Genomic DNA, 130,393 nt, shown 5'->3' on the forward strand with positions numbered 1-130,393 from the left:
CAACAATGTAGAAGCAAGCGATGAATTCATTTCAAGTTCTTCCTGAGAGTTAATAGATTCCGGTTGAAGATTGGCATACCATTCAAATGCATTTACTTCCAATGATCAGATAAATTTTTTAACCAATATGTCTCCACATGTGCCGGCATTATTGCAAGTTTCGACAAAGTGAGCCACATGTTGTTTGGGATTTTCTTTACCATCAAATTTGTTGAAAGTTGGAGGCTTGTATTTGACTGGGAATGGGAGACCATCAATTCTAGCGGTGTAAGGCTCTACGTAACCCATAATTTTCTTCAAGATGGTGGATTCCTGATTGATGAGTATTTTTTCTAACAACTTCAATAAGGCAGGGTTGCTCGCATCTAGCGTAACTTTTTGTCCGATCGTAGAGTTGGCGGCGGTCTCAATTTTCTCAAGGTCCACTTTTGGTTTGATGACGTTGTCTTCCAAGTCAATTGATCATTTAACGGTATTTTCGGAAGTTTCTTCGGGTGTTTTATGGGATAATCATGCGGCTTTCAACCTTTCTTCCAATGTCTTCAACATCGTTTCTTGCATATTTTTCGCGACTTCTTCAAGCATAACCTTCATGGCATTGAGTTGATCTTCAAAACTTTCAGTTTCGATGGCAAACACGCTAGCGGAGTCCCATGATGAAGACAAGTCGGACTGGTAGTCGTTTCTTGGAGAGTCGTTATCACTTTCTTCCATATTGTTGACTAGCAATGATGGATTTGTCCTTGCGCTAATTTGGGTGTCGGTTCAAATTGATCGAGATCCATTCTTTCGTCTAGAAGTAGGATTGATGAGTTCTAATTCCTTTTATTTTTGAGAGCGGGTCGCCTTTGCTTTGAAGTGAGTACGGCCAACTGGTCAAATGCCTTTGAGTTTTTAATCTCATCCTCATCCTTGTGATTTTTGTAAGTCTTCTTGGATTGGAGGCAAGTCCTCCATGGATAGTGCCAAAAGTTGGAGCAAAATCAGAACTTGAGGTGACGCCGAGACTTAGAGCTACGCCAAATGGTGGAGAGACGTCGAGACCTTGAGCTCCACCGGATGGCAGAGAGATGACAAGATTTCCTATTGCGTCGAGCAGCAAAGAGTTACCGAGACTTGCGGCTACATTGGGTGGTGGAGAGACGTCGAGACTTCCTATTGCGCCAAGCGGCGTAGAATTGCCGAGACTTGTGGCTACATTGGCTGGTGGAGAGACGCCGAGACTTCCTACTGCGCCAAGGGGCAGAGAGTTCTCGAGACTTGCGGCTACATTGGTGGCGGAGAGACGAAGCTAGTGCTTGGAACAGTGCCGAAGATCAAAGCAAAGTCGAAGATCGGAATATGACCGGAGCCTGAGACGGGGACAGTGCCGGAGCTAGGAGCAACGGTGGAAGTGGACTTGTTTTAGGTGGTCATCTTGTCGGATATCGAGTTTGCTAACGAAGGATGAAAGATAGTGTTCTCTCACTCTGGTCGTCAATCTGTAGACACGAATAAAAACACAAGTGGAATATTCGGGATACACGATAATTGAAATACAATTTTTATTAGCAAATCAATAATTAATTTAAGTTTACAAAGGATAGTGGAAAATTCACGACTATTTCCTCCATTGATCAACGTTAGCTAATTTTTTCTAACACCTTTTCGTAGACCTCAGTAATTTGTATCTTTGTGCTTTGAAACGAGATGATTGGGTTTATTTTCGAATTAAGATGTTGATGTGATTATTTCGACATCGTTTCTCCAAAATTCTTTTATATCAAGGAATGAGAGAGCCTTCTACTTATAGTAATGGAATGAGAGAGTCTCAATCAACCAATATTCTTCTATATTAATGAATGAGAGAGTCTTCTACTTATAGTAAGGGAATCACTTGGAGGACAAGAGTTAAAACTCTCTATCAACCAATAAAATTTAAGCTTTAATATGAATTAGATAATTATTCTATTATCCTTGTTATTTTTTTTTTGACGGATTATTATCCTTGTTATTTGAATACAAGTATATAACTACTCATATTAAACATTCTACAAGATAATAAGATGATATTTATCTTAATTAAATCACAAGTCAATTCTTCACGTCGAATGCTTCTCGCGACACGGCAAATTGAATTGATTTGGGCTTAAACCCTTTTTATTTGGTAATAATGGGCCAATAAACATTAAGATTAATTAAGATCACTTTAACAAAGCATATGGTGATCTTTTATCAACATGAAGTGTTCGGCTGGACATCACTTGGGCAATCATGGGCTTTTGAGCTCATTATCCACATGTAATTGCTGCGAGCTCAGTCGAGGTCCTTTCGAGTGTCGTCGGTCAATTTTATCACGATGATTTTATTATATTTATTAATAATAAATATAATATTGAATCATGACGTTTGATATTAACATTGTCAAAAAAAAAAAAAAAGTATCCTTGATTTTTGACTAGTCGCTTTCTTACGTGTCGCAATGTAATTGGCTGTTAAAATTTCGTTGTTTACACAATACTCTGGAATACTCTTACAAGAGAACCTGTCGAGTTGGCGATAGCGCCACAACTTTTTTCATATTTTTCATCCCAAGTGTTTGGTATTGGTTTCGATTATAAATCGGGAGCACACAAGCTTGTCCATGTTCCTTCTTCGCGTAAGGCCTACGTTCTTGCTTTATATGCCGGACCGGGATTCGTGGCGAGGAGTGAGATTAACTCATAACAATAATTATTTCAGGGACATTTCAGCCAAAAGCGTCGTAAGAACACGTGGTTTCGTGCATTGGCTGTGTCCAGCTACATCCAATACTTTGGAGTTGGATAGGATATGTTCTTTGGACCTGGACAAGGAAGAATTCATTACAACTTCTTGTCCTCCGAAGCCTGGACGCTTTCAAAATAATGGACACTACGTCTTAACTTGCTGGAAGAAAAAACCTTTGGCATTGGCCGATTATAATTCTTTGTATCCCAGGACGAACGTCATGCAAGTTCCGGTATTGAAATTATACAACTACAACAGCAAGTACAGCTGGAGGATCATTTCTTCTGATAGGATTCCTTTGAGGCTCCACCCTTATAAATCGCCGATGTACCGCGGGGTGATGCAATCTACTTATGGGCCTGAGCGTCTCCTTTGTGAGTGGGGCAATGCAGACTTGTTGTTTGAGGTATACTTTGTAGATGCATTCACACCAAACTTAGTTTCCTTAAGGGCATGTGTTGGAAAAAAATTCGTCAATCCCAGCACCCGATCCGGCCAATTCTTGAACAAAATTCTTTAAAATTGACAACCAAAGTTTAGCAATCTTCATGTGTAGAAGAATCCTTTTGTAGTGCAAATTTTGGAATTACAATTAGCATGTAGTGCTTTGTTTCATTGTTATGCTACTAGGTGTCGAATATTTAATTTAAGTTTGAAAAGTTGGCTTCTTACTTTTTACTTTTTTTTCGATAAAGGAGGATAGTAATATTATTAAACATTTTAGTGGCCGAGCTTGATTGTGTCAATTGACGATAACTCTCGAATGAAAATCGTAGTCCTCCAAACTAGATAAAAATCGTAAGTATTAATCCACAACCAAACTATCAGGACAAATTACAAAAATATATCCAAAGTAAAAAGCCGACCATGTTTGGATACATGTCATCCACCATTAGCGTAAAAATGTAAATATTACGAATAAAGCAATATAAAAAGAAGTTGGTCGAGCTAATGTCTCTAATGCTTGTTAATTTGGCAACAGCTTAATTCTACATGGAGATGCTATAAGTTAAGCGACTGAGTAATAAAAGAGTAGGTTCACAGCTTTGAACCAGCACACGTTAGGCAAAATCTTCTACATCGAGGGGAAGCCATCTTCCAAAATCACCATTTTTCGCTCTTTCCACAATGTCGATGATAATACAGCAAGCATGATTAAACATAAAATAACTCAGTGCTCCTCCCAATAATGATTTAATCCCACTAGATCATAAAATCCACAGAAGTTGTCGACGTACAAAAAAGTCCATGCCTCACCATCCTAATATGCATCATCACAAAGACCAAGGACGTCGCCGCAAGCATCATTACTAATTTAGCCTATATCGGCCTCAATCCAAATATGCAAGAATGTATTTTCCGACCCTCGCAGTTTTATTTTCCAGGAAATAATAATCAAATGGTACTTACTAATTAAAACCGATGATCTAATTTTTCTTCAAAGAGGAGCCAATACTCTTACCATTCCAAACAAGAGTGCTGATCATGGCCGAGCTAAACTCTCAAGAACGGTGGGCTAGCTCTTTCGGCAATGAATTTTTTATTGTTGTAGTAGCTTCATCAATCACAATCCCTCTGGCTAGTACCATTCCCAGTTGGAGACCAACAGATGCTAAATGTTCAGGAATAGGAGGCAATTTATTTTCTTTACAGCTTTCCACTGTCGGCCCGTTAAGATCACTTACCGGCTTAGACTTGTAAATGCTCTTTGTTGTCATGGATGACCGACGAAGGCCCTGAGTTGATTTAACAGGCAATTTTCGTAAGCTCTTTTTAGGAGCAAGAATAAAGTCTGAGTTGGTAAATGTTATTGGGACAGGGAATAAAGTCGGTTCATGATTTGAAATTTGAGGAGAATGATGGTTTTGGTCAGCTTCCGCTCCATGAATTATCTTTATCTGCCAAAAAGCATATCCTGATGATTTATTTGGATCAAAGGTAGCTCTAATTCTCCTTGATTTCCACTTCCTTGGACATCTTCATTAACAACCAAATTGGAGACAAGATCGGTAGCAAGAATATCCGATTATCTGGCTGGGATGGCTCGGAAAATTGAGTTTCCGGAACCACGGAATCTCTATCGACATCCTGAACCCGAGAAGCATTTGCACTTAACCCCATTCGTGAAACGACGGCAACAACCTTCCGAGAATGTGATTGTTCCCCAAGTGAAACTGGTTTGACGTATATAAGCTCTTCTTTGAACACGTTGAGTTTGTAAGTGATCGTATCAATAGCAACACCAACGAATCAAAAATTTCAATGTGCTTATTACTTTTTATTACAATACGTATATTTTGTATTTTTAGGTATATTTAAATACACATATATTAATGAGATATTGATTAAATATATATATATATATTTGGATGAATCTCAAAATGCAAAATATCAATACGGAGGGAGTATTATTTATCACCCACCAAATACAATAAAAGATTTAAAGTTGACGAGACGGATTAAATTGATCAATGCAGAATCTAGGGATCAAAATGTTAATATATAAACTAGGCAGAATTTCATCCGTGGCGTTTTAGAGTTTTTTAATATACTTGCGCATTGGATCGGTGGTTGTTTAGTGGTATGAGACCGAGTTATTGTTGTTAAGTCGATGTGATGGATTAAATTGAATGATTCAAGAATTTAGGGATCAAACAGTTGACATTTAAAGTAGAGCAGAATTTGAGCTCCGTTAAAAAAAAAGTTTAAAAAGAAAATTAGTGGTCCGTGGCCTCTCATCTTTAATACACTTGCTAGTACTAACACATCTGAGAATTTTTAATTGGCTAGTTGTAAATAGCCCCAGACGATGGAATAAAAGATTATCCCGAACTTACCTACACCGTAAAAAATATTTTTTGTATGATACTCTCTAGTCTCTACCATGAAATGGAACTTAAAAATACAACTTCTTCCGCCTCTCAATACATGTTAAATTATATTTCTCTTGCCATCTTATTTTTGTATACCAATACCGTAAAAAACATATATTGAGAGACGGAAGGATTACTTTTTAAAAACTCGGACCAGATCAAACTTTTTTTTTCTTTTTTTTTAGCTGAAACGTTTGAATGAGTTAAATCAAGGAGATTGATTTTAACAATAATCAGAATAAGCTATTTATCATATCATAATTCACTGAAAATATAAGTCACCTCTTGGAAAGAAAAACCAGCCAAGCCAGTCAGCCACAAATAAATACCAATCCAGATAGATCCACATCATCTCAACACCAAACTATCCTCTACACAAATACAAAAACTTTTTCCCATACCACCCCAACAACTAGATATTCCTACTTTGGGGGGTAACAAACTGATGATTACATGGCACTTCCAAGCTAGAAACCCAACAGAAACACTCAGAAGAAATGAAATGAACTTCACTCCTTCAATATGATTTTCCCCCCAATCAGTAATCATGGACGCTCCGGAATGATTTGTAAACATAAATGCAAATGCAAGCAATCCGTGGCACATGTCACAAGCAACACCATAAGTATATATCTGTATGTATGACTGTTTGATAGCTAACTAAGATAGTCATGATTAAGGATATCAGTGAAATACTCGTTCAAAAGCCATTGTTGAAGCTATTTGCTGCTCCCAGCCCATGAAGCAACCGATTCGCCAATTCTTGTTGTTGTTGGCTCATATATGCACCTTGTGGCATCATAGGCATGCCAATCCTTCCGGCCATTGAGTTGTTTCCCGAGGCAGCCCTTATTCCGATTCCGTGGCCCGAGACACCATTTCCACCACCCATGTTTCCAAAACTTCCAAACCCCCATATCACCAACTAGGCCATTGGCATTTGTCTGGTTAGGCCCATTGAAGTTTTTCACATTATTTCCAGCACCTGAATTGGCACTGCTGGCCATGTTATTAGCTACTCCGGCACCAAACTGTGACGAATTCATTATTTCTTGAAGAATTTTGTCAACAGAGCTCTGACATTCATTGGGATCAGCTTCGTTTGATGAGGATGGATGCTTTGACGGTATTTGAGCTGGGAAATTTGAAGAATTCATGTGGTTGGAGGTGTTTGGCAGTCCTACAACATTACTATTATGAGAATTCTGAGGAATGTTATTATTATTAGGTGACGATGGAGTTGGAGACGAGAAGGGTGACGAGGGATTGGCTTGAGCTGAGTCAGAGTACTCGAGGAGCCAGCAGATGGATCTGAGCTGGAGTGTATGGACTTCCGGGGTTGTTAATCTGGTTCTCGACACGGGAATTCATCGAGTCTTGTCGGAGAAACCCAGCAGCGGTGGTTGTGGAGGTGGTGGTGGACTTGCAATGAGAGTCATCGATATTGCTTGTTGAAGGTACCATAACACTTGCCTGAGCAGAGTGACGCTCATCATTCATGTTTTGTGCTGACGTTTGCTGTCGCTCATCAGGTTGTGGAGCAGAATTACTACGTGGCTCAGATGACGAGCTTGTCAATCGGGGAAACTTGGCCAGACTTTCTGAAAGAGAGAAACAGAAAGGAAATTGCATCATTTAATGCATGTGCTTTTAATTTATTCATGGTCAGCATCCATTAGCCAGTCACATATTGAATATCCCATTCAAAATTACCAGGCCTCTAGAGACATATTATGGAAACAGGTCCATAACAAAATCAATCAAGAGAATGACAGAATAGGATAAAATTCTATTTCTAACTAAATTAATAAACTGAAAGGGCTTCCCCTTCAATCCGTTTACTTGAACAGAAGTGTGGGTTATAAAGAAGAAAAGTCAGGTTATGTTGCTTACCAATCGGTCCAATCTCGTTTTTTCTGCCATAATCAATCAAATCTTTCATGCTATTCACTACCTCTGATATCTGCAAGTTATCAGGTAAACATTGGCAAGAATGAACATAACTAAAAAACTCATACAACTATTAAACATGGAAATGGAAGTGAAATCTAAATCATTGTACATGGAGACATCGGACATATCTTTTGGTGTACCCCAAATCGTTAACTAAAGGCACCTCCAAAGTTTTAGCTAGTTGACGGGCAGACTTGACAACTAAAGGATGCATATATTGATCAAGAATGGAAGTACAGCATATAGTAAGCATAAAATTGCACATATATATATTCGTTGTCAATCATGCAACTGAATCTACATTAAAGGTTTCATCAATTTTTTTTCAATATATGCTAGCATACATTCAGAGGGAAATAGAACTGAACTCTTGTTTTGAAGCTTATTCTATATGAAAGATTTTGATATTTACATAATCAGTAGTCTAGATTTTGAAAATGGAGCATGTTGACAATCAGACTAGGCAAACCTAAAATGAGGCATATATTGATCAAAAGGAGAAAGAGAATACTCCCTCCATCTCAAATACATGATGTTTTGATTAATGTGGCATGTCATAATTAAGTAGATATAATGATGATATTTTTGTCAAAGAAAATATTGTTTAGGTTATGCATGATGTTTTGCTCAATTTGGGAAAGTTTAAGCAATATTTGTTTTTGACAAAATAATCCTCATTACACTATATAAATTACATCATGCCGCATAAATCTAAACATCATGTATTTTGAGATGGAGGTAGTATGTAGGAAACTTAGAAGTTGCGCACGAATATATTAGCAGTCATCATCAAACATGCCATGCTCACAAAGAAATTAATTAATAGTAGAGCCACCATATGTAATGACATATATGCTACGTGAGTGTCATTAAGACTTGCACCACAAATAATACTCATAATTCAAATAAATAAATGAGAAAGAAGTTCATATAAACTGGACATTTGACAGTTCTGCTAATAGCACTGAGGTGCACGGAAATGCGTACACTACTATTGAAAAATCCACAAACAAGCTTCGTCACATATTCCCTATAACAACTTACATGTTGCAGTTGTTTAATAAGTCCGGTGAAGGTGAGGTGGATGATGAGCTCTGAGCAGAAGCTTGATATTGTTGTACAGCAGCACCGAGTTGACTCACCTGCAGTTGAATTGAACCACTAGTCTTTTAATATCCACAAGAGACTATAAATGACTCTTCAACATCCATTAACCAGCTAAGGTATCCATTTGGGGAATCTCAGAGAAAAAAATGAACAACTAAATGGCATCAGAATATGTACCTGTGGTACAATCAGCCTACGAGGAATAAGCTCCTCATGGCGGCGGGCACAAAATTCCCAAGAGCAAATCTAACAAAAATGAATGAGCCACACAGTAGAAAAAAAAGAATGCCAATCAGAAACATATGTAAGAAACAAAACCTCTCATGCATACTAAAAAAAGTTAAAAAAAACTCCCAACCTTCAGATCTGGTGAGAATACAACACGGAGTTTGTCCATCACGAGCTACCCTAAGATGCTCAAAAACGCTTTCTTGGGTCACTTTTGCATAATCCAAGACAATTTGACCAGAAGCGTTTTGATACTCCCGGGGCATATCAACATAGAGAAGCTCTTCCAAGGTTCCACTGTCATACTTAATTTTGAACAATCTTGGCAGAACGTCTGCAGTTGCTTCTGAAAAATAGAATGAAGACAGAATAATCAGAAAAACAACAGAGCAAAAGTGGCAAAGAGAAGATAAGCATAATCGTGAAACGTCATGATGAAAAAGTGACTCTGACAGTGTTACAACTGCATATCACATGCAAGTACATAAGGAAATTCATCTTGTTATATATTTTAGAAACAACATAATGGTGCCAGTACTGTTGCTTAATTGATCACCACAATTCATAGATGAATCGCATATCTGGTAACCTTGCTATTTGATTACCATTATATCCCTCAAAGGTCTCATTTATTGCATTTCCATTCAGTCCTAGGCTTTCTAACAATAACATAGACCGCAAAAATCGAAAGAGAAAAAACTGCCAAGAAAACATCATTTATCTCCCAAATAGAAGAAAATATCTTACCAAAACCACGACCAGGCTTGTGATTGCAAATCTGGCAGTACCACGAATCCTGCAAATGCTCTAATTAAATTTCTCATGCAAATAGAAAGTACCATTAAACAAGGAAATACACACAATCCAGCTGCTAGGTTCGAATTGCATCAACATGCCATGCACCGCATGGGTTAAAACAACATACCTGAGGAAAAACACCATTAGTTTTGGCGGCTATTTCCATATAATGACACGCACCACCTTTTTTTGGCATTGGGAGCAAAAAACTCTCCAACAAATTTTCGCCAGAAATCAATGTTGTTGTCCTGCTCAGAAAGAGATCAGTAATGTCAATGCACAAATTGACATAAACTAGAGTATATATTTGCAGAAAAACAAAAATCGTACTTCAGGCCTATGCTGCTGCTGATAGATATACTGATTCAAGCGTCGGGCACATGTCCCCGGCTCATACAATGGTCTCATAGCAGCTCTGGGAGGCATATTCTGCTCAGAGAATTGTTGTTGTGGTTGTTGGGGCCGCTGCTGAGGTACGGCTTTCAACATCTGTTGTTGCTGTTGTTGATGTTGATGATACTGTAAAAGGCGTTGTTGTTGCAAATAATTCATCTGTGCAATAGCAGCTTGAGGATTGTGCCTAGATAAGTGGAGCAACTGCTGCTGACGTTGTTGTTGCTGCTGCAAAAGCATTGCTTGATCAGAGTGTTGCGGCTCCAATTTGACGTGCCCTAGACCCTTCCGATCTGTTGTTGACGCTGTTGCTCCTGTTTCTCTGAGCCAACATTCTGGAAAGTCTGAAATTGTTGCTGGGAGGCGATTGGTTCATTGACTGTTTGCAGCTCTAACTTCACAGGACTCATAAATATTAGCCAACCCGCTGCCTTGGGTCGGTTGAATTTTGTGGCGGCTGGAACTGTTGCGGTTGACTCTGTGAAATGGAGAACTGTTGCATCAACCGCTGGTTGTTCTGGAGCTTTTGTAGCTGTAATTGCTGTAACTGGGCGTGTGCCTGCTGCTCTGACAACATTTGGCCCCCGGAAGCATTTGGAATTTGCTGGTTTGCATTAAAGCCGAGGAACTAGAATTTGCCATGTTTGCCGTTGGAAAAGATGATGGGTTGTAGAAGCCGGTATCATTTGAAATGTTGTGAGGATTCGAGTCAATTGGGTAATCAGAGTTACCTCTTTGGGTAACCGCCCATGCCTGAGAAGCTAGAATTTGAACCTCCATTCCATGCATGTTGGTAGAATAGGGAGGCAACGATGCTCCTTGAGATCCCATGCCGGAATGCATAATCGTAGATGACGATTGCTGGCCCCCAATAGGAGTTGGCGGTCCCGAATACACCATCTTGCCTGAAGAAAATCTTTACATATTAAGCAAAACGTCCTAGCATAAGGGAAAAATAAAAATCCCAAGACCTTGAATAACTCATCAAAATATCAACAAATCCCATAATCAATCAACACGAAATTCAATTTAGCCAGAAAAACAAATCACGCTTACAAAGATCAATACTAGATAATTAACCGGAATCCAACACCAGCAGAAACCTTACTTTGTAGTCAAGTGAAACCAAAACGCGGAAATACCTGATAAGAGCAAATATCAAGCCTGCATTAATCAAACTAGTAGGTAACTTTATACAACCCATCAAAAAACAAAGGAGAGTAGGAGATGATGAATAAAAAAACTATTAATTTTCTTCAAGTAGAGAATCTCAATAGAAATCGACTCTATTTGGTTACAGAGACCAACAGCTGTCAACAAAGCAACTAAGCAAAAATCTCAATCCCACCCATCTACCCAATAGTACCATAAACAATCAGATATAAGAAAATTCCCCCCTAGGTAAATGGAATCCATTTATTTGTATTACAGAATCCAAACAAAAAAGAATCTCAATTTCAACAAATTGGTATCTTAAAAAGTAGTGATGGAGAGTGGGAAAAGAATACTCCATCACCACCATATACACTTACCAAGCTCCAATCACAACATAGGAGAGAGAGACAAAGAGCTCGCTCAAACAGAATCTGCGATGATGAATAAAGAATTAACCCTTTAATTAATATATTAATGCATAGAAATCCAATACACAAAACAAAAAAATCCGAATTTTTGATTTAATAAAGTAAGAGAAAAATGCCTGTATGTATCCGTACAGATACTTTTGATTGAACCAATTTCTATATATTATATTGCATTTAGATATAAGTATCGATTTTAGAGAAGCTTGATTGGCTACTTACTTTCAGTCTTCGAACAGACCTTTCGTTTTCTTTTGGTCTTTGATTTTAGTCTCCGTGATTTCTTCTTCACTCTGTTCTTCTTTTCTCAAAAACTCTTTCTTTATAGAGAGAGAAAATCTGAGAATGTAGAGAGAGGTGTGTGGAGTCCTCTCTTCTGCTGTCCACAAGCCTCTTATTTCTAAAGTGACATGTTAAGATTATAACATCAACGTATCAAAATAAAATCCAAATTTTTATATTGAAAAATTTGATATTTTGAAACGAAAAAAATATTATTATTTTAACAAAATTAAATATAAAAATCAAATTTTTGTAACCTATAGTATAATTAAGAAAAATAAAAATCAATTTTTTGTGCAAAATATTGCGAGTGTGTGTAGATCTATTTCCCCTTTTTAACTTGGATAAGATTGTAGAATAAATTATGGTCTAAAACAAAATAATTAATATTCTAAAAAAAATTTGCCAACCAAAAAATATTCAATGAATTAAATCATTTCATTGAAGAGTGAATTTTTTATGAGTAGATGGTTTAAGACGAATTTTTGAAGAATAGATTTTTTGTGAATAAATTATGAAATTAGAGAATATAAAAAGATATTTTCAAAAAATTCATTAACTACCAAAATCATTTAATGGACTTTTTTTCTTAGAAAAAAATCAGACTGGATTTTGATTTTCATGGACTTGTTTTTTAAAAAGAATCGGATTGGATTTTCTTGTGATATATCATGTATGTATGGGACTTCTTGCGTTTAATTTCTTTTAATTCAAAGATTTCTTGACTTAAAAAAAAAAACTTGGATAAGACTGTAGAATCTGTACAGAATTTCTTATTGATTTGCTAAAATTTTATTGTATAATGTTTCAGATTTTATTATCATAAAAAAAAAAAAGTTTCAGATTTATTTAATTATTTTTGGATTTTCTAATGCACAACTAAAAAAATACTTATTAGTTAAGACTTTAAGAATCGGTTGGTTGACATAATTATTTTGATGTCAAATCAATAGAGTTACACTTACTTTTAATATACAATTTTTTTTTATTTGTAAATTTTTCGATATAAATTATATGTAAAAATTTATATCTATTTTAAGACGGAAATAGTATTATTACGTAGTAACACATAAAAATATATGGTTCTACATCACGCTTGACTGTATTTGTTTTTTTAAAATTAAAATATTTGATCTGAATATATATCTAAATATTAAAATACTGATGCTGAATTTGAATAATAATATATTAAGAGTGTTTGTTTTTCTAACATCTAAATCTATCTCAACAAATTTTTTTCCCAAAAAATATTAAAAAATTAATGATTGGTACAAATAGAAACTTATAATAAAAATTAAGATATTAACTTATTTTTTAAGTGAGAAAATAACATTATAAATAAATATTAGGGTAATAATTTCAGATTTGAATTTTTAAACGAGCTAAAGAAAAAAAATGAAAATACGAAAAAAAAAGAATATGTGAAAAGAAGTTGTATAATAATAATATTTTGTTAATTATCTTTTGAGATTTTAGGAGTACATGCTTATATATATAGTATATATATAATAGTGAAATAAAAATATAAGAAAAAAAAAAGTTAACTAGATGATAAATTTTATATCATAGGTTCTTAAAAGAAGTAAAATAAAATAAAAACGGGCAAGAAAAAAATAAAAAGTGCAACTGCAACATTCAGTAATCGATCATAGATTTTTTGGAATGCAAGGATGCGTAGAACACCATCACTCTATTTCTCCGTATTGTACCTTTAAATGAAATTCGGTGGAAATTTAATCACTTAATGACTCAGATGTATTAAGTTGAAAACAAACATTCTTTAATTTTTTAATATCTGAATCATTAAGATTAAAAAATATATTTAGATTTATTAAATCCAAACAAACATATCCTTAACGTCGGACCTATTAACGGTACATCAATGTCGCAAAATTAATGCTTACATTATGGAATCAGACATCCTCCATGGATTTGTCAACCCACCGGTAAGAGTCGAAATGGGGTATCGTGGTGACTTGGATGTACTATAAATTAGTTTAATTTATAGCATCAAAATGTTTGCAAAAATTTAAAAAATAAATTCTGGCATATCAAGTTTAAAACTTTGGAACGAAAATTGAAAAATATAACTTCAAAAAAGAAAAAAAAAAATTGAAAAATATGGTATATCAACAAAAAAAGTCGAGATTGATCTTAACTATCTAAGAATTAAAACAAATGAGAATTCAATCAGATACTCCCGTAGTAATCATGTTTCACTTTGATAGTAGAAAACTATATAAACCATTCATGTCGATGAGAAACTGATACTAATAAAAGCATTGATTGATGGAAAAGATAGGCTCACTGCTAAACACCATTCTAATTTATGATCTAATAATGGCCAGCTCAGCTGTTTACAAACAATTCTTACATGCTAGTAGTACATTATTCACTCTGAATCCCTAAAATCAACAATACCAAGTGAAAAGGAGGAGTTGTACTGATTTACCGGGCATTCAATAGCATGAGTTTCAGAGCCTCTAAGAAACGATCGGCGCCACCAAATTTGGAAGGCCTTGCTGAGATTAGGGCATTCTGTACCATTCTTGGAAAAGCACCTAAACCATTCCATGAATAAGACGTACTGTTTGCTTCAAAGGAAGAGTAAGGAGTGTTTGGCCGATAGCTTCCTCCAATGCCTTGATATTGAGTCCTTTCTTACATCTCTGAAGCCAAACCAAAGTCCGACAGCATTGGGCTGAACCACGATTCGAAAAGACGAGATCGTCCTTCTGATCTGCAGTGTAGTTTTCTGGTCCCCATAGCAATGAATAAAACTGCTGAAACCCTGCTAAGCTCGTATCTGACCATTGGAGATGCATTCTCACGCATTTCGAGAAGTTCTTTCTGGTCGGCCCACATAACCACGAATTCCTCGGCGATCTGCCAATCAAACAGTATTTCTAGCAACCAGTTGATGTTGTCGACCTGTTGCGAGATACGTTCGATTGGAGTCTTACTAATCTCCTTCTTTGTCGTTCTCGTTTCCTCTGATGCGGTATTCGAGGAATCGTTGAACAAGCTGCATAGCGCATTCAGACAGGAGCCACAAATACTATAGAGATCTTCCTTGGTAAGGTCGGGTTGGTCTTTTTCGTAAATGGAGCTTTTGCATAGGATACCTTTGAATAGCGACTTCAACTGATTTCTTGCACCAGTATCGACCACTGGAGGTTATAGACCACACGAGCTGTTTTGCGATATTTTCTTGGCGATCTATGGAATCGTGTGAGTTGGAGTCGGGCGAAAATGTCTCTAGTTGTTGCTTCATCAAACTTGAACCAGTAAAAAGACTCCTCAACTTTTCTTCTTCCTCTTCAGTCCATGGAACAGCCTCGATATATGTTAAACATGATAAAAACGCCTCTGGTAAACATGATACCAGCTGATACCTAGTGATAATTCCAAACCAGCTAGTCAGAACTCGACAAACATTTCAAGAGGGCAAACATGAAACCCAATGTTTAACAAATGCACAAACAACTAAGAAGTAAAGTTTCAGAATGCTGATTCGCTTGCACTTTTAGCCCCTCTTGTGCTATCATATGTTTAACATCTTGCTGCTAGAATCTCTTTCTAGAAGCAAAGCAGGAATAGTGAGACCGAAAGTATTCGACATTGCATAAATTCCCAGGTGCAGATACAATGAAATTAAATACAACTAATGGATCAACGTTATAGTATGAATTGTTTTACTTCTTCAACATGGGATCATTGCTGGCAAGCCGGGTATGGGCATGCAAGTCGTATTTGTAACTTGGAAAAACTGAAGCAGGGTAAGGTAAGCTAACTCTAATTGATCAATGAAACAAAACAACCATGAACAAAGCCAACTAAATCAATACAGATTACAGACTTTCTCATCATATTCTTAATTTATACCCAGGACAAGTAACATTCCAAGTCCTGGAGAAAGTGACAATGGACTTGGAGATACGGAGTAAGTGAACCTATCCACTATCCCCCATCCCTCTATATCAAAAAAGAGCACGATCTATGAGAAACTAAATGCAGCAATTAAGTCTAAGCATGTACCCATATTAGGAAAGCTGGCTTTCAGTTCCCATATGGACAACTAAGTCCATCATAAGCCGCCATGCAATTATATTTTCGGCCACGTTCTCATTTGTTTGAAAAAATTTACCAATTCCAAGCTTCTTCTAAATGCAGACAGCAAACTAAATATGGAACACTTGCCAAAAGACGCTCTAATCGAAGACACAATTTAAAATCGCTTCCATCACACACGAGCATACATAAACAGAGAATATTCGTAGCATACAGCAACCATAATACATGGAAACGAACATATATTGAAAACCAGCATACAAAAACGGAAACTAACCTCAAGATATCAATAGCTCTATAAACTCCAAACTTCATTCAACTTCTTAGTAATATCATCTTCAAACATCAGCTCAATGGTCTCTTTAAAGACATCCAAATTCTCAACTTCACCGACTTGTATTCTACATACATTGTTCACGCTATCACCATTGTTGTTCTGCCGATTGTTCTTTTGCTCCGCTATCAAAGACGAGAACAGTTCCGAACTCGCAGCCAAACATCCCCGAGTTCAATTCCAAAACCATGGATCCTCCATTTCTTCCTTTCACACTCATTCTTACATCAAATCCCATATCTGCACTAGAAGAAGCTAAAGAGCAGTCATTCGGAGGTGGTGCCCGACGAAAACTCTCCTGATCTCGAGCTTGGGTTTCGCTGATTCGACCAAATAGACGGCGGCAACGGGCTCTTCGATGGAACCGACGGTAGGAACAGAGTCGATCGGAGAGACCCGACCGGTGAGAGAATCCGACGCGGATCGATCCGGGAACGAACTTAGACCTCTGTGGCGAGTTGGGTACCGAGTTTGAGCTGAGCTTGGAGACAGCTGGATTGTCGAGCTTAGTGAGTTGATGATGATGACGATTAGGACGGGTTTTCATCAGTTTGGGGTTTTCGGGGCTCATCGGAGGCGCAGTAAATGAGCAACACCAGGATCCACGGCGTAAGTGTGGAGCTCGGCGGTGAGTTGGGTTGGGTCGGGAGGGATCGCCCATCGTCATAATTGTGACGGCGGCGACGCGGTGGTCGATGGGTAGTATCAGCAGCTGAGAGAGAGAGCTGAGTCCAAGTAAAGTAGTGAGCTTTATGATTAGAGAGAAGGACAAGAAAGCATCCATTGTTTTTACAAAATGTGTTATACAATGTTGTTTATAGTAATAATTGTAAAATGAAAAGATATTTGATTGTAAAATAAAGAATCTTATTTAGATTTTGATTATGGGTTACTTCCGAGTAATTTTTCTACTTTCCCTCTCGGGAATCGCATTGTGAATTTGTGATTCTGTTATTCGGTTTTTTTTCTTTTATGTTTAATTGTGAAGATATTGACAACGCGAGTTCGATAATCATCCAAAATCGGACTATTTACGCTTTTATGATTTTGAGTCAAATTGTTTATCCTTTTTTTACCAAATAAATTTGATGTGTTCGATTTTGGGTGAATTCAGAAATCGTCCCTCATTTTTTTTGCGATTGCGAGCTCAATTAACTGTCCAAACTCACTTGTACTCATTTGAGCATGATGATATCAGATAATATCTACAATTTTCTTTTATATAAAAAACTAACAATTTTATCGAAAAATTATCTAAAAATTACATAATACAACTCCATTGTTTTAATTAATAAAAATTATTCCTCCCAAAAAAAAATATATATCCGAACTCGAAAGATATGAAGTTGGACAAATGAAAAGATATAAATAGCAAGTATATGACAACTTATCCAATAATCATATTTTCAACCATATCTGGAGTTACATTAAATTTTTCGCCTTATTACATGAACAAAATCTCTTAACAGGCCTTATTGACATCACCAAGATCTTACTAGGCTGTAAATTATTAAATCGAGTCATTCATTAATAAAAGTTGTGAATTTGTTTCTAGCATGACAATAATTTCTGAGTTGATAATTTCAAGTACGATAATATATAATTGGTGGAATCGGCAGAGTGCAAAGTGGATTGAGCTGGATGGAGTATTTATTAAGAATGGGCTGAATGAATCTATCCGGACTCGTTGGTGACGAAAAGTATATATACTGTATGCATGTAGTTGGCAATTGTAGGAGATTCCTTCACTTCACTTGTAGACAACAGAAAATGACACTTAACAGAAAACTACACGTGAGTTTTATATATGGAATGTACAGCCGGCCTAGACCCGGTTTAGTTTAGACTTGAAATATAAATTTAGGAATTTTTATTTTTTGAAAGTTGCCTAATCAATTGTTTTGATTTCCTTTATTAGGGCAACTTTGGTCTTGATGATTCTTCATCAAAGTATGTGATGTCAATCGTCCTCTTTTCCTCTCCCTGCCCAAAGGGAAAGCTGAAACATATTTTGTTTGAACAATAATTCGAGATCAAAACGCTTCACTTCTCATTGATTTTCAAACGCTCTAAAACAAAATCAAAGTATCAACAACGCCAAAATAATTTACGCCCCAATTCGATCTTCAAGTTCTTGTTAAAATAAAACGAATTTGTAGATCGGATTGGAGAGAAATTTTTGGTGAGAAGTTTTTTTGGTGTGATTAATTTGTTTGAGTGTTTGAGATGATAGAGAATCGTTTTGTTTATATAGTGGAGTAGTGGAAAACCTAATATCTAAATAAAGCACTTAATTATTCAGAAGTCTAACATCTGTACTAACCTAATCCACAAAAGGGCGTGTTAATAACTTGATTCACAAGTCAAAATGTACTAACCTAATTCACAAAAGGGTGTGTTAATAACTTTATTCACAAGTCAAAATGTACCAACCAAATTCACAAAGGGCGTGTATATGTTGTCATACATGCATATAGTTGCCTTTTTTGAGAGTGATTCCTATTAACTCATTAATTAAATTCTATCAGATTCCTTAAGAAAAAAAAAATTAAATTCAATCCATTTTTATACCACCTTCATTTCAAAATATTTGATGTTTTGAATTTTAATGACATGTATAATTAATTAGATAGATCAAAAAAAAAAATTTAAAATAAGGGCTCAAACTTTTCCAAATTGAGCAAAACAATGCATAGCTAAAGAAATGTTTTATTTCAAAAAAATGCCATTATTATATCTATTAATTACATATGTCACTAAGACCCAAAACATCAACTATTTTGAAATTTAGTGAATACTCTTCAGTTTAATAAATATAGCCACATTTTTTTAATAGAGGATATTGAATGGAATTTTATGATTTCCCTCTAGTGAGGTTGAGAGCATTAGGCAAAATGTTTGCGACGAACTGGTTATTCGTGCAGCATCGACTTCAGGCAAGAAAAAAATATTTAGAGTGATAAATACAATGTAGGTAATTGTATCGGCATGATTGTTGATGATTGCTTATGTAGACTGAGAATGTAGTTTAATTTAAAAGATTGTAAATCCAGACGACGATTCAGGACGCTAATCGGCTAATGTGTCATTGTCTGAATTACTACAACGACACTTTCAATTTAGAAACAAAACACTCAAAAAATTTCTAAAAAAAAAGCAATAATTCAAAGACCCCTAATAAAAATGATACTTATTTATTACTTGAACAATAATCCCATTCGAACCCAACATACCGGAATTTTTTTCCCGATGGCTAACAACGGTTTGAATTTATGAACATCACTCAGGGCTAATCGCCATCGGCCCCTTAAATCTCTACCATGCCATCTTCACCTCGTCTTTACATCTTCCGTCGATTTGTTTAATGCGTTCCAGAATCAGATTTTACTTGAAATTGGACTAGATGTGAATCCTGGTCACGACGACAAGCGGATGCCATTGTTCGGCTGCTTTCTGGCGGGGCTTTCTTAAAGTCCCTCATCTGATGGTTTCCAAATCTGGATATTCCTTATAAGGGCGAGCTTTCTTCGTTCCTAAATGATGTCAGAGAGAGACGAAATCAGACATCTTATTTGATATCAGAAAACATGTCTATTTTCGATGTGTGTATGTTCGTACAGGACTGTCATATATGCATTGTTCGAAAATATTGTGACATTTGAGTACCACATTGGATGATTATCAAACCTGGTCCATAAATCTCAAAGAGTTGTATATGTCTGAATGTACTAACCAAATTCACGAAAGGGTTGTATAAAGTTGCCCTTCTTGAGACTGATTCCTATTAGCTCATTAATTAAATTCTATCAACTTTCATAATCTCCATATTTTTTTAGTTTACAATAAAAAATATACATTTGATAAAATTATGCTAGATGAGAGTATTAGATGTAGCGTAATTAATTTTTCAATCATAAAATTAGTATCGAAGTTTATTGACTCCAAGTAAATTGTTTTGATCTCTAAATCCTTAATTACGAAATTAGGAATTTTAATTCTAATCAATCAAGTCAATGAGTGGACCGAAAGTCCATACCTATAAAATTGTATAAATAATTATTTTATAAAAAAAAAATTAAGTGTATGTGAAACAATCGGAAGCGGAAAACAAGTAGAAGTTGGGTCCTACCTAATTATGGAAAAAAAATTATAAGTAGTCAATAAATAAATAATTGTTTCGTAAAGGATCACTAGTGAATAGGTGGCTTAGTGGTGGTTAGGGGGAAGTTTTCTATCATGTATCTTTTTTGTTTAATGCTTGGTTTTGGGTTCAACTCCTCTTGACAGCAATATATTATATATCACATATAATTTTTTATGTACTTTTAAAGGAGTTTATTCATATTAATTTTAATAACTAAAAATAATACATAATTTATTAATATGCATAATTATATTATTAGAATATTTTTTTTGAAGTAATCATACATAAACAATCTTAAAGGAAATAATTATATGTAATATGTTTAATAGTACTACTAAAAAATATTCCCTCCGTCTTTCAATACATGATTTTTTAAGTTGTTGGCACAAAAAATGAGGTGGAAGAGAAATTTTAATATATTAAATTATACATAAAATTCATCTATTTTAAAACGAAATAAAAAGTCTAAAAAACATATATTACGAGACAGAGGAGTAGAATTTTTTAGATCAAATTTATTTTGATATTAAAAAATTTCACGATACTACATAAATTTAAAATATAAATAATAAATATTTTAATATTTAAAATATATAATTTTTATTTAAATTGCTTAATTATAAATTATAAAACACGTACTTCTAAGTAAATAACATTAATAAATTTACTCTAAAATATTTGTTTCAATATTTATATTAATAACATGCTTTTATCCGGTCCCTCCCGCATAGCAATTCAGGATCCGTCTCCGGAAACAATGAAATATTGTACCAAAAGAAAAAAAAATCATTATTAATAGCACTTAACTAGTACTACAAGGCTCGTTCCAGTTCCAGTTTCCGTCAGCCGAATGCCTCTATGGAGAATATTTGTGTGCTTCGCTTTGTAGGTGATTGGTTTTACGTAGAAGCTAATAGGATTGTCAAGAATGGCCTAACTTTTTGATAGAAATACTATAATGGTAGAGGATATAAAAAGCATAAAATGGAAATGTCAGGGTCACGCTTGGAGAGGATATAGCTGTAGGGGTTAAAATGGTGTGTGTGGAAAGCATAAATAATACTCATTCCGTATATAAATAGATGGGTGTTTTCTTTTTGTCTTTTAAACATTGACATTTTGAAAATATCAATATATTGTTCTATATATTTTTACCCTTCCACTAACTTTACATCATATATAATTAATAATTTAATTAAAAAAATTTATTATAATTATAAAATAAAGATAATTTTTATATTGAAATAAATGATATTTATATGTGTAAAAAATTTAAATGCGTAAACTATTCAATAATACGCATTTCCTATTCTAGTTCGATTCAACCAATCGAACCGGCCTGGAGAAAAGAAATTAGCAGTTTCGGCCCAAAGTAAAACATTGGCTTTTGGGCGTTTGAGCAGTCATCACATACCAACCAACCATGGCCGAAACGGGAAGGCAAAGGAAGGAGTTTTATCCATTCAAGCTTTGACGATCATGGTGGAAGCTGCATTGCTCCTGTTTCATCACTTCCCCTCGTCTCCCCTACTCGCTTCTAACCATTATTTGCCTTTTTCAAATTCAACAACAACTTCATACTTGACCAAGTTTAAATCATCTACCAGTCTAACTCTCTTTCGAAGACCTTTTCTTACTACTACTAGTAGGGCGCTGCCTCCAACAAAGCAAAATCCCGAACAAAATGAAGAAGAAGAAGAAGAAGGACGTACAGAAGATGTTCGAGGAAATTCCTCAATCATAGTGTCTTCATGCTTGGTGGGGCTTCTCACTGGAATTGGCGTCGTACTCTTTAACAATTCCGTGCATGAAATTCGTGATTTCTTCTGGGATGGGATCCCTTATCGTGGAGCCTCCTGGTTGAGAGAAGAACCCATTGAAGCTATCTGGGCTAGAGTCATTCTAGTCCCTACTTTTGGAGGTCTCATTGTTGGCCTCTTGAATTTCCTTCGTGAAGAAGACGTTGAATTCCCTATTCCTAATCCCTTACAACAACAGGTAAAGGCTGTATTACGGCCTTTCTTAAAGGCAGTAGCTGCTTGTGTGACTCTAGGAACCGGAAACTCATTGGGGCCGGAAGGTCCAAGTGTTGAGATCGGTGCTTCCATTGGGAAAGGCATTTCTGCTTTGTTTGATAATAATACTTCTAACAGAAAGATCTCCCTTTTAGCCTCTGGCTCTGCCGCTGGAATCTCCTCAGGTTGGTTTTCTCCATCAACTTCCTATCTTACTGTATATTGCCTCCGTTGGTATATTTGACGATTTCATACATATCCCTCAGTTTTTGATGTGCAGGTTTCAATGCCGCTGTTGCCGGTTGCTTTTTTGCTGTTGAATCTGTCTTATGGCCTTCACCAGCAAATAATGAAGATTCTTCCGTTTCACTAACGAATACCACCTCTATGGTTATACTTAGCGCGGTAATTGCTTCAGTGATTTCCCAAGTTGGCCTTGGTTCCGAGCCAGCTTTTAAGGTTCCTGAATATGATTTCCGCTCACCTGGTGGTAAGCAATGCTTTCTTCTTCTTCTGTGTTAAATCATTTTAATTAATTTTGCTATGATAATCAAGTTTTTCTGAGGAAAGGTAGAGCTTTTACTCTAGTTTATCATAATTCATTGCAGAACTCCCACTGTATATGTTGCTGGGTATTATATGTGGTATGGTTTCATTGACTTTATCGAAATGCACAACATATATGTTGGAAACTTTTGACATTCTTCGAAAGACAGTCCGTCTACCCCAGGCCGTGTTCCCTGCTCTGGGAGGATTAGCTACTGGGATTATAGCTTTATCCTATCCTGAAATCCTTTACTGGGGATTTCAGAATGTGGACATTTTGTTGGAATCTCGGCCATTTGTGAAAGGGCTATCGGCTGATCTATTGCTTCAGCTGGTGGCAGTGAAGATAGCTGCTACCTCACTGTGCCGTGCTTCTGGGTTGGTAGGAGGCTACTATGCCCCATCTCTCTTTATCGGTGCAGCCACAGGAATGGCATATGGGAAATTTATCAGTATTGCAGTTACCCAAGCTAGCCCGACTTTTCATCTCTCTATCTTGGAAGTGGCTTCACCACAAGCATATGGCCTGGTACTGTTCTGACATTATTATTAAAGCACAATTTATTGTTCTTCCCAAAAAAGATAAATTTACTAGTTTATACTGGTTATTCTAGGTGAATTCTATTTTTCATTGTGATAGAACTAGAGACTGAAGCCCTTTGCAGTTCACCATTCTGCTGATTTGTTTATGGGTTAAAAAAAAAAAACCCAGAAGTTTAGCCAACCGTAAGGTCTTATTTTGAAAATTAATCAAACCGCTCAATTTTAGTTGTCGGTTGCAGCTTGTTCCCTTCGTTAGTTCAGAATAAATTGAGATCTCTTGAAATTTAATTTAGATTAAGCTCCTTCCCACAGATATTCAAGCTGAGGTTAATTTTGTTGGCACAATTTAACTAAAAAATCATGCAAGGGCAAGCGTTTGGCTAAGCTAGACCTCAGATGATTATTAATATTTTACCCTGTTTTTTCCTAATAGCAAGTACAATTTGACAATTCTCTGCATTGTAGGTTGGGATGGCTGCTACACTTGCAGGCGTATGTCAAGTGCCTCTTACTGCAGTTTTGCTGCTTTTTGAACTCACCCAGGACTACCGCATTGTTTTACCTTTACTGGGTGCTGTAGGCTTCTCTTCATGGATTACATCTGGGCAGACTAGGAGAAGAAATGACCGAGGCCCTCGAGAACTTCAAGTACAGAAAGCTCAAAGAACTAGACCTGAACCCAATGAGCAATTTTCTAGTTCAGAGAGGGAAATTTTTGAAAATGACCTTTGTGAACTTGAAAGTTCACTCTGCGTTGATGATTCTAACATCACGAATTCTGAATACAAGAAGAAAATTCTTGTTTCCGAGGCCATGAGAATAAGATTTGTGTCTGTCAATATGGACACTGCATTAACAGAGGCTATAAATTCTATGCTCACAGAAAAGCAATCTTGCGCTATAGTTGTTGATAAGGACGATATCTTTGTCGGTTTCTTGACACTCCAAGACATTCAACAGTTCAGCAACGATGCTAAAGAAAGAAGTATTCGATCAAAGGTTGTCTCCTTTATTTTTTTTCCCTAGTTTTTTACTACTTTATAATTTATTCTAGTTCTGAAATTCTCAAGCATGCCTTTTCTTGTTACAGGACCATTTAGTATCTGTAATGTGTTTACAAGATTGTGGCAAGTGTCAAGTTCAATGGGTTGCAACACCTGGATTGGATCTTCTTTCTGCAGAAATTATGATGAACAGGCTTAAAGCAAATCAAGTTCCAGTAGTTTTGGAGCATGATAATAAAAGGCACAGAGGGCACCCAATTGGCATTTTGGACAGGGAATGTATCAGTTTAACTAGCAGGTACAAACCGCACCTCTTTTAATATTTGCAAAAAGTTGGTCAAATGAAATCGGGATAATGTACGGATCTGTTATCTTTTTATTTGTAATACAAATTCATTTATTTTATCTTGTTTCATTCATATATGTCCCTCTGTTATAGACACCCTGTATATCTCTGTATATTATGTATAGGGGTCCATATAAATGTGCAAAGAATGAATGAAAAAAAAGGGACGGATAGTTCATGAAGCTAAAATGGAGGAGGCAATGTGTACATTTTCACCATAAAATTATCGACTAGTTCGTCATCCATTCTTCCTCACACTGTACTTTCATTTTTTTTAAGAGTTACCAGGATAAACTTAGTCCTAGGTAGAAGCATTGGCAAAATATCTCTTAGTATATGATGGGAAGAGTAGACAATGGTAGATAGTAAGAAGTTTAATGTTTGTTCTGTCCATATGCAGCGCATTTGCAACCAGAGAATCCCTGAACCAAAATCATTTATGAGGAGGACAATAGTTTGCAGTCTCATGACATGCCAAGGAGAACTCTAGGGGTGAAGAAAAGGTCCCTGGATGATGTTGTCAAAGGTACTTATTCAGCCAGCAATGGTGTAATTCTGCATGTGTTGTTTAGTGCTGAGAAAAACAAACAAATGAAAAATTGTTCCACAATCTGCAGAAAAGATACAACTCGAGTGGTGACGAATCCATCGAGGAGAGTACAGCAATAATTAATGTAAATATTATTTGTATGAATTAATTTGTACATGTAGGTCTTTGTCCTGGAGATGAATCACTACAATGTCACTTCCATTTTAGAAACAAAACGCTCAAAGGTCGATTTAAACAAAAAGTGCTATATTTAGTTAAGATTAGCTTCTCGACACGAGAAACAATGTGTTTGCTTGCCATATGTGATTCTCTGGAGGGAATGTAAATGTATGTGTGAAAGAATCAGCTCGAGACTTGAATCGTCACAGGTCTCGGACAACTTTTTGCACCACGTAGTTGCCAAAAGGATCTTTCATCATTTTTCTACGTATGCGTATTTCGTCTTTCAGATCTTATTGCTAAATGATGCAGACTGATAAGCTCTGAATCTTTTCATTGTCTTCCTTGACCAACATCAAGATAAAACTCGATTTCATCCCTCGAAAGCTAGTGATCAGATCGATTTCATATCTGTATCGTCCATTACTTGTAAGACATAACATTAATATCATGTCGATTATTCAACATAATTTTTAGTCTTGTGCCTTAATTATTTTCGATTTTATTACATAATGATTTTATTAAAATAATTTTATTAAAACTAAGGGAGGTAAGAACAAAAAGAAGGCTGGTGGTCCAATTGCTCCAGGTTCTTCTCGAAAGTCCAGTGAAAAGATTTTTAAAGATCTAGTTCCTACAAGGCAGCGAAATGAAGATGGCAATGGGTTACGACCGAAAATCTTTCTCAAGGTCATTGAGAAAGGATGAAGGTTGCTACGTGGAATGTAAGGGGACTTGATGAGTTCTCGAAACAATCAGAGTGCAAGCATCTGATTGTTTCTCAAAATATTAAAGCTTGTGGTATACTGGAAACAAGAATTCAAGAACAGAATGTGGATCAAGTATGGCGTGGTTTACATTTAAATGGTTGGCAGGTTGTTCATAATACGGTTGTGGCTAGGTTGGGTAGGGTATGGCTTGTGTTTGATGATAGTGTGGATGTACAAGTGGTAGATATTCAACCACAGTGGATTCATGCTAGAATCAAGTTTAAAGATCATGAGTTTATGTGGACTATTGTGTACGCTCATAATGAGATGGAGGATCGTAGGTCTCTTTGGGAGTTTATTGCTCGTGAGGGGGCTGCTATTTCTATTCCCTGGTTTGTACAAGGGGATTTTAATGTTGTATTGAAGGAAGAGGAGAAAAAGGGTGGACATGGTCTTGATTATATGGCTGCATTGGAGTTTGAAGATGCTTTGATTTCTGCTAATTTGTTGGAGATGAGATTTCAAGACCCGTTGTTCACATGGAACAATAGGCAAGAAGAGGGTGATCGTATATATTGCAAGTTGGACAGAGTTTTGTTAAACCAGGCTTGTTCAGAGAGGTATACATGAGGTTTTTATGAAGTATAAAATGAGGGGATTTCGAATCATTTGCCTTTGGTGGTCTCATTGAACAGTTTTAGGCATCATAAACCTAAGACTTTCCGATTCTACAATATGTGGATGCTCCACTCTAATTTTGGTGACTTATTGACTGAGGCCTGGAATATTCCGGTGTCTGGAAATCCCATCCACTATTTATGGGAGAAGTTGAAGCGAGTGAAGCAAAAATTGAAGGTTTTGAACAAGAATGAATTTTCAGATATATCTAAGAGAGTGGCCACGGTTCGAACTTTGTTAAGTGAGGTTCAAGTGAAGCTAATGGAAGATCCTACAAATGGGGTTTTACAAGACAAGGAAAAGGCTGTTAATTTTTATCTTCAAGATCTTCTTGCGAGGGAGTGTGAATTTTACAAGAAGAAATCTCAAGTGCTTTGATTGAATGAGGGTGACTCAAATACTATGTTTTTCTATAGTTCGGTGAAAAAGAGACAGACAAAGAATGCTATTACTAGACTTGTGGATAATAATGGGGTTGTTTTAACTGATCATGAGACGATTGGGAGAGCTATGGTGGCATTCTACACAGCTTTATTGGGTACTCGGATGGAGGATAGAACACCTATTGTAATGGATATTGTTCATACTAGTAATTTGATTTCTGCAGAGGATGGGGAGGATCTTTGTAGAGAGATGGTCGATGAGGAGATTTAGAATGCGTTGAATGATATTGGTAGCGATAAAGCTCCTGGTATAGACGACTTTAACAGTGGGTTTTTCAAGCAAAATTAGAGTATTGTAGGCAATGATGTTAGAAGGGTTGTTCATCATTTTTTCCTTACTAACAGAATAGCAAAGCAATTTAGCTCGACAGCATTGCCCATTATTCCAAAGAAGGATAATCATGTCGGGTTAACAGATTACCGATCGATCGCTTGTTGCTCGGTCATTTACAAAATCATTACGAAGATTCTCACTGAGAGATTGGGAAGGATGTTGGGGAAAATTATATGTCCCTTGCAATCTGTCTTTGTGAAAGGGTGTAATATTTTTGATAATATTTTCGTGGTGCATGAATTGGTGAGGGGCTAGCACAAGGAGGGAGAGGAATTGTTGTGTGCTTGTAAGATTGACATAAAAAAGATTTATGATTCAGTTGCATGAGAGTTTTTAAAGGATATGATGAAGGGTCTTGGTTTTTCAAGTAAGTTTATTCAGTGGACTATGTCTTATGTCAGTACTTCTTCTTACTCTTTGATGATAAATGGCAGCCTTGAGGGATATTTTCAAGGAAAGAAATGCTTACGCCAATGTGATTCTCTCTCACCATTGTTGTTCGTCATTGTGATAGAGTACTTCTCTCGAAGCTTAGCTAATCCTCCGACAGCGTTCAAGTTTCACAAAGGGTGTGAGGATCTTTGTCTCACGCATTTATGCTTCGTCGACGACCTGTTCCTCTTTTGTGGGGGTGACATAGATTCAGTTCTTCGGCTAAATGGTCGTTTAAACCATTTCCATGCTGTTTCGGACTTGCAAGTGAATAATACTAAGAGTGATATTTTTCTTAGTAATGGCCCAAGTGATAGACGAGAAGAGCTTATTCGGGCTAGCAGTTTTAGTGAAGGTGAGTTGCCAGTTCGTTATTTGGGAGTCTCACTGATCCCAGAGAGATTAAAGAAAGAGCATTGTGGGGAGCTTGTTGATAAACTTACAGCTCGGATATCATTATGGGCGGTAAAATATTTATCTTATGCTAGCATGTTGTTGTTAATAAAGGTTGTTTTGAGAAGTTTACATGTTTTTTGGTGTTCGGTATTTTTATTACCCAAATCTATTATTAAAGTGATTGATTCGAAATGTTGTGGCTATTTGTGGTCTGAAGGTGATAAGAAGGGTATCGTTGCAATAAACTGTAAAGAAGTGTGCTTACTAAAGAGGGAAGGTGGACTAGGAATAACTGAGATTGAAAAATGGAATCAGACTGCTATGGGCAAACAAATTTGGAAGATCTTGACGGAGAAGGAAACTTTGTGGGCTGTTTGGGTTAATCACACCAAGCTGAAACGATTGAATTACTGGGGTGTGAGGAGGCCACCAGATTGCAATTCTGCCTGGAGTGCTTTATTGAAGCTCAGGAGTACTTTCAAAAGATTTTATAGTTATAAATTAGGTAGAGAAAAGAGTTTTAGCTTCTGGTATGATCCCTGGTTCCAAGGGAGAGCATTGAGAGATTTATTTTCCTCTATTTTGTGTATAGATGCAGATGTGAAAAATATGGCTCGTGTTAGGGACGTGTGGAGAGGAAATTCCTGATAGCTACCTGATCTAATTATTGATGTAGTTGCAACAGCTTGGGAGGAAGTGCGTGGGATTTGTGGAGACACTCTTCAACCTGATTGCATTTAGTGGATAGCAGATTCTTCTGATAAGTACATTGTTGCTTCAGGTTATCAGGCAATTAGAAATAAGAAGATTTTTGTTCCTTAGTTTAAATTGGTGTGTGGAAGTGGTAATATTCTGAAACATAGCTTTATCATGTGGTTAGCTGTACGTAATAGACTGGCTGTTCGGGATAGGCTAGTTAAATGGGGAATTGTGGCTCTGGTATATGTCCTTTGTGCAACACATGTAATGAAACTGTTGATCACTTGTTTTTTGATTGTGTGGTTTCGAAAGGAGTATGGCAAGATATCATGCCTAGATGCCGAATTTTCAGATTGCCAGGAAGATGGCATAGGGAGGTGGCCTGGTTTGCGAAGAGACAGCGGGGAAGACAATATTGGCTAAGATGAGACGTTGGGCTTTATTGACTTGCGTGTATGAGGAATAATGTTGTTTTTTGAGCAGAAACTATAAAACACACAGACTGATACAAAATATTAAAAGTGTCATGTATTTTTGCTTGGCATATGGGACAAGGAATACTTGTGAAGAAATATTAGCAAGTTGGGAATGATGTAAAAGGCAGCTTGTTGCCGTGCTTTAAGTTTTAGATTGTATATATATATTTTTTTTTTATTTCTCAATACAACGGAAATTTGAAAAAAAAAAAAACGACCAGAAATATTTAAGAATAAATATGTAAGTTTATAGTATAAAAATTATTAATTATACTAAATAAAATTTAAGTTTATGTAGAATATTGGACTAAAAGAGAGAAAAAAATTAAGATATACTTCTATATAAACTTTAAATAGAAATATACTACAAATTATCAAAAATAAATAAATTTAGGAATATATAACAAGCTCTTTATAATTATTTTGAGTTTAAATATAAATATTACTCCTATAATATTATTAGAATCTTACTTCGTATTATATATTTTATTGATAAATAATATACATCAAAATTTAATTCGATAATGAAAGCTACAAAATAAAATAATTGTTTTTATTGTTTTTATTATCTAAAGGACAACTGAAAACTAGTTATGTGCTTCATAGTCATGGAGACTGAGACAGACCGAAGCCAAGCTTTCATATTAATGCCGGTTCATTTTAAGTTTGACTAAAGTCAATCCAACCCGAGTCGATTCCGGTTTATCAAGGTTTATTTTGTCATACATGATAAATGAACCCAAACCCATCGATCTATGTGGTCTCTTCAAAAGCCCCCATAAAATCTCTGCGAACCTCTTTTTGAGCTATCAAAAAACAAAATGCAGACCTCACCTCAAAATCTCAAAGCCAGATAAACTAGTACTACTAGAAGACTGGTTGTGGACTTGTGGTGGTCAGTGGCGTAGTTAGCGTAAAAATTCAGGATATTCAATATAATTAATCGTAAATTGAAGGTGTTTATTTACGTTAAATAATAAGTATTTATATGACTTTTATTAAAATATGAGGACTATTTTATAAAAAAAAATTAAAGTTGATTTGAACACCCTCAACTACTAGTGGCTCCGCCCCTGGTGGTGGTTATAAGCTATATTATTATCTCACTCATGTTTTCTAGCTCAAGAAAAAGGAACTTTGCATTTATCTAATTAAGCTTTGAAAAATGAATTCAAGCATTGGGTTTATTCAACCAAAACCCCCAATTAACCCGCTATTGTCATCGTCGTCATCGTCTTATCAAACACCTTTCGTGCAATTATTTCGAACGACTACTGTTTTATCTTATAGAAATAATTTAGCTCGTTCTATTAAGCGTAAGACAGTTACGGTAAGCGCTTTCAAAGTTTCTGTTTCAAATTCGAGTTTGAGTTCCAACTCTTATGACCCGTCTACCAGCTTGGATAAGCCGTCTACTAGCTTAGATAAGCCGTCCAGCAACTCGAAGGAAGACCCTGAGTCAACTCAGCTATTCGAGGTACTGAATTTTGCATTGTTCACATACTATAATTATAGGTTTGGTGAATCATTTGTTTTCATTTAACTATTGATCATAGGAAGAAGGTTGTTGAATATAGTTTAGGCTTCAATATTTGGGATGCATTTTTCTATTTTCTTGGAACAAACTGGATTTCGGATTAAAATTGTAGTTGTCGCTCAGTCATTATATGCAGTTTTTCTGTTTCAGAATGACCGAGAGTTTTAAACTATTCTTTTCCATCATTTTAGAAATTGAAAAATGCTGAGAGAGAACGGATAAATAATCTAGAAGAACTCGATAGAAAGGCGAATGTGCAGTTAGAGAGGCAGCTGGTGATGGCTTCAGATTGGAGCAGAGCATTGTTGTCAATGCGTGGAAAGCTAAAAGGAACCGAGTGGGATCCAGAGAACTCTCACAGGATTAGCTTCAGCGATTTCATGACGCTACTTAATTGCGATAATGTTCAACATATGGAGTACTCCAACTATGGCCAGACCATATCAGGTTAAGTAGTGGTTGCCGGTTCTTTAATAAAGCTTCTTTCAAATGTTCGTACTAAATTGTTATGTTGTAAATGATGCAATCATGCAATGCTTTTCTGTTAGAATTCCCTCTTAGCCTCTTGCCAAACTTTACTTTTAGCATTAGTGTCAGTAATGATAGCTTTTGTTTCCTGTGAATTGTATCACGCTCCATTTTAAAATCGATAAAGACAGGAATATTGCGTTGAAAGTTAATTGTATGTTTTTGCAGTGATTTTGCCATACTACAAAGATGAAAAGATCAGGGATGGGGAAGGAGGTTCAAAGAAGGATATTATTTTCCGGCGCCATGTGGTTGATCGCATGCCGATTGATTGTTGGAATGAGGTTTGGAAAAAGTTGCATCACCAAATAATAAATGTCGATGTTATAAATGTGGACACAGTACCTGCTGAAGTCTATTCTACTGTTGCAACAGCAGTCATATGGTCAATGAGGCTAGCTCTGTCTATTGGGTTATATTTCCGGATTGATAATATGATGAGACCAATTTATGCAAAGTTGATACCTACTGATTTGGGAAAGCCCACTGAAAAAAGCAGGCAGCCAATCAAGCGCCGTGCACTTGGCTCTCTTGGCAAGAGTCGGTTAGTGATCTGTCTTTTATAGATTTGCTTATATGTTTTATGATGGTCTGATGTTCATGTTCTCTGTAAATTTGTTCTTCAGTTCATGTGATATATATCGCATTGTGTGGGAACCAAAAATAGTTAGCTGAACCAACATGGACTAATCACGGCCAATTTCTCAAGGATTTTATTATTTTTCTGCACCTAGAAATATGACCAATGTATTCTTGGAAAGCTCTATGTCATCTTCTGTCATAATTTTTGTTTGAGTGGATCATAGAAGTTTCGAAATTATTATATTGTGAGCGTAGTCGCCATAGTTAATTTTCACTGTTAATTTACTGGGATCCTTTCTATTGTCTGTTTAAACAGGGCGAAATTTATATCAGCAGAAGAAAAGACTGGTGTTACCTTTGATGACTTTGCTGGCCAGGAGTATATAAAGAGGGAACTTCAAGAGATTGTACGAATTTTAAAGAATGATGAAGAGTTCCAAAACAAGGGGATCTATTGCCCAAAAGGTGTTCTTCTCCATGGGCCTCCTGGAACTGGGAAAACACTGTTGGCTAAAGCTATTGCTGGTGAAGCTGGCTTACCTTTCTTTGCCGCCAATGGCACTGATTTTGTCGAGGTAAGACTGAGTTTTCAAACGAAGTGGTAAATTTGTTTGAAACAACGGGAATTGCAGAGAGATTGTGTACTGGGTTTGTTGTGGCCCTAGCTCAGTATAAGCCATCTTTTTTTCCATTAACGAATTGTAAATGGATAAACTGAATAGATAACTTATTCAGTATGGATTTTTATGTTTTTCATTTTGCATGTCAATTCAAGCGGACAGTTTAATGTTAGGGCATACTCTGCTTTGCTTATGTCGTGATTGCACCAGTATCTTTAGATATTGGTTTGTCATTTCACCCGCGTTAGCTGCTAATAAATTTTTAATTTTGGTTAATCAAAGTGCTGGAAAGTTGTTAGAAACCTAATTTACATTTTACTGTAGATGTTTGTAGGCGTGGCAGCATCCCGTGTCAAAGACCTCTTTGCTAGTGCTAGATCATTTTCACCTTCCATCATTTTCATTGATGAAATCGATGCCATTGGTAGTAAGCGTGGTGGGCCTGATATTGGTGGGGTAAGTATATTTTTCTTCTTATATTGTGATATAGCTGATAAATGATCACATACCAGAAAGGCAGAAACATGTGAGTTTTGCCCATGAATTATTTTTATGTAGTGGTGATGAATATTATTTCGGTGTAGGGTGGAGCAGAAAGGGAACAAGGCCTGCTTCAGATTCTGACTGAGATGGATGGATTCAAAGTTTCTACAGCGCAGGTATGCTTTGTGCCTTTGACTTGTTAGATATTGTTTGATATAGCTGCTAAATTTGAGTTTTTCAGGTGTTGATTATTGGTGCAACAAATAGACTGGACATTCTTGATCCTGCTCTCTTGAGAAAGGGTCGTTTTGATAAAATTATTAGAGTTGGGTTGCCATCTAAGGATGGAAGATTGGCTATCTTGAAGGTATTTTCTGAACATTCAACTTTGTCAGCATTGCTTGCAGTCCTCTTCAAACTTCAGTGTTCGATTAATTAGTGTAATTAAGAATGTTCTACGTGATAGGTACATGCAAGAAACAAATTCTTCCGTTCAGAAGCGGAAAAAGATCTTCTACTGCAAGAAATCGCTGAGCACACCGAAGATTTTACAGGGGCAGAGCTCCAAAATATATTGTATGTTGTACGATCCTACTTTTAACTTTCCTTCAACTATCGTGGTAGAGTCTGATATTTTGTATTTGAATAACAGGAATGAAGCAGGAATTTTGACTGCTAGGAAGGATCAAGACTACATTGGAAGAGAAGAGCTTCTAGAGGCACTGAAGAGGGTTTGTGCTACTTTTTATCCCTGCTTTCAATGATTGGTTAAAATTCATGTTTGTCATGTTACCTTACTACATTATATTGTGTTCTTTCTCTCTTTCATATTTAGTTTTACAATGATTTTGCAGCAAAAAGGCACATTTGAAACAGGCCAAGAAGATAGTACTGAAGTGCCAGAGGAGTTAAAATTGAGATTGGCTTACCGAGAAGCTGCTGTTGCAGTACTTGCATGTTACTTTCCAGATCCATATCGCCCTTTTGTGGAGGTAGGCTGAAACATTATTGAATTATTTCATATCATTTCATTTGGTATTGCAAGTCTCTTCCTTAATCTACACCTGCTAATAAGATTATTTTGTGCATTTTCTCCAGACAGATATAAATTCCATACGTAGCCAGCCAAATATGCGCTATGTTGAAACTTCAGGCAGGGTGTTTGCAAAGAAAGAGGATTATGTAAATTCTATAGTGCGAGCATGTGCTCGTAAGTTTCTAAATTATTCATTCTTTTCCTACCATCATATTTGATTGACTGCATAAAATGCATTTGTTGCTTGATAAAATTGGAGATTTTAGTGGCATAGTTTATAGGAAGGATTTTTTTTTTTTTTTTTAATCTCCATCTTACTATGGTTGTTTTTTTTGTAGCTAGAGTAATCGAGGAGGAGATGTTTGGAGCTAACAACTTGTGTTGGATCTCTGCAAAGGCTACATTGGAAGCTTCCAGGCTTGCCGAGTTCTTGATTTTGCAGACTGGAATGACGGCATTTGGGAAATCGTTCTACCGGAATCATAATGATCTTGTGCCTAATGTATGTTTTGCTTTGTTAACTGTTGTCTACATATATTCATCCAAGTTTCCAATTCTTTTTGTTATTTAATTAGTTGTTTACTTTCTGTATATTTTGATTGCATTAGTAACTTTGGAGAGCGTATACAGCTTGCAGCCAAACTTGAAGCTCTTCGAGATGAGTACTTGCGTTTCGCAGTGGAAGAATGTTTATCTGTATTGAGAGAATATTATTCAGCCGTTGAGACAATCACAGGTAGCATTGATTTATGTGTTGAGCTACTCTAGGTTAAAAGTAAAGGTGCAAATGCTCAACCAAATAGATAATTTAAGGCCCCCTTTATGAAACTAACTTTGCGATATCAGGACAAGATGTATTTTGTACTAATAAATAGCTGCATCCATTTGTGATGTGTAGATATCCTACTTGAGAAGGGAGAGATTAAAGCAGAGGAAATATGGGACACATACAATAGGGCTCCTAGAATACCTCAGGTAATTCTCAACTTGGGGAACTGACGATTTCTCCATTGTCATGTTCACTTGATAACTATTTCGCCATGACATAATGTTTGTTATCTATGAATGAATTGAGGCTTACTTAGTTCATTCTTTGGTTTTCTGATGCTCATATTACTTTTATCTGATTCTGACTGTTACATACTCATGTTGTATTTTGCAGCCTCCTGTATATCCAGTAGATGAGCATGGAGCTCTAATATATGCCGGAAGATGGGGTATTCACGGGATTTCACTTCCTGGGAGGGTCACATTTGCACCTGGGAATGTTGGGTTTGCAACTTTTGGTGCTCCACGCCCAATGGAGGTAAATAATAGAAATAACAGAAAGATTTGCATGCCCCATATTATATAAATAAAATATGATTGAATTAGCGCTGATGTTTTTTGGTTGGCTAATTTTATCTTTCAGACCCAAGTGATTAGCGATGAAACCTGGAAGCTAATTGATGGTATATGGGACAAAAATGTGGAGGAAATAAGAGCCGAGCCAGCAAAGGAAATTGAAGAAGAGAAGGAGAAACCACAACTATTGCTAGCCAGCCATTTCCTCTGAACAAACTTGTTGATTCAATTCTCCCAGTTTAGCAAACATCCTTTGAATACGAGAATCGTTTAGGATGAAGTCTCTTGCCGTAAATACAAGTGGTAGGGATCCCCTGAAGAGCTGGAATATCTAGATTGAGAGTTCTGTTAGACTTCAGTGTTGTGTGCGTGTACCTTAGAAGAGAAGTATGAGCCCTCTCTCAGTGGCCGAGCTACATGTAAAATAAGTGGTCACTTGACCCCTAAAGTTTTGGAATATACATATACTACTCCCTCTATTCGTTTATTGATATAAACCCTTTTTCTTCCATCTCTCAAAATATGCAACTTTAGCTTAGTTACCGGTCTGGTTCCAAAAACATTAAATTTTGCTAAATCTTCAGTTATGGGGCTAATCAAATCAATCCTTCGTTTCAGAGTATTTTTAACTTTTAATGATGGGATAATTATGATTTTGGTCCCATTGTTTTGTCAAAAATCTGTTATTCGTCCTAAAGTTATTTCATAACTGTAATTCGTCCCATTGTTTTGCAAAATAGTGGGAATTCGTCCTAAATTATAAAGAAAGTCCCTATATTATTTGAATTGTGCAGTTTTCATCCTTTTTCCATTCTTTAGTTCAGATTTTAGCATTTCACTACATGGGCAAAACTTACATACGGTTACTAAGTGTTAAACATACGATGTTGTTTTAATTTTGTTTGCCTTCTATATCTCATCTCTTGACTCTCTGTTAAATCTTCTTCCGTGAACTTTTCGAAATCTCTCTCGATCAAACCGCTCAACTCCATCCCTTTGCCCCTATTACCAAAAGGCAAAATAAGATTATCAAAAGATCGAAAGAAGTTTCAACCAACCAGACACGCCTCACCGAAGGAGAGGAGGAGTGGAAGAACCGAAGAAGAGAGAGATATGATTGAGGTTTGGGGAAGGAAGTGGACCCACTTATTTTTTTAACACTTTTATTTTTGTTCAGCTAGGCTAAAATATGATCTATGAAGTAACAAAAAGGATTAAAGGTAGAGAATTGAAATAATATGAGAACTAATTTTATCGTCGAGGACGAATTTCAGTTTTTTAGTAAAACAATTGGACTAATTTCAGTGATGAAATAACTTTGGGACGAATTTCTGGTTTTGGACAAAACATTGGGACCAAAAACATAATTATCCCTTTAACAATTCTAAAATTTCAGGATGTTTTTTTACGAATCAATCTAGTAGCGTTAAGCGTATGTCTTCATCTACTGGCTTAGTCCACTGGACATAAGTTTCCTTATTTACCCCTAAGCGGTTCCCGCCATATCGAAACAAACTCCCGCCAAAATGCCAAACAAAACATTACTCACGCAGTCACGCTTATAATCTTCTGTTTTGGGCGCTCTCGAACGACATCGAGAAGAAGATAATGAAAGGAGGAACTGTTCAGATCAATTGGCACGACACGAAGCCAGTCCTAACCCTAGATTTTCACCCAATCTCCGGCCTCCTCGCTACTGCCGGCGCCGATTACGATATTAAGGTACGTTGATTGATTAATGTTACTGTGTTTATTCATTCGCTTTATATGATATGATTCAACTTGTACGTCATAAATATTAATTTGGATTTGTCTAAATGTAGATTTGGTTGATAAATCCAACCGAAGAGCAGAAGAAAGCTCCGACTGCTTCTTATCAAAGTAGTCTCGCTTATCATGGTTCTGCTGTAAATGCTATTCGTTTTTCGCCTTCGGGTAATAATCTAATCGACCTATATTCTGAAAAATATATTGGTGACCATCACTAGCTTTGTCTCTACATTTGTTATTCTTCTTCATGACATAAGTAATTTGGCTCATTATGTTGTGCAGGAGAACAACTTGCCTCTGGTGCTGATGGTATGATTTTAGTCTGCACATGCTGCTTTCTTGCCATTATATGTGTGAACCATAATTTTATTTGCAGGATTATGTCAAGTGATGAATCTGTTTTTAATTGTTTGTAACAACTCCAGGAGGCGAGCTGATTCTGTGGAAGTTACATGTTACTGATAATGGTCAATCATGGAAAGTTCACAAGTCATTATCGTAAGATCATTTCTCATCAGTTTGTTGTTATACTTCATTAGATTTGTGCATTGTCAGCACATTTTTTGGCTGGGTTCTTCAAGTTGCCTCTACTTCCATTCATTAGGTCAATGCCAAACTTAGTTCACCAGTTTGCAATTACCAATTGTATAATTATACATGCCTATTAGTTTATGAAATTGACGCATTTGATAGATCTAAGTTGATACAAATGAAAGTTTATAATAAGGTTTGTCAGAACGAGAGATCCTTTACAACTCTCTTTGCATGGAATTTCACCTCTATAGACATTTGTTCTCGTGAATGTATGTATGTGTCGTCTTGATTCAAAGTTTGAACCGAACATTCTATCATGCCCTAACTCATTTCTGTTTTCATTTTGGGTAGATTTCACCGCAAAGATGTAATGGACCTTGAGTGGTCAACTGATGGCGCATTTCTCGTCTCTGGATCAGTTGATAATTCATGCATCGTTTGGGACATTAACAAAGGTAGGACATTCTAAAAGATAGATTTAGCGCTTATGACTTTTGAGTTGGTGCTTTTTCTTACGTTAATTTCTTACTCTTGTTGTCTGTACCTTTTAGGTTCTGTACATCAGATCTTAGATAGTCACTTCCATTACGTTCAAGGTGTAGCTTGGGATCCATTGGGAAAGTATATTGCTTCCCTCAGTGCAGATAGAACCTGCCGAATTTATGTTAATAAGCCACAATCAAAATCAAAAGGGGTGGAGAAGATGAACTATGTTTGTCAGCACGTTATTTCTAAGACCGAACAGCCAACAGCAGACAATTCTAAGGTGGGCATAATTATTTATCACTTTTGTTTATACCACTTTTCTTAGTCAGGTCCAATGCACCAACTCTTTGTATATATTTGCAGTCTGTTAAAAGTTATCTTTTTCATGACGAGACACTGCCATCTTTCTTCCGTCGATTAGCCTGGTCACCTGATGGATCATTTTTACTAGCGCCTGCTGGTATGGTCTCATCTCTATGTTAAGAAATTATAGAGTATGATTTAGAATTTACTCTTTGTATAGAGTATCATAAACTGATGCTCACTCATGCTTGGTCTACTGGCTATTTATATTTTCAAAAAATCTTTGATTTCTGCCTCAAAGTATATAATCTTGTCTACCAACCAGAGTAGCATCTTCTGCTATATAACTATCTTAAAGTATCATTCAAAAAAAAGAAAAGAAAAAAGAAGAAAGAAGCTATATTCAGTAAATTCTCATCCAAGGAAGGTTCTTCAGTGTCTTCAGTTTTCCTCATTGTAACAGTTATGTTTTCTTCTTTTAATGCCTCTGCTGATGGTGCTATGTTCCTGCTGCAGGTTGTTACAAGGTTCCGTCTGCCTCTGAGGCAATAAATACTTCATACGTGATTTCCAGAAAGGACCTTTCTAGGCAAGATTCTTATGAATAATCTTAGTGGGTATTCATTGATCTAGTTAAGAATAATCTCTTGATACTTTCCTTTGTGGTCAAACTTTTGTGCTTACGTACGTTTGTTTGGCTCTTTCTTGTTTTTGGATACACTCATTTCCTTTTTCTTTTTTTTAACTTTCTTAAATCATCTGCAGGCCTGCTTTACAGCTCCCCGGTGCAAGCAAACCTGTTGTGGCAGTTCGTTTCTGCCCGGTGGCTTTTAACCTTCGAGGGCAAACTCAGGCACGTTTATGTTAGTTGAAATTTTTCAAATGCACATGGTCAGTAATGTTCAAATGTCTTAATCGTACGATGTGTTGTGTCTTGTGCAGGACGGTTCTTTAAATTACCCCATCGCCTCATTTTCGCAGTTGCCACTTTGAATTCTTTGTATATTTACGATACTGAGAGTACTCCTCCCATAGCAATCTTGGCTGGTCTCCACTATGCAGCTATTACAGACATTTCATGGTAAATCAATGTTAAAATTACAAGAATCAAGCTACAGTTCCACTACTTGTTTCAAATTTAGCTTTAACCTATTGTTGATTCTGGGATCTCATGTTGCTAGTTTTATTTGTCCTTCAAGGTCGTTTGATGCCCATTATTTGGCGTTATCTTCTCGTGATGGTTACTGTACTTTATTGGAATTCGAGAAAGATGAACTGGGAATGCCAATCTGTGTATCAGGTATTCTTTCTTTCCTCACATTGCTTTTGCATGTCTACTCATTTACTTATCCTCTCATTGGTTCCTTAATTTAATTATTCTGAATCTTTTCACAGCAGAGAAAAAATTGATGAGTGACAAGAGCAAGAGCACTGTTTCTCAGATCTCAGAGGACATGGTGATTGAAACAACTACGCAGGATAATCCTCCTGAAGACAAAAGGCAAACAGCAGTTTCTGGAAAAGGTGACGAGAAAAAGAACCCAATTCAAATTCCCGATGCTGATGTGGTTAAAACTACAACAAATCATTCACCTGATGAAGCAGATCGCCAAAAAACAGAAAGTGAAGGGAAACCATCGCCAAGCACGACTACCCCTGTCACAAATAAGCAAACCAAAAGGCGGATTACACCGATGGCTATTGACTGATGATACATGGAATGTACCTCTGTACATATGACATTAACGTATTAACCTCTTTCACATTATCAGGTTAATTCAATTTATTTTTGGCGAGGGGTTTTGTAAACAGGTTCCTTGTTTGACAAGAAATTTAGTATGTGGTAGGAATCTGGAAACATAGCAATGCGTTGCATTAGGTGTTTTTCAGTATGCAGTATAGTATCACATACTGTGTATTACATTCCTATTTCCACATCTTATTTTTCTGTGTAATGAAGGATGTGTTTAATAGTTGCTACAGATAGGTTGGTATGACTAGTACAAGTGTCGGGTAATTAGGGACGGAGGTAGTATTAGTCTGTCTGGAATTGATTTGGATTGAGATGATATTGAAATGGCAGGTTTAGGAACAACCAGTTTAGTGTAAACTCTTTGAGTTAGACCTCAATCTTGTTGTGTAGTGGAGGAAGAAATATAAATTACAAACTACAATGTAAAAATGAACTAGCTATCAATTGAAATTAGGGTTAGCCAGAATTCATGAAGCACAACGCTTTTTGGAAGCATAATTAATTACAATCAATAATTACAGTTACAGATCACTGAAGAACATGTATGTATGTATGTATGTATGTATGTATGTATGTATATATTTATTTTCTGGCTGTACAGACCATTAACTTGGACTAAGTTTTACAGTATTTGTATTTTTGAAAATCATCAAATTTGAACCTCAGACATTAATTTGGTTGAACATGTTGCTTTGAAGTAGATGCCGTAATCTCTCTGCCTTGATTCTGATTCTCATCGGAGAAAGTAACGCGTGAACCAGACTTGATGACGTCTTGTTCCTTTTTGCTGACGACTTGATCATAATGAAGGTCCTCCCATGGTTATCACTTCCATTTCCTCACCATGTGGACCTGTTGTGATTTCTTCCTTCACTTTCCTATGGTCTTCAAAGTTGACAATTTCGGATTTTTCAGCAGTTTTCCTCTTTTTCTTGATGAAGCAGAACATTGCAGCTGCCAGGAATGCAAGGAAAAACACACCACCAAGCGACACAAAAACAACTACTATCACTGTTTGGTGATGATGGTGGTGGCCCGGAGGTGGTGGCGGAACCCAATGAGGTGGCGGCGGAGGAGGTATATGGTGAGGTGGCAGTGGAGGAGAGATATGGTGGGGTGGTGGTGGTGGAACCACATGAGGAGGTGGAGAAACATGGTGAGGTGGTAGAGTGGGAGCTAGTCCCTGTTCTGGTGGCGTCTCCGGGAAATGAGGTGGCGTAAAGGGTTCCTGTGGTGGAGCCACGGCGGGTGGTGGTGGTTGAGGATAATATGGGAAGAAATGGTTTATGTTTCTCATACCTGCTGCTGATAACAACAAAATTAAGGACTCGTTTGGAATGATAGAAATTGGAAGACTGATGATGCTGGTGAATAATAATGGTGGATGGAAATACCTATTTGTAGTGCTGATAGAATTCTGAATTTGAATTCATGTTAATTGTTTGTATGCTTCTAAGGTTTAAGTTACTTGACTCTCATGCTAAGATTGTCAAGAATTTCCTTTTGCTTGCATTGAAAGAAAAAACTCTTCAATTTTATAATGTACAAAGAAGGAATTGAAATACATAGATTGCACTTTCAGTATCAACACCAAAACTTCATTGCTCAATGTAAATCACAATTTGTTTTTGACACATATATGGGAGACCAAAATTGCAGGCCTCCATAAACCACAAGAATGAAAAAAAAAAAAAAAAAAGTTTAGTTCCTGTAAAAATACTGTTTAATCCGTGTAACTCTACGTTTTTTTTTTTTTCTTTCTCTACAAGGCTGGCTGCTGTCTTTAAAAATTGCAGAAGAGGGTTACAGCTTTTCACATCAAAAGGGAAAACTAAAAATCGAGAAAGGAAATCAAACTTGTGCTACGCGGTCTCAACTTCCAAATCCTTAGGAAGTGAATGTTGATGATTTCTGAGAAAGTATGAGAGCAAAATTTCATTCCATATATCAGGTACACCAGGAAGACACCAGTGGCTACAATCAGACACAGATAGGTTGTCACTCCAGCGGCCTACGTGTCCATCGTTCCGGAAAGCTGACATGGAAGTGATATCCAGGACGGTTACTGGAACCGTCATGTTATTTACTACCTCCCATATGATGTCTGTAAATACGCTTTTACCTCTGCCTCTAGCATCTGGCATCGGGAACTGGCTCACATTGCAATATCTATGCCTCTGATCACTGTATTGAAATAAAATAACTGTTGTAATGGATTGAAAACAGAAAAGTGGAATCCAAAAAAAGAAAAGAAAAGGGAGTACCTCCAATGAGAAGGCTCAAATGAACGAAAGAAGACTTGTGTTCGATTTCTGTCAATTGTTTGCTCAACCCATGAAGCCCATGTATCTAGTGCTATTCTGAAGGCAGATGGGATAGTCATTCCAAGCTTTAGCGAATTTTCAACCTGGAAATAACATCCCCTGTCCATGACAAAAATTCAATAACCCCAATATATACATGTAGTAAAAGAAAAATATAAATAAGTTACTAATAAAAGTAGAACTTGAGATTTCAGGTGTGTAGATTTTTGCTGAATTTTTCCAAGTTAGTTTTTGTATTAGAATGAAATGATAAGAACTGATTCGTGCAAATAGTAATGAATAAATTAAACAGAAAACTTTACAAAACAGCATTCTGGGAAACTTACGTTTCGAAAAGCTTTCCTGGAACCCACCACTGTCCTGTGTTGAATATGAGAACATCAGACTGAGCCCACTTGCTGCTGATGTCATCCAATTTGTCCAAAATAAGTGTTGATCTGACCCTTCTAGGTGCATGTCTTGGCATCCATCCATATTGTACCAAAAACACTGAACGAAAGAACTCGACTGTAAAATTAAAGGAATTAAACCGAACACCTAAGAATCTAATTCGTTTCGTAATCTTGTTCCCATGGATTTCATAAACACTCTTCTTGTCCTCTACACCAGTCATTAGCATACATATTAATGACTCCCATTGCGTTCTACTCATGGAATCGCCAACAAAGACAATCCTCTTATTTCGTAGCTCTTCCAATATGTTGTCCACATCAAATCTTGAGATTTCGCATTTTGAAGGTTTCCATCTCCATTTAAGATAATCTTGATCAGTTCTTCCATTTCCCAGGCAATTAAATCCTTGTTCTGCAAAAGGGCATTCAGAAGCATTGTACAACGGATATCGATCATCTATAACCCAACTTCCATCGAAAATATCACAAGTCTCTATTTTCTGGTTTATCTTGGAAATGTCAAACCTGAGAAATGCTTGGCTCAGACTTGGAAGCACATACACATAACCACCGGCAATGGCTACACAGAAAGTAATCAAAGTCCCTATTATGATAAGACAACGAAACCAGTGAGAAATCCCACTTGACCGAACAAGTCTAGGGCTTGCAAAGCTTAACGACTTCGGAGTCAGACCTTCAATATTTATTGTCAAGGCCCTCCGATTAAATGATGACGTCCGACTAACAGTCTTCATCATTTCAAGAACCCATACCAGAAAGATTCGAAAAACCCCATTTCCATATTAATCAAAACTGTAATATCAAGATCCTCAACATTTTTAACACACACAGAAGCAAATGCCCAGAACCATTGTACAATCAAATCCAATTCCAGCAGTAAATCAAGCTCCAAGGAATACTACCAGAGCTCCAATGCATTAAACAAACGTGATGCTTTCACTAGCTTCCAGAACAGGGAAATAAAATATGAACAAAAATGCTATATTGAATCCTGCGAACTTAAAAAGCTCCAAGTTTTTTCCACAAAACCAAAACTTGATCACAACCCAATAAAGAAAAGAGTGATGAGTCAAAAGGGTATGTTTCGAATCTAAGAAAACCCAAATGCAGTAACTGATAGATTACAATCAGAACACCCACCAGATGAAAGAATATCTCAAAGACAATGAGAAGATACAAGTAGCTCAGAATTAAACGAATTTACCATTGATGGGATTGAGAATTTTGCAGAGAGATTTATAAGATGAGATTGCTGCAAATCAAAAGCTCGCCGTAGATGAAAGGTCGCTTAGGAGAGAAAGGGAATGGAGGTGGTAGAGAGAGAGAAAATAAAATAATAATAATAATATGAACAAACCTGGACAGTGAGATGTCGTCTTAATACTTAGATTTGATTCAATTAACTCATATTCATACCAGTGGGAGGAGCTATTTTTGTAATTTTGGGCAAAATTCCTATTTTTGTACAATGTTGAGTTGACCAAAGAATTTATTTTGTCTGTAATAATTTTTTCATTTCATTTAGTTATTACTTTACGCTGAGAATGCGAATGTCTGTCTTTAACTGGTAGTAGTAAGTTAGAAATTATTAAGTCTAATCTTCTTAATTTTATTACTAGTATTGTACTTTTATAAAACGCCAAAAACATGGATCTTTGAAAAGACAATCTTTGTTAGCCAATAATTCGATCTCTATGTATTTTGTAAATTACTTTTGTGATATGTGAGAAAATTGCCTTGATTTGGAATGAAATATTAGTTTAATTAAAAAAAGAAATTGTCTGCCAAACATAAATAAAAGGCAAACGATTGTCTGCCTAACAACAAAATAGAAGTCTATGCGAGAAGAAGAATACTAAGAGAAATTTATAACTAGCTAGATATATTATTGCAATTATAAAGACTCATGTCACTAGGGAGAGCTTCTGGAAACTTAGATGCCTTATGGGATGTTTCACCAAATGTCAAAAGCAATCTACGACAGACACATTCACGTCGAACATTCAGCTCATCACAGAAAGCATCATCCGACATTTCCTCACATAAGACATCAAATCCACCGGACGTATCATTACATGACCAGCTCACATCACCAGACTCGACCTTGTTGATCAGCGAGAGAAATACTTTTCTTCTCTCGTCAACAGAAGAAAGCACTCCCATCAACCTAACATATACATCAAAATGTGGCCTCAACCCTGACTCGATCATCTTGTTAAAATATGCCGCTCCGTCATCAATCCTACTCTCCTTAAAGCAGCATACCATTAACATGGTATAAGTAGTCTCATCCGGTTCGACTCCGGATTTCCCTTGCATCTCTCGAAAAAGAGCCTCAGCTTCGGTCAACATATTATTTTTGCACAACTTTACAATCAAATTTCTGTATGAGTGAGTATCAGGTGTAATACAGTAATCGCCCATGTCTCTAAAAACTTGCAGAGCATCCATATATTTTTTTCACGACAATAGAAATAAATTATCCGGTTAAAACTTCCTAGATTTACATTTTTCTCGCGCTTCATCTTTTCAAACAACTCCACAGCCTCTTTGAATTGGTCATAATGACTTAAACCTACAAGAACCGAATTATACGCAATAGCACTCTTTGGAATTGGATTAATATAGCACGGCCATTTACCTATGTTGTAGTACGGGATCGACGCCCCATTCTCAGCTGCAATCAATTCGTCACAGACCTTAATCGCTCCATCTAGAAATCGATTATTTACAGCATAACCCTTCATCAAGTGCCTATGAGCAATCGGGTCCTGTCGTAAACCCTGGGAGTCCATCACCTCTTTTAACTCCACGGCCTTGTCAAGCTTCCCGATTTCCACCAATTCTTTAACTAACCTCCTGTAACTAAGGAAAGTTTGCTTTTCCAGAAAAAAACGTTCTTTTTTTATTTGCTTGATATATACACGTGGATGTCAAGTTTTCCAATACTTGCTTACCAAGGAAATTGAGTGATGCCCACTCGATCCATAGTACTATCAATTCTGAAAATAATCGATGATAAAAATATACTCCCTCCGTTTCTGTCTAATCCATTTTCTATTTATAGAACAAAAGCTTATTGAAATCTATTAAGTACTCCGTCTTCTAATTATATCACGTTTCTTATACAATTATTTTATCTCATGTATCAGTTTTGGAATAATTGAACTAATGTTACACCATTAATTCGTTTGTGGGTTATTAAATTAATACTGGTACTGAATGTGAGAGTAAACCGCATTAAGATTTATACACGTAGCTACTATCCATTTTCAAAAACAATAAACATAACAAAAAAAAAGTCACATGTCAAAATTTATTTTGATAATAAAATTTATAATTATATCTAATTACTTTAATTGTTCTTATTGTTTAAAAAAATGAAATATGTCCGTTTTAATATGAATAGGATAAAAGAATATAGTGGATTTTATTAAGAATAATAATATGATAAAAAAATTAAAATATATATATATATATTGATTAAAAATATTTTTTTTAAATAATATGTCTTTTTTGAATTGGAAATAATAAGATGTGTCCGTTTTAATTAGAATATAAAAAAATAATAATAAATTTTAATTAAAAAAAATTGTTTAATAAGAAAATTAGAAAAAAAAATAACGTATTATAATTTTATTAAGAATAATTGTTTAAATAATAGATAGAAGAAAATCCACGTGTCAAATTAATTCGGTAATAAGAAATTAAGAGTTGAAATTAATTCGATAATAATATATATATACACACATATTTATATATGCCGATTTTAATTATAATGAATGATAATAAAATTCGTAAAAAATCGGTTCTTAATTAGGAATAAAATTATTATATGAGTTAGCAGGAATCCAAGTAAATTCTTAATAATATGTATCCTACTCTAGCCTTGATGTTATAAAATATCAAAATTAAATTGAATGAACGGAATTTGGTCTGTTTCGGCCTTGATCCCCTATTATCTCTGTTTACAACAGAGGAGTTGGGTTCTTTTTAAAAAAGAAGAAATTAAATCTCTTGTTGATAAATGGCGCATATATCCTATTCTAGCCGTTATACAACAATGCGCTGTCCAAATTAAGATGTGTAATGTAAGAAGGAACAATTTCATGGGAATTTGGAACGAACTGGATGTTGATTATGTGGGTAGTGATTCTTGTGGAGCTTCGGGGGTATTCCAAGCTCTTATTGTTTGGAATGAAATATCAGTTTAATTCAAAAAATAAGTTGTCTGCCAAACATAAATAAAAGGCAAGCGATTGTCTGCCTAACAACATAATAAAAGTCTAAACGAGAAGAAGAAAACTAAGAGAAATTAACTATCTAGCTATATCACTACAATTATAAAGACTCGTAACTTGGAAGAGCTTCTGGAAACTTCCAGGATGCCTCGTCATCTCCCGTGTCATGGGATGTTGTTACACCAAATGTGGAAAGCAATCTACCACAGACACATTCGCGTGGTACATTCAGTCGAACATTTGGGTCATCATCATCCGACATTTCGTCACGTAAGACAGCAAATCCACCGGACATTTCATTACTTGACCAGCTCACATCACCAGACTCGAGCTTGTTGATCAGCGAGAGAAATACTTTTCTTCTCTCATCGACAGAAGAAAGCGTTCCTATCAACCTAACATATACATCAAAATGTGGCCTCAACCCTGACTCGATCATCTTGTTAAAATACTCGGCTCCATCATCAGTCCTACTCTCCTTAAAGCAGCCTAGCATCAACGAGGTATAAGTAGTCTCATCCGGTTTGACTCCCGATTTCACTTACATCTCTCAAAAAAACTCCTCAGCTTCAGCCAACATATATTTTTTGCACAACTTTTGAATCAAAATTATTGTATGAGCGAGTATCGGGTGTAATAGAATAATTCCCCATGCCTCTAAAAACTTGCAGAGCATCCATAAATTTTCTTTCGGCACAGTAGCTATTAATTATCAGGTTAAAACTTGCCAGATTTACATTTTTCTCGAGCTTCATCTTTTCAAACAACTCCAAAGCCTCTTTGAATTGGCCATAGTAACTCAAACCTTCAAGAAGCGAATTATAAGCAATAGCACTCTTTGGAATTGGATTGTGGTCTCCAATATAGCACGACCATCTACGTACGCTGTAGTGCGGGATCGACGCCCCATTCTCTGCTTCAATCAACTCGTCATAGACCTTAATGGCTCCACCTAGATCTCGATTAAATAGAGCATAACCCTTCATCAAGTGCATATGAGCAATCGGGTCCAGTGGGAAACCCTGGGAGCCCATCTCCTCTTTTAACTCCATGGCCTTGTCAAGCTTCCCGATTTCCACCAATTCTTTAACTAACCTCCTGTAACTAAGGAAAGTTTGCTTTTCCAGAAAAAGTTGTTCTTTTCCTATGTGCTTCTTGTAGTACTCCAGTGCAGTGTCGAGTTTGCCGTCATTAAGATAAGCATGGACAATCAAATCATGAGTTTTTACATTCGGAACAATACCTGCCTCCTGGGTGAAGAAACGATAAAGATAAAGATCTAGTAGTTCGGCATGTTTCGACTGCTCGAGCAGCTCCTCTAACACTTCGTTGATGGTGGATATGGGGAGGCGGCAATATTTGGTGGCGGCCTGGCGGGCGCAGAGGGCGGCTTTCTCGATGTTGTCTTCTTCGTGGATGAGATGGATGATCTCGTGGTGGATATATTAAGGCGGTTGCAACAAGATGATGATCCCGAGAAGACGGGTATGGGTTCGTAGCAAGGATTTTGGATAACTTTAGGTTCAAAAGGGGTTTGTTCTTTCAGAAGACGGAAGTAGTTGTTGAGTAGTGGAGGGTCCCTGACTCTCGAGGCAGCAGAGGACAGAAACCGGCAGCAGAGAACAGTAAAGAGCGCTACTGGTGGTGGTCGACGGCAGAAGGCGAGAGCCATACTTTTATTCACTATATGATTATGTTATATGTTCAAACCTACTGTCTCTATAGTTATAGTTATAGATATTCATATATATATATATATTCATATATATATTCATATCATATATATATATATATATACGTGGATAATACTTGGCTTGCTTACCAAGAAAATTGAGTGATGCCCATTTCATAGGATAATAGCGTTTAACCTACCTCAAGACCCAAATTTTTAACAAATTTTATTTCTTTAAAATCAGTTAATAAAATTATATTTGTCCGTTAATTTCTTAACAAAATCATATTTTCGTCAAAAAATTATTTATGTGGCAGCAAATCTCCATCAACTATGCACAATCAGTGCCACCTAAGCGATATGTCATCCGATGACTCAGCAAAAATGACACGTCATCATCTTCAACCTTTCTAAAAAAAATTGCAGATTCCGACGATCACCGCAGTGGTCCGACCACCACTTTTGACGGCGCCACCGTTGATAGCAGTCAGGATTCCAAAAAAATTTATATGGTCGGATTTATTTTGAACGAGACAAACGTCATGGTGGTATCGGATTTTTCAAATTTGAACCGTTTGGTGTAGATATAAGCTTAAAGGTTCGGTCACCGCATCTGTAAACTTAGATCTACACTAAACGGTTCAAAATTTGAAAAATCCGACACCATCTCGACATTTATCTCGTCAAACGAGTCCGGTCATATAATTTTTTTTTGAATTTGACTACTATCAACACCAACGCTGCCAAAAGTGGTGGCCGGACCGCCGCGGTGATCGTCGGAATCTGCAATTTTTTTTAGAAAGGTTAAAGATGGTGAAGTGTCATTTTTGCTGAGTCATAGAATAACTTGTCGCTTACGTGAAATTGATTGTACATAGTTGACGTAGATTTGCTGCCACATAAACAATTTTTTTACGAAAGTATGATTTTGTAAGAAACTTAACTGACATGTATGATTTTGTTAGCTGACTTTTTCGAGATAGGAACTTGATAAAAATTTGGATCTTGAGGTAGGTTAAATGTTATTATCCCCATTCCATAGTACTATCAATCGATCGATTAATCTTATAGACAATATAAATCTTATCTTATCTAAACAATAAGAAGTAATTTTTAATTTGTTTCAATTGCAAATTTTATTCTCAAATCAAAATACTACATATGACGTTTTATTGATAAATATATATTTTGACACATATTTTAAAACTTTAAATTTAATTATGAATCAAATTATTATGTTAAGTTAATGATATTATTTTTTTTCATACTAATTAGAAATCAAAACAGAATTCCTAACAAAATCATACCAATTAATTTTTCTTAATAATAAAAATTTATTCTTAATTATATAAGAATTTATATTCTTTGCTTTACCAGTAGTAGACGGGTATGGGTTCGTAACTTGATTAAGGCGGTTGCAACAAGATTTTGATCCTGAGAAGACAGACATGGGTTAGTAGAAATTTAGGTTTAAAAGGATTTGTTTTTGAAGAAGTCGGCAGTCTTTGGGTAGTGGAAGGTCCCTGTCTGTCGAGGCAGCGGACAGAAGCCGACAGCAGCGGACAGTGAAGAACGCTATTGGTGGCCGTCGACGGCAGAAGGCGAAAGACATACTTTAATCACTCTAATATGTTTTATGTTCTATGTTCAAAAATCAAAACTACTGTTTATCTATAGATATGTATACGTGGATGTCAAGTTTTCTAATACTTGCTTACCAAGAAAATAGTCAGTAATAAAAATATACTCCCTCTAATTAACTGTAATATTTTTTATTTATGTACAAAAGCTTATTGACAGCTATTAAGTACTCCGTCCTCTAATTATATCAAGTTTCCTATACAATTATTTTATCTCATGGGAATAATTGAACCAATGTACCTATTGTCGGCCTGTCGGCCTATTAATTCGTTTGTGGGTTTATTGAATCTATATGACCTTTTTTTTTTTTTTTTTTCTATAAGTTGATGATTCTCTATTTTTTAGAGGTTGATGATTCTGATAACAAATTCATGTCATATCTGGCTGGGGTACTGAATGTGAGAGTAAACCACATTCAGATCGTATGCACGTACTTATTCACCATCCTTCCCATTTCAAAATAGATGATGATTTAATTTAAGAATAATATTATTTTTATAAAATTATGTTTATAAAATTTTATCTATATACATAACGTACGTGTCAATAATTACATCAGTTTTTAATTCTGTTAGAATTTATATGATCAATAATAATATTACACATAAACCACCATATCATAATTTGTATATATAATTTTGTAAAAATATCATTTTTTTTAAATTAAAATGATATTATGTAGTTAATTAGAATTAGTGAGAATATTTTTAACAAGTAATAAATTTCTTAAATTATATATTTTATCTTGTTCAATTTAAAAAAATTTAAAAAATATTACTTTTAAAAAATATTTTCAATATATTTAATTAATTACAACATGTAATTTTAACCAAGTGAAATGAAAAAATGCGAAATAAGAATGCTAGTGCTACTTGTTACAGTTATACTGAAACTTTGCAATAGACAAAACAATGCACACATATATATTCCCCATCTAGTTGACGTTTTAACTTTTAAAATTATGAAAAAATCAATATATTAGACTATTATTTATTATTATTATTTAAATATATCAAATTATTTGGTGTCCAGATAAAGTCTGATATCATTGAACCGATTTTTATTTTTCCATTATATTCAATTTTCGACTCTAGTAATTAACTATCGTCGGTTAATTTTATTAATTTTATCAGTTACCATGTTGAGAAAACAACCTAGCTATATATAGGACTACTAGCTAGGGTTTCATTTTGAATATTCAAATCTTAATTAAAACAAATTAATGAGCAAACATCACATGCCATATGCCATGTAACAATCATAAATCATGATTAATTTCCTACCCATATGCATACATGTGCACTACACTATATACCCTCATATATACTCTCACATGTGAGAATATTTCACATATACATACATACAGATTACAGAGAGAAAAAGAGCTTTAGAGAGAGAATATATATGTATAATCATATAGTCAACAACTTCCTCACGTCATTCTTCATATTTTCCCGGAAAGAGATTCGGCCAAACAAACTTTTCCGGCAAATGTACAAACGCAACCAAACACCTTATTATAAAAAAAAAAAAAAAAAAAAAAAATAATACATAGTTGTACGTAACCCAAGCTATAACCGTTATGATTATTCTCGATCGATCCATCTAGTCAACAAACAAGATATCCTAACAATCAACCTTTAATTTTGCCTTCACATGACCATACCCACACACAATATTTAATTGTAACACACAAATTTATGCACATTAATTAATTATATGCTAGTATATAGTATATATTCATCTTAATTAATTATCATCATTTCAATGATTAATATGATATTAATTTATCTCTAATAATTAGCTCATGGTTAAGCTAATATCAACATGGCTTTCATTAATCTTATATTACCACCTTAATTCATATCGGAAAACCTCCTCCTCCTCCGTCTCCTTCTCCTCGTGGTGGTGGTAGTACAGCCGTCGTGGTACGAGCTGGCTGATCAAGAATAGAAGATGAAGTTGCAGAGCTAGAGAAAATCAAGGGCTTGTTGTGTAATTTCACATGCAAGTCCGGAATGCTATTATGGATAGCCAATTGATAAAACTGATTTGATTGGAGCAGCCGGATTTGTCTCTTCAGGAACTTGACATAGCGGATAGCTTCATCTAACATGGATGCAGTGTCCATTTTGGTGCCACCTGGCACTAGTCTTTGCAAGATCCTAATCTTTTCACTGATCTTCTCTCGCCGGTGCCTTGCCGCGATACTTTGTGGATCATCGCTAATCCTAACGTTTCGCCTTTTCGGCTTTCGGATTGTAGACGGATCGATATCAACTGGCTGCATAGCCGCAATTTTGTACATCATCTCCTTAATTGCTCCGAGCTCTTCTTCAGGCTCCTCCTCCTTGTCTTCTTTATCATGTCCATCTTCGAAATTATTCCTTACATCTACTCTAACGACGTCGTCAAACAAATTTGACGATGAAGGAGGTAATTGGATCGAGGGAGGAACTTGAGGGTAGTTTTGTAAAAGTGTGGTGAATGGAAGTTGCCCGTGGAGGATTTGTTCTTCCATGAGATCAAGATTGTTCCAACTTTGGTTGAGATTATCCATGGTACTTGGTGCAATTGTAAAACTCTCTTTTGTTTTGAGATAAGGGTTTTGGTTTATTTATTCTTCTGGTTGAGAAGAGAAGAATAAAAAAGAGTGAAATTTTAATTTTTGTGTATATGTTTGCTACAATATATTAATTAATTATATGATTCATAAGAGAAATTTGGATGTCAAATTCACCATAAAAGCAAAAGAGTAGAGGGTTTTGGTTGGCAGTGAATGGAAATTCTCTTAGGTCTCACTCTTAGACCTCATCAAAGAACCTACAAGTTGAGTCATTTTCTGAAACACAACTCAGAAAAATGGGATTTTAAAAGTTTGATGGCATATCATGCAATTTGCAATTTAAAATATTGTAAGAGATATTATAAAAGTATTTTTTTTTATGATAAGATATTATAAAAGTAAATTAGGTTTTTAAAACGAAAAGATTAATTATATATAGTATAATAAAACATGACGAGAAGAATGTTATCTGTCAAACTATGATCCGTTGATCATGACGTTAGCTACACGCTCTTTCAATTTTATTTTTAAATATATATATATATATATATTTTAGAGAAAGAAAATGTCAATTGTTGTAATTGTATTTTATTTTTTTTAAATGATAATAAAGAGAAAATTGAACGGTCTCATATTAATTATATGTATGGTAAAAGCTCAATTCAGATATTAGACTATTGAAAATGAAAATACAAATTGAAGAGCTGGTGATGAGTATGCAGGAAAATCAAGGTGAGTTTTTTTTTTCGTAGAGTACTATAATATTAGGCCAAGAAGTAGCAACTAGTGAAAGGCGATGATAAGAATTGATGAGTTTTACCTTTTCATTTATCTTTTACGTTATGGCTGACCATAGCAAAAGCACTGAAAACCTAGCTAGGGCTTAATAAATTCCATTTGTACGACATATAATACAATTCAGATGATCATATAAATACATTCTTCGATCTTCCCTTCGTATTGACATTTTTAACTACAGATTTTCATCCACCTTTTTTTTTCTTGTTCTTTTGTGTAGGACTAGGATCCGAAGGGAAGTTAATTTCAAGCATATATGTGATTAACATATGTAAATAATACTCTTTCGTCTTTAATTAAATGTCAAATTTTTTATACAAAAATTACATAGAAAATATGACGTTTAATTAGAGACGGAATAATAGATTATGAGCTATGAAATATTATTTCTTCTTATTATATATCACTCTGACGCAAATCAAAGTATGACATCCGTTATTTTTTAAAAAATAGATAATTAAACTTTAGCCCCTAGCTATCTATTGCGAAAATAACACTTAACTCACTTAAACCATTAAAATTAACTATTGATTATGTGATAAAATAATGATTTTATCATTTTCTTGAGAGTTCACAAACTAATCATAGTTTGCGCTGTTAGTGTTATTTTTGTAGTTTAAGGTGCACGGTGTAGTTATCCGAAAAAAAAATACAAATAACGTAAAGTGGGAGGAACTTTTATTTTTGTGGAAAGCAGTTTAAAAATCTAAGTCTAAAATTCTATGAACAAAATTGGAAAGAAAATTAATGTATCAAAAATTTTGCTCTCTCAATTTTTATGAAGAGCGTTAAATTTTAATTATTGATTTTTATAGAAAGCCTTTTTTTTTTTCTTTTGAATTGTACATATATTAATTAGTCCAATTACAGAAGAAATAAAACACACGTACGGGTGATGTTTTTTCTTATAATTCAAACTAAGCACAGCTCATAACCTTATAACACATGCATGCATATCAATCAAGTTAATTTTAGGTGTCATTCCATACTTTCACAATTTCATTTTCAAAAATTACATCTTTGATTTGTCATTTTCATTGACGAATATTCTCTTAATCCATATAATCAAGTGGTTAATCCTTACTGTAATTGGCTAATTGTATAGTCAAAATAAATAACCACAGTACCGTGTGTAAATGAGGAGGTTATGAAAACGATGATGCTACACCATTGTTAGAGATTAAACATGATTAACGTAAAAACAAATAAAATCTACATAATTAATTTACCCGAATACACCTTTGATAGTCAACATAAAAATTCCCTTTTATTTAATTAATACTTAATATATACTGTTGACCATTGCTGTGATATATATATTTGCCCCAAATTTTATTTTTTTTCAAAAAAGTTTAATAAGTAGATAGATAAAAAAAAAATTCGAAGGGATCTTTCAGCCGTGGCTGAGATTCATGAGATCGGGACCAGGAATTGTGAAACATTTTTACCTCTAGCCCGAAAGTGCTTCTTTTGACTCTCCAAATTGATATTGCATCACACATATAGTACTTTTTCTTTCTTTTTTACATTTACATTTCAATTTGATTATATCAGACGGTGGTCAACTTCAAGTGTGTGTGCAACAGCAAGTAGTATTACATAATACTCCTAGCTAGCGCCCAGAAAAAAATATAAAACTATAATATACTTTTTAAAAAAATATATAATATACTTGCTATATATGGTTGATGTATTAATTGTATAATTTGGTATGATAAGAAAAATTGTATTATTTGGTTGCGCGTGCACTAAATGCAATCATTCTTGGCGCTAACCTCCTTCCCAGAAAAAAACTACGTACATGATGTAATAAACAATATTACAAATTTACAATAGACAACTCCATTAATTACGTACAAATTCACAATTTCATATAATCGTTTAATATTTTTTTTATTCTTCCATCTCAAATTACATGATGTTTTGATTAATATGACATGATATAATTAAATAAATATAATTAGAATATTTTTATTAAAGAATTAAGAAGATTTTTATCAAAAAATTTGACTATGCATGATTTTTTGTTCAATTTAAAAATCGAAACAATATTTTTTGATAAAAATATTCTCAATACGCATATTATATTATTTAAAAATATTTTGAGATGAAAATAATATAATCAACCAATAAATCTCAATATTTATTTCCTAAAAATCGAACCCCAGTCCCGAAAGAATAAATGTAGTCTAGCGTTTAATATTGACCATAGATATTGTGCTAGTTTATATATTCGTGGTAGTCGAGCTACCGCATATTTGTTTTGTTTTGCTTTGCTTTGCATAGAAGGTTAAATACGGCAATCAAATGTCTCGATGTAAACATGATCACAACTTCACGATGACTATTAATTTTCTTAACCATAATTAATTATTAATAATAACATTAATATAATAATCGATTTTGAATTAGAAATATTTTAATTTTCTTTTCTTTTCTTTTCTTTTTCGAACTATAACTTGACTCATTCTGAATCAGAATCATAACAACATGTGCAGATACTGAGAGAGTTTGGAATTGTAGACTATAACTGGAAAACAATTAGCTAGATACATATACACAAGGAAACGAAAGTTTGAAGATAAGATAAAAAGAGGATACGAAAAATTTATTAATTTACACATATTGCGCCAACCAATGTTGGCATCGAAGACGACTTACAAGCTTACCAATTTGGGCAATGGTTTAGACTTGTGAATTCACATCCTACGCGTAGAATGTGATATTATGATATTACCTCCATTTTTTAGTACATGAAGTTTTGATTTTTTTTTTTTAAATAATGTAATTAATCATATGTATTGATGGTATTTTTGTCAAAAAAATTATTTTTCAAATTATGTATGATTTTTATTAAATTTGAAAAAACTTTAAAAAATAATTATGTGATAAAAATATCTCATTATATCTTATTAATTATAAGATGGCAGAAAAAAAATATATATTAAAAGACGGAAATAGTATATGATATTTCCTGCCATATTAGAATGAAATAACTCTTTAGACATAGTCATATTATTTATCACAATGAAAAATAAAAATGTAAATAGGGCACCAGCTAGCTGCCACTTTTTATTCAAAGGAAGCATAAATTTTAAAAACCGATAAAAGGTTATGTATTTCCAATTAAAATACACTTTTTAGGGTATTTAAATACATTTTTATTGATGTGAAAGAAATCAAGACCAAAATAGTTATCGAGTAAGAAAACAATTTTACCCTTCAAACAAAAGAAAAATATATAGGGACTGAAACAATGTACAAAGAATTGTCAGCAAACTCCATCACTGTGCATGGCTTTGTAAGATGGAGTCAGAATTCAGCAAGCTCGATCTAGTAGTCTATACAGTTTGCTTGTTTGTTTGGATGTTGAGAAAATTTTGCAAAAAGTGTTAAGCAGATATGGAAAAAGAAAGGGAAAAGTGAACGTTTGTTTTGTTGGGTCCTAAAGTAGCACTTTTGAAAGCTCTTTCATGTATGCATTGGGATGATACATATGCACATACCGATCATCATCTATTTATATTAGTACTACTTACTAATCATTAGCTGCTCAAAACTGTGGTTTAAGTAATTTATTAAGAAGGATAATTTTTCAATCTAGCTAAGTGATCATAAGAGGAATTTATTTGTTTACACACATTTTAGAGTTTAAGGATTTTGTATATATGCCAATTCCAATTATTATAGAACAAATTAGCCTAGAGTTTTATGAAAAATCTGGAGTTCTTTTTTTCTTCTGAAAATTGTTCTCCATTATTGTTTGTATAGTTTAGGGTTTTTTAGGGTCATATAATTTTCGTTTTCTAAGTTAAAATTTCGTGGTGAAATTTCAAAGAAATCCCCGCTTACTTTTCTTACAAAACTGATGATATGATCGATGTGAGATATAGGAAAGAGTGGACAGTTTTTTTTTTTAGTCTCCTCAAAAATCCCACATACATTCACGGTTATGAGATTGATTTCTCGTTTCAATTGACGCAAGAAGTATTTAAGGAACTAATCACATAATTCTTTTATTCTTAAAATTCCACATACATTCAACAGACATGAAACTGATTTTTCGTTTCAATTGAGACAAAAAGTATTTAGAAAACTAATCACATAATTTTTTCATTTGAAAAATCGAGGAAAGGAGTGAAGAGTGATCACTTGGAGAATAGAAGTGAAATTTATCTGGAATAGTAGGATGAAGTGCGTTTTGTCAAAAAAGAAATACACGATTATCAAAAAAAATACACTATTATGTACTCAAAAAGGCAACTAATAAAGACTCTTAATAACCCTAAAAAAAAAAAAAAGAGTCAATAGATTTTAATTTTTTATAGCTCTCCCATATCCTTGTGTTTGGGAAAGTGTCCTTAATATGATAGATATAAGACAATCTGCAATCACATATATTGTTTCACTCCAACTTGCAAATTTGTCTGTCAATTTAATAACTGCTAAAAGGTTGTGTTACTATGTGAATGCAATATTAATGTACGAAAATCCAAATACCAAAACTCCTGTTTTTATCTTAACAAAACTACACCATCCCAAATTGCATTCCAATTTCTCGACGAGAAGAGTACCAACTATTTTTACATTCGACGGATTTGTCCATAAAATGTATGTAGCCGACGGTGTATTTAAAAAAAAAAATTCTAGCCCACAAAAAAACATCTACTTATACATTTTCATTAGTATTTATGTAAAATGAAAAAGTTATATATAGCCTCGCTTAACTTATATATATAGATACATCAATGTCGATAACCTATGAACCAACATCTGAAGTATCCACTAGATTCTTAACGAGGCCATTACAACCTTCCTACCAAATTTAAGACACAAGTTTTAATTCGATTTTTGCTATCTACACATCTTGTTTCGAGTCTATGGGACTTCACAGAGTTGGAGTTCTGTGTATTTTCTGGAAAAACAAGCTATGCCTTTTGATCCAAAGTTAGACATCTAAGCACGTAATTCTATGACATCGACGTCGGCTCTTTTCGATTCAACCGTTTGCTTATGCTTTTGAATGGATTATTTTTAAAAATCAATTCTTTTTTTTTTTTTTTAATAGTTACATAATTAGTGCGCGGACAGAAATGAAAAATATACGAGAATAACTTTTCAAAAATTGAAACAAATGACTCTGTGAATAACCCAGTTCAAATGGGACATACATTCTGAACCAATGCCCAATATTTGAACAAGGACACAACAAACTGCATACAAACGGTAAAGAAGCAAACATCGACAAACAAGTTTAGGATTTTGTGAGGGTCAATTTCAGAGTAAAATCCTAAATAACCAAATCAATGTCAGAGAATGCGCCTTTTAAATAGTATACTTCTAACATTTAATTTAACCCTGTTTTAAACCACTAAAATAGAAAACAACGAAAACTCTAGAACCAGGAAACATAAGATACACTAGGATGCCATGATAGCTTCCTTGCAAGACTCTAGAAAACAATTTTGAATCGAAATCTTCAAAGTCTATCTATGCTTCCTTCACACCTTTTTGGAATTTCTCCACATAAGCCTGCAACCACATAGCAAGAGAGCGAAAGTTTGAGCAGAAAAGTCATCAATCGACAGAGATGCAACGAAAATAACTTGAATTAAAACGGGAGCTCACCTGTACAAGTTTTGTAATCTTTGGCTTTGAATTTGAGAGGTACTGATCAATTTTGTCTTGAGTTTGAGGAACACTGGCCCCTTGGATGGTGCCAGTCACCTTATCAACAGCTTTCTTCACAATATTTTTGTAATCTTCCTTCCCAATTTGACCACCTTTCCATGAGGGTTTTAGGAGCTCTTTAACAAATTCGACAAGCGCAAACTTAAATAAACGTGTTCCTTTCACATCCTTACTTTTCTTTCCCTCTTCAGCCTTGTCGTCGTCATTAATGTTCTCCCCCACCCATTTAGTTGCGCAGTCGTGCTGTCCTCCACTACTTTCTGGCTTTCCCCAGCCCCCACTTCACTATTTACCTTATTACCCTCGCCATCTACGATAAGATTTGGTGCGACACTTTTAGGTGCTATTTCCGAGTTCTCCTCTGCAATACTTTTCAGCCCAACAGGATCGTACTGTTTCTGAACTTCATTCGGTTGAACAGCATTTTGGGTTGGTGGAATTCCAAGAGAGGGCATTTCTTGACCATTTTGGGAATTAAGAGTGGCATATAGTTGTTGTGGAAGCTGCTGCTGCTTGTTTTCAAAAAACTGAGCCAGAGAGGCTGATATTTCATTAAGTTGGTTCAGTTGAACATTGCTTACAGCATTTTGGGCCGGTGGAATTCCAGGATTTGCTTGTGATGTGTTCGTATTTACAATGATATCTGGTTTACTGGAATTTGGAACTTGATTCAGCTCCACTGAACTGAAACCTTGACTACTCTGCCCGAAACGTGGCAGAGTATTAGCAGACTTTAAATCAATTACCATCGGTTGTGTCTTCATATGATCTACCCGTTGAGTCATATCTAGTTTCCTAGTGTATGTAACAGTAGCATCATTAAGCCTTAGAGATTGTGAACTCTGAATGATGTGATTACTGTCTTCTTCTTTTACAGCATATTTGGAAGATTCGACGCCAGAATTTAACCCAGGAGACATTTCTTCATCATCAATCCAGTTATGAGTGTCTCTGGTGGGTTCAGTTACACTTACACCCGTGTGACCCATTAAATTTTCTGTCTTCCTTTCATTGACATCGTTTTCAAAAGGCATGTGATGATTAACTATTGGCTCACGCTTAGAATAAGAACTAACCTGTACTTCAGGAGCAGTGACATTCATTCTTCCAATGTTATGATCATTGTGAGTATCAGGAAGACGGTCACTGTCAGTCCACTTTGGAATGTTATGATCATTGTGAGTATCAGGAAGACGGTCACTGTCAGTCCACTTTGGAATGTTATGATCATTGTGAGTATCAGGAAGACGGTCACTGTCAGTCCACTTTGGAATGTTATGATCATTGTGAGTATCAGGAAGACGGTCACTGTCAGTCCACTTTGGACTGCCCCACAATTTCTCTCTACTTGGCATACGCCTATCGTCACGTGACCTCCTATCAGGACTTCTACGAACATAATCGTCATGAGAAAATCGACAATATTTTCCATTGCGACAATTTCCAGCAGCAAAAAATTTGCATGGAATATCATTTCTACGAGGAGGTTCACGTTCAGCACCTTGTTCAAAGGATACATCTCTATTTCGCATATCCCTTTCCCTTTCTCCAATAACCTCACTTGCCAAGCCCTTAACCTTTTCAATAGAATGCACAGATCTACAAGATGCTCCTCTTTGGCAGTTACCTTTCTCAAACTCAACACAAATCTCAGCAGATCTTCCACTTCTAATAGGATAGTCCCTAGAATCAAGGGGGACAGAATACTTGGAAGATCCAGCTTTCCTATCTCGACTTTCCCAATTATCTTCATAATTTTGATTTCCCGGGTGAAGAAAGTGGCAATGATTACCCCTTCTGCATCTCCCAATAGCATAATCCTTACAAATCTGAGCTGATCTACTCCTGCTTCTGTCAATGACTTCTGGTTCTCGCCGATAGCCACGAACTGGGCTTCTGCTCCGACTCCGACTTCTGCCATAAATGGTCCAAAGACTAATCAGACAAAAATAGGGATCAAATATATTCTACTCATAGTTTGAAGGAGAGAAGACATCATTCCAGATCCTTTGGCAATGTTGTTATGCCAATTTTCCATTAACCCATTAAAACATTGCAAATCAAGAAGTGAGGTCACACAGCCAAGTTGTTCAACCTCTTCATTTACTGACATACGCATGAAAAATTAAGCAAGCATTATGGAATTCATCGAGCTTTTTGCTACAGTGTCATGCAAGAAAGTAGATAACCAATTCATCGAACTTTATGCTACCATGACATGCAAGAAAGTAGATAACCAGACCTGCGTGGTCTATTCCACTCATTCTTTGGGGAGTTGTGACGATGCTTTCTTAAATCATCGGGGCCAGGGGAGAACGGTGCGTCATAACTTCCATCTTCATAATTATCATTGTCATGTCCACCTCTGTTCACAGGTATAGACTCCAACCTGTGGCCATTATTACCAGAATCCTCGAACGACCATCTGGGTGACCTTTTGTCACTAAATTTCCGTACATTATCGTGTGGAAGCCGAGAATCTTCTTTCCAATCCCACTTTGAATCACGTTTTCGGATGCCTCCGCTCATTTCACCAAACCCGGCAACACACTTCAATCAACCAAAATGCGATACGATCTGAGACAAACAAAAGCAGCACCGTGAGCAAAGTTTTCTATTAGACCATCAATTTTATTACTTGGCGAGTTTTTGGCAGCATTTTGGTATGATATTTATGAGCAGGATTCCAATTCGTAAATTTTAGAAAAGACTTGATAGACAAAGATATGCAAGATCAAATATTGCAAGCAATAACAAAGTAGCTTTATATTGGCACCAAGTTGAGTGTTTTTTACAAACATGACATATATATACAAAAAAAAAAAAAAATAGAATAAAAATGCCACTAATTAATTGGCACCAATCTCTCGAATTCCAAAAAGGAAATAAAAATGTTCCACTGCCACGACACAGATTAATGTTACAATAAGAAAGTTAACGCTTTGCCGCACTTTCTTCAAATGGGAAGCCCTTAATCTAGCAAGGGTAAAATAATGACGTCACTATTGTGCTTTTTTGTTGTAAGTTAGTTAATGGAAAACTGCCAAAAAGATTTGCTCCCATCCTGATATGCTCATATACCCCGGCTACTTAGTAGCAATTCAGAACTCCAACTGAACCAACCAAGCTGTAGAAACTACTGCTACAGCAATTAAAAAACCCACTTCAACCAAAACTCTAACAACCAATGGCTATTACATCAACGGATGTTAATCAAGGGGGTTAATGAACCTTTCTTCTTTTGAGTTGATTTCACACAGATTCTTCATTTTCTTTCGAGCTATGAAGAAAACTTATATTGCTATCTGGTTTTTTTTTTTTTTTTTTTTTGTTTTGGAGGGGGGCTAGTCTCCATAGTAGATTTTGATAAAGGGACTTTAAATATGTGCAACATCCAAGATTGCTCTGGTGAAGAAATCAATGACACTGAAAATAATTGAATCGATCACTTTTGAATGACGATGTAATCCCTTCAAGAATTGAACTCGTGAAAATACTGCAGAAAAATTATATCTTATATTAGCACCCAGTCAAATGTACCTCAGTCAGATACATAGAGCTAATGGAGACATGCTCGCGTCTATATTTACCCTAGTTGTTCATACTTTCTTTTAAAAAGGGAAATCCATGTTAGCAGACCATCACAGTATAAGCTCTAAAGACCTCAATTCAAAGCTAACCGTTTCAATTACATTCATTAGTAATTCTAACAAAATCATACTCGTGGAAGACATGGAGACTATGATGAGAGCTCAGCTCAGGAATTCCATTCAACAATTGGTCGAATTGAAGGTAACCCACAAAGGAAAAACTAAAAAGTCTGAAGCTTGATTCTTAAAACTTCACTAAAACATCAAAAAGCAACAAAAATCACAACAGAGAAAGCATGAAACCTAGAACAAAGAAAACCCTAAAATAAACAATTGACTCGAGCAAATAAGAAGATCGAAGAGAGGACTCACATGTAGGTCGTTGTCAACGCGAGCACGACATTCAATTCACTGAACTCAAGAGAGAGATAAGACGAGAGCTAGTCGGTGAAAGGTACTGTTTTTAATTTAGAGAGACTAAGTGAAAAAGCTTTGGTCGGGAAGTCGACTTTGCGTTTAAAGATCTTTGGAAGATACATACAGTAGTACTAGTATATTGTGTTATTTAGGTGGATCCCACTTGTTAGGGATTTTTAGTGTATGTTGGTTTAGTCGTATACATGTAGCTTACTATGGAGTTAATGGAAAGAAATGTGTTACGGTAAAGAAAAATCATGACCGTTAAAAGTATTCAACAATGAATCTAGACCGTCCATACATGGAAACTACTAGATGGAGTTTATCCAGTCAACTATAATCCTTCGATTGAAACTTGTAATGACGAAATACATCATCAAACAGATGGCTTTAATCAGAAGAGTGAACTGTATAAATTTATTATTATCGGCATATTTGATCAAATGCTTTAACACAAAGAAGTAACGAACGTGTCTTCATAATGTTGGCAAAAAGAAAAAACATGTCTGAGCTTCTCTTCTTCATAACAGAATAAGTGGCGATTGCAAAGAAGTGACATGTCTAGTTCAAAATCATCATATCTCTGCGTCTGAGCTCTTTTCTTCTTTGGGAGGTGCAAACTGCCTCGTAAGCCGAGATCTTGTCCATGGATCTATGGTAGCTCGTTGGGGTGGTTGTGGGGCTGGAGGTTTTGGTTGTCTAAGTTCATTCTCTCTGTCGATAAACCTGTGCGAGACATGATAATAAGATTTTACAGGCACGTGTATTATTTAGCAAACAAACAATTTAAAGGCGATGTAATTTCACAAAAGGTTATACGTACTCGATATAGGCCATTGGGGCTGCATCACCAACTCGAATACGAGTGCGAAGCATTCTTGTGTATCCACCTGCTCGATCTCTGAATCACATAAGAATTATCAAATTAACTAGGAGTGTTTATTGCGAAAAGGAAAAAAGGGGCTTCATAAACTTGATATATACTTGTAACGATATGCCAGTTCTGTAAACAGCTTGTGAACGACGTCATCCCCTCGCACAAAAGCACTGGCACGCCTTACAGCACAAAGTGTACCCTGTAATGGGTTCAATAGAAACAATTTTAACAAAGAGAATCACATATAACAAAAGTCAATCCGTAGTGCATAGAAAATAACAAAACTCCACAGAAGACGAGGGGCATGCAAATCACCAATGGACTCTCATTCAAGACTTCTGTCATTTTAATTTGGTGCAAAAGAAGTTTCCAAACATCGGACTATTGCAGATTAAGGCAAGAGTACAAAACAGTACAGAATATCAGAAAGGGAACATGCACAGGGACCTATTACATAAATACTACCAATGAAGGATATTACACACAATACACACCTCTTTCCCTAGTGAAACCATATTATCAGCAAGTCTTCGAACCTCTTTTTGCCTGTAGATGAAAAAACAAATAAAAAAATCAGAAACACGTAAAAGAAAGAATATCACAGTTCTTAGAACCAATATCAGTACAAAAGCCAAACAAATGGAATTCTCCACTTTCAGGGAAACATAATCAATACAAAAACAGACAAAACCACTTCTAAAACTCATAAGGATGCAAAATATATGTGCCCAACCATCAACATCCACCAACACAAGTCAAGGACAACTCGTTACACAGACCGAGGGAGAAGCCTCAGAAACTATTTGCAGCTGCATCCAAGGAGACTAGAATTGGCTATGAAATTTTAGCTAAACTAGTGGGGGCATACATACATTAGTTTTAAGTAGACTTGACATGATTAAACACAATACATAAAAAAAAAATCATAAGTATATATTAAAACAGCGATTAACAATTTCACAGTCGATTCCCAGAAAAACACAATATTTCAACTGAACCCGATAAAATGAAAAGAAAATCAAGTACCTTTGCAACGGTAGTTTCAATTCGTTCGTGCTTCACTAACTGAGAGACCATTGTCCTGCGAAAAAAGAAGGAAAATAGATCAGTAATCGGAAAATAAGCTAAAACCCCAGTAAACAACCACGACAGGCTGAAAAATAAGAACCTTAGCATAGACATACGGTGCCCAGTTGGCCGATTGAGCTTCCTGAATTTCGTCATTTGTATTCAGAAAAAGAATTCCGATAAATCTCGAGCGAGATTGTTAAACCCTAGCAAGATTTGAGTTAACTGATGATGATGACGCGCAAGTTACAATCGTCCCGACGGAGAAAAGTGATGCACCAAAGTGAATACCCCCAAAATAAAAATCGAAAAATAAATTAATTATATTGGGCTTTAATAAAGCCCAACAATTTTCTAAAAAGTCAAATGGGCTTTCAAGTCTGTAGATTTCAGTTCTTCTTTGGGTCACTTTCTAACAAAAAATGAGTTCTAAACGACATGTTGAATTGGAAATTAAGCCTTAAGCGACATTTTATTTTATTTTTTTGTGGTTTTAACGACTTTATGTTTAATTAGGATTAAGAATTTAGGAATGCGAAGAACTATGTACGATGATCAAATTTTGGTCACGTCATATGTATTGATTGGTCTTATCATACCACAGAAAATCATCTAAAAGTGAAAATAGTTATTCAAATTTCATATATAAGTTTACCAAAATAAGATTGGATTTAGACTTCTACTGAGGTTGAAAAGGGATTCGAAATAAGTGGTAGTCGACCAGAAACCACCAAACCAAATTCCTAATGGCTCGAAATTGTGAGATTCCTTATGATCTAAGTTGGTGAAATTATATGTACATGAATAGAGCCAGGAAGCAACCATGTCTTGTATTTGCACAAACCTAGAGCTAGGGAGGCAAGCATTGACTACATATTGCATAAAGAACTTTGACTAAAGTAAATGTTACTCCATATAAATAAAGTATCACAAAAGCAACACATTAAACATGAATCCAAATCAAAATTACTCATCAAATTCAAAGTTTGCATAAAATTTATGGAATATTAATAACTTCCCCTAAAATCTCAATGATTTAATTATCGATCAATTCCGCTAAGGACTGCATCTTAAAAGCGCCATTCAGAATTCTTGGTGTCGACATCCACAGAAGGATTTGATCAATGGATATTCTTCACTTTCATATTTTCTCTGCTCTAAAAACATCCATGGTCCCGATTGGCGCCACACCTATTAAAATTAAATAAATATATATAATTGTACGTGACGATGATGAAGAAAAAATTTAATTAAATTACATATAATTTGTATACTAGTGCTATGTAGAAAAAGAATAAACAAAAATATTACAGTAGTAGTTACCTGAAGATGAGCACCTTCTTCATCGGGTATGGTCATAGCATCCTTGAAGGAAATGAAACTTGGTTTATGAGCAAATGTTTTTCTAGTTGTCCAATCATAAACGAATGGGACATTGAACTCCCGACAAGACTTTCCCACAGGATCATAAGCCATAATATGACTACAAACATCTCTAGCAGCATTTACTAGTATTTTTCCATCTCTCAAATACTTCAATGCTTGGTGAGGTCTATACTTCCATTTTTCTTCTTCATACACATTACTCCATGAATTTTTGTCACCGTATTCTCTCATCACCCATAACTCGCCATGGTGAGTTAGATAGAGACACTCTTCGAGGACACCTATACTTATACCACGATTGATCTCATTCCTAAATTTTGTGGGAGGGAAATGGTTGAGAACTTTTCATTCTCTAGGTCGAAGGAAATGATATAGTTAGGACTCATAACATCATTACAAATCCAATGTATAGCTCCCTTAAAATATGTGACACATGAAGATTGATCTAGAGAATATGAGACCGTCCCAATTTCTCTCCATGACTTGGTTCCTATGGTGAAAACTTCCACACTTGATGAAAATTCTATCCCTAATTCTATATCATTCTTCTCTACTTCACTGATTAGTCTGACAACTTTGTATTGATTACTTGTCACACTACATCCAAACCCACTAACAATATAAGCTCGTCTACTTAGAGCATAGTTGCTAGGGATATCAATGTATTCGCCGGTAATTGGATTGCACACCATGACAGGAACAAAATAGTGACTAGATAAACAAATGAACCCATTACATGAATTGACAACATTCCAACTAAGCATATCAGGCTCAAACCTAGATGGAAAAATTGTAATACCATTTTGAAGATTGGCATCATCTTCTATCTCCATGAAGTGAGAAAATTTATTACCGTCAAAGGTTTCGACGAAAAATTGTGGAGTCGATCTTGTAAAGTGAAGGCTTGCAAACGCAGAATTTGAAGAAGAGAGTAAATCACACCACCTTTTACAAACGCACCTACAAGAAAGAATGCTCTTCACTGGAAGTCGTGAAAGTATCTCGACGAAGGCCTCCTTGGGGAGATCTACAATTGTCGCATCGCGCTTATGTTGAACCTCGCTCGATATGCGACACTTGAGCTTCTTTGGGGAAATCGCGACATCCGACATGGGTAATTTTTTTCAATAAGGATTTGATAAGATATATCGATGATAAATCAAATCAGATACAACGATGGAAGAGGATGAAATTCCGATGGAAGAGGATGAAATTCCGATGGAAGAGGCCCCTCATCAGAACACATCCATCTAGCTAAAGTATTGGTCTGCTAAAGAATGTGTTGAGGGGGGAAAATGAGCATTATTTTTCTCTTTATACTAATGAATCTGGTACCCCTATTTGTACAAGCACAAACCTAATGGGCGATTGTACTAAACTAGACTTACACAGTTGACATTTCATAAAAAATATCCTTCCTCCGAATTATCCCCGCTAACATAGTAACATAGATACAAAACATATGCTCGAAACCTTTTACTAAACAAAATATATATAATAAGAGAAAAGAGTCAAGATTCAGTGAATCCCTCCCTCCATATACAGGACCAAAATGTTCGATTCGGTTTGTACAAAGATCCAATTTTACTTTAGAAGGAAGAAGCAAAAATTGAAAAACTGACAATGACATAAAAGTACACTGATCAGCTTATTATCTACTTGAAACATTCAAGAATTAATTGAGGTAGATAGTTACTGAAGAACGAATAATGTACTATGCTCTAGCATGTATATGTATTATCCCTAGTGATGGATGGATGCAAGCACCGAGAATAATTACAAATCATTATTGAGGGTCAAATACATGATCAAGTTGATCATCACTAATGACACTTAACAAAGCATATATACTGAGAAAGCTTAAAGAAAGACAATTGACAAAGTATACACTTACCGTTATAAACTTCTTGTCGTGGGTAGCTATACTCGCTCTACAAGGGCACTTACCAGTCGTGTGACTACAAGCAGCCTGGCACAAAGAATACATGTTTAACCAGAAACTATGAAGACATATTTTGACCCAAATCACTTTTAATACGTAATAAATACAGGCTCGTCTAATTATAATTTTTTTAAAAATTGTCATAGTGAGAAACTTAAGAGACCAAATAGTGTGCTTAGCTAGCCTATGCCAAAATGTAAATGTTCTACAAAAATTTATATACACAAAATGCTAAAACAAAGGTCTCAAAAGGATAACTTAATCAGTTGACATTGCAAACTAGATGTTTCATTCTTAGCTTCAAATAAATCCCTTGGGCCAAGTACACTGACTTTGGCTCATGAGTTGCCCTTGAACTTGACAGAGTAATCTTTCGACCAAACGGCCGGTGAAGAATATACTTTATTTATTGCACTGTCGCAACTGGTGAAGTCCATGTAGAGCCTATTAACGTGCCAACCCTCTCACCCTTTATGGCTTTTGAGATGTTGCCTGGTTTAAAAAGATTGAAGACAACAACTGTATGGGGAAAAAACATGTCTCAGTCAAATAATGCCAGACACTATTTGAAATACAAGTGAACTGGCAAATTCTAAAAGCAGTTGAGACGCTCAACCTTATATATAGCTTATGAGAAATAAAAATTTAGCCATTGTATGCCTAATGCAAGTTACGAAAAACTCATGAAAATTGAAAAACGTACCAGGAATATTGTTTTCTTGGCACAATGTAATGGCTGTCATATCCATCACTGAAAGCTCTTTGGAAGTCACTTCCTGATAACTTAGAGTATCGAGAAGCCGAGCATTCGGGTTACGTTTAGGATCATCATCAAAGACCCCATCAACATTTGTAGCTTTCAGCACAACCTCAGCATTAACTGCATCAACAGTGGGAAAATGCATTTACCATAAATCATTAACATTTAGCCCAAAGAGTATAAATGTCAGGGCAGAAGTATGGCACTAAAAGAGAAATCACATAAAAAGGTAGCGTCTTGTCATAGAAAATTACAAACTTACTTTCAGCACAACGAAGAGCTGCTGCTGTGTCAGTGGTGAAAAATGGGTTACCGGTTCCAGCAGCAAAGATTACAACCCTTCCTTTCTCAAGATGCCTAACAGCTCTTCGTCGTATATATGGCTCTGCAACCTCTGACATGCGAAATGCAGTCTGGACCCTGGTCGGGATGCCGATGCTTTCCATTGTAGCTTGAAGAAATATAGCATTCATGACAGTAGCTAACATCCTATAAGAATGAATGAATGCCAAAGTTAAATGCTAGTTAACAAGTTCCTACAAATTTCAAAGAAAAACTTCCACTTTCTCCAGGTGAGTGAATATCATACAATCAGTATCATGGAAAGACTGTATATGATATTGATAGGTAAGTATCCTGTTATTCACCATCACATACAAGTAAAACATGAAATGTAGAAAGAAACTAAATTTAGTCCAAGTCCAAGGAAGTCCACTTTATGTTGCATCAGACAACTAATTTCGTAAATGTAATTGGTTGAGATAGAAATACCAATGTTTTTTTGCATCAACAAAGTGCACAAAGTTGACTCGACAAGAAGAAATTACCCAATATAATCAGCTGATGAACGGTCAAGCCCACTACATCCAGCCCAAGAGGCTCCACGAAATATATTTCCGCCACCAACCACAAGTGCAACCTGAAAGGTATGTCAATAATTTACAGGGAGGAATCAAATTTCCATTTTAAGTATATAGCCAGTAGAATGGATGAAATACATTAACAATGAACTACCAAATGCCCAAAATTTCACCGTTCTTGGGTGACTGGGTAAACTTGTACTAGAATTTATTCAAAGAGTACATTGGAAGTTGAAGAAACTACTAATCTACGAGTCACTGAGCTCAAATGTTTGATACTTTTCATCACAACAATGGATGAGCTCTTATAGAGGTATTTAAGAATGAAAATTCAAAGAAAGCAAGAAAGAAAAACAAAAAACATCTGAAACAAACTACACAAGGAAGGTTCCAAAAACAAACCTCAATGCCAAGACGAGTGACAGCTGCAACCTCCCTAGCTATAGACATCGTAATCTAGATTGCGAGAAAAGAATTCAGTCCAAAAGCTAAAAAAAGAAAAATGATACTGCATTACTAAATGCAGAAGAAGACAAGCACAGGCTGATTCCAACAAACCTTAGGGTCAATATTCTGAGTTTGATCTCCGGCAAGTGCTTCGCCACTTACTTTAAGCAACACCCTCCGCCACCTAAACGATGGCCTGGAGGTGCCATTTTCATTCATTGTCACTCCTAATGGAGACATAGATGACATTTGAGAATGTCTGCAAAAGTACCAAAGTTAGTAATCTGAACACCTACGAACAATTGCATATAACCTATCAATCCCTCTACTTCACCTATTAAAATTAAGAATAAACAGTGAAGAATAAACAATATCAAAGACGAGACTAATCCAGTAATCCCAGCAGTAGCACACACCCATTCTGAAAAAAAAAAAAAACCAAACTCACATCCCAATAGGCTGGAAGAATACCTAAAATTCACGGGGTCTGCCCCGTTACCCATTTCACGGGAAGAGCAACAACTGATGATCAACCGTCCATTGGGTCTCTGATGATGGCTTCTTGTTGACAAATTATGTTGATGTGTGTTGAAAAAGCACAATGGTGAGAGTGAAGAAGACGGTGAAGGAGAAGTAACTATGGAAGAGGAAGATGAGACAAAATGCAAACATGGAGTAGAAGAGATTCCCATTGAAGGAAGCAGATTGATTAACAGAGAAAAAGAAGAAGCCTTTCGAAATCGCTGCCGCCAAAAAGATAATGTGTTGCCTGCTCTGCTCTCTGCTAAACTCGCCGTCTCTTGTTGTTATTTTTACAAAGAGATATTTGCGATTATTCAATTTGCTTCATTGTTTTCCAAAATGTACAGATTGGTCCTCAACATTTAACTTACTATTTATTTGGTCCGTTTTGATTAGGGGCGGGAATTAGCCAGACAGGCTAGGTTTTTTGTAGGGCTAACCAAGCCTTGAGTAATAATTATTCAGGCTGCAGCCTGACCCATTAGCTTAACTTAAGCCTGATAATAAAGTCCAAAACTTGTTTTGTTTAGTTCTTACTAAGGCCTAGCCCGGCTTGTGGGGATGTTTACTAAAGCATGTTTCGTCTCAAGATCATCGATACAATTCCAGCAAATTCCAATTAAGTCTCGAACAAACATGATAGTCCATCAAAATACAATTCTAAAAGATCATCCAAGTACCTATCGAATCCACGTTTTAGCAAGAACACAATTCTAACAAAAATTCAAAATATTTGACCACTATTGTAATTTCTTCTTCACCACAAATGCATTGGTCGGCTTCAATTAAACATTGAAGAACAACTCCTATCTTCTTCAAACAAAGAAAAAAAAAAAACATAAGTGTGGGACTTATGAACTAAAAACTACAACATTTTCCGTGATGAAAATCATATTTAACAAAAACTTGCTGTCCAAAATAGCATTTAAAGTTGTTCCGATCAGCTAACTGGATATCCAGGAAACCATTCAGATTGCAGTGAGCTAAAGTTTGTGTTGGTAAGCTAAAGTTTCCATGATGAACACTACGACATTTTCCATGATGAAAATAGAAGACTTCATATACAAGGCTACAACTCGGAAATCTATTTATAAGGCTACAACTCGCTAAAATCGCTCAACAAGCCTACAACATGGAAATCCATTTACAAGCCTACAACTCGCTAAATTAATTCAATAAGCCTACAAATCGCTAAAGTATCTCAACAAGCCTACAACTCTCTAAAATCACTCAACTGTCAACAAGCCTACAACTCAGTAATATCTCAATTCTCAACAAACCCACAGCTCGGTTAAAACTCGCATCCACTAGGTGAAGCTCAACAAGCCTACAACTCTCTAAAATCACTCAACTGTCAACAAGCCTACAACTCAGTAATATCTCAATTCTCAACAAACCCACAGCTCGGTTAAAACTCGCATCCCAGTAGGTGAAGCTCAACAAGCCTACAACTCAAAGATCTCTCTACAAGCCTACAACTCGATATAAGAACTCAACTAGCCTATAACTTGCTAAAAACACTCGACACTAGACAAGCCTACAACTCACCGAAAATTCTCAGCAAGGCTACAACTCTTCCCTTTATCCAACTTTAGCTTACCAAAACAAGTAGCTTATATTGACTTGAGACTTTCTCGAAAAAACTATGATATGTTACATAATGTAAAGTTGAATCATTACGATCATGATGTACTTAATCATAACTACAAGATACAAATGTGTCAGTTGACAGCCAATATATAATTTTTCTACTTTTTGTCTAAATATTTAAGGTTGAATCTCATGATCATTTCCCATATATCTTAAAGGTATTATGATTTTGGGTATGTATATTTAGTAAGAAGTAATATAAGAGAGGGTGGACAAAAATTATATATTGTGACCACTCAGATCACTATTAAAACTGTTGTTCATCGATTTCGTCCGTTGGATTCGGTCGAATTTGGCCTAAAAATGAATCGAACCGTCCATTTTCGGCCAAAAACAATCAAAATTGTGAAATTACCTTCTTACCCTCGCCCTCACATTGCTTACAGAATGGCTTTGGGGACAAAAACGTGAATTGAAATCAAAATTACATTTCTGCCCTCTCTTCCGCACCATTACATCTCAGCCCACACGAATCAGAGATTGCCACGTGGTAGTCACGCTCTCTCTCCTCCAAAATAAATATGAAACTTTGAAACACCGTAACTACAAATTGGAGTCGATTTACGCTATCGATATATAATACAAAAATTTAGATACGCATTTTTATAATCAAATGAGAGTCGTTTCATATTTTTCCGACTTCGTATGAATATTTTATGAATTTTTGAAAAACGAGCGAATTTTGAATAAAAATAAGATTTTCCCACAACCTTCTTCTAAAGTTTCAAACGACCCTCAAAGTTTGTCTTCTAATTAGACGACAACTTTAATCTTAGATCTACGCCAAACGATTTGAAACTTGAAAAATCCGACAACGCTAGATGTTCATCTCATCGAGACGGCACCGGCCATATAATAAAACCCGGAATCTCAGGACCATCGACGACGGCACTACCATTCCCACAACTTTCTCCTCAAGTTCCGAACGGTCCTCAAAGTTTGTCTTCTAATTAAACCATACCTTTAAGCTTAGACTCACGCCAAACGGTTTCAAATTTGAAAAATCCAACAACGACATGACGTTCATCTCGTCGAAACAAGTCTGGCCATATATATATAAAAAAAAAAGGAATCCAGCGACGACCGACGGCGGCACTACCATTCCCGCAACTTTCTCCTTAAGTGTCGAACAATCCTCAAAGTTTAGTTTACGCTTGGATCTACGGCAAATGGTTCGAAATTTGAAAAATCCGACGACGACACGATGTTCATCTCGCGGACATTTGTCACGAATATCATATGTATATAAAGCTATATTTGTAGAAAGAATTTTCAATCCCACGTAAATATTATATTTTCTTCCAATAAAATTGTGTATATTTATATTTCTTATTCAAAATTATTCGAGCACCTATCATTTTTTTCATAAATCCATAATAATATTCGACAAATCCAATCACAACATATTATATACGTTCGCGACGGTGTTTTAGCAAAAATTAAACCATCGATAATAAATTGATCTTTTAGCATTATAAGCCCGCGACGTATACGCACGCGCGAATGTTGGTTTTGCCTCCATCAAGTATTTTGTTGCAAAATAAAGATGTGTAGAGCAATCATCTGAACGTAAAAAGACTAGTAAAAAACAACAATACATACAGCTCTACGCATGAAAAGAAAAGCAACTACCAATTTGCACTTCTGATGCTTTCTCCTAAGTCCTACTCATTTCTAATTATTGGAGCCAGAATATGAGAACCAGCATCCCATGTTCTCCTATGTTTTCTGTTGACGCATCTGTTTATGTTCTTCAAGTATTTCACGACTTCCATGTGTATAGCAGGGCCGTTCCTTTCATCCTATATTCTGCACCTTTTGTTTTCTTCTATGCGCTTTTCCATTTTCCACCTGAAAAATGCAAAACCTCCATTAAGTAGAGAAAGTAATTGTCGACAAGCCATTCAATAACCAAAGCTCGTAGTAGGTCAAGTGCTTACTAAAAACGATCAATCCATACATTTCATTCGAAAAGCAGATAACAATGGCAGCTCTATGTCTGCGGAAGAATGAATTACGGAAGAGTTCTGACTCCAATAGTATTTCAATAGCCCTTTGAATTAATAGTGGAGTACTCCATCCCCATAAACGCACAGGAAAAGAAAAACAAAAAACAATTTGGGAATAGTTCCCTCATCGCTCAATAAATTTTTTTTCTAATATACAAAAAATTCAATCCTTAAATATTTGTTTTTTGATTTTGTTTTCAAAGTCATAGTAGATATATTCTCCATAGAATACAAATATTATTTAAACAAAATGAATTCGTATTTGATCACCAGATTTTCAAACATACAATTTAAAGAACTAAAAACATCAAAAAAAAAAACCTTTGTGAGGAGTGATAGAGCCACTTCTCTCGTTTCCACGGATTGAAGAGCCCCAATAATTCGCTCAAATGAAGTCATTTTGCACTGCTGCTCTTCGTTATTTAAACTAAATTTTACACAAAAAATTATTTTTCAGTGTACAAATTATAACGTTAAATGAAAATGATAAATGATGAGATATTAAATTTTTAAAGAAGTAAAGATACTTTCGATGTGATATTGTTGTTTTTTGTTTGAGAGTTTGTAACGATATCTACGTGATTCCCAAATTATCTTGCGTGAGAAAATTGCCAAACTTTTTTTTTAAGATAAATACCAAGCTTATTAGAGTAACAGTGAAAAATACTCGAAAATACTTGTTTAAGGGGGAAGAGATATCAATACTTATAAATCTGGTAAATCATCGACTCGATTTGATAGAGAACTTCACAAACACAATTCGATCCTCCATTCTCTTGATTATGCGGTATTTTTTTAAGACGCTCTCACTGAATAATTAAAATAGGCTCATTATTTATGGAACAAAAGATAATCTTCGTCCAATGAACTCCTATGTTAAGTGCTTGAAATATATTTTAGGGTTTCAAGACGGCGCATCTATTGAATTTTCTGAACACGTTATTATGATTTTCAATTGAGGGAATATTTATTATCTTTCGGGCCCAACCGGCCACAAGTTGGATTAAACATTTTTAAGAACATGAATTATTATATATATATATATATATTTATATGGGCCAAAAAGACATACATAGAGTCAATCAATAACAACAAAATAGAGTCAATACTGACAATTTCGATTTTAATTTTTCATTATTTCTTTGAAAATACCACCACTTCCAAACATCGAGAATCAAATTCGCCAACTAACACTCTTTGTCGAGAGGTGCTAAAATTATTATACGATTTGAAATGCAACCACTACTTTTATTTTTTAAGAATATCTCTTTCATTGAAATCTCCGCTAAGAGTTGAACGCTTAACGTTCATGAGTAGGGATGTTCACGGATCGACTACTCTATGATTTTATGCTTTCTCTTTTCGTCCATTTATTTTTCTTATCGAAAATTAGACTGAGAGTTAAACTTTAAGTTCATTGGTCGAGGATCGTATATATGGGCCAAATAAACATGAAACTCATAATATTAATTTGAGATTTTCTCGAAAAGAACACGACAAGTTACATAATGTAGAGTTCAATCATTAATGATCATGATATTATAATTAGAAATTCTAAAAAATGAATTAGAAAAATGGTGATCTTGAAATTGGTTGGGTTGATTGTTGTGATCTTGTACTGAATTTTTTTTTTTTTTTTATGAAAGACACTTTTCAATCTCAAACATCATTAATTGATACCTTCAATGCTTTTGTATAATGAATCTATACATTTTTTTTTTAATGTTAATGAATTTATATATGATAGGGTAAAAATGGTAGTAAAGCACTAAAGTGGCAAAGAGAAAAAGCAATAAAAACGATGACAAGTGCATGATAAGTTAATCCCACAAGTTCTTCATCTTATCAAACTAGTCAGTGGACTTGTCCGCTGGACGAAAAATTCGTACCTTTAAAAATAAAAAGTTTAAATATATATTATAAAAAATTATATAGTAATTATTAAATTTATTTCAAATATTATATAAAAAGAAATTATTTTAACTTTAAATCAACTAGAATTATTTTGATTTTATTTCAAAATCTACAATCCTATTACAATTAAAAATTATTTTGTTTGAAAAATAAGATATGTCCGTTTTAATTAATAATAGAAAAAAAAAATATAGCGGATTTTATTAGAAATATTTTTTTTTAGCAATATGCCCGTTTGAATAGGAAAAAAAGAAGATGTGCTCGTTTTAATTAGGAATAGAAAAAATATAATGGATTTTAATTAGAAAAAATTGTTAAATAAGAAAATTAGAAAAAAAAATATATAGTGTATTATAATTTTATTCGGAATATGTTTTTATTGTGTTTTGATTTCCTAATTAGAATAGGAAAAATCATAGACTTAAAATTATAATTTGAAACCTAATTATAATGAAAGTTTTAAAATAGGAATATAGTTTAATAAAAAAAAATTTAAAAAAATAATATATAATATTATTTAATTAGGAATAATTTTTTTAACAATATGTCCGCTTGAATAGGAAAAAAAGAAGATGTGCCTATTTTAATTAGGAATAGAAAAAAAGAATATAATGATTTTTTATTAGAAAAAATTGTTTAATAAAAAAAATATAGTATATTATAATTTTATTAGGATTTTTTTAAAATAATGGATAGGAAATTGATTAGGAATAAAACTATCAATAGAAAAAGTAATTGGTAGAATTTTATTAGGAATCATTATGTTTTTATTGTATTTTGATTTTTTAATTAGAAAAAGAAAAAAAAATATCATTGACTTAAAATTCAAACTTGAAACCTAATTAAACTCAAAGTTCTTATATACATGTGTCAAATTACTATTCGTTAATAAAACGACATGTGTCGAATGTTGATTTGACAATAAAATTTACAATTGAATTATAATTGAAACCAATTAAAAAAATCTCTCTATTGTCTATACGAGTCAGTGGGCCCGTCCGTTGGACGGAAAGTCCGTACTTTTAAAAATTAAAATATATATTATTTAAAAATTATATAATAATTATTTATATTAAAAATTATTAAATCTATCAATTTTTTTTATTTGATTTCAAAATATACAATTCTATTAAATTTAAAATTTATTTTTTTCAAAAATAATAAATATAATAAAAGGTAAGAGTTATGTATCAAGATTTCATAATAAAATTTATAATTTCATCTAATCAATTTAGTCATTCCGATTGTTTAAAAAATAATATGTGCCCGTTTTAATTAAGAATGAAAAAATATATAAAACGGGCTTTTATGAGGAATAATAGTTTAAGCAAAAATAATATATATTATAATTTAATTAGGAATGATTTTTTTTCATAATATGCCCGTTTGAATAGAAAAATGGTAGATGTACTCGTTTTAATTAGGAATAGGAAAAAATAATATGAATTTTATTAGAAATATTTTTTAAAATAATAGATGAAATTGATTAGGAATAAAATTATTATATTAAGAAAAAAGTAATTGGTAGAATTTTATTAGGAATCATTATGTTTTTATTGTATTTTGATTTCCTAATTAGAAAAGGAAAAAAGAATAATATGATTGATTTAAAATTATAACTTGATTTTTAATTAAACTCAAAGTTCTTAAATACATGTGTCCCCGTCCGTTTGATGAAAAGTCTATACCTTTAAAAATAAACAATTTACATATATATTACAAAAAATTAAAAAAATAATATATATTTTAATTTGATTAGGAATAATTTTTTTTTAGCAATATGTCCGTTTGAATAGGTAAAAAATAAAATGTGCCCGTTTTAATTAGGAATAAAAAAAAGTAATATAATGAATTTTATTAGAAAAAATTGTTGAATAAAAAAATTAGGAAAAAGATATGGTGTATTATAATTTTATTAGGAATATATTTTTATTGTGTTTTGATTTTCTAATTAGAATAGGAAAAATCATAGACTTACGATTATAATTTGAAACTTAATTAAACTTAAAGTTCTAAATGAGAAATATAGTTTAATAAAAAAATTAAAAGAATATTATATATTATTATTTGATTAGGAATAATTTTTCTAACTATATGTCCGCTTGGATAAGAAAAAAAATATGTCTATTTTAATTAGAAATAGGAAAAAAGAATATAATAAATTTTTATTAGGAAAAATATTTAATAAAAGAATAGAAAAAAAATATAGTATATTATAATTTTATTAGGATTTTTTTAAAATAATGAATAGGAAATTGATTAGGAATAAAACTATTATATTAAAAAAAAGTAATTGGTAGAATTTTATTAGGAATCATTATGTTTTTATTGTATTTTGATTTCCTAATTAGAAAAGGAAAAAAAAATATTATTAACTTAAAATTGTAACTTGAAACCTAATTAAACTCAAAATTCTTATATATATGTGTGTCAAATTACTATTCGTTAATAAAACGCCATGTGTCGGATGTTGATTTGACAATAAAATTTGCAATTGAATTGTAATTGAGATAAAATTGTAACTTGAAACCTAATTAAACTCAAAATTCTTATATATATGTGTCAAATTACTATTCGTTAATAAAACGCCATGTGTCGGATGTTGATTTGACAATAAAATTTACAATTAAATTGTAATTGAGACAAATTAAAAAAATCTCTCTATTATCTATTAGATAAGATAAGATGTGAAAAGTCCTAGTCTAACAGATTTAAAAATAATGTTTAATGGAAAAGTAAATTCAATTGGGATTAATTTGTTCCAAAAGATATTTTCAGTAAAAATGCGTAATTTGATGGATTAAATTAAAATCTATTTTTAATCATTAATTATCGCCATTTATTTGTATAGTGATTATTGGTAGCGCTTAGAAACAGTGAAAAAGGAAATTTAAGATTTTTTTGTCAACGTTTTTTCAAATCGATTGTACATCTAAACAAAAACTAGCATGCTGGAAATTTAAAATATTTGTTACATGAAAGATGAAAAGAATTGGAATGAGGAAGTCTAAAAAATGGAAATGATCTTCTCAAATAAAAATGGAAATGAGAGCAAAATATCGGAGTAGACTTAACCTCACCAATTCCTCCGCTGACCGCTGCCCTTGGCAATTGTCCAAAGGTTTTTTAATTCTCTACTAGATGAAATACTATCCTTCTCCATAAATGCAACCTTGACAAAATACAATCTTTGAAGAAACCTTTTTGAGTGGTGAAACCCTCGCCGTCTAGAACTCATGTATCACTCGGAGAAAATGAAGAAAAGAAAAAAACCCTAGTCGATTCCTAAGAGCACCTCCAAATACTTGAAGGGAATGCTAGCACTTAAATCCGTTTGATAGAAGATTGAATTGATTGACAATTGTTTGACTTTCCTGGACATAATTCTTTGTAGACATTCCTCAAACAAAGAAAATTGGTAATGATAGAAGCTTTCGACATGAACAGACAGACTACTCTAATCCTATTATCAGTTTTATCTTCCTTTGACTAGTAGTCAACGCAACCTGACTGGAAGTCCATAGTTATGGAATGTTCTTATGGTTCCATCCCATCCACCCGTTACAATGACTAGCCCCCATGAATCCGGCATACTACTATTCCCGTCGACTTTTCGTTGATGGTTCAAATTACAAATGTCTCCCTCATTTGCCATTAAATCCCATATTGGAAGCTTCTCCTCAGGCCATGTTGCAGAACCTTTGCTTGTGGGGACAACGTCATTGAAAAACCAACTTCCTAGTGAAAAGCGCTCTGAATAATTATCTTTACGGACTTGCATTTTGGATTTGACGGAACTTCTTAAGTCAACGTTTTCTGTTGACCAAGGAACAGCAACGGATACTCTTTCGGAGAAGAAATGCTCGCAGGATTTGACGGACTTTTTGAGTTTGGATGAAGGATCTTCATAATTCCAAACATAAACGCAAGAGTCTTCTCCGACTGAGATTATGTGTTTCCCAGTTGAAGTGAAAGAAGCTGACATCTGACTCCTTGACTTTAGAAGACCTGTAATAAAGTAGTATTCAATAAGTATGATCTATAAAGTTAGGATTTTAGTTATATTCTAAATAGAGGCTGACAGATTGTTATCTAAGTCATGCTTACCTTTGAATTTATGTACAACATCAAGACCATCCAGAATCTGAAGTTTAGAATCTTCCGAGCTTATCATGACTTTCTGAGGATTTTCTCGGGAAAACTGAATCCCAGTGATTCTTTTGCCCAATGACTTTCTTTTACTCCGAATGTGAACCTCAGATTCCAGTTCAAGATTGGCTGATGCTTCATAGAAGCTGCATGTGCCAGTAATGGTGCCGACAACAAATCCCTGCTCGAAAGAAACATTATAGAAGATGGTTAACAAACTTGAAAACTTATTTTGGATATTCTAGGTGTGTTCAGAGTCATACATTTCCGTCAGGCTGATAACACACCGCTGTAATTACATCTCGCACATCAGCCCAATCAACAACTCGCTTTCCAGATACTCCCCAAATTCGAACTTTTCCATCAATTGAGCCACTGATGAAATTGTTGTTATCCACAGGATTGAACTGAACACATGTTACTGAAACAAAACCAAAACAAGTTTAACATTGGAATCAAATTAAATGTTAGGGGAATCACAAAAGTCAAATCAATGAGGAATTACCATAGTTACTATGATGGAAGACATGTTGACAACGATCAGAACCAACTTGCCACAGACGAACTGTTTTGTCCTTTGAACATGAAATAAGAATCTGCAAATGAAAATTGGAGTTAGCATCAGCTACAAAACCCAAAAAGAAACTCATGTTTCGAGAGATCATCAACTTACATTAGAATTGGACCATGATAAGTCCAGAACGTAACTTGAATGGCCTTCAAACCTATGCACTGGTGACTCTTCAATATGAAAAACTTTCTCAGGAAACACAACTGAAGGCATGTTGTTGTTATCTGCATTGCCCTTGAAATTACCCTTAGACAAGAATGACTCGTGAGGAACATTTGTAGTCGTGACGTGCCAAATGAAGACAATGCCATCTGTGCCGCCAGTTGCCAGATACTGACCATCTGGACTAAATTTCATGGTCAAAATTGAGCCTTTATGAGCTCCGATTTCTTGTCTGGTAAAAAGACCTGTTAACTCCATACATCTCTTGTTCTTCTGTTTCACCTTCATAGATCTGATATCAGATGCACGCAAACTTTCTCGTCTTCTCATGCTTACTAACCGTTTCCACCATTTCTTTGCTCTCTTCTCTTTCACACTTTCTTCACCAAAATTATTCTTCTGTTTGCAATTCTCAGTAGAACAACAAAGTTCAACGTCAGTGTTCTGTTTACTCTCCTCATCACTTTCAAAGTACTCATCAATCATACAATTGGCTTCCAAATTAACAACTCTCCCACAAATCAAATGTTCCTCTACTTCACTGTTTTCTGAACTCGAGACAACATGGCTGCAATCTTTAGTTCTCTCGTTCAAACCAGTAATCTGAATAAGACCCATTTCTCGCAGAAACATTTCACGTCTTTCTCTTACACTCACTGGCTCATTAGTCCAAAGCTCATATTTCTCTAATTTCTCACAGTTCAAATCCTCAATAGTATCAGATGATAAACAATCCACAGAATCAAAGAACACGCCGTTTTCTAGCTCATCAGAGCTCAGCATTTCTTGCACTTGAACCCAATATTTCACACATCAAAATCCACCCCCCTCCTCAAAATAAAGATGACTTCATAATTCTTTGAACTACTAACTCCTTTTATTTCCACCCAAGCCACAATTCACGGAACTGAGTCTCCTTAACTCTATATATAAAGTAATACTAGAATTCAACTCAACTGAATATAAAATTCACACAAACATGGGTTAAGTACTAGGAACCAGCTCAACTCCCAAAACACAACCAGTTGAAAAGAAAAGAAAACTTTTTTCTAATAGGTGCAAACACAATGCAAATAAAATATTCCAGCAACCCAGGAAATGCTTCAATAATAATCAAATCCGAAAAGCCATTAGACCGAAGCTTAGACCGTTACCTTGGTTTCCATGCAAAGTAACAAGACACCCTCCTCAAAATTATCACTGGCCCTCCTACAATTCTGGTTTTTGCAACACCTCAGGATCTCTTCAAGGTCAATTCTTTGCAATGTGAAGTAGAACACACTCAAAAACCATCTTAATTCGTCTTTTTGCATTCAAGTTCTATGAATTGAACTGAATGGCAACTCAGGAATTGGCACTTGGAGCTTTTATAGCCAGAGAAATTGGCGGAGGAAGGAAAGAGTAGTGTGACAAATGGCAAGCAGAGAGTCTGTTAATGCCTCGAGATTTGTGACAGAGCTTTTTTCTTTTCTTTTTCTTTTTGGGGATTCTGGTTTTGCAAAGCGCACGAGCGACAAAACACGAGCGGCGTTGGTGTTCAGCAAACAAAGACAGGAAGCTTAAAGCTATTATAATGCTCTTTTGTGTTGTGATGTTTCTTTGCAGACAGCTAGTAATATGCTATGCTAGGAACTTCCTTCTTCAGCTCTGGTTATAATTACTAGCTTTCAAAAGATCTGTAGAAAAACTAAAGATGAGACCTTTATTATTATACTATCTTTTTAGGCAATATTAGAGAAAACCCAGATAAAAAAATATCTAATTTTGTTAGTTTAAATGCATCAAAATTGAAAAAAATTCAAACACCCAGAAAGGAAAAAGTCAAAATCATTCCCTTCAATTTTTAGAAATTGACAAAGAAAAGAAATTATGAAATGGGCACAACCTCTCCAACACAGTTGACATTATTTGGAAAATGTACAGGCAGGTACTCCGAATTGAATTCTTTTTTTGAGAAAATTAAAAACAGTTAGCAGTTAAAGTCTGTGTGCAGAGAAAGTTGGGTCCATATTTCTTTCATCTTTTTTTTTTTTTTTTTTTATTATCGAGAGAGAGAGAGAGCTTCAAAAAAAGGCTTTAATGTCAAACAAACACACAACACCATATTAAAGAACTACACAACTTGTTTGTATACAAATAATAGGCACAATACAGCACCACCTACTTACTACTAAAGAACAAACCTAGAGAGAGAGAGAAAGAGAGAAGGAGCATTCAAAAACATCTCTTTCCTAGAGAAAGTGATTTTACATATAGGGTTACTCTACTGCTAGCATAATTCAATCTCAAAACAAAGAATAAAAACATCTTTTTCTTGTCAATGTGTTCTTGAATTATTTTGTTCAAGCTTGTTATCTAGTGTTTTGATTGTGATCATGCCATTAGATTTGAGATCAAGCTTAACATAATAGCCATGTAATAATCGAAACCGTGTGTTGGTAATTAATACTAGAAATAAACATTTATTCATATGACAGCAATTTTCGACCTAATTTCGAGTTGATTTCGGTCTGATTTGATGATAAACAATTTTGGAAGTATTAGTACTATTATATACAATCTGATGAGAAAGAGATTGATGCTTGCAATCTCAGATTCTGATCTCATCAAAATATCACAGAGATGTACGGTCAGTCATCAGTCTGACGAGGGTAACAAGTGTACGGACACGCAAGTACTTTGAGAGAAAAAAATAAAAACAACAAAGTCCTAGCTTAGGACTATATATTAAAATATATATATATATATATACATCGAGTTTTAGCATAGCGGCCCAATCATTCATCAAAAAAAGAAGCATAGCGGCCCAAATATATATGATGGGCTTGAATTGTTACTAACTAATTGAGAGAGCCCATGATGTGGGCATGAATTTTTATTTTCTTTAGTAAGTATACAACTTTTTCTTTTTTTCTGTATCATGATTCATAAATCTTTGAATTTAGGCAAGTTTTAATAATAAAATAAAATTTTGTGTTTTAAAACTCAACTTGGTGTTAGAAAAAGAAAAGTTGAAAGAGTTGCATACTTGTACAACATTATTATGAACTTGGAAGTTCTTAATTTCTTCACATTTTATTAGTTCATATGGGTGCTAAATAATCTAAATGTATGAAGGTAGATTTTTGAACCAAAAGCAAAAGGAAGTGGCCTACAATCATACATTTATAATCGGCGTATATTTTGATACTTTAATGGAAAATGGCTATGTTATTTCACTGTTCTGGATTTTTTTTTTACAAGAACTAACAGAAGATTTTGTACCTAGTTCTAAACAACATGAACAGAATATTAATATGATAACGATTACAAGATCCTAGAAAGAAGAATACGACTATACGAGCACTAACCTGAATTCAAGTTTGCAGGTAAATTTCCAGGCACTTTGTTTGTGCAAGAGAAGATTGAAGAAACCTAGTTAGCGTTTGTCTGATACAAAATGCCCTTTTCTCTTAGTTTCTGAATATAAATTTTGTATGGGATATAGTTCTAGAGAGAGAGAGATTTGATGTTAATTAAGGCATGAATTTAAGTATATAAATAAATTGGTACTAGTATATAAATATTTTGTCATTTAATTAATGATTAATGCACGATACTAGAGTATATGATTAATTAAAGAAATTGAATTGGCCACCTAAGAATCAAATGGTCCATAGTTGAAGTTGGTATGTGGGGAAATCTCCAACTCTATCTTCCCTCGATTTGCTCTCATTTAAAGCCCAAAAAGTGCATGCTTACTTTTTCCCTTTTTTATTTCAACAATTTCATTATATATCTTCCTTTTTACTAGCCATGTACAAAAAATATATATTATCAAAAAAAAATTGTACAAAAAATATATATAAATATCCAACACTGATTTAACAACGTTTTAATCAAAAGCATTTACTAATGTGGGCTTAAACATATTTATATTATTTATTACCACATAAATTACATAAATAATCATTAGTACAAACATCAAGAAATGCTTAATTTGCACTTGTTATCTTAATCAATAAACCTGATCGTTACGAACTTGGACCTTCTCCCGGGTCCTGATTCCTGATTCCTGATTCTTGTACAGAATTATATCATGCAAAAAGATTTTAGTTGCATGCTTTATTATAAAAAATGACGATTGTAAGAAAAGATTATTTAATTAATCAGCGGATCATCATTAGTTGGTTAAAGGCTTAAAGCTTCCATATATATTTATCTACCCAAAAATCACTCAGATCTTGCTACGTTCTTGGCCTAATTAAATGCAAAAATCTTCATTAGTTAGGCATATCACCTACATATCTTCTGTCGATTTTCTCCATTGACGAGAATCAAGTAGCAAAAAAGGTGAACTTTGTTTTATTCGAATGTGTATTCTTGTCACGGTGGTTACATTAACGACCAAGCTTAGCGGATTCTAATTAGTTGAGTAATTTTGAATTCTCAATGTTATTTTATTTTGAAGGATACTACTATATATTTTTTAATTTTTTTAATTTGTATTTAGGATAGACTCCTTTCGAAAATTTGAGTTAATTGCTTAGTCAACTTGAATTGAAATAAAACGTTTGTCAGATTTTATGCAAATGAACAAAAAATTATTATAGCTATATTTTGGGAAAACTTGATGTACCGTTGGAATTAATGCAAGAAGTACTATTCATGACTAATTTCTCATTTTATTTTTTTTATAGTAACTAATTTCTCATATTAAAAACTCCTAATGTCTAAATTCCATTCCTAATTCCTTACATTGGTCAAATCTGTTGTAGTGTTAATACTCTATGACTGAAAAAAAAAAAAAAAAACGTATGTGTTTGATGTTGAAATTCGTGTATGTGTGTAGTGATGAAGAAGATGATTGCATTTCATATTTAGGAGTTACCGTTGGAAGCAAAACGGCGATCTCTGATGCGTTTTGATCACTCTGCTCATAGACAAAACGACTGGCTTCATTGCGTTTCACCAAAACGACTCTCTCTGTTGCGTATTTGGTTTGTCTGACTCGTGTTGGGCCTCAGCACTACTTCGGCCCATCTCTACCGAAGCCCAATTGTTTCTTCTTCTTCCTCTCAGTTACTTGCACAGCAAGTTACCCTTCTTCCTCAACAATCAACTATTGTATAAGAATAACTGTGATGTCATTCACCAACTCTCAGCCATCCTAATACTCTAAGGATGTCTGAGAATTAATTAGACAAGATATGAGTTAGATTGCATAGTACTAATTGTAATTTAATTAATCATGTATCTTAGAAATTAGAAGTATAAGCAGATACAATTTTCCTTTGTAAAGCTTGCTTGAGTTAATAAAAAAACTGAGTTAAGAACTCTCAAAACACTCCCTCTCGATCTCATTACTTCAATATGGTATCTAAGAGCCAGTGAGAGATCTCAGTTTTAGGCTTAACTCAATTCAAAATTCAATCAAAATTCACTTCAAAACTCACCAAATCAAACACTTTTCCATTTTTCAGTTGAAAAGATCATCTGAAAATGTCATCTTCCATTACTGCCGATTCGGCTCCATCACCAACATCAGACTTCTACTTGCATGCAAGTGAGAGTCCAACTCAATGTCTTGTCTCTCCCCTGTTAAACAACAACAATTACCATTCATGGTCAAGATCTATGACCATGGCTCTCAGGTCAAAAATAAAGTTCAATTTTGTTAATGGGAAAATCCAACAACCAAGTGAAGATGATGCAAATTTTCCAAATTGGGATAGATGCAACATTACCGTTTCTTGCTGGATAATGAACTCTGTCTCAGAATCCATTAAGCCCTCCATTTCCAGGTTTAAAACAGCCCGTGCCATGTGGAAAGATCTACAAGGAAGATTCTCCAAGACTGACTTCTCAAGAATTTCTGATGTCCAGGAGGAAATTTTCAGCCTAAAACAAGGTGATCTCACAATTTCTGATTACTACACAAAGATTAGAATTTTGTGGGACGAATTTGATGATCTTAGGCCAATTCCTGAATGTGAGTGTGCAATTAGATGTGAATGCAAAGCACTTAAGATCATAGCTGATTATTATGAGAATGACAAAATAATCAGATTCTTGAAAGGATTAAATGTTGTGTATGCACAAACCAGATATGCAATTATGATGATGGATCCAATTCCACCTCTGGAAAAGGTCTATGCAACAGTATCACAATATGAAAGACAGAATGTCATGCTTCCTGACACAGAAGAACCTACCTTGGCTGCTTTTTCCTCAGCAAAAGGGCCAAAACAGACACCACAGAGAAGATTAAGCTACAAAGAAAGGCAAAATCTTGTCTGTACACACTGCAAGAAGATTGGCCACCTTGCAAATGAATGCTACAGAATTGTTGGCCCAAACTACAAATTCACCAAACCTGCATCTGCCAACATGGCTGCTGAACCTGAAGCTGAATCTCCTGCAAAAACAGCTACAATGACAATTTCCAAAGATGAATATGAAGCTTTGAAAAGACAGGCTCAGGCAAATGCTCAGTCTCAGATTTCTGTTAGCAACATGGCCAAAACATCTCATGACTTCCATGGTAAATTTTCTGATAAAACATCAAAATATTTTCTGGTTGCTGGACACAGGTGCCTCAGACCACATCTGTAGTTCAAAAAGTCTTTTTGAAACTATACAGCCAACTAGCAATCATCACATACAACTTCCAAACAAGCATATCATTTCTATTACACATAAGAACTGTAGAACTGTCAAACACAATCACACTCATAAATGTATTATATGCTCCAGAATTTGCTTTCAAACTTGTTTCTGCAAACAAGCTGACTGTAAATTCTAACTGTGTCTTAATGGTCTACTCTTCAAAGTGTCTAATGCAGGACTTGAACTCTATGAGGATGATTGGTACAGCTGAACAAAGACATGGACTTTATTACATGAATCTAGCAGACAATTTTCAGGAACCTAGGAATTTTTATGTTCAGAATCAGTCTTCTATTAATGTGATTCATGATAATGTTAAAGAAACTTTTGATGTTTGGCATTTTAGACTTGGTCATCCGTCTAGTGCCAGGCTTAACTCTTTCAAGAAATTAAATCAAATTATCAATTTCAAAAAAGACTATGTTTGTGATGTTTGTCATTTTGCAAAACAGAAAAAGCTTAGTTTTCCAATTAGTAATTCTATGGCTAATAACAGTTTTGACTTAATCCACATGGACATATGGGGACCTGGTCCTCCCACAATGCAAGGTCATAGATTTTTCTTAACTGTTGTTGATGACTATACTAGGCATACTTGGATATTTCTTATGAAACATAAATCTGAAACTAGGAGCCTAATTGAGAGTTTCTACAACATGGCAGAAACACAGTTCAATAAAAGAATCAAAACAATAAGAAGTGATAATGGCCAGGAATTCAAACATACTGCATTCTACAATTCGCATGGAATCATACATCAAACATCCTGTGTGGAATGACCTGAAACGAATGGCAGGGTAGAGAGAAAACATCAGCATATCTTAAACATTGGAAGAGCTTTACTGTTTCAAAGTAAGCTTCCATTGAAGTTATGGAGCTTTGCACTCTGCCATGCCATTCATCTAATAAACAGGACACCAACTCCCATTCTAGACAATAGAACTCCTTATGAGTTGTTGCATAATAAATTGTCTGACCTAGAACATCTAAGAGTGTTTGGTTCACTTTGTTTTATTTTTACATTAGATAGGAATAAAACTAAGTTCACACCTAGATCATCTAAGTGTGTCATGTTAGGATATCAACATGGTACTAAAGGCTATAAAGTTTTAGACTTAAACAATCACAACATTCAGATAGGATTCCATGTCATGTTCTATGAGCATATTTTTCCATACAAAGGCTCACAGACAGATTTAGATGATTTATGTAGTTTGTTTCCAATTAAAAGAAGGGACTTACCTAAATTTGATGAAGAAATTGTTGATAACCAATTGACTGATAGGAATGCTTCTGAACATATGGACACTAATGAACCATTATCTTCTGAGGAAATTCTCCTTGAAACACAAGAAATTCCTGCAGAACCAGAAGTTATCATTAGACCAGAAATTAGAAAATCCACTAGAACTAGATTCACTCCTAAGCATCTGATAGATTACCATTGTAATCTAGTCCAAGTGTTTTCTCAGCTAGACCATGATTCTATCCTCACAGATTCAAGTAGCATTCTAAGCATCAAAATTCTAGGTACTCCACATTCAATAGAAAACCATTTTCCTTTTCCAAAAATTTATCATGATCATCTTACATTTAGTCTAAACATATGCTGTCAAAAGGAGCCAAACACCTTCAAACAAGCCATGGAAGATGAGAATTGGCAAAAAGCAATAGAAACAGAACTGAATGCTCTCACAGACAATCACACATGGGAAATCTCTAAGTTACCAGAAGGAAAAAAGGCCATTGGATGCAAATGGGTGTTTAAACTTAAACACAAGTCAGATGGTTCAGTGGAAAGATATAAAGCAAAACTAGTTGCAAAGGGGTACACACAACAAGAGGGGATAGATTATTCTGAGACATTCTCTCCAGTGGCAAAATTCACAACCATAAGAGTCTTGCTCACAATGGCAGCCACTCAGAATTGGCACACTGCACAGTTGGACATCAACAATGCCTTCTTGCATGGTGATTTATATGAGGAAGTTTACATGAAACCTCCTCCTGGCTCTAATATCCCTTCTACTAAAGTTTGCAGATTGATTAAATCACTTTATAATTTAAAATAAGCTAGCAGACAGTGGAATTTTAAACTCAGTGAAGCTCTGACTCTGTTTGGATACTCACAGGCACAATCAGACCAATCATTGTTCATCAAGCAAATTGAAAAATCATTCACAGTAATTTTAGTTTATGTTGATGATCTAATTATTGTAGGAAATGATTATGAACAAATCCAGGCAACCAAATATTTCCTTCATGACAGATTCAGCATAAAAGACCTGGGAAAGCTCAAATACTTCCTAGGATTTGAAATAGCAAGATCACAGCAAGGAATACACATGTGCCAAAGAAAGTATACCTTGGAATTGCTCACTGATGCTGGATTTCTTGGCTGCAAACCTGCATCCACTCCCATGCTTTACTCCATGGATTTTTCTGAGGACTCCACGCCTCTAACATATCCCTCCGTTTACAGGACACTAATTGGAAAGCTGCTATATCTGAATCACACCAGGCCTGACATTGCCCAAAGCACACAACATTTATCTCAGTTCTTATGTAATCCTACAGAAGATCATCTAAAAGGGGCACATAGGATTCTGAGATACCTGAAATTGGCCCCAGGGCAAGGACTTTTCTTCCCATCAGACAATAGTCTCCAACTTAAAGCATATTCAGATGCCGACTGGGCAAAATGCTCCGTTACAAGAAAGTCAGTGACTGGGTTTTGTATCTTCCTTGGAGATGCACTTGTTTCTTGGAAGTCGAAAAAGCAATCCACTGTCTCTCGGTCCTCTGCAGAAGCAGAATATAGGGCTCTCGCCATGATCACTTGTGAATTAATGTGGATAGGCTACCTTCTTCGAGATTTACAGATGCCTCACTCTCAACCTGCAACCTTATACTGTGACAACCAATCTGCTATTCACATAGCCCATAACTCCGTCTTTCATGAAAGAACGAAGCACATTGAGATTGATTGCCACGTTATAAGGAACCAGGTCAAAGCTGGCAGAATTCAATTGCTCCCAATCTCTTCTTCGCTTCAATTGGCCGATTTCTTCACGAAGGCTCAACGATCACCCACATTCCAAAATTTCTTATCCAAGCTTCGTCTTCTCGATTTTCGCCAAGCCTAGCTTGCGGGGGGTGTTGAAATTCGTGTATGTGTGTAGTGATGAAGAAGATGATTGCATTTCATATTTAGGAGTTACCGTTGGAAGCAAAACGGCGACCTCTGATGCGTTTTGATCACTCTGCTCATAGACAAAACGACTGGCTTCATTGCGTTTCACCAAAACGACTCTCTTTGTTGCGTATTTGGTTTGTCTGACTCGTGTTGGGCCTCAGCACTACTTCGGCCCATCTCTACCGAAGCCCAATTGTTTCTTCTTCTTCCTCTCAGTTACTTGCACAGCAAGTTATCCTTCTTCCTCAACAATCAACTACTGTATAAGAATAACTGTGATGTCATTCACCAACTCTCAACCACCCTAATACTTTAAGGATGTCTGAGAATCAATTAGACAAGATATGAGTTAGATTGCATAATACTAATTGTAATTTAATTAATTATGTATCTTAGGAATTAGAAGTATAAGTAGATACAACTTTTCTTTATAAATCTTGCTTGAGTTAATAAAAAAATTGAGTTAAGAACTCTCAAAACACTCCCTCTCGATCTCATTACTTCAATATTTGACAAACAATGATGCAAATAGCTTTAAGATTACTATATATATTCTTCGTGATCTTAATTAAATTAATATGATTTAATTTTGAGCAAATATCGTTAGCTAGCTGGCTTTATTTTATATAAATTAGGGGCTGAAAATAAATAGTGTCTGCATCCAAATCTAGAAGACCCCACACATGACCACATGATTTCTTGTTAATTAAATTCGTTTTCGTAGGGTGTAAATTTCGCTAATTACCAACCTTAGTCAACTGAGCAGCCGAACCCGTACCGCAAGATAACCTATCATGATTTTGTATTTGTATTCTCACAATTTGTCTTATATGTTGCAATGATCATGAGTTTCTTTGATATGAAATATCATGCATTGCTGTACTAAAACTTTAATTAATTGTATAAAGATTGATTAATTGTCTGATTATTGCATGATTAGATACTTCGATGCAAGTCCCTGATATGAATTAGGATCTTCTCTCTATATAATTTGCTAAATAAATTATTAGGAGAGTAGAGGTTAAAGTTTAATTATCTTTAAGGTGAGAATGATCAGTCACCATGTGATTTCTATACAAATATGGTGATTAACTTACTTTATACTAGCAATGCTAGCTACTATATATTACAGTTTAACTTAAATCTCTAATCCAATTGGTAACTGCCCAGCTGGCTAGGTTTCTTATCAATTAGAAAAGCTTACTTTTGTTCTTGAAAGAATAAAATTTTAGCACAAACCACCGTGGCAATGAAATCTTTGTCAGCCACAATTCTATTGGAAAACCCATCACAAAGTGTTACGTGCATGATGAAGAGACAGGGTAATTAACCTTCCACATTTTGTTTTAGATTTTTTTTTTCCCGAATGTATTTCGTTTTAGATTTGATAACGAAGGTACGAGCTATGTTTTTACATTATATTTATGGGCAAGCACATTACCCCCTTAAAATGTTTAAAAATACAGCTAACAAATACAGCTAGGTAGTATTCAAGTGGAGTTTATATTATGTCTAGAGACTGACTCGAAATCGACTTTTAAGTTGGTTCAATGCAATCAATGAATCAACTAAAATGGGCTTTCATGGGCTTGGGCCGAGCCCTTTTATATTGTGGGGTTGCATCTTTTCGATTTTTTTTTATTTTTTTTTAAATTCTTGATAAGTCGTGGAGCATGTACCATTCAGCCAGTTGATATGCTCCGACATAACGCGCCTCTGTTTTATACCATGCACGGAAATGATATATCTTGGCTTAGACTTATAAGTAGTGGCAAAACTTGATAGAAATAGAAAACATATATAGTAGAAACGATTTTTTTTAATCAAAATTAATGATATGGATATTAATTTCCACGTCATAAAAGTTCATACACATCAGGTCGTCACATGTTTCTAGATTATTCTTCCATGTATATATATAAGCCAAGGATTATTTCTAATTTTGGAAAACTAATTAGTACCTCAGACATAAAACGTTAGTAGGCTATTTATAGTCGATAGATACAATTCAATTGAAATTTTGATTTATTTTTTGAAATTACTAGAAGTAAACTTTTTCGAATCGTTAGGTTGTTTAATTAAAAAAACAGTAATAATAAAGAATTTCTTGGTAGTCTTGATTTCTGATATTACTCTTGATTCATTAGCCTACAATATTTTATTTAAACTAACAAATTATCACAGTAAGTACTGTAGTACTTCTCTATCATTAATGAACAAAATCAAAGGGGACACATGTCAAGCTCAAGCAACCTGATTTAAAAAAACAAATTCATACGTTCCTCTGTGTTTAGCTCTGTAATACAAAGTTTGGTAGTGATGCGCTGAGTTCTGGTGTTAAATTTGAGATACATAACCTTGTGTGGTATGATGAAACTCCTTGTGTCTTTATTTTCTGAGTTATGGCGTTAAATTTAAGATACATATCTTCTCAATTTGATGATGGATGGCTTGTGAAAATTAGATTTTTATGGATAACTGTAATTTGTATGCCTGTTTGATTTCTGGTTTTGTAAAATAGATGCTTTTCAACAAGGCTGGATTCTGGATCCTGTCCCCAGGAAGCTGGGTAGGATTGTTCAACAAGGTGGAGGATACCTTCTGAAGCAAGATACCTTTAATGTTTTATGGTTTTTAGTAGTTGCGAGATTTTAAAACACTATTGTTTACTTGATTTAGCAATTTCAAACCATGTCCTATTGTTTATTTGGTGTTGACTTTTGAGGATGATTTGGATTCCGAGTAGCCCAAATCGAATATCTTCTATTTTTATGCTATCGATTTCGATCTATGTCCTATTGTTTACTTGGTTTAGCAATTTCGATCCATGTCATATTTATTTATTTGGTTTTGACTTTTATGATGATTTGGATTAAAATAAATAGTGATATTCTATTAAATTCCCGAACATACCTAGTCCTTTGACCAACTCTCATGATCCGTTCTTTCAGTTTCTGCGTTGATAAAAAATGATTGATCTTGGGATGTGGAGAAGATCCATTCTCTGTTTCTGAATGATCAGTCTCAAGCTATTTTAGCGACTCCATTATCGAAGAGGACAGGGCAGGACAGTTTTATTTCGAACAGTTCTACTGATGGCATCTATACAACGAGATCTGGATACCATATTGCTAAAGCCATGTTGCTCTCCAGGAAATCCATTCAGCCTGTAGTCAGTCTCTTTCATCATTGGACAAAGCTATGGCATTGCTCGGTTCCTCCTAAAGTGAAAACTTTTGCCTGGAAGATGTGCAAAGGAGTACTTGCTACAAAAGATAGCTTAAATAGGCGTGGTATGTTTCTTCCCCTTTCATGTCCTGTATGTTATACACATGATGAATGCATGCTCCATTTGCTTAGAGATTGTGTTTGGTCTATGATGGTATGGAGGGGTATGAACTTGAATTTTGTGGCATTGGATTCATCTGGTGATTTATATTGCTGGTTGAACTCTGTTTTTATGGCACTGTCGGATGAGGATCTCTCTTTGTTGTTGCTTGCTGCCTGGAATATCTGGAACAATTGAAATAAATCTGTTTTTGATGGCTTTTGTAAAAGGTTTGATTCGTGTGTATATGGCATCAACAGATGGGCGAGCAGTTTATGACTGGATGCTGTACAGGATACTATTACTGAGTCAGGACCCCTGGTTGTTGCAGGATGGCATCCACCAGAGAATGGCTTCATCAAAATTAATTATGATGCATCGTTCATTTATGGTTCAATGTCGAATCAGTATGGGTGTGGGCAGGAATCAAATGGGAGAAGTCATTGTGGCAGAAGTGGGAGCATTAGGCCTGGTGGAGAATGTGTTACATACAGAGGCTGTGGCGGCGATGAAAACAATTCAGTTGGCAAAGAAATATGAAATCTCGCAGATTGTCATGGAAGGAGATTGTAAAAACCTGATATCAGAATTGCTAAACCAAAGGCGGAGCCATACCAGTTGCGGCAATATCATTGAAGACTTAAAAGAGGAGGCATCTTTATTTGTTTCTTGCAAGTTTGTTTTTATTAAAAGTGTTGGCAATAAAGTGGCGGATTATCACATCTACCGTAAGCGAATTAGTCCTTGGTGACATTACTTGATGAAGTACTCCTCTTTTAAGGTTAAAAAAAAATCCCAAATCTTGAATTACTTTCCATGATTGTTTGCTGGTTAGTGGTTTGTTATACTTGCTCCAGGACTTGAGAAGTTGGATCTTCAGTCTAAGGGTGGCTATATCGAATATGGAAACGAAATGGTGATATTGTTAGCCGAGCAAAAAGACCTGAATCATTGACCTTTTCAATTGAACTCCATTGTGACACAAATATACGTATCAAGATTTTGGAAGGAAAAAAACGTATCAAGAAATATAAGAAAACTATACAGATTATTTATAAAGTATAATAGTTACATAAATTCTGTAGAATATAAAATTCATTCCAAGATAATGTAGAAAAAAAATCCTAAATCCATTTCAATTGCGATGTATAAATCGGGTCGGAATGGGTTTATTGAGTTGACCCATTATGTTGGGTTTGGTGGGTTTTGGTTGGGTTGGAAATTTATATCCAACTTACACCTTACATTTGGGTCAATTCGATCACCATACTTTCATCTCCACTCCCGTTTTCTTGTCGTTCACTCCACGTGAAGTGAGCATGAGGATGTGAGCTCCCAACTGATTAGAATTTGTAAAGTCAAATGGGCTAAGACCTAGATTAGCGCACCAACAAGCTGTTTAATCGCCCCAATAATTTCAACCCCTTTTTCCTAACAACAAAATGATAATTACTTTGGTATATTTTTTAGGGTTTTAGAAGTTTGAATATATTAGAAGTCTATCAAGTTTATGCTTTTGTATTGTATCTGTTGATAAGTAGGGAGGTGTTTTCGTGGAATGTAATGATGTCATTTCCTTGGCATCTGTTTGTGTCATTGACAAACATGTTCCCAAAAATGTTGAGAAAACTGTCGGTAATCACACCTATCTTCCGTCGACTGTTTTTGCAACGACCATAACTCTCTCGTTAGTGATCAGAAAATTGTGTTCGCAATCACATTTGAAAGAGGACATTGGGAGCTTTAATTTGAGTACTGACTTGATACAATTCCGATCACCGAAGCACCCTAAAAAGAGCTTACGTACAATCCCTACTATTCTTGGCGTGGAAGAAAGAGATCACAAAACTACAAGAAAGAAAGTAGAGGACGTAGAAGAAAGAATGAGGAATGTGAAGGATTGGTTCATTACTTGATCAAGACTGTCACTCGATTTAATCATTGATTACACCACTTAATTGATTATTGAGCCGATTTGAATCCACCTTAATCTTATTTTCGGTTTTATGTCTTAATTTCACCCACTTTATATTTGTTTGGGCTGTCTTTTCTTTTTAAAATTATGTTTAATTTGCTGAGAGTTTTTTAAGAGGGGAGTGATGATTTCTAACCGAAAGGAATTTTAAGAGCCTAGGGACATATGGTCATTCTTTCCTTTATATATTTGTACTTTTCTATTGGATAAAAATAAGAATTTTTGGAGAGAAAAAACATGGGAGTTGATTGCGAGAACAATTTAAAAAAATCTGAGTTTGTGTGTTAATGAGAAACACTCTAAATTTGTCGATTAAATCTGAAAATCTGCACAACATTTTTGTTTCGAGCATTTCTCTTAAACCGCTCATCAGAAAATTCTCAGATTAGTCCCGTTGCAAAGAAGACATCTTAAGCTTCATTTTGACATCCGACTTGACCCCATACGGATCAGTATTCAGCTCGAAATTGTCATCTAAAATCTACGGTTGTTTTCTGCCCAAGAACAGTTTTGCTAGTTTTCCTTGTTCTTGCATCTCCCTACAAATTCCGACCGGCCGCCATCAGTAAGGCTTATGAGTTTTCTAAGTACGAATCGCAGCCTAACCGTCAAAATCCTTGTAGTAATCCCATTATCGGCGAGCAGTCAGCCCCCCGATGACTTTCAAAGTTCAAGCGGCAAACAATTGTCATAGGGTAAAGTTGATCATGAATTGCAAAGAAACAAAAATGACCAACAAATGGGAAAGTCAAAGATACTGTAGCTATAGCCGAAGTCCACAATGGTCAATGCCGATAAAACTTACATCTGGCTTTTGTCTCTCTACTAGTAGATAATGGTGGACAGTATTTAGATACTCTATATATAATTATAAAATTTACTTGATAGTGTAGAAACGATGAAGGATTGTGAGTAGGATTGTAATTTTTCTATGTAGGATTGTGTTTATAAACATGCCAATATTTGATTTAAATACTCAAATATGATATGATGAGTATGACTCACCTAAGAATTTCTCAACGATGAAATGTGCATATAAATGCAAAAATCCATAACCCTTACAAATTGCTTATGGAAAGAATATTAATATCATTAATGTAGCATTTAAAAGTGAAGAAGGAAGAGACATTGTTTTAACATCACTTAAAAATATGACGTACGTGGTATTATAGTAAACTTGTAAATTCACCTTAATAGTTAGTCTTCAACTACTATAGATAGATAGTATAATAGATTCTACATTGCTGTAATTTCATGAGAGTGTTGGAAGAAATGTGGGGGACGTAACGTAACAGAAAGAAGTAAGTAAGCCTTTAGTAAACGCTTATAATTGCGATCTGTAATTATCAATTTTGATAGAGTTCAGTTTTGACAAGCTTAGAAGTTTTCGACTCTTCATTCGCCCTCTCCCTCCCTCTATCCCTCGCTCGTTGCTCATTGGGCCTAAGAGACCCAATCTTTTGCTCTCTGTCTTTCTGCTTATTTTGTGATTGTTGAAATCTTCAAAGGAAATATATATTGCCTGATTTGCGAAGTTTGAATCAATAGTTTGAGAAATTTTTAGGTGGAACTTTCGCATGTCAATCACTTTTTGCCACATTTGTATGTTAAAAAATTTTTCTTTTAATGATTGTCTAATTTTTTAAAATTATATGCTTGTCAATCAATAATATGCATACCTAAATGATGACGTGCTAGGAAGTTTCCACTAAAAAATAGCTCAATAGTTTTGGAATGATCATTCTCATCTGCGTACCCCACTTTTCGTGATTGTTGAAATTATTATTATTTATTTATTTATTTATTTATTTTGTTTTGAAGTTGATTGATGAAATCTTCAAAGCAACTATAAGCCCTAACGCGAGAAGTTTGAATCAATAGTTTTGGAGTGAGCATATTCATTATTCATAAAGATTTTTATTTTTAAATCTTCATTAATTGATTTTAGGTTATAAAATTGTTTTTTAAGGTTCATTATTCAAGTTTAGGGTGTATAATATAGTATTCTAGGGTTCATCAATGTATTTTAGAGTATATAATTTAATTTCTTAAGATTTATTAATCCATTTTAGGATATAAAAGTTCATATTTTATAGTATATAATTTAGTATTTTAGGGCCATCAATCCATTTTAAGATACATAATTTGATATTTTAAGATTTATTAATTCATTTTAGAGTATAAAATTTCATATTATAAAATTGAGTATAAAATTTATCTTTTAGAATTTATTATCCATTACAAATAATTTCAGAGATTTTCTTTTATTTTTAATTATCTTTAATCAAGTTAAATTTAATTTTTCTACAGTTAAAAAAAAAACTTGTACAAAGTATAATAATAAATATAAATAATTCATTTTAATTCTGCATACTTGTTTTGTATATAATTTATACATTAACTTCAATTACTTTGATTCAAAAACAAATAAAAAATCATTTACCTTTTTTTTTTTTTAAGTTACTTCGAGTTCTTCGGCCACAGTCTCGTGCACATAGACTTTAAGTTTGACACCCTTCTCCTCCTTACTTCAAGATAGGGTTTGCCGATTGGTACTATTCAAGTTACTGATCCGACCACCGGCTTTTACAAAGGTGTCAGAACATGTATTTGATTATCATTTGAGTCTCTGATCTTTTGAAAAAGATGATGTTTATGCCTAAAAATTATAAATGTTGTATTTTCATGCTATTTTTATTACGAGAGAAGCCTTTTATGCTTCTCTCATTAAATTGATCTTTTATCTTTGTATCTTCTGTACAGTATTTTATAGATGAAATAAAGGGCATTTCCTATACAATTGAACTAAAAAGGACTAAACTGTATAGAAAGAGATTGGGCTTTTATATTCAAATGAATAGATATAACTCTATGAGCAGACGATTTAGATCCCTTCCCTTTCAGAGTTCTCTCAAGAGCAAGAGTTTTATACTTCTTAATGTAAGCAACAAGTTGATTTTATACATTACAAGTATACCTGAAAACAGTCAACGACTCGGCTAGCCCTTAGATCTAGCAACGGATGATGTATAAATCGAGTGAAATTCAGGTATAAGAAAGCGTAAAAAAAATTATAAATCATGGGTACCATATTAAAGAGAAAATCATAAAAGTAATAGTGGCGACCACTACCAAAGCACCACTACAATATGTTTTTTGGAACAATGAATCCTAAACTATGTCAATTATCACTATCACTAGATTTCTAGTACATAGCCTACACATGTCAAAAAATTTATTATGGATTTCCCTTCTTTTATCAGCACTACTAGGAATACTCGGTAGCATATATTCAGAGTCATCTAGAGCAAGAATTTTATACTTCTAGGTATAAGCAACAAGTTGATTTACATTACAAGTATACATGAAAACAGTCGACCACATGTATAACTACCCCTTTGATCGGGCTAAGGGGCACATCGAGAATTTTTTCGGTAGAAATTTTATACCACGTCATTACTTAAGTATATCATTCATTAACATTTATATATTTTAAAAATTTATCTCATTAATTTGTTTATACATATACTGGAAATACAAATACAAAAAGAAAGAGAAAAATAAATAAACTATTATTAATTCATATTAGAAAGTGCTAAATTCAATCTAACTAAATAAGAACCCGATTAGAGCTTCGACATTTCCAGTACTTTTTTCAATCCACTTATTGAAAAATTGATTTTAGCCTCAAAACAGAGTTTACTAGCATGATATTACTGGAGGAATATCGAAGTAAGATACAGAATACTCGAGAAAATTTAATTAGTTGGATATATAATGTCATTCATTCGTCCATTTATTCAAAAAAACATAATCATCAATGAATGAATGGATCTACTAGCTAGAAAAACAATGGCAACACTAAATAGTTTAAGAAATCATTTCAATTTTCAGTTGTTCCGATGATTGAAATTGAGGTTCTGCTCTAAATCATTTTTGTAACTACGTCAATTTGGAAATGCTTTAGATTTTTCTTTTTGGGTTTCTCCAATTTGGTGGTGGGCATGATTTTAATTCCTTGAGTTTTTTTTTTTTTTATGTGATGGCGAAACGTAATGAAATAAAAGTTTAGGAGGTAATTTATATTTTCATGAACTTTAATGTATATAACAAAAACTAATTTAACTGTCACATAAGCATAACTTGGCAGTAGATAGTAAAAACAGATAACATTTTCAAATTGAGATAGGGATTCATAAGAAAAGTAAGTTGAGGTATGATTTTGTAAATTGGAACCAAGTTCGGGTATGACCGATGCATTTATCCCGATATTGAACAAACTAATTAGAGCGATGGGACTAACTGAACAAAGAATTCAACACATTCAAACAAAGAATTGGAATTTTTCTCCTTGTATCATTCATTTTCTTTTTTTGCATTTCACTAACAAAACTTTTCCTTTTATTTACACAAAAGATTTCCGATCAAATACATGTAAGCTTTGGTTCTAATTCTTTTTTCAAAAGGGCATGATATGAGTAGTCTTAGTATCGTAACTTGAAAGGCAAGACTTCGAATTCACCCGAAAAACCTTCAACAAGTCCGTACACATTTGCCTGACCGCCGGCCTACAATTGCTCTGCATCAATACAAGGATCTTGGTCAGCCCATTATTCTTGGTCACCACCTCTTGTGCCTTCTCATCTCTGAACAAGTAACACAAGCTCCATAGAATCGTCACCGAATACTCCGTCGCGTTGCCGGAGACTTTCATTAGCTTCTGCAGCACCGCCTTTACGCAGCTCGAATCCTGGCTTATCTCCGCCCTGCCTTCCTTCACTGTCGACATCGTTTCGAGCAATTTCAGCGCCTTCTCGGTGACCGGAATGTTCGAATTTTGAACTTCTAGGAGCTTTCTCAGCCCAGGAATGAGTTTGTGGTGGACAAATTTTGATTTAGTCCTTTTCGGCTTTGATAAAGATATCAAACACGATATGCTCGACTCGATTAGCTGTGTGTTGGTAGATTCGTTAACGAATTTAATCAATTCTCTGATTAATTCTTCCTTTTCCGCGATTATGAGCTTCGACTCTGAATCGAAAGCGATGAATTCTAGGGTTCTAATTGAAGAAATTATGGATTCCTCGCTTCCGTTTCGCAAAATGTTTAACAATGGAGCCAGACAATCACGATTAGGGATTGTACTCTTCAACATCGAATTCGAAAGCCTTTCACGATCTTCTTCCATTTTGCTCAAAACCAAACTCAAAGCCACCACGACGATCTCAAGCCTAACATCGACGGCAATGCAATTGCAGAGAAAATCAATAATCACATCGACGAATCCGTCACTCTTAGCGAGGAAAACTCGATTCTCTTCGGATTCTCTAGCAAACCGGACGATGATCTCCAACAACTCCCACCAATTCTCACCTTTACTCTTCATCTCCTCAATCAAGCATCTGACTCGTTCTTTGGAAACGACGGAGACCGAGTCGGCCGAGTCCACTCGGACCGAGTCGTACCAGATCTGAATTAGGCGTTGCAAGGTCTTGTTTGGAACGAAGTCTTTGCTTTGCAAGACTTGCATCGTCGCCGGACAAGTGTTGTTGCCGCCGTCTAACCACCGTTCGATGCTGGCGCGGTCGTAGGTGACGCCGGTGCATAAGCTCACTGGCGATTTCATCACGTCGAGTGAAATCGGACACCTGAACAAACTGGGTATTGAAATGTACAAATCGTCCCTAACCATGGCTACAACAAGCTTGTAGAGAGAGAAAATTTAGAGAGAGAGATGATTTGAGGGTGGGAGAAGTGGGAATGGGAACAGAGACGAGTGGGTTTAAAGTGGGGAGCGAGTCAAAGGTTCGGTGATGTCATTTGTTTACTTTTAATTACTTTTTTCTCTTTTTTCCATTTTTCTTTTATCAAATATCTTTTAGCGCGTGTGAAACACTTTCGCTTTCTCAAAATCACAGCCGTTAAATAGAGAGTCTTGACAGAATTGACGGTTGACATGATGAAGAATTACGTCTATAATTGTAAAGGATTCGAACGACTCGGGCTCGGTTGGTCGGTCCGGTTCATCAAATCAGTTTCATGAATTCCTCTCTGAGATAAAATTTCTTTCGTTGAGGTCAAATTTCCATTTCGTTAAATGACAACTTTGCCACTTTTTTATTATTATTATTATACAAGTTTTCTTCGAATAAAAAGAACACGTTTTGACTTTTCAAAATCCTTTTAAAAGACTAACATAAAAATAATAATAAATAAATTCTTTTAATAGACGATTATCAATGGGAAGGATTATTGATAAGCTAATGGAAGTATATTGAAAATTTTAATTGATGATAGTATTTGGAAAAGAGACAATTTTTATTGTATAAAAAATGAAAAACATGTGTGAAATTGTTAAAATACAGCGTGGAACCAACCAAGCATGCATTCTACTAGGATTCAAAAAAAAAAGGATTCATTATCACCAACTCACAATGACATATTGACATAAGTAGTAAATTGAAAATAGAGCACATATTGGTTGGTCTTGGGTCAAGCATCCAACTTGTAATTTTATCACAACTTGTGGTAAACTTAAAAAAAAAAAAAAAAAAAAAAAAAAAAACTTATTTATGTCATTACTCGCATTTTAAATAGATTTTGTATTTTATTAATAAGAAAATAACGATCGTCAAAATAAAAATAAAAATGATGGTATATTAAGAAGGAAGTAAATTACTACTTCTCATTAGATTCTGAAGACCAAGTGTTAAGATAAGTTTCAAAGTTTATTGAAACTATTAGTCAGGTTACGTCGATGATCAACAAACAGTGTACTCGAAAACAAAAGCATAATAATTAATAATCCATCGAAGGGCAACGTTATATATCTAGCTAGATATATAATATAAAATGTCTTGTTATGATAATCAAACCAAATTGAAATGAATATATAAAGTTAGGATATTTAGCTGAAAGTTATGATCATATAGTATTTGTTTTCCGTAAATGATGGGCACTCATAGCATAGAAGAACGAAGCGTGCAATATAATGGTGGACGACGCAATTATTCGGACGCACGTAAAATCTGCATGATTGTAATTCAATAACGACACGAGTTTGCGGACTTAGATGCGTGTTTCTCCAAATTTTTTCATTTTCAATTCCAAATAAAATGATCACTAGCTAACCCAAGATCTCGGTTAGCATAATTCTCATCATTTTAGTATCATGCTTTTTATCCTTGTATTGCAATAAAATGTAATATTTCTATTGAGGAATGATATACCCATTATTTGAATTTATAATATGTACTTCATCTCTCTTTAAATGGACGACGTTATATATTTGTAGATTCATTCAAAAAATAATGAGTGCAAAGATAAAATATCATGCATCTATTTAAAAATAGAGGTAGTAACACCGCAATTTAATCAAATAGGTTTATTTTCTAGATGTACTCATTGTCGAACACTTGATAACAATTGCGATTAATTAACTCTGAGAGTGTATTCCAACTGAAACGATAGGTTAGTGTTGTTGTGCTAACGGTGATAAATTAACACAGTATAATTAACACACAATGCAGAAAGTAAATAACACAGTATATGTTCACGCAGTTCGGTTTCCCTACTCTGCGGGGCCTAGCCCAGTGGTAAACGACATTCCACTATTCTTGCAATAATAAGACAGTATACGGGTTACAACTCGCTCGTCTATAACCTACTTCCTATCTCACTAAGTGTACTCTTTGTTCTACCTTACACAGCCTAATCTACACAGATCAGGACTTACACAGTTGTCTTATCAAACGGATAAGGACTTCTTGCAACCCTCTTTCAGATTACAAGTATCACCTAAGAATGCACTGTAATAACAACTCTATAATAGTTTTGTAAGTGCTCTCGCTAAATGCTCTTGTGAAGATGTGTGTCAACGGGTTGAAGTCTTCTTCTTCTTTTATACTGAAAATCAAACCCGTTCCAAATAGCTCCGGAATCTTCTTCATCAATGCTATTTCAATTCCGAAATCATCTTCATATAATCAGGAATCAAATCCCTATCAGAATAGAGATTGCTTCCCTTTTAGAATCCTTTTAATGAAATACTTTCCTTTGCATAGGATTTCCTTTTACACACTAGGAAACCTATCTTTAAAACAAATCAAATCAAATCAATGATTGAGTCAAACCGTCTTGAGAAGGATTCTTCAGTTTTTAGTTTCCATAAAAAGACTTGCATTTGAAGACTAAATCAGATCTTCCGAAAAACTGATTTTGCCAAAAATAGCCAACACCAGTAACTGTCGTGTGAGCAGAACAGGTTAACACAAGTTAACACATACTTCCGACAGTTTGTCTCAACAAACTCGAAAGTTGGGTTTGGAGTACAAAAACATTTGGACGACTAGAATAGTCGAATAATCGAGATTTATTCAAATTTGGGTCAATTTTAGCCATTACTACTGTACCACAAGATATCGGTATATTCTTCCATTGCACATGCATGATATTTTAGTTTGTTAAAGTAAATAAATTAAGCTGCTCTACAGCTTTCAATTTCACGTTTCGTGGAGAAATTTAGTAAATTAACTAGGTCAGAATTAAGCAAGATAGTCGTAAATGGCGGTAGTGTGTATACGTGATATATATATATTAACTTCCTTGCTCTCAAATAAAAAATATTCTATCTTCATTATCCATTATATTCACGATTTCAAAGTGAATTTTAACCTAAAATGAGAACTTTTGTCGGGTGCTATAATTCATCGGAATAATTTTGAATAGCCGATGTATTTTTTTCCCCAAGTCATTGACTTTTGAAAATCGCAATTTGTATATATGTAGCTAGAAGCTAGTTTGATACGAGTTGATTCGATCCAGTAAGTGACGATTTCCTTGCCCTCTTTATAATAATATAGTAATACTAGTAGTATATATTATGGATTATGGTTACCCTCCTATTATGTTGTTGACCAATTCTATGTAAACTTTCATTTTAAAGGTCTATGACGTGAGTTTACTCACCTAGCGGGTCTATGAAGGAGAACACTAATTTGTTACAATTAAATATCTATTTCAATGTATTGAGGCTATATTAATTACTAATTAATTTAGTCTTTTCTGTCCTCTCAAGTCAATTAGTTAATGCTATTTAAACGAGTTTGGTTAGAGAGGGAGAGCTATCAAAATCAATTGGAGAAAAACGTAGTCATCTGTTCATAATTCATCACAGGGTTGAATATATACACACACAAGAAAAGGTCAAATTAATTAATTTGACCAAAGTTTTTGTATGGTAGCGAGTTTTTCGTGTTTGATTGAATCAGTTTTGAATTAATTTCAATTTCGAAATAAATGAAACTTATAGTGAACGAAGGAAGCTAGATTGAATTCCGAAAAGAATGAAACAGCATAGTTCCTCATAGCTATATTATCTTCATTACTTATGTAGTTAAAATGTTAAATTCATATATTTTTTCTAGTTAGGGTTAGGGTTAGGGTGTTTAAGTATTTGATTTTCTTGACACTCAGACCATAAATATCTCATTTCTGACGATGTAAGAGAGTAAAAAAATAAAATAAAAATCAGACTGTTTGTTTGGATTGAAATATCATACGGAGTAATAGCTTATAATCTTTATGATTGTATTACATATTTTTAAAAATATTACAATTCGCATCGCTAAAGTATAAAACAACACATTAATATTCATGAGTGAAAATGGACCACATGGCCCGTAGAGTTCATGAGACCACTAAAATTATTAAAGTTGGGCCAAACCCTCTCTTTTTTGGGCTTCTATGAGACTATGTTGAGGCCCAATTCCAAACCATCTCAAGAATTATGATCAAAGGTTGGCCTCCAATCTAAATTAGATTGACTCGGCTCAATCTAATTTAGATTGGATTCGGTCGAAGTTCAAAAGATCAATTAAAAAAACTCTCAAAACATTATTTAATTTATACTTTATCTAAGTGGATAAAAATTGTTTAGGAGTTACAGATTTACATAAGTCTAGACTCTGTCTAGTCATTTTTAGAGGAATAGTCCTTGATAAAATACATTATTTATACATTAGATAAGGTTAACGCCACGTGTACAGCTATAAATACGTATGTTGATAAGTCACACGTGGACAACTGCCTAAAAATATCAATCCTGGGATTAGCGGGTAACGCCACGTAAGTATTCATAATCGCCGCCGGAATTATCTGCGATGAACTTAACAACACCGTAAAAAATCTCTCCAAACTCGACATCCGCCGTGCTGTCCACCACAAGCTTCGGCACGCCGCCCATATCGTACTCAGTACACCCACCGTATCCTTCTAACAGCCTCTCTATATCTCGCCACGTGGATGGCTTGTGCCAGCTGGCGCCAGAATCCGCTCCCCGCGACTCCAGCCTGCGGCGCCACTCGGCCTCGTCGGACGGCCTACACTCGATCACGATCAGGCGGGCCCCAGTAGACGAGGCCAAGGAGAGCAGCGTCTCGAAGTGGGCCCTACGAGAGAGAGGAGAGTCGATGACGACGCTGAGGCCGAGGTTGAGCTGAGTGGAGGCGATCCGCCAGATGGCGTCGTAGGAGAGGTCGTTGAGGAGGGTGGTTGTGGCTGATGGGCCGGCGCGAGAGAAGTAGTTCTGGATTGGGAGAGTTGAATCGCGGATGTCGTCTTTATCGATTAAGGGGAATTTGAGAGTGGAAGAAATAGAGTGAGCTAGAGTGCTCTTGCCTGTACCTGGATGGCCTTTCATGGCTATTATTAGTTTCTCTAATTCTTTCATCCCCATCTTAATAATATTTTGAGATTCAATCATTCAACACTGACTGAGAGAATTATTTATTAGCGTAATGGATCGATATTTTGGTGATGGAATGGATAATATATATTGACGATCTTGCAATGGATAAGGCGTAAATTATTATATTATCTTTTGAATTTGTGTAAATTATTTTTAATAAATTGATTAAAGGGAAATTTCATAACCTCAAAAAATAGATAGAAAGTTACTTTTACTAAAAATATCAAGAATCATCAATCTGATAAGGATTGAAATTAAAAAAGAGGATTGGCCGGTCCGATCAACGGTTCAAGTAAGATACAATTAAGATCAGGATTATTAGTACTGCTTGAAATGTTATCCCAAAGAAACTACACTCGCACCAATTTTAAAAGCAGAATAACACTTTAAACTTGTTACATTGTATTTTATATGACAGGAACGAAACAGGGCTGATTTTCCAAGGGCAAGCCTGTGATCATTTTCATTTTATTACTTCTGTTAAGAATATAGTCAAAATGTTGATGATGTATAGGATCACGCAAAGATTTGTGGGGTGGATAGATCGATAGATATGAGATAGACATGTTTGTTGCACTCAAATTTTTTAGTTTTAAGTTGTATATATTGTTTGGTTTGATTAAATTTTTATTTAGTTGACAAAAAAAATACAAAAAATTATAAATATATATCCTAACTCTAATATATAAATATTTTATTAGAATTTTGGTTGTACGTAAACGTATGTATATGTTTCGGAAATTGAATTTTTGGAACTAATACTTTAACAACTTTGATTACGCAGAAATTAACGTGATTTAGTGGATTTAATTGAATTTCGGTAGCATGATTTTTGGGAAAAGTTGTCCCGTGTACTGTATTTACAGGATGAAGAAATTCAATTTTTGTCCCGTGTATTGCATTTCCGGAACGAAGAAATAGGATTTGAATTTCTTTGACCCGAAATTTAAGTACACGAGACAAGGAATTAAATTTTCCACCCAATTTTCCTCTTCACGGACGACTCCATCTACTCCACTTCGTCTCTCTCTCCAAAACCGATCCGGATCGGAACACAGGACGACGAAGCTTTAATTTTCTTCTTCAATAGTTTAAGAAATTTGCTCTCTCTTGTCAAGTACTCAAAAAAAGGTATTTTTCAGTTATTTGTTCTTTAAATTTGTTCGAAATTTAGCGGATTAAATCAATGTAGTCATGTATTTTGCCAGAATTTCTTCAAATTACACCTTTCTGCAGTCCCGATTTTGTCGATTTTGCCGAAATTTACAGAGTTTGGTTTGATTTGTATGTTTGTGTAGGTGTTTTGGTTAGATTTTGTCGGTTCGGCTCAATTTGGTTTGGTTTTTACGGTTCTATTTTTTAGGGACAGTTCGGGTCGATCGGTTCGGTTTTTGTTTTTCGGTTCGGTTTTCTGGTATAGTTTTTTGGTTCGGTTTTTCGGTTCGGTTGAGTTATTTCGATTCAGTTTTTTCGGTTAGGGTGACCGGGAATTGAAGAAGTTTGGGGTTTTTATGAAATATATACCAACTTTGAGGTGTTAATTGTATCTAATTTATACAACGTGGAGTGAATTTATTAATTTGTAAAATATGAGGACTAGATAGTAAAAAAATTGTAAATTATATGGCCAACATGTTTTTTTAAAGAAGTATGTGGGACTTGTTTGGAACTAGGTGAAAATTTTACGGATGATATTGGGACTTATTTTAAATAACTCATTTTTTTGTTTTATTTTTTTTACAGATTATGGCAGAGAGATCTTCATGGATTCCGCAGGGACCTACTGAGGTCGATCTATTGTGGTTTCAGTCGCTGCATAGATCACGTCACATTTATTCGTCCTACGAGGAGTGTGATAGGCCACTGCTTGTGACGAGAGTCGACGCTTTCTTCTGGGAGTGTATACGGGATGGTGTTTATCGCATACCTCATGTGATGGCGTATATACGGATGATGGGGTTTAGATTGGTTTTCGATGTAGGGTATATGGAGTATGACCATCATATGCTGACGGTACTAGCCGAACAATGGAGGCTCGAGACTCACAGTTTCCATCTATCCATAGGCAGGCCACCATCACACTACAAGACGTTGGGGTGTTGCTGGGTCTGTGTGTTGACGGTTTACCCGTTACGGGTAGCGAGCCATATCCCGCCGACATCGACGGGTATCTCTAAAGGCCGTTGGGCTGTCGCTCGAATAGGGATGGGAAGACCACTATTCGTCTCGCTAGCATTAGGGACCACTTGGTGGAGCATCGCGACCGTGTAGATCTTTCAGAGGAGAAGGCGCTACAGAGGGCGCGATGTCATATCGCCTTCCTGCTTGCTGGTTGCTTCTTCTCGGATAAGAGCCAGAACAAGATCGATCTCTTCGTACTACGGCTCCTAGAAGACCCATAGACTTGCGATAGGTTGAGCTAGGGCAGCACCGTGCTTGCCTACACTTACCGCGCATTGTGCGATTCTGTCGGTTCCGGAGAGCATTATACGAACGTGTACGGGCTACTCGTGCAGTCATGGGCATGGACGATGATTCTTAAGGTGAGGCCCAGATTTCGTCGAGGACATGTGCGCCGGTCGGTTTGCCATTTGCTGCACAGTAATTTCACGTACATTTAAAGTTATAACTAAATTCATGATTTATTAAATTTTTCCTTTATGATTTATGGCGTATGAATTACCGTACTTTTTTTGGACTCAGGTGGACAAGACCTTTGTCAAGAACCAATATTACAAGCCACATCCTTCTGGCTTACATAGATCAGTTGTCCATGATGACTTCGTCACATGTATTTTATCATCTAAGTTTTAGTTCCGTTTTAAATTTTTCCTAATTTTTTTTTCAAAATATAAATTTATTTTTAACAATTACTTTCGTCATTTCGTTTTAGTTCCTATGGACACCCTAAGCCGACCACATGCTCAATCTACCGGATGGATGCCGTTAAGGCGAGCACATTTGGCTGTCGAGGACATACCTCCACTATTTCTATATTATGGAGGGGCTCTATCCCGATAGAGTCATGCGACAGTTTGGACGCCTGCAAGTTGTACCGGAGGCTCCTTTAAATGAGACTGAGACTAAAAGGTTGCACCGAATAAAGAGGCCGTCGCACGTTAAGAACTGGGAACAAGTGCATACTGTTTACGTTCAGGATTAGCACATTCGGGCTAACCGTGTTGTGGAGGGTACCCAGACAGCTCACCCGGAGGCTCCGCCGTCTTATCGGTCTTGGTACCGTAGTAAGATCGTCCGGTTTGTCCAGGAGCCCGGTCATGGGCCAGACACAGGAGGTTACCATGGCCACACAGATTCGGTGCATGCTTTAGTGCATACGATTTATTTATTATAAGTCATTCGTTGAGTGAGTTGTAGTGTACAATATTAATTCACTATTTATATTCCTTGGTATTGAATTGTAGAGCGACGAGTTGAGCCACCTGATGCATTGGGTGAGCGACCTTCATGAGGCGTACAGGGGTAACTAGTATCATCGCTAGCATGCAGAGAATTACAGGGAGTTTTCGGACAGGATCAGGGACTTCTTGGAGGCGACCGGTTTGCCGATCCAGGAGGAGACCGTTGTCTCGACCCAGGGCGTCGTGCATGTCGATCCCAGTCAGGATTACTTACCTCCCCAATGGAGATCACTGTTGTGGATGCTCGAGAGTCAGGTGTTGAGGAGCAGTAGACGAGCCAGGCAGCCCTCGCCTGAGGTACCTCCTCCTACAGCACATGCGGGATCCTCTCAGCTTGCTAGACCTTCTCGTCCGGCTTGATCAGGTCGTCATTCAGTATCGGATTTTCTAGTTGGATCCTCTCATCCTACTGGTTTCTCTCGTCATTCTACATCATCCCGACATTCTGTATCCGTTCACCATTCATGTGGTAATGTGCCACTGCCAGAGTCACAGCCATTGCAGAGCGATGACTTGTTGTCGTCACAATTGAATTTCTCGAAATTCCTGAACAACCATGCATTTATTACCTATGATTTGGCGGATGCCACTTCACCATATCAACAGTTCCCGATGTCATCCATGATTGTAGATCCTCTCGCTCCTGCACAACCTATCTAGTATGATTTCGTCGAGAGTCTTTTTGGTTCAGTGCAGCAGGAGCAGCAGTCGACCCGTCCAGTTCCTCCTTGTCACTCAGTTGCTGGAGATGTACATATGGGCTTAGGCATCGGGTTGAATTCTCAGGGCTTTCCCGACACATCCACGGACAATGTAGTAGGGAGCACGGAGGTCAAGAGCTTCATGGTTAGTATACGTTCGTAATCCATTTATATTTTTCACATAGTGTTATTAATATGTAGTTATTGATAAATTTAACTGTTTCATATTCTCGTAATTCTTAGATACTCAGACTCATGGTTGCGAACCATCTGCGGAAAAGACAGAGTTGCAGCGACAAGATCGTGTAGGTCGCGGTCAGAAGAAGAAAAGGAACAATTGGTTCTATTACGGGATATGAGCTAGTATTCGAATAGATTATATGTATATTGTGAGGAGTAATACTTTATTTATAATATTCACATTCGTCAGCACAATCTTTAGTTATTAAAAGATAAATTAATTATTAATATGTATCGTACTCATCATCATCAATCCCGACATCATCATCATCCTCATTATCATCATCATCACTGTTGTCATCATTATCGTAGTCATCATCTTCATCATCATCATCGAGAGGCTCATTTCCATAAAATTCGTACGGGTCGTGCAACATGTTCAACGACAGTGTATCCATCGATGTATGAGTGAACGGGCATTTCTTTCTGTCGTGGTCTCTGGCGTTGCAAAAACTGCACCCTCGTGGTCTTCGACCGGTCCTGTTCGCATAGTCCCTCGCGCCTAGCTGTCGTCTGTTAACTCTTTTGCGACCCCGACCGGTATGATGAACCATTCGACTGTCGTCTGGTAGGAGCAAAAAGTCAGATTCTAGCCAGTAATTTGGAAGAGGGCCAAAAACACCATTGAACTGTTGTCTCCAACCATCCCTTGTGTAGCAACGATGAATGAGGTCTAGACGACGGACGTTGAGTACCTTCGCAACAACCATGGCATGTGAATAAGAAATCATGTAGGTGTTCCAATGTAAATATGTGCATGAACCCATATCAAATTGAACCGTATGTTCACTGTTGGCAACTCCGAGACATAATGGCGGAGATCTGACACTGAACGTACGTTCGGGAGCATTTGGATATAACGAGACTATGTACCGTCTGGAATGCAACTTGTTTTCGTCGAATTTTTCCGTCGGTATCGGTACAAGCGCAGATCTGTATCTATTTATTTTCATCAGTTCGTCTGCAAATATTGCCATGGCTTTTGCGTGCGTGGCCTGATCGAACGCCCTAATCGGCAAGAAGCGGCCGCCTCTCATAACGTTATTGTAACTCTCCACGTCGTTCGACGTGGTTGTTCCCCATCGGTGAAATCCGTCATGGAATAATGTCCACTTCTCTAGGGGAATACATTGCAGATACGTACCTGCAGTCTGACTCTTTTTTATAAGATCTGTCCATGCCTTCATATATTTAGTCTCATCCAACTCGATACCCACGACCCTAGATAAGCCATATAATCTTTTCTTCTTTGGGACCGTTGACATCAGATTGGCACGAACGTGCTCCATGCAATACCTGTGCAGAAGGAATAATCAATTCATAGATTAATTTGAACTTGAAATTATAATTATAGTGTTGTAATCATCACCTGTGAACTCTCCAGTTTGGAGATGATGCATTGAACGTATCATGTAGAACGTAAATTTTTAGGTATTTTAAGAACTGATACCAACTGTGGTTCGACTCCTCGTCTATGATGGCATATACGATTGGCACGACTCTGTTGTTGGCAATCTTCACAACCGCTACAATCGCCTTACCCTTGTACGTCCCACGAAGATGAGTTGCGTCAACAGTAACTACCGGGTGACTGTCTTGAAATGTTAGTCTCGTGGCACCAAAATGCCAAAATACATATCTGAATAAATAGCAATAATCAGTATACAGTGTAAAATTCATATTACCGTGCCCGGTAATATGAATTTTACCTGAAAATCTTCCTCCTGCTATGCACAATTCCGTCCTCCTTCTTGAACTTCCACTGGACTTTCGACCCATTGTTACATTGTTTAAGAGCTCTCATGTAACTGGGCAGTTGGCGAAAATTTGTCTCTCAATCTCCTTATACCTAGTTCATCGCCACTTGCTTACCGTCCCAAGCTTTTTTCTTCCCAATTTTACAGTCGAATGCTGCTTCGCAGTCGGAAACATGGACTTGATTGGGCATTTGGACAGTCACGAATCTTATCCAATATGACGTGGGCAACGTAATCTTGTGAAATATTCCTGTCTTCACGTTCGTTGTTTGTTCCGTCACAATTGTGCCCGTCACACCAGACAGTCATTTGCCACGTGCGATATTCGCTCTTGAACGAAACCCAGATCTTCCAGTTGCATACAATACCCTGATACGGCTACTTAGTACGTTTGTTTGGACGATTTACGCATTCTGCAGCTCATGTTGTCCGGTCTGATGCCCTCACGCGATATTCTGCTCCCCGCCTAGTTGACCAAATCGCTAGCGCACCATGAAGCTCTTCCTTCTTAGAAAAATACGTCCCCAGCTTTATGGTACTAGGGTCACCATTGTATAATTTTAGACCACTAGAAATGCAGCGATTTGTTACCTCATCAGGCCCATCCATGTTGCTGAACACATGATAATCTCTTGCGCGGGGAACATTGTAATCCTCGTAGGATGAGGCGTATCCCCGTCGTCCGCGAGGCCTACTACTACCTTCTCCTCCGACATTGAATCTTGATGTCCGACCCGAATTATGAATCAGATGGTAGCTGATGAACAAGTCACGACTCCAAGAATGATGCTGATACATCAATGATAATGTAGCATCATCATTAATTACGATACATTATTTTTCACCGTTATCAACCGCGTATACATAGATAAGATTCAATTGTACCTGTTCTCTTTCAATCCCTGCATGATCGCACATTACTTGAGAAAAATCATCATAACTCAACATACCATTGATGAAATACGTTGCGTCAGGAACGCTACCCACCACGACCTTGCCATCCACAAATTGTACAGAACTCTTCCAGTATAAATTTAAATAGGAAGACATATTGAATATAAATTAAAAAATTAGGAATTCTAAAAGTATTGCGAAGAAAAAATTAGAATTATAAAAGTACTGAGAAGAAAGACGAATAAAGAATGTGAAAATGAAACCCGATGGTTGGTGGTTTATATAGGCAAAAATATCTCGAAAATAGAATTTCCAGGAGTCCTATATTCCCGTGAATGGAAACACCGGGACGAGGATTATACCCGGAATTTTTATTTACGGGACAAGCTTATGCCGTATATGGCATTTCCGGGACGAATCTTGTCCCGTATCTTTGTCCCGTATTTCCCATTTCCAGGTTGAAGCTTGTCCCGTATTTCCCATTTTCGGTATGTGGCTTATCCCGTATTTGTTATTCCCGGATTTTAATTGTAATTATTGGTCCAATCATGTAGCGATAACTATTTTTTTTTTAAAAAATGTCTCCCGTGTACTCGATTTCCGGGATGATGTTTAATTCAAATCTCCTTAATTAATCAAGATTATTTGTCCCATAAATCTCATTTTCGAGACAAATTTTTCGTGTTTACCTTTTAGAACTTACGTGTATAAAAGTGACATACCCAAAAAAAAATAACGCTTTAAACTTGTTTAAAACGCTGATGGACGTAAAAATTATTTTGCGTTTAACATGACTCTCCCAAGATCACATATTCAAGATATTTTGGGATAGGTTTGAAAAAAAAAATCAAATCGGATTGAACATAAAATTGTTTGAAATAAAGTGAAAGTCTATAATTCTTTGTATTTTAGTTCGACGTGAATCTTGACTTGTAGTCCTAAATTTTAGGTTTGTACTGATTTGAAGACTGGCCTACTAGCGATCTAGTTAGCTTAGTACTATATTGGAAACCTAGGTTTTAGCATTTAATACGGTCTAGACATATGCCCGAATAGTACTTCCCTTGAAAGTAAATAAGAAGCACACGTGCAAAAGAGATACAAGCCTTTATACGTCGTCCAATATCCGGAAGTCGGTCGCGTATATATACTTCCTGGCTGTTTGTATTTTCTCCCTTCGGACCTCAGAAGTAAGATTGTAAAGATGTTCATGTCATGTGTATTTTTTTTTCCGTTCATGAAAATTTCGTGTTCGGAGCATGTATATAATTGTATGATCCCTTTCAAATGGTTTGTTTCTTTATGCACACGCTTGAAATAATCTACTAATTCCCCTAAAGTACCCACACAAAAATCTCTCTATCTCTCGTCACAACATGGGGACATTAATTTTGACAATATTGGAACACGACTTAATATATAAGCTAGCTATATCTATAGCCAAGCCTTCTATACTTGAGATCAACCTTTTTAGCCTTTGAAAATAAAACATACTATAATTGAGATCAGTAATTTACTAACTTGTAGAGATCAGCTTACATAGTCTCAATATTAATGATCGATAACCTTTAATTGTTTAAATCTGTCAATATTGTTGATCCAGAATGCCACAAGCTGAATTTCTTAAGAGTAACGTCTGAGGCTGAATTATAAATTATGGTAGAATCTATCAAAATTGAACATATTATAATAATACAAAACTATTACTACTTTTGTCTCAAAATACATGATGTTTTATATTTTTAGATTCATTCGTATGTATCTAATAAAGATCATTAAAAAATACATGTACATATAAATATAATCATATCATGTATTTTGAAACGGAAGGAATAAATAATAAATATGCACTTAAACAGTTTTAGACATTTGCATTAAATACAGATCGACGCTTCTGTTACTGTATACCAGAAAATAAATGAGTACTTAAAGAAGAGGGATTTTGTTTGTTTTACTTTTACTTGAGTTGAGATACAACAGTAGTTGTACTACATTTACAACGGCGTTTATCGATCGATCAGTTAACTTGTCCCTTTAAATAAGGGTATGGAGTAAGATTGTAGGTCTGTCCATTTATAAATTAGATATAGAGCATCATCAAATCAATATCTTTTTATAAAAGTTCAGTATTTAAGCCCTACAAATTGGCAATAGATAGATAGAGGTAGTAGAACTAGACAACTTTATTTGTTGCGTGGATAAAAAACCAATAGTTAACAATTAGTCCTTGCTCATTGAATTTTCTTTTCTTCGTGGGACCCAAGCTAAAAGACTCACTCACCTAAGCTAACATTGGAAGAAAAAAAAAATCAAAATGTAGAATTGACACTTCGTAATATATATATATATATATATGGCTCTTGCATCAAATATATATATATATATATATATGGCTGGCCTTACTCTAGCTCATCTCTTTCCATGCTTGTAGTTTATTCTAGTCCATTCACTATTACTATACTGTCATTCAAGGTTTCTGTATATATATTCTCTGGTCAATACATTTCGACCATATATACTACTAGTATTAAACTAAGAACACGTCATCTTGTGGCCGGATGAGCATTGTTTAACCTGCCGATACATCATTCAACTCTTGATTGTGGTTTTTTTAAGGCAGGATTAGAATGCCAACTGATTTTTGAACAAAGTTAGAATTGTAATGCAGATCATTCTTACAAGTTGTACATATATATAGACGTGGCTAATTTTAATGAATTTGTTGTTACTTAAAAGAAAGTGATGGTATAGTAACCATGATATTATACATATATAGTATATAAACTATATATATACTATATGTAGATGAGGTTAATTAATCAATCTTAATTAAGTTACTCTCACTAACTATTAAGTACTAGACGTTATTCAAAAACTATTAACTAGACTAGTTATTCTAGTAGTAAAAAATTACTAGCACCAACTTTCTGATTTAATTTTCTCCTCTAATTATATTATCAAGATCTATCTCTATACATACAGTTGACTAACGGCAAAATCCTATAAAAAGACAAGAAAAAACACTTTTTTCAATTCTTGAATACCCTTCGAATCATCTTCTCTTATCAGTCTTCTTTTCTGTTTTACCATTACGATATAGTAATAAGTATCGGTAAAAGCTTTTCAACTTTCGGCTTCAAGCACATGACACAGTACAACCACATACAAAATAAAAACATTATTCTTCTGCACATTCATTCATCAATGGCCCATGTTTCCTGCTGATCTCATTTCACAATCTGCGAACCCTATTTTCTTTTTATCAATCTATCTATACGTACCCTAATAGGAGTATTCTATATATATTCTCTCATATTTAACTTCATTTCTCTCTCTCTCTCGTGCATAATTGTACTCTTGGAGAATGTCTCAAGTTATTCATCTTCGTCAAAGGTTAATGATATTACTAATGGTCTTCGTGATCGTTGGTCATGATCAGTTCTGTGAAGCTTCAAGAAGTGCCCTCAATGGATTTCAGTTCATAAATTCATCAAACTCGGACAACGATAGTAATAATACTAATATTGGCCACTTTTTTGGATTTCTACCAAAGAGATTCCCTGTACCAGCATCTGGTCCTTCAAGGAAACACAACGAGATTGGGCTTCAAAGTTGGAGATCGCCATGAATTCCTATATGATCACATAACCATTAATTAAGGTTTTACATTTTGTTTTATTTTTTCATTTTACTTCTGTATGTAACTATTAATTAATTGATTATGTGGAAGATGGAATATTGGTTTATGCACGTATTCATTTATATAAACCATTTTGATGATGACCTAGTATAACTTAATGCAGGTTTTCAGGGGAAAAAAATACGTAGAAATATTGTATGGAAAATATTGATGAATTTGATACGTAGCATACAAGAACTCAACTTTGAGCTCCTTTTTATTTAAAATACATGTTTTACATTTTGTAGATCATAATATATTAGAGTGTATTAAATCGAGTAATGAATTACATAAGAATATTGTATTCGCCGATCTTATTTATCCTAACTATTTCATTTCATATCAACGAAAGCTACATTAGTTAGGGAGATAGGTAAATATCATTTCTCATTGCCTTTTCCATTGGCTTGCAAATAAGCTATGGTAGTTCTAATGTTCTCGATCCAGCATAAGAGGATAAAAAACTTCAATCCCAGTTATGAATTATTGAATTCTTATTATTCTTTATTTTAGTAAAAATAATCGTAATGATATGTGGATTTGAATCATCTTATTAAAATCCACGTCATCACTCTCTAAATGCACGGTTATTTTAACGAGTTTTTGTGAATATATATACCCTTTTGTTATAACTATATATTTATTGTCATTAATTAATGTCTAAAGTTGTCCTTAATGAGTTAGGCAGGATAAATACACGATATAAATTAGCATGCAATAGATAAACGACACATTTTCGGACGATTAGTATCTTTCTGCTTGAAAAATTAAGCCTTTCTGCAGCATGGTTTTACTCTACAACACTGATTTCCTTCCATTGAGAAATGAACTATTTGGTCTTTAACGTGTCTCCTAGCCAAACCAACTCTTATTCCTAATGACCAAGATGTGTACAAAGTCTCCGTCGACTCTGTGCTGAAGCCATTGTCGCTAAGATCCAGGAATTGCAAATTGTTTGCCCTTTCAATGGCATTCGAAAGCTCTTGAATATATTGGTATTTAGAGTTCCTTTGATATGAGCTTGTGAAAATGTCATCTAGTGAAGAGACAATTGTTTCTACTTTCTCAGCTTCATCTTCACTGTCGGCAACTTCAAGCTGATCGTATTCTGGATTAAGATCACTTAAATTAGGTTGATTGTTGTCAGGTTTGGAGATTGTTGGCGATGACTCGGTCAAGGTACTCAGTTTAGGTTCATTGAGATGTTGCATATCCAGAACAGCATTATCGGCAAGATTGAGCTCTTCTAAACTGTTTTTCTCTGTTTGAGCAAATGAATTTCATTGTTAGAGAAAGACTTTAAAAGCAACAGATTGGGAAAAAAAAGGAGCTGCGTAGGTATTTCGGACCTGTCAATGCCTGAATTATTTGAAGAATCCCGGGAAGTCCCAAACGACACTTGTTCAGGATCAAAACTCTGATAGAAGATTTCTGGTTTATGAGCATTGTTGATATTGCATTGCTACCCTGTGTTCATACTTACAGTCAGCTTTCATGGAAAACAATCACAATGAGATTAAAATAAGGGGAAATTACAAAATATATCAAGGATTATGTCAAAAATACTTTGCTGTATCTTGGTTGAAAATCTACAGTTTGCCCCTATTTTATCAACTTTGACTGTTAAAATAAGGTGAAAAGACTGAATAACTTCATAGAAAAGAACAAAACTAGACCAAAATTTTAAAGAGTAATAATTTGATAACATCAAGAAAACTATGACAGTCAAGTGTTGCATCATGTCTCATGTTTTCCCGAATCCCAATGCACTCAAAACATATGAATCATTAGTAAAAAACAAGGTTGTGTGATTGGAAGTTGATAAGGTAAACGCACCTCTTGCATCAACGTGTTACCACCAAGGTTGAGCTCTAGAAGGCAATGTATTGGAGTGGCACTAGAATAAAGTTTATGAATGTACATAGATGTTAGTCCACAACATGACAGGTCCAGTTTCACAGACTCTTGCTCTCCACTGAGCAATGGTTCTGTTATTTGAAGTGCCCCATCCTGGCAAGTAAAATAAAAAAAATTTAAAAAGTGATAGCATTTGCAGAGTTTAATCACAGAGCGATGAAGGATCACTTACGGTTCCGATGCCAGTTCCCCCGGCCATTAATTGTGATAGACATTTGGTTTTAGCAAGTTGGCAAATGCTATCAACAACAGTCTTGGTTAGCTTTAACCCGTTGAGATTTAGCTCCGAAAAACTGCATGGGAAAATATTATTCAAAAACAGTTGGACTGATTATAATCATCGCTAAAGTTATGAAGGAAAACAAGAACGTGTATTATATAACTTCGAACCTTCTCAAACAGGAAAGTTTAGCTAACAGATTGTTGAGAGTATTTCCCGAGACGGGGTTGTTATGTCCTGTGACGTAGTAATGTAAATAGATAGTAAAATGGCAATTTATAGAGAGAATAGATCTTAATCACTTAAAAGTCAATTGCATTATATACCTATGGACAGATGTGCAAGTACAGAACCAGCGTAAAGGGAATCAGCAACTTTTTGAATTGTTCTGGATGTGATTGAACAGCGCTCTATGTTCAAGCTGTAAAGGGCTAAAAACAATGCTCACAAATAAGCTGATAGTGAAAGAAAGAAACCAGACACAGGTGCAGTAGAAGACTAGTTCTAGTCATACTACATAGTACGGGTTACTTGATGCAGAACATGTAAAGGGAAAATAATGCATCTGCGGTTAGACAAATATTGTAGAAATTGCGAGTCTACCAAGTAGAGTAAGCAAGACGTAGAATTATATTTTACCTTTGCAATTTTCCAAGATTGTTGAAAGGTAAGATCCACAAGAATCAGTAAGATGATTTCCAGATAAATTAAGCACTTCCAGTCGAGCAAAGAGCACAGGGCATTCACATATCGGAAAAAAAAAAAAAAACAGATATCAGGCATATTCCCAACTACATTTGTTAATATGTTTAAAACTCCATATCGATTTGTTGGGCCTGAATAGAATTCAATCAAGTTTTTGTTTCACCCAATAAACGAATTATTAATTTTCCTATCCATGGGATCACCCACTTGAAGTATTCACATACGTGACTAAAGTTCCAACAGTCATTTATGTTCTCTAGAATGTTCCTTGCTAACCAATTTTCCAGGGAGACTCCTGGATTAGGTCCAACGAAAAGATGTTTTACCAGAATAACATCACTTCCTCTTCATGTTACTCCAGAATTCAATGGGACCTGCTCTATTTCAATGAACGCAATTGAAAACTAGTCATAGACATGAAAGAACTTTCTTTCTGAAACCTTTTGGTAAAAAGCTCTCCCCGAATTTCCAAACATGAGCTAATAATTATCATCATGCATAGTTTAAAATTTTCATAAAGGTACATGACTAAAAGAATTATAGTTCATAAAATTTAAAATAATACTAGAGAATTTTCAGAAGAATTATCGCACAAAAGATAATTGGCATGCATGATATCAACCTGAAACAGAGCAGTTGGACCAAATCGGTTGCAGTGCAGATCCAACGTCAAATCACCATAACTTTGACCGGATGACGTGAAAATTTGTTTAAGTTTCTCCATCGTTCCATTTCCTGAGAGATGGTAAACCAATACAGAGCTACATAAGCAATATTATTGCCATTGTATGGAATTATGAAAAGAAAATTATTGTTGCAGTCCAGACACAGTTCATGAAAAGCTGAGTTATAGATGAACAAGAAGCAAATAAGGTACCAAGTAAATTGTGAGAAAAATCCAGCATTGCAACTGTTTTGCGCATAAGCAGCGCATTCAATAAGGGAGTTACTGAAATATCTTGCAATTCGCAGTTGGAGGCAGTGACTTCATCCTCTACCTGGTAAGAAGAGGTAAAGGGAAATCATACAGTGTAATTTGGAGCCAGAAGAGTATAAGTGTTTAAAAGAATGAGTTTAACTACTTTTCTTACTTCTGAGTTGTATAGCCTTCTAAGCAACTTCATATTGGGTGCTTCATGCAATTCCTTACAGTAGTCAATATAAAGCTTCATCAAGCTTTTTTGTATCCATCCTGCAATGATAAAGAAGGAAATTTCTGGAGCATGTGATTACACTTTCAGTAATACCAGCTTCAAACAGGAAGCAGTTACCAGATGAATTATCATGTTACACAGAGCCTTTTGCAGCCATCAAGTTAAGGAAACTTGCAATTACACAAGAGCAACAAGTGTGTGTATAGAACATTATGCATGCTAAATTCAAGATTGTAATTTAAAGTGTGAGTGTAGAAGAGACCAAGCGAAAAGCTACTGAGCGATAACCTATTAGGTGCAATGAATTTCAAACTAGCAAACCCAAGTTCAAATAATACCATCAACAGAAACTTCGACCAATACTTCGCCAGGATGCTCCTTCAAAGTATCAAACTCTTCGAAGGATTCAAGATCTCTTCCGCCACACTTCATATGCTGAATGATGGGCAAAAGACCTGCAGAAAAAAATCCACATATTAAACTGCACCACTAAACTTTTTCCCCAAGGAAACATTAAAGTGCAATTTGCTCGCCTATTCTTTGAGAATAAAAACATTTTTTATTGGTTTTAAGACATGGTGACATGGTCCATCAAATGCAATACCAAGAAATGAGACAGCAGCCTACCCTTTGATCTCTTCTCTTCAGGAAGTTGCACATAGTAAAAGCAAGCTAGATCAACCTTCAAAGCTTCCATGCTCAACTTATCACCAACCATACATAAGCAAGGGTCCACACGTACACGGTATTCATCAATTTGGAATGTAATACATTTCTGCAATTGAAAGAACATATCCAAGGTAAGGAAAATGCTAACAAATCGAGCAACAATTGAAAAGAGAAAAAAAGGAGATGGTATGCATATTTTGGAACTTGCTACAGTAATTTCTGAGAATAGAATATGTGCTAAAATGTCCCCACACGATTGAGAAGAGTTGGTAGTTTTGTGGAAATAGAAAATCACTCACGTCATTATTATCAACAGAGCCACATAAATTCGAGGAGAAAGCTTTATGTTTATCCAGTGGACCTTTGGAGACTGAGTGATCAATATCACATCCAGAACCACTTCCAGCAAAATCAGACAAAATAGCTGGTTCTTCTGTCCTAAAAGGTTTTGAAACTTTGCCATTTGAATCAGCTGTTTTTGGACTCATTGAACAAGAACTGTCGGTACACTTTGAAGCATCTGCCAGTTCATCCTGCTACAATAAAAAGAATTAAAGTTTGCAGGCACTAACTTGAAAGCAGAAGATTAAATCATCAATACCTTAAATCTAAATGCAGGAGTAGCGGGGCTTTGTCTAATCTTTACTGCAAAGCAGATAACAAATATGTGAGTTGTTAGACTTAGATCTAAAGACATAAATATTAAAGTGCAAGTCAAGCAACGATCGAAAACCCACATTCATTAGAAGTAGCAACACACTCAGCAGGATGTTTATGAAGCTCCCCATTCCGATGTTCCACCTCATCAAGCGAGTCAGCTTCATCATCAGAAAGAACTACACGAACACGCTTACGTCCAATAACTGTCTGCTGACTACTTGTTGGTTTGGTTAAACTTTGGGGTGAAGATTCTGTTGGCTTAGCAGAAGCAGTGCATTGTTCTAACACTGCAGTCTTTGTCTTCTGGGAGTTTTTACCAGACTGTTTAAGGAATATCAGAGGCACGTCAACATTCAAGTCCTCAACACAATCAAACGAATTGGCTCTACCAGAAGTGGACTTGCTCATCTCTGCTTGGTAGCTTCCCCTTGACTTATATGCTGATAAATTATCATCACCTTCTGTATCAGTTTCTGAGCAGCAAACCGGGCCCTCTTTAAGCTCTTCAAACTCCCTATTCCTTGCTTTCAATTGGTCAATTTGAACTTGCAACGTCCTACATAGATGGAAATTTTCCTTCAAGAAGTTGAAAAGTTTATACCAGCAACAAATAAGTTTGATAGACTACCACCATCAATTTAAACTATTTCAGATATCAATAACTAATATAATCCCTTTTTTATCCCCAGTAAATAGCTAGTCACAAGCAGAGTATCCGCTAACTTAAACCGAATTTAACCTGGCAATCTCCATATTGTCAAATCGTATCATGTGGCAGTAATGCATATTCTGTAATGCAGAGAGCTGAACAGATAGAAGGTTGGCTTCACGAGAAATCCTGCAGATTCGATAAGATGGGAAGCAGATCATTTAGCACATTTGTAATCTTGAGAAAAGAAACCATTAAGGCAAAATTTTAGGAAATAATAAAAAATTATGCAGTAAACAAGATATATGTGCTTCTTATATATACACATAATAAACCTAGTAATAGAAGATATTAAATAAATAGATGTCACTAAAATATCAGAATGAAATTAATTACCTGTAGCCCTCCTCGAAGGCATCAAGTGCTCCTTTTGAATCTCCATCCGAGTCTAAAGCATTGCCAATATTAACTTTTGCTAATGCTTGACCCTGAAGTCAACAAATACTTTAGTAAGAAATTAAGAATTTATTAAATATAGTTCATATCTAAAGCAAAGCAAGCTGGAAGATGAACCAGCTACTGTGACTGAAAATGTGTCGACATTCGACAATGGTGACATCTTAAATTGAGACCAACAAAATAAAATGGCTCCCAGAAGCAGCTTTATGCTACCCTCTGAAAAAACAGGTAGAAATCATATATCGGTGCAACCGCAGATCTTACCTCCACATTGCCGATCGATTTGAACATTTCCAAACTCTTTGTGTACCATTTAATGGACTTTTTGAAATTTCTCAGCTGCTGGTATGATTCGCCAATTGTCAAATATGTGTCCCCCTGCTTTTCCTTGTCATAAAGCTCACTTGCTATCCTCTTCTTCCGTTTTGCAAATTCAAGGTGCTAAGAGAAATAATTTGATGAACTTAGTTTGATAACAAACACTATCTGAGACTTAAAATCCATAATGGCAAGCCCCTTTTAAGTGTAGAAACTAGCAACCATAGCAGCTTTGGAGCTTAATTACAAAATTGAGAATAAAGGTCGTATACAGGCAATTAGATTGGGTTAATTTATCTCAATTCTGAAATGTGAGGCCCCTTAATACTAGATTTGGTCCTTGTTTCATTACATAATGTTAATTTGTGCTGTACTACATCAAATTTATCAGCTTTTAGTCAGAAGCCAAGGGAAATCCAGTGATTGTATTTCATTTCTCTAGCAGCAGTACAAGACTTAGTAATCTTTACAAGTTCAAGCTAACTTCACTCATCCAATAAATATTTCATCCTTTACTTTCTAGAAGTACTCAGTCTTAAAAATAATACCAGTAACCTTCACAAAAATAACAAATCTGGAAAAAAAAAGTCACCTATTTTGCTAGGATAATTTTAAGTCTACTCAGTCAAATGACGAAGAGAATATATCGTCAATGCTTAAAAGGGATTAACGCAATCTAAAGAAGGAGGAAAAAAAAGGCAAGACATGTCAGAAAGAAATTCAGAAAAGAATGCAAACAAAAGGATGTATTTGATGAAACAACTAATTTGCACCCTTAAAGCTTTTCATATGGCTTATATGAAAATATAGATGCATTTAGAAATATATAGTCCACATGAGATATTGACAATGCTGATTAAAGAGTTGAAGCACAAAGAAAAATTGTTTCTTATGGAAACGTACCTTTCGCCAAGCACAAATCAGCCTTGACTTTTCAATTAGAATATCAAGAGATGCATTCTGCTGCCGCAAACATTTCCGCTCAAGTGATGTGCCTTTTGCAGAACCCATATTTCTTGTTAGTTTCTTTAAATTCTGATCCTCTTTCTTCAGCTCCTCCAATACTTCTTTAGCGTTTTTTGCAGTTTCAATATTTTCATGAATCTGCTCAACTAAACCATGTTCATCTTCCATAGATTTTGCCAGACGAAGAGCCTTATCGTAGCACAAAATTGCCTCCTCATACTTTTGAACTTTGTAGTGCAAGACGCCGAGATTGATATACCCTTTCGCCTCACCTTGGCAATGTCCAATTCTCTTGCAAATCATGATGTCCTTCTCAATGTGCTCTCGAGCCTTGTCCCACACTCTAAGCTCCATGTAAACAGTTCCAAGGTTGTTATGGAGCCTACTGCGCCCGTCATCGTCTTCTGCAACTTCTTCCTCGTCACATATTTCTAGTCCTCTATTAAGGATTTTCTTCGCCTCTTCAAAATTATCAAGTTCATGTTCAAGCATCCCAATATTATTATGGGCATCAATATATTCCTTGAGAAAAGAACATTTATGATTCGGTGGGTTCTCTTTGAGAGTCTGAGCAAGCTTCATGGCAGACTTGAAATACTTTTTGGCATTCCGAACAGCATCATGGTCGTCTTCATCTCGTAGGAGCATTTCATGATAAGTACGGCCTAGTTGGGTGCTAGCTCTCTGCTGCTCAACAAGATCATCGGCATCCTTGGCAAGTTCTAAGTGCTTTTTCTGCAGGTATGCAAATAGTTACAAGCTCAGAACATCAAAGGGAATTGCATACTTCATGAGGAAAAACCAATGGGTTTCCAATCGTTTGCTCACAATGTCATGGGAAAAAAAAATTGAGTTATGAGAATTGCATACACAGTACCTGAAAATACAAGGCTTCCTTGAAGTGCTCAAGACGGAGATAAACTTCACCGAGTGCTTGACAAGTTGGGAGCAGGTGCTTTTGGGGCAAATACTCGACGGAGATTTCGTAATCGATACGGAACCATCTGAGAGCTTCCACGTACTCACCTCTGCTCTTCAAGATGTCGCCGGTCACGTTCGCCCACCGCGCCTCCTCCTGTCGATTCCCTTCCTCCTTTGCGCTCCTGTAGGCGCGCTTTGCTGCGATTAGCCTCCCGTCGTCGATTGGCATCGGTATAGAAGATAACGGAGAGATTGAAGAAAGCAACACCGACAATAATACGGAGAGAAGAAAATGAATTTAGATTCGGATATGATCAATTTCGGTCTTTTGAAATACTAAATTAAAAAGAAAGCGCCAAAATGGAAGTTCCCGCCTAATTTTTTGGTTTTCTTTTGAGCCGATTGGCTAAATGTGAAATTAGACCGGTGATTTCTATCGAGTCGAAATTCTGATTTACCTTTTTCTCTTGAACCACTTATGATATTGTGGGTTGATTTATTTAGTTTTAATTCATTGTTAGTACTAACGGTTTTTCTATATGGTGCTGCTATTGGCTTGGCCATAGCCACAAACTACAAAGGAAGAATGGGAAATTGGGGAACAACAACAAGCTGTAGTTATCTCTTCTTCACAACTTTCCTCTTATCTCATGGATTGCATTGTTTCTGGGAAGCAGGTGATGAACAAGAGCAGAAGGGCTCCAAGAAGGGTTTAGAGTAAGCACGAACAAATCAATCTATTGGAAAGAATTTACATTATTGGTAAGGATTAGTATTGACATGTGCGTAATTATCTTTTCCTAAATTAGTTGTTGTACATCATTCCCGTATCTTTTTATAGCTTTGTATTAGGCTAATTATGTGGAGTAGATTAGTGTTGTAATCCTATATATGTACATGTATCTCGGATGATCAAATATACAAGAAAATCACTATCATTTCTCTGCCTTTATTATTTTACATGGTACCAGAGCGTTGATCTTGGTGCTCTGCATAACCCTTTACTACCAAATTTCCGCTGCTTCACAATTATGTCAAAAGAAAACGACAGTTCAGATAGCTCATCATCCGAGAAGGTCATGGATCCTTCGAATCCATACTATGTTCATCATTCTGATCAACCAGGGCATATGTTGGTACCAACGAAATTGAATGGACCCAACTATCAATCCAAAGCAATGATGCATGCACTCATTGCTAAGAAGAAATTGGGGTTCATCGATGGCTCCCTCGATATGCCATCACTAATTGACAAACCTGCGGAGTTCGAATTGTGGAATCAATGCAATAGCATGATTCTGTCATGGCTTACTCACTCCGTCGAAGCCGACATTGGATCCGGATTTGTTCATGCAACTACGGCTCGGCAAGTTTGGGTAGACTTACGAGAGCAATTTTCACAAAAGAATGCATCGGCAATTTATCAAATTCAGAAGTCAATTGCAACCATAATGCAGGGTACACTGTCAGTGGATGCCTACTATGTCAAGATCAAAGCATTATGGGACGAATTGGAAATTCACCGTACTCATGTGACTTGCAACAAGACCAGCGAACATCAAGCAGGAAGGGAGGAGGACAAATTGATGCAATTTTTGATGGGTCTCAACGAGTCATATAAAATCGTTAGATCCAATATCTTGATGATGTCTCCTCTGTCCAATGTTCGTCAGGCTTATTCAATGGTGATCCAAGAAGAAACTCAACAACAGATCGGTTCACTCCCAACCGATAATTTCTCAATTGCAGCCGCCGTACAAAACAGATCGGGCATACAAAAGTATGGTAAGAACAAGGTATGCGAACACTGTAACAAATCCGGACATAGTATTGATGAATGTCACACACTAAAGTTTCATTGCAAGTTTTGTGACAAAAGGGGTCATACGGAGGATCGTTGTCGTATTAAAAACGGCAATCAAAGTGGTAAGACCGCACAGTATGGCAATGGCAGAAACGGTGGACGATCATTCACTAATGTCGTCGAGACCACGACATCCACTGGCGGTAATGAAGCGGTGTCCTTCCCGGTAAATTTTACTCATGAACAATTACAGCATTTGGCACAAGCTTTGGCGGGTCTTAATCAAAGTCATAGTGCTGCCAATGTAAGTTCAGGAAACGGGGATGTGTTCGCCAATGCCGCATGTATGATTTCTTCTCTCAATGTTTATTCTAATTCCGTCGTCAAACCTTGGATTTTAGATAGCGGCGCAACGGATCATATAACCTCATATATATCTTGCTTATCACAAAAACAACAATCGACAGTCTCGATTGTTAATTTGCCTACAGATGCAACCGCCGACATTACACACAGGGGCACAGTGTCCTTTAATTCTCATCTCACTTTAAAGGACGTGCTATGCGTTCCTTCTTTCAATTTAAATTTGATTTCTGCCAGCAAACTCACTAACGCTCTCAATTGTTGCGTTATTCTTTTTCCACATTCTTGTGTTCTACAGGACCTGGATACGGGGAGGATGATTGGCTCGGGTAAACAGTATGGGGGACTTTACTACATGCAACCTACTCCTACAACAAATAGTGTCATACAACCATCTCAATTATGGCATCTTCGGCTCGGGCACCCCTCACCATCACGTATGTCACCAATTTTTCATCAGTTAAAAATTTCCAATAAGAGTGTTACCCAGAATAAATGTAATACTCGCCCATT

The 130,393-nt window shown here is 35.3% G+C and overlaps 16 protein-coding genes and 1 pseudogene across 16 annotated transcripts; 4 read left to right on the forward strand and 13 right to left on the reverse strand.

Moving 5' to 3' along the window:
- Nucleotides 1–6,321: 6,321 nt before the first annotated feature.
- On the reverse strand, nucleotides 6,322–11,000 carry LOC139881637 (transcriptional corepressor SEUSS-like; annotated as a pseudogene).
- Nucleotides 11,001–11,425: 425 nt separating this feature from the next.
- On the reverse strand, nucleotides 11,426–17,034 carry LOC139881638 (BTB/POZ domain-containing protein At2g13690). Its single transcript, XM_071866084.1, is given in 16 exon segments — nucleotides 11,426–11,452; nucleotides 11,633–11,712; nucleotides 11,922–12,080; nucleotides 14,384–14,552; nucleotides 14,554–14,640; nucleotides 14,642–15,133; nucleotides 15,135–15,194; nucleotides 15,196–15,248; nucleotides 15,251–15,323; nucleotides 15,325–15,357; nucleotides 16,307–16,348; nucleotides 16,350–16,529; nucleotides 16,531–16,668; nucleotides 16,671–16,768; nucleotides 16,771–16,800; nucleotides 16,803–17,034. Coding segments are annotated over 16 exon segments (1,953 nt in total).
- A 4,435-nt stretch (nucleotides 17,035–21,469) lies between these two features.
- On the forward strand, nucleotides 21,470–26,382 carry LOC139881639 (chloride channel protein CLC-e). The gene is made up of 9 exons (XM_071866085.1): nucleotides 21,470–21,533; nucleotides 21,827–22,711; nucleotides 22,807–23,016; nucleotides 23,135–23,601; nucleotides 24,081–24,614; nucleotides 24,706–24,917; nucleotides 25,538–25,622; nucleotides 25,677–25,739; nucleotides 26,221–26,382. The coding sequence occupies exons 1-9, from the start codon at nucleotides 21,470–21,472 to the stop codon at nucleotides 26,380–26,382; spliced, it is 2,682 nt and encodes an 893-aa protein (XP_071722186.1).
- LOC139881640 (uncharacterized) lies at nucleotides 26,379–27,716 on the forward strand. Its single transcript, XM_071866086.1, has 3 exons — nucleotides 26,379–27,004; nucleotides 27,080–27,403; nucleotides 27,479–27,716. Exons 1-3 carry the CDS (start codon nucleotides 26,379–26,381, stop codon nucleotides 27,714–27,716), a joined length of 1,188 nt encoding a protein of 395 aa, XP_071722187.1.
- Nucleotides 27,717–29,587: 1,871 nt separating this feature from the next.
- LOC139881641 (probable inactive ATP-dependent zinc metalloprotease FTSHI 4, chloroplastic) lies at nucleotides 29,588–36,183 on the forward strand. Its single transcript, XM_071866087.1, has 17 exons — nucleotides 29,588–29,751; nucleotides 31,019–31,319; nucleotides 31,571–31,826; nucleotides 32,076–32,451; nucleotides 32,806–33,064; nucleotides 33,434–33,565; nucleotides 33,694–33,768; nucleotides 33,834–33,959; nucleotides 34,059–34,168; nucleotides 34,245–34,323; nucleotides 34,447–34,584; nucleotides 34,691–34,802; nucleotides 34,967–35,130; nucleotides 35,259–35,364; nucleotides 35,527–35,603; nucleotides 35,791–35,934; nucleotides 36,040–36,183. The coding sequence occupies exons 1-17, from the start codon at nucleotides 29,588–29,590 to the stop codon at nucleotides 36,181–36,183; spliced, it is 2,763 nt and encodes a 920-aa protein (XP_071722188.1).
- Nucleotides 36,184–37,580: 1,397 nt separating this feature from the next.
- Nucleotides 37,581–40,774, forward strand: LOC139881643 (chromatin assembly factor 1 subunit FAS2-like). The gene is made up of 12 exons (XM_071866088.1): nucleotides 37,581–37,694; nucleotides 37,796–37,907; nucleotides 38,025–38,051; nucleotides 38,168–38,240; nucleotides 38,628–38,731; nucleotides 38,828–39,042; nucleotides 39,126–39,222; nucleotides 39,582–39,654; nucleotides 39,831–39,922; nucleotides 40,008–40,146; nucleotides 40,265–40,365; nucleotides 40,461–40,774. The coding sequence occupies exons 1-12, from the start codon at nucleotides 37,581–37,583 to the stop codon at nucleotides 40,772–40,774; spliced, it is 1,461 nt and encodes a 486-aa protein (XP_071722189.1).
- Nucleotides 40,775–42,680: 1,906 nt separating this feature from the next.
- On the reverse strand, nucleotides 42,681–44,289 carry LOC139881644 (protein trichome berefringence-like 7). Its single transcript, XM_071866089.1, has 3 exons — nucleotides 43,469–44,289; nucleotides 43,083–43,241; nucleotides 42,681–43,002 (listed from the first exon to the last, which is right to left on the reverse strand). The coding sequence occupies exons 1-3, from the start codon at nucleotides 44,287–44,289 to the stop codon at nucleotides 42,681–42,683; spliced, it is 1,302 nt and encodes a 433-aa protein (XP_071722190.1).
- Nucleotides 44,290–48,365: 4,076 nt separating this feature from the next.
- On the reverse strand, nucleotides 48,366–49,468 carry LOC139881645 (pentatricopeptide repeat-containing protein At3g49240, mitochondrial-like). Its single transcript, XM_071866090.1, has 2 exons — nucleotides 49,313–49,468; nucleotides 48,366–49,226 (listed from the first exon to the last, which is right to left on the reverse strand). The coding sequence occupies exons 1-2, from the start codon at nucleotides 49,466–49,468 to the stop codon at nucleotides 48,366–48,368; spliced, it is 1,017 nt and encodes a 338-aa protein (XP_071722191.1).
- Nucleotides 49,469–52,970: 3,502 nt separating this feature from the next.
- LOC139881646 (uncharacterized) lies at nucleotides 52,971–53,669 on the reverse strand. The gene has a single exon (XM_071866092.1). It carries the CDS (start codon nucleotides 53,667–53,669, stop codon nucleotides 52,971–52,973), a length of 699 nt encoding a protein of 232 aa, XP_071722193.1.
- A 6,294-nt stretch (nucleotides 53,670–59,963) lies between these two features.
- LOC139881647 (zinc finger CCCH domain-containing protein 38) lies at nucleotides 59,964–62,693 on the reverse strand. The gene is made up of 4 exons (XM_071866093.1): nucleotides 62,377–62,693; nucleotides 60,466–62,099; nucleotides 60,102–60,424; nucleotides 59,964–60,005 (listed from the first exon to the last, which is right to left on the reverse strand). The coding sequence occupies exons 1-4, from the start codon at nucleotides 62,691–62,693 to the stop codon at nucleotides 59,964–59,966; spliced, it is 2,316 nt and encodes a 771-aa protein (XP_071722194.1).
- A 2,053-nt stretch (nucleotides 62,694–64,746) lies between these two features.
- On the reverse strand, nucleotides 64,747–66,272 carry LOC139881655 (uncharacterized). Its single transcript, XM_071866101.1, has 6 exons — nucleotides 66,217–66,272; nucleotides 66,073–66,129; nucleotides 65,543–65,591; nucleotides 65,156–65,247; nucleotides 64,995–65,072; nucleotides 64,747–64,897 (listed from the first exon to the last, which is right to left on the reverse strand). Exons 1-6 carry the CDS (start codon nucleotides 66,270–66,272, stop codon nucleotides 64,747–64,749), a joined length of 483 nt encoding a protein of 160 aa, XP_071722202.1.
- A 1,517-nt stretch (nucleotides 66,273–67,789) lies between these two features.
- On the reverse strand, nucleotides 67,790–68,614 carry LOC139881648 (F-box protein At3g07870-like). The gene has a single exon (XM_071866094.1). The coding sequence runs from the start codon at nucleotides 68,612–68,614 to the stop codon at nucleotides 67,790–67,792; it is 825 nt and encodes a 274-aa protein (XP_071722195.1).
- Nucleotides 68,615–69,850: 1,236 nt separating this feature from the next.
- LOC139881649 (uridylate kinase PUMPKIN, chloroplastic) lies at nucleotides 69,851–72,203 on the reverse strand. The gene is made up of 7 exons (XM_071866095.1): nucleotides 71,983–72,203; nucleotides 71,623–71,770; nucleotides 71,467–71,520; nucleotides 71,032–71,123; nucleotides 70,467–70,693; nucleotides 70,148–70,324; nucleotides 69,851–69,963 (listed from the first exon to the last, which is right to left on the reverse strand). Exons 1-7 carry the CDS (start codon nucleotides 72,201–72,203, stop codon nucleotides 69,851–69,853), a joined length of 1,032 nt encoding a protein of 343 aa, XP_071722196.1.
- Nucleotides 72,204–75,480: 3,277 nt separating this feature from the next.
- Nucleotides 75,481–83,271, reverse strand: LOC139881650 (uncharacterized). The gene is made up of 7 exons (XM_071866096.1): nucleotides 82,429–83,271; nucleotides 82,261–82,351; nucleotides 82,019–82,176; nucleotides 81,714–81,936; nucleotides 81,113–81,614; nucleotides 76,014–76,119; nucleotides 75,481–75,534 (listed from the first exon to the last, which is right to left on the reverse strand). The coding sequence occupies exons 1-7, from the start codon at nucleotides 83,269–83,271 to the stop codon at nucleotides 75,481–75,483; spliced, it is 1,977 nt and encodes a 658-aa protein (XP_071722197.1).
- An 18,823-nt stretch (nucleotides 83,272–102,094) lies between these two features.
- On the reverse strand, nucleotides 102,095–103,327 carry LOC139881654 (U-box domain-containing protein 27-like). The gene has a single exon (XM_071866099.1). The coding sequence runs from the start codon at nucleotides 103,325–103,327 to the stop codon at nucleotides 102,095–102,097; it is 1,233 nt and encodes a 410-aa protein (XP_071722200.1).
- A 9,642-nt stretch (nucleotides 103,328–112,969) lies between these two features.
- Nucleotides 112,970–114,811, reverse strand: LOC139881652 (uncharacterized). Its single transcript, XM_071866097.1, has 4 exons — nucleotides 114,648–114,811; nucleotides 114,455–114,553; nucleotides 114,115–114,384; nucleotides 112,970–114,041 (listed from the first exon to the last, which is right to left on the reverse strand). Exons 1-4 carry the CDS (start codon nucleotides 114,809–114,811, stop codon nucleotides 112,970–112,972), a joined length of 1,605 nt encoding a protein of 534 aa, XP_071722198.1.
- A 5,031-nt stretch (nucleotides 114,812–119,842) lies between these two features.
- LOC139881653 (protein TONSOKU) lies at nucleotides 119,843–127,942 on the reverse strand. Its single transcript, XM_071866098.1, is given in 20 exon segments — nucleotides 119,843–120,336; nucleotides 120,425–120,542; nucleotides 120,912–121,085; nucleotides 121,165–121,285; nucleotides 121,383–121,449; nucleotides 121,539–121,643; nucleotides 121,852–121,964; nucleotides 122,541–122,652; nucleotides 122,795–122,915; nucleotides 123,009–123,109; nucleotides 123,410–123,526; nucleotides 123,699–123,846; nucleotides 124,040–124,273; nucleotides 124,436–124,471; nucleotides 124,473–124,956; nucleotides 125,140–125,238; nucleotides 125,446–125,537; nucleotides 125,773–125,949; nucleotides 126,730–127,527; nucleotides 127,670–127,942. Coding segments are annotated over 20 exon segments (3,984 nt in total).
- Nucleotides 127,943–130,393: the final 2,451 nt, after the last annotated feature.

Source organism: Rutidosis leptorrhynchoides, unplaced genomic scaffold (genome assembly GCF_046630445.1).
Source record: "Rutidosis leptorrhynchoides isolate AG116_Rl617_1_P2 unplaced genomic scaffold, CSIRO_AGI_Rlap_v1 contig18, whole genome shotgun sequence".
Taxonomy (NCBI): Eukaryota; Viridiplantae; Streptophyta; class Magnoliopsida; order Asterales; family Asteraceae; genus Rutidosis; species Rutidosis leptorrhynchoides.

Coding starts and splice junctions, on each gene's coding strand:
- LOC139881639 (XM_071866085.1), top strand. CDS start 21,470: ATGGTAGAGGATATAAAAAGCATAAAATGGAAATGTCAGGGTCACGCT. Junction 24,615..24,705: donor AAAGAAGTATTCGATCAAAG/GTTGTCTCCTTT, acceptor TTCTTGTTACAG/GACCATTTAGTATCTGTAAT. Junction 25,623..25,676: donor TGACGAATCCATCGAGGAGA/GTACAGCAATAA, acceptor TTGTACATGTAG/GTCTTTGTCCTGGAGATGAA.
- LOC139881640 (XM_071866086.1), top strand. CDS start 26,379: ATGAAGGTTGCTACGTGGAATGTAAGGGGACTTGATGAGTTCTCGAAA. Junction 27,005..27,079: donor AACCAGGCTTGTTCAGAGAG/GTATACATGAGG, acceptor CTCATTGAACAG/TTTTAGGCATCATAAACCTA. Junction 27,404..27,478: donor CAAGATCTTCTTGCGAGGGA/GTGTGAATTTTA, acceptor GTTTTTCTATAG/TTCGGTGAAAAAGAGACAGA.
- LOC139881641 (XM_071866087.1), top strand. CDS start 29,588: ATGGGGAATTGTGGCTCTGGTATATGTCCTTTGTGCAACACATGTAAT. Junction 33,960..34,058: donor GAAGATTGGCTATCTTGAAG/GTATTTTCTGAA, acceptor TCTACGTGATAG/GTACATGCAAGAAACAAATT. Junction 34,585..34,690: donor CATATCGCCCTTTTGTGGAG/GTAGGCTGAAAC, acceptor CATTTTCTCCAG/ACAGATATAAATTCCATACG.
- LOC139881643 (XM_071866088.1), top strand. CDS start 37,581: ATGAAAGGAGGAACTGTTCAGATCAATTGGCACGACACGAAGCCAGTC. Junction 38,052..38,167: donor ACTTGCCTCTGGTGCTGATG/GTATGATTTTAG, acceptor TAACAACTCCAG/GAGGCGAGCTGATTCTGTGG. Junction 39,223..39,581: donor ATTTTTACTAGCGCCTGCTG/GTATGGTCTCAT, acceptor TTCCTGCTGCAG/GTTGTTACAAGGTTCCGTCT.
- LOC139881644 (XM_071866089.1), bottom strand. CDS start 44,289: ATGAAGACTGTTAGTCGGACGTCATCATTTAATCGGAGGGCCTTGACA. Junction 43,242..43,468: donor CCAGGAAAGCTTTTCGAAAC/GTAAGTTTCCCA, acceptor TGTCATGGACAG/GGGATGTTATTTCCAGGTTG. Junction 43,003..43,082: donor TTTGAGCCTTCTCATTGGAG/GTACTCCCTTTT, acceptor ATTTCAATACAG/TGATCAGAGGCATAGATATT.
- LOC139881645 (XM_071866090.1), bottom strand. CDS start 49,468: ATGGCTCTCGCCTTCTGCCGTCGACCACCACCAGTAGCGCTCTTTACT. Junction 49,227..49,312: donor AAACCCCTTTTGAACCTAAA/GTTATCCAAAAT, acceptor ATCCACCACGAG/ATCATCCATCTCATCCACGA.
- LOC139881646 (XM_071866092.1), bottom strand. CDS start 53,669: ATGGATAATCTCAACCAAAGTTGGAACAATCTTGATCTCATGGAAGAA.
- LOC139881647 (XM_071866093.1), bottom strand. CDS start 62,693: ATGAGCGGAGGCATCCGAAAACGTGATTCAAAGTGGGATTGGAAAGAA. Junction 60,425..60,465: donor TCTTATCGTAGATGGCGAGG/GTAATAAGGTAA, acceptor GGGGAAAGCCAG/AAAGTAGTGGAGGACAGCAC. Junction 60,006..60,101: donor AGATTACAAAACTTGTACAG/GTGAGCTCCCGT, acceptor ATGTGGTTGCAG/GCTTATGTGGAGAAATTCCA.
- LOC139881655 (XM_071866101.1), bottom strand. CDS start 66,272: ATGACGAAATTCAGGAAGCTCAATCGGCCAACTGGGCACCGTATGTCT. Junction 65,248..65,542: donor TGGTTTCACTAGGGAAAGAG/GTGTGTATTGTG, acceptor AACCCATTACAG/GGTACACTTTGTGCTGTAAG. Junction 64,898..64,994: donor GCCCCAATGGCCTATATCGA/GTACGTATAACC, acceptor TGTCTCGCACAG/GTTTATCGACAGAGAGAATG.
- LOC139881648 (XM_071866094.1), bottom strand. CDS start 68,614: ATGTCGGATGTCGCGATTTCCCCAAAGAAGCTCAAGTGTCGCATATCG.
- LOC139881649 (XM_071866095.1), bottom strand. CDS start 72,203: ATGGGAATCTCTTCTACTCCATGTTTGCATTTTGTCTCATCTTCCTCT. Junction 71,771..71,982: donor GCAGACCCCGTGAATTTTAG/GTATTCTTCCAG, acceptor GTACTTTTGCAG/ACATTCTCAAATGTCATCTA. Junction 70,694..71,031: donor TCATCAGCTGATTATATTGG/GTAATTTCTTCT, acceptor TCATTCTTATAG/GATGTTAGCTACTGTCATGA.
- LOC139881650 (XM_071866096.1), bottom strand. CDS start 83,271: ATGCTGAGCTCTGATGAGCTAGAAAACGGCGTGTTCTTTGATTCTGTG. Junction 81,615..81,713: donor TGTTGTACATAAATTCAAAG/GTAAGCATGACT, acceptor ACTTTATTACAG/GTCTTCTAAAGTCAAGGAGT. Junction 75,535..76,013: donor CTCTATCACTCCTCACAAAG/GTTTTTTTTTTT, acceptor TGCATTTTTCAG/GTGGAAAATGGAAAAGCGCA.
- LOC139881654 (XM_071866099.1), bottom strand. CDS start 103,327: ATGGTTAGGGACGATTTGTACATTTCAATACCCAGTTTGTTCAGGTGT.
- LOC139881652 (XM_071866097.1), bottom strand. CDS start 114,811: ATGACTGTCTGGTGTGACGGGCACAATTGTGACGGAACAAACAACGAA. Junction 114,385..114,454: donor AGCAGGAGGAAGATTTTCAG/GTAAAATTCATA, acceptor CTATTTATTCAG/ATATGTATTTTGGCATTTTG. Junction 114,042..114,114: donor CCAAACTGGAGAGTTCACAG/GTGATGATTACA, acceptor CCTTCTGCACAG/GTATTGCATGGAGCACGTTC.